General features: G+C 41.1%; 1 protein-coding gene across 6 annotated transcripts; it reads left to right on the top strand.

Moving 5' to 3' along the window:
* The first annotated feature begins 77,107 nt into the window (after positions 1 to 77,107).
* On the top strand, positions 77,108 to 131,589 carry cops7a (COP9 constitutive photomorphogenic homolog subunit 7A). Of its 6 annotated transcripts, none has more exons than XM_034040509.3 (9): positions 78,322 to 78,445; positions 81,757 to 81,823; positions 94,158 to 94,322; positions 94,539 to 94,614; positions 94,975 to 95,063; positions 117,404 to 117,606; positions 117,861 to 117,966; positions 119,373 to 119,490; positions 127,413 to 131,589. In XM_034040509.3, exons 3-9 carry the CDS (start codon positions 94,158 to 94,160, stop codon positions 127,580 to 127,582), a joined length of 927 nt encoding a protein of 308 aa, XP_033896400.1. In that variant the 5' UTR covers positions 78,322 to 78,445; positions 81,757 to 81,823; the 3' UTR covers positions 127,583 to 131,589. The 6 variants fall into 6 exon arrangements, with proteins under 6 accessions (XP_058848490.1, XP_033896400.1, XP_033896398.1 ...); XM_034040510.3 differs by lacking the exon at positions 81,757 to 81,823 and adding an exon at positions 78,576 to 78,664 and having other exon boundaries at positions 78,345 to 78,445; XM_058992507.1 differs by lacking the exons at positions 78,322 to 78,445; positions 81,757 to 81,823 and adding an exon at positions 77,108 to 77,127.
* Positions 131,590 to 137,372: the final 5,783 nt, after the last annotated feature.

Here is a 137,372-nt window from a genome sequence, read left to right as displayed (position 1 = left end):
TTCTAGACATTTCTCGAAAACAAATAATTATAGGAAAAAATGTTTCTGCAATTTTTTGGCAAAACTCTAAAAAATATAATTCAAAAGTATTCATACCCTGACAAGGAAAATTAAATTAATGTAGTTGAGGCACCTTTAGCAATAATAACCTTTTAAACGATTAAGATATTTGTCAATGAGCTTTTGGCATGATTCTTTAGTGATTTTTGACCATTCTTTAACGCAAAATTGTTCCAGTTCATTCAAATTCCGAGGACTTCTCTTGTGCACAGACTTCTTCAACTCACACAGAAGATTCTCAATCAGATTTAGATCAGGACTTTGACTAGGCCAGAACCTTGATATTATTCTTCTTTAACCATTCTGAAGTAGATTTTGGTGTGTGCTTTGGATTGTTGTCGTGTTGGAATATCCAGTTGCGCTTTAAACCAAGTTTTGTAGCGGAGGGTTTCAGATGATTGGCCAATGTCTTTTGGTATGCTATGGAATCCATTTTGCCATGTGTTGGAACTAAATTTCCTGTACCATTAGAGGAAAAACCGGTCCATAGAAGGATATTACCACCTCCATGCTGGACAGTAGGTATGATGTTCTTTTCTTTGTATGCCTCACCAGACTTTCTCCAAACGTAACGACTGTTAGCCTGACCAAATAGCTCGATTTTTGTTTCATCACTCCACAAAACCTTTGACCAGAACTCATATCCATCATTCAAATGCCATTTTGCAAACTTAAAGCGATTGTCCTTGTGACGTTTTCCTAAGAGAGGCTTTTACCTTGGCCTGTGATCATTGAGACCTTCACCATACAATACTTGACCTATGGTTGAAATGGAAACCCCAATCCCACTTGCAGCCAATTCACTTTGATTATCTTTGGCAGTCAGTCTCGGATTGCTATTAACCTTCTTCACAATTCTTCTACTTGTTCTTGGTGAAAGAATCTTCTTTCTTCCAGAGCGAGGGAGCGTTGTGACAGTACCATGCGTCTTGTACTTCTTGATAATAGAAACTGGGATAGTTGAAATTGGGATACTCATGCTTGGAAATCTTCTTGTATCCTTCTCCAGATGTATGACAATAGCTCTTTACTTTTTCCCATATTTACTTATTGGTAATGATAGCAATCATCCTATGCCTAACTTATAGAATGTTCACCTACAATCCAGCATTTTCTAGACTTTTCTAGAATTAGGTTCTGCATTATCATATTGAAATTTCTAGCACTTTGTAGACAATACTATCATAGCATTAAAGGGTATGAATACTTTTGAATTTGCATTTTTGGAGTTTTGCAAAAAAAAAAATGCTGAAATATATAATTGTAGACATCTATTTCTTGTAACTTTTTTTCCTCATCCACAAAAGCAAAACTTTTGCAACAAAAGATTATTCCTAAAATTCTTTGTTTGAGAAATTTTTATAAATTATAAATTTCCATTTGTGTACGTAAACGTACATAAACTTTTGACTACAACTGTGTGTGTTATATATATATATATATATATATATATATATATATATATATATATATATATATATATATATATATATATATATATACACAGTACTGTGCAAAAGTTTTAGGCAGGTGTGAAAAAATGCTGTAAAGTAAGAATGCTTTCAAAAATAGATATGTTAATAGATTATATTTATCAATTAAATGCAAAGTGAGTGAACAGAAGAAAAATCTAAATCAAATCCATATTTGGTATGACCACCCTTTGCCTTCAAAACAGCATCAATACTTCTAGGTACACTTGCACAAAGTCAGGGATTTTGTAGGCATATAGTCAGGTGTATGATTAAACAATTATACCAAACAGGTGCTAATGATCATCAATTCAATATGTAGGTTGAAACACAATCATTAACTGAAACAGAAACAGCTGTGTAGGAGGAATAAAACTGGGTGAGGAACAGCCAAACTCAGCTAACAAGGTGAGGTTGCTGAAGACAGTTTACTGTCAAAAGTCATACACCATGGCAAGACTGAGCACAGCAACAACACACAAGGTAGTTATACTGCATCAGCAAGGTCGCTCCCAGGCAGAAATTTCAAGGCAGACGGGTTTCCAGATGTGCTGTCCAAGCTCTTTTGAAGAAGCACAAAGAAACAGGTAACGTTGAGGACCGTAGACGCAGTGGTCGGCCAAGGAAACTTACTGCAGCAGATGAAAGACACATCATGCTTACTTCCCTTCGCAATCGGAAGATGTCCAGCAGTGCCATCAGCTCAGAATTGGCAGAAAACAGTGGGACCCTGGTACACCCATCTACTGTCCGGAGAAGTCTGGTCAGAAGTGGTCTTCATGGAAGACTTGCGGCCAAAAAGCCATACCTCTGACGTGGAAACAAGGCCAAGCGACTCAACTATGCACGAAAACACAGGAACTGGGGTGCAGAAAAATGGCAGCAGGTGCTTGTCACAAAGACGGCCGGAGTGGGTGGCGTCAGACCAGAAGCAGGAAATAAACAGACAGAGAGGTGTGGTTTGGTGGAGCTGAGCGAATGCTTTCGCTCAGCATTTAATAAACAGAAAATAAAAGGTTTTAACACAAAACACGGGACACGGCACTATACGCCAAAATAAACACAAACAAAACGTACTACACTTAAACAGACAGACGAACAAACACGGTGAGTGAAAACACTTATATTCACTTTACTTTGTAATATTTTCTCCTTCTCTCTCTCCCGTTCTCCACTCACCGAACACCCAACAACGAGTGAAAGAAAATGTGTCTATATATACTGTTGTGCTGGGATTCAATTACTAATTAATTATTCACTTGAATCCCAGCACGTGAATTAATTCTGTGCAACCCCGTCCTCGCATATTACATTTAACCAGCACGTGAAGTGATTTGTGCCCTCCTCGTGCCTAAATACAAATCTACATTTTTAAATACACGTGAAACACAGACCCGTTTATATCCCGTGTACCAATGACTATACACCAACATTTACACACACACGCAACACATACAACACATAATATGCACACAGGGGCGGGGCACATTGCCACAGTGCTCTAGACTGATGAGTCAAAATTTGAAATATTTGGCTGTAGCAGAAGGCAGTTTGTTTGCCGAAGGGCTGGAGAGAGTCTGCAGGCAACAGTGATGCATGGTGGAGGTTCCTTGCAAGTTTGGGGCTGCATTTCTGCAAATGGAGTTGGGGATTTGGTCAGAATTAATGGTCTCCTCAATGCTGAGAAGTACAGGCAGATACTTATCCATCATGCAATACCATCAGGGAGGCATCTGATTGGCCCCAAATTTATTCTGCAGCATGACAACGACCCCAAACATACAGCGAAAGTCATTAAGAACTATCTTCAGCGTAAAGAACAAGGAGTCCTGGAAGTGATGGTGTGGCCCCCACAGAGCCCTGATCTCAACATCATCGAGTCTGTCTGGGATTACATGGAGAGAGAAGCAACTGAGGCTGCCTAAATCCACAGAAGAACTGTGGTTAGTTCTCCAAGATGTTTGGGCCAACCTACCTGCCGAGTTCCTTCAAAAACTGTGTGCAAGTGTACCTAGAAGAATTGATGCTGTTTTGAAGGCAAAGGGTGGTCACACCAAATATTGATTTGATGTAGATTTTTCTTTTGTTCACTCACTTTGCATTTTGTTAATTGATAAATATAAACTATTAACATGTCTATTTTTGAAAGCATTCTTACTTTACAGCATTTTTTCACACCTGCCTAAAACTTTTGCACAGTACTGTGTATATATATATATATATAATTACACACGCATGCAGTCACATGGGGTTTTCTTTATCCAGTGTAGTATGCTGAATACTGGCACAGAACAAGCAGTGTGGAGCACAATGAAGCAATTAGTTAATAAGAAGCCCTGCCTATAGGGTGCGCTGCTGAAGCCCCTGTGTTTGTACCCTCACTGGGGTGCGTTGCTGTGAAGGTACCTGACAGGGAAGCAGTCACAGCGAGGGCTCAGTATGGAGCCTTTACCTCCACTTCTTATTGCCCGGAGGTGGCTGTTGACATGGAAGGTGACCATATATATAAATTTTTCTATTTATATATTTTTAATTGCTTTATTGTGCTCCACATTGCGTGTTCTGTGCTAGTGCCAGTATTCAGCACTACATCGGCTAGGTTAGCCTCAGCATGTGTGGATCCCGCCGCCCCCCCGCCAGGGTGCTTCATACCAGCACTGTGTATATGTATGTATGTATGTATGTATGTACATCTATCTATCTATAACGTGTGTGTGTGTGTGTGTATAGATGTAGATGTATGCACACAGACACACACATATACATATAGATATACACAGAGTCTTATAAATGACTTATTTTGTTAAGGCCAGGTTGCCTTTTGCACAAACAGTTTTTAATCTATTAAATAGTTTCAATGTTCATCTCCAGTGGATCTAGACCAATGTTTTAAACATTCTAGATTATATATAAGATTATATAACACCTGTCTGCATTAAGAGGCAGTTTGATTTGGAGCAGGCAGATGGTGCTCTGTGGCATGTAGTATCAGAGATGGGATCTGCACACACAGGTAGAAATACAGTGGAGCCCCTCACAGTAGCACCCCAGCCTGCCTGCCGAGCCCCTTCAATCCAGCAGCAGCAAGGAAAAGTTTTATGTTCACACTGCAGTCACATCCTTACTACCCCTTTACCTTTCTGTGATATTACTATTGTTAGGGTCCTGCGTTTTTTGCAACCTGTTTTTTTCAATTGTAATTCAACTGCTATCCCCTAGATGTCCCTACAGCCACTTTGACTAATTAGAAAAATAAAAGTTAATTATGATGAGTATAAATGGTAATTGAATTTATCTTTGGACCACACTCGAAAGTCAGCAATAGACTGACATTTATCATCAGAAAACACAGAAAACGAAAGGCTGAGATTGACTGTAAGGGGAAAGAAAATTATGAATGCTGACGGATGTTATTTTCAATTTGACAGAGGCATTTGTTTGTGCTAGTATTCCCCTGGGAAAAAATTGATAATCCCAAACTACGTGCATTTCTGAACAAACATGTAATAAATGCGGGAGCAATTCCTATAGCAGTTCTACTGAGAAGGGGATATCTCCCCCAAATTGCTGAGTTGCACAAGATAAAAATTGTACAACTGGTAAAGATGTCTGACAGTGTATCTGTGGTTACTGACGAGTCTACAAATGCAAAAGATCAGTATATTTTGCACATTTTGTTTGTTCTCCAAGGACTATCGAATACCTTCGAACTGAAAGTAATATTAGCTGATACAGTTAATCTGCACTTACTCATCGGTGGCACAGGGCGTTGCGAAATGTTTAAACGCATTTGACGTTAATTTTAATAATATGACTGGATTTGTCTCAGGTGCTAGTTAAATGATCAAGGCATACAATGACATTCTTCGAGGTTTACTGCCAAATTCAGTACACTTGACTTGTAATGCCCACATAATAGCCCTTGCCAGCAATATCTGGGCAAATAATTTTCCGAAAGCAGACAAGCTGGTTGCAAACGTTAAGAAAAATTGTTTAAACTTTGCCCAAGCAGAAAACTAAGTTTTTAAAGACCACCTGACAGAAACAATCCAACAACGAGGCTGTACTTTACCCATAAAGTTGCCGCCTGAGCCATGCATAACACGATGGGGCACTTGCTATTCTGCTGCTGAACATCATTCCAAATACATCCCTTTTTACGCAGACTTGGTGGAAAAGGAAATGCACATTTCACCAAACACTGTGTGTTAAAGTACCTCCAGAAATTTCTTAAAGATGTGCAAAGTTTAAAATCTCAACTCTCCCTAATTGTGACGCATGCCAAGGGACTGGTAGATCTGATTCAGTGGTTTGAAAGCCGTGAAGTGAGAGTCCATCAAACATATAGTAAAGTTGCAAAATTAATAAATACATACCGAGCAATGGCACAAGAGGTACACAGCACAGACGCTGCAATAAACAAACTAGATGTAAAAACCTTCTATTTCTGAAAAACTGACTAATTACTACAACCTGGATCAATGCAAAAGAAAACACTTTTTTTTAAAACTAGCTCATAACTTTCTGATGGCAGGAAGGATATTCGACCCACAACAAGTGTGTAGTTTGGATCTGGAAACCCTTCCATTATATTGTATTCCAGGATTTGATGCTGACTGTAAATCAGAAATGGACAAATGCCTACCATATGCAAAAGAAAACAGCAGTAGAATGACTTTGAATGAACTTTGGATTAAAGCTGAAGAATTATTTCCCAATTTAACACAAAAGGCTAAAATATATTTGTCAGTTGTTACCAATTCTGTAGATGCTGAAAGAAGTGTTTCTTCTTATGGCCAAGTTTTTACAGAACAAGGTCAATCTATGAAAGAGGGCAGGGTTAACCAACTGACGATGCTTAAGTTTAATAGCAACATTTAATGCATGGGACATTTTCTTTCATGTAGCTGTAAGTGACACTTAATGTGCTGCTTGCGAACAACCTTGCATCATCATCATTATTATTATTATTATTATTATTACTATGTTATATTTGTAATATATATGTTACAGCATTGATGTTATGATTTCAGTATTTTATATAAATTGTTCCGGGAATCTGCTGTTTTTTTTAAATATTTTGTTGTTCCTACTAGTAAACTGAAACATTTAAATTATTTACACATTCTAAGAAATAATATTGAACAAGACGTATTAGTAATAAAGGGATGCATGACTAAATAAATGTCCGTAGCTGCTGCTGCCGCCTAATCAATGCGCCAATGCGCATTAATAGAATGACCAATTGAGATGATTAAAGGAATCGGGAGATTATTAATCAATAAGTGGTTTAATTAAGCAGACTACATGACCACATTGCGGTGGGAGGAATGAAGTGCAGCCTGTGAAAGCAGGTTGCGTAAAACGCAGGGCCCTAACTATTGTAGCTACTCAGGTAGAGGAGAGCAGCTTCACACACAGTAACACACAGCGCTGGAGTCACTGCAGTTAGACGTCTCAGAATGATTGCAAACATCCGAAATGAGCGCCTGTTCCCAGTACACAGGTATTACATCACTGCTGTTTGTACAGGAAGCACAATAAGGAGTCAGCTTTTTTAAAACACAGCTGACTGTCCCTAGGGAAGAAAAGGGCTTGTTTTATATTTAAATGTAAGGATTTCCATCTATTTTTTATTTTTTTATTTTTTTTATTTGTATATTGTAATGTGTTTTCTTTGTCTTCCTAAATGCAACCACCAGTTGCTGTTTAATAATAATAATAATAATAATAATATTTTTCTCTTGTAAAATAATAAAATGGAATTCATTTCTAGCCTGGACACAAATCAACAGTATGTGTCTTCTTCTTCTTCTTCTTCTTCTTCTTTCTTCTTCTTCTTCTTCTTCTTCTTCTTCTTCTTCTTCTTCTTCTTCTTCTTCTTGCTATTGTCATCATCATTGCTATTGTTCTATCTACTGTCTTATAGTTCTGATTGTTATACTATTCTGCATATACTTTTCAAAACTAAATACAGAAAAAATAAGTGTTCTTGTTTAAAAAAAACATAATAAACAATTTAAAAAAAATCTGTGTTAGATTGTGTTTTGTTATTTCTGTCAGTTGTGTATTTGGGAGGTGATGAAAGAGAGCTCTGCAGTAAATAAATAATGTGTTGTATTGTACCATAACCATATAAAGGCCTCCATTAAAGTAATAGCAATAATAATAATGTTCCCTTTCAAGTATGAAATGTAACCATTACCCAATGGGTGTTTACCTCCTAAAGACCCCAAAACCTGAATAAGATATATCAAAGCTGCTCTCCTGAGCCTGTGACGCAGTCATGCCGCACCCAAGGGCATAAAAGGACTGCATGCACAGATCCCAGCATCATTTTTACTTTCAGAGAACTGAACCGAACAGGAGAGCTGTACACAGATGAGTACTTGTTGCTTTTATCTGCATATATTACTCGCTAATATTTGTGTATTGCACTAATGCTATAATTATAAACGTTGTATTAGTTTTTCTTTTACATGTATTTATTTGCACTGCTTTTTTTTATGTCCCGCAGTGGCCTTGTGCGTGCCCCTACGTGAAGCTGGCGGCTCCTGTTGCCCCTTCCCAGGTATCAAGCAACTTGAGTCTGCTGACTTGTGATCTCCTTACAGGCAGCATAGCTCTGGCTGGAGTTAAAATTAAAATGTTGTTTTTTGTAAACAATATTATTTTCTGTACTGTAATTGTGTTATTACTGTTGTCCGTGAGAACATATTTTTCTCTTGTCTTTTTTCACAGAAAGATGAGCACAGCTGCAGGGCTCAGCAGCTCTGCATTGACCGAGTTGTGCGCTTCGGCAGAGATTGCTTGCAGTCTCTCGTTGCCATCTTGGTGACTGCTTGCAGCAACATTATGAAGGCTGTTAGGTTTTAACTTGTACCAACTGGTTTTACTGGAAGTTTATACAGATGGGCATCCCTGTATACTGCTTCCCATGGTAACACGAACCAAGGTCACCGACCCGCTCCTTTGGTACCATACGAACAGGGAATGAGGTTACCACACCGGTACCCAGTGGCGACGCATAGGGGGGGGCACGCCTGGTCACGTGCCCCCCCAGATTTCTGCCAGGCAGTGGCTTAGCCACTGTGTTAGGATCGTTCACACTGAAACATGTGTAAGAAATTGCAATATTGTTATATTTTTCGCTTCCCATTACAGCGAGGCGGACGTGGCATGGGCGGCGCTGATTTTTCTTTTCGCTCACGGAAAGAACTTTTTATTTACCGCGTTGCTATCAACCAATGAGAATACATAAGCAAGCTGTACTTGCTCAACCCCAAACACAGATGCATGAAACATATAGGCTATGATTACTGTATATGCTATGTAGCCTAGCTACTACAGATGTGGTAGAGGACATCTACTATGTAATGAGTAGCCTATGTATTTACATAGAATGCACTCGCCTCATGACATATCTTATTGCCAGCTGACCTCTCCAGCGGCCAGCTTACTAATAAGATTATCATTTTTCACGGATTGTGCAGCCAGCTTCATCAAGGGACGGTAACCAAGTCCATCCAGGTCTTGGAGATGGAGTGGTAAATGTACAACCTGTTATTAATTGAATAACTAAATAAATAAATCAGAATGAAAACAGTTCTGGACGCTGCTGAGAGAAAACCGGCAAAACTGTTTCAATTCCTGAGTTCGGTTACCTACTTGTTTTCATTCTGATTATTTGTTTAGGTTACAGCGTGTCCGTCAGCTCAACTAGCGAATGTCAGTGCAGTGTGATACCAAAAAAAATGAGTGGTTGGATTTGCTGTCAATCAACCCAAGTTTTTTGTTGGATCAGCTGTTTGTACATTTTTTTTGTTTTTAAAGGCGCTGTAGTTATACAATGTAGTTATACTTCGTATTTCCTTTTTTTTAAAACGGAAGGGTTCTGAACTGAATCTCTCTTTTTAACTATTTTGCACAACAGTGTATTTGGTTATTGGATCTTCTGTTAAAAAAAAATGTTCTTTATTTTTCGAAAATAAAACGTCAATGCACTAATAAGAAATCAGGTTGCCAATTTCACCACTGTGACTATTCACCTTAAAAAAGTTACCATTGCCACCCTCTCCCGAAAAAAAATCCTGGCTACGCCACTGTTGCCAGGGTTTATTATTTAAAAATGCGCAGTTTATTTCAAACTTTCAAAACATAATAACATAACAAAGAGTGTCTAAGACCCTTCACCGTTATATTTGTTCTCGTGTGAGACTTTCACTTTTTCAGTCAGCGAAAATATGTGCTAAAACGGAGTGAATTTGAGCCCTGTTAAAATGGCAAAAAGACAGCTACGTTTGGAGGTTTTCTACAACAAAAAAGCTAAACCTCCAACGCCAGAGACATCAACAGAAACCGAACCTGACTCTTCTGTAGTTCAGAATGTTACGAACAGCACAAGAGTGTGACGATACTTCCATTTCAAACGCTCAGGTTAGTGCAGGTGTAGCTGTCTGTCGATAAGAGACTCTTGCCTGTAAAGTGTTGTTTGCAGCTCTTGATTGTGACAATCTGGCGTAGAACTGTTTGTGATGAAATATCTGGTAATGTTAGAAAGCTAGCTTAATGTTTACATTAAAATGGTTAAAATCGGGCATCGGGTTTGAGCACGTTTTTTTTGGGGGGGGGGGGCTGTGCCCCGCCAGTTTTTCAAGCCATGAGTCGCCAATGCCGGTACCATACTGTACCGACCCGGTGCCGCCCCGGTTCCATCCCGGTACCGTACCGTACTGACTCAGTGCAAAGTCACCGAACCAGTTCCCAACCGTGGTACCATTCCTGGTCCAGTACCAGAGTACTCAGTTTGGGTCTTGACCCGCCCCATAGCTCTTCGAGCAGACTGAGGCAGTAGTTGTACATTACTGTACACCGAGTTGCTACTTGCATCATGCCAGGGTTTTATCCCTGTGACATATGCAAGGCCAGTCTGCCGGTTGAGGATAAGTTTTGTGCAAGTTCCTCTAGTTCAGTAGTGACGTTCCAGAGACTTCTGGGCTTGACGGCAGCAGCTTCCCAGACCCTTCCACTGGGTCTCCTGCGCATGCGCATGCCAACAGCACATGAGGTTCCTCTTCAAAACCCTTTTAATAGGCCCTGATATTCTTCAATAGACAGTGAAGTCTGTAAAGGAGGGTATAGACATTATATTTGACTGGGATACAGTGGGGTAGAACAGCAAGGGGTCAGTGATACAGTGGGGTAGAACAGCAAGGGGTCTGTGATACAGTGGGGTAGAACAGCAAGGGGTCAGTGATACAGTGGGGTAGAACAGCAAGGGGTCAGTGATACAGTGGGGTAGAAGAGCAAGGGGTCACTGATACAGTGGGGTAGAACAGCAAGGGGTCAGTGTCACAATTATTTTAACCTGTCCTCGTAGCTCATGTCAGTAAGTCCTGGGATCAGCCTAGTTGCCCTCTCTGTAACTTCTCGAGTGAAATTATGTATTTTCTGTAGTGAAGTAACCAAAACTGCACACAGCGCTCCAAGTGGGGTCTATCTAGGGCATTGTATAATCTCAGCATAACCTCTATAGACTTCTATAATATGCTTTTTGCAATATAGCATTCTATATTGCCTTTTTAATTGCCCACCACATTGACTTTTATGATGACTCCACTATAACCAAAAGATCCTTTTCACAGTCCTCTCCCCCTATTTCCATCCTGTTCATTGTATTTATTTCTTTATTTCTTTATTGTATTTATATAGCGCTTTTTATACAAAAGTCGCAAAGCAGGAAAAAAAAAGAACAGCAACTCCCTCCTGGCTGGCCTCCCTGCATCCGCAACCCGTCCGCTCCAGCTAATCCAGAACTCTGCTGCCCGCCTGGTGTTCTCTCTGCCTCGCTTCGCCCACGCTACTCCACTACTCCGCTCGCTCCACTGGCTCCCGATCACCGCTCGCATCCAGTTCAAGACTCTTGTACTAGCCTACAGATGCCTTGACCAGACTGCACCCAGCTACCTCCAGACCCTCATCTCTCCCTACACCCCCACTCGACCTCTCCGCTCCGCCTGCACTAGAAGACTGGCTCTACCTCCGCTACGCTCCCCTGCCTCCAGAGCCCGCTCCTTCTCCACCCTTGCTCCGCAGTGGTGGAATGACCTTCCTACAGATGTCAGGACTGCCCAGTCCCTGACCACATTCCGGCGCCTCCTTAAGATTCACCTCTTCAAACAGCACCTGTAGAACTCCTCTGTTTGTATCCTGGGACACTATCACCCTTCATGTAAATGTGCTTTATTTTGCTCTTATCTGCCCCCTATTTTACTGCATTTAATCCTGTACTTCAGAATACTGTAATCTGCCAAGTGTTTAACCTGTAGTACTTTGTATTTAATCACATCCTGATGTAACTATCACTGTTTAATCATATCCTGATGTAACTATCACAATTATCTGCTGTATTATCGAATTTTGGTTTGTCACACTTGTACTTTGCTTGAACAAAAGTTATTGTATTTCTTGCTCTTATTGTATTACTTGTATTGTAACACTTGGGGTCAGTAACTTAAGTAAGTTAACAGCAAAATATTTAAATCAATTCTATACTGCACAGGGAGCCAGTGTAAAGAGGCCAAAACAGGGGTAATATGTTCACTTTTCCTGATTTTAGTCAGAATTCTAGCACCGGTATTCTGAACAAGCTGTAAGCGTGATATCACACATTTTGGGATACCAGAAAAAAGTGCATTACAATAATCAATTCTAGATGAAACAAAGGCATGCATTAGTCTTTCGGCATCAGATACAGAAATAATTGGTCTAAATTTGGCTATATTTTTCAAATGATAAAAAGATACTTTAGTAACTTCCCCAATATGATCAGGATCAAAGATGACCTCCAAACTCTTCATTTCTAGTTTTGAATTTTGATGAGAGACTGCAAGGGTCAAGCTCATGTAATCCCACATTTCCTTTTAGTTGGTTCTGTGAGCCCACTAACATAATCTGTTTTATCTGAATTCAACATTAGAACATTCTGTGACATTCAATGCTTGATGTCTGTAAGGCAAGTAACTAATAACACCCAGGCAGAAGAATTTCCTGGCTTTAGGGACAAATATAGCTGGGTATCATCAGCATAGCAGTGGAAGTTCACTCCATGTCTGCGGATAATGTTGCCTAATGGTAGCATATATGTAACAAATGTGTATTTTAGTCATATATTCCCTACTTTTTGTATATTTAACTACTATTGGGACTGTTTTAATAAATCCATGATTGCACTTTAAAGATGTTGATAATGCAGTGTTTAATTAATTATACCATAGCTGAATGCTGTTGTCATTTAGAGTCGACTGATGTTTTAACTATCGGTAGCTTACCTTTCATCTTCAGCGGTTATGTCATTGCTTCTAATTGACGCACCTGGTACTTTTTTTGACACTGCACGTTGTTAATTCTTTCTACTTAAACTATCTGGTTGATATCTTAAATCATGTAATTGGCAACTAATTTCCTTGGTTGTCTTTTCGCTATAGATGTACTTTGTAGGAGAGATTTTTGGAATTGCAACCTAGAGAGAGAGAGGAACAGCTAGTATGAGCAAGACTGTGGCGTGTATCGAAGTCTATGCAAAGAAAGTTGAGAATAATGATTCTGTTTGTTTTCTGGCCGTATAGAAACGGGATTGGTTGTAGTGAGACAATCCATTTGCATTCTTTTGTTTATAGAGAAATGCTTTGCAAACTAAGAGGTTTTTCTTAACACTTTTATGTTTCTGTATTGCTATTTAGGTTAACCCATTCACTGCAGGGTGGGCGACCAGTCTGTGTTATTGTTGGTTGATTGAAGTCTGCTTCAATTCCTCCTTCTCAGTCCAGTTTATTGAATGGTGTAATCGCTGCTGATTTTATTAGGCTTCCAAGCCGTAGGCTGGGGAAGCCTATTGTTTTTGTTAGGATTATTATTATTATTATTATTAGGCTTCCAAGCCATAGGCTGGGAAGCCTATTGTTATTGCTGTGTTTATTATTATTATTAGGCTTCCAAGCCAAAGGCTGGGACGCCTATTGTTATTGTTATGTTTATTATTATTATTATTATTATTATTATTATTATTATTATTATTATTATTATTATTTTTATTATTATTTTTCTGCACAAACAACATCACAGTTATGAAAACGCACACATAAGTAGATGCCTATGGCTGGACAACCAGACTGGCGTCCCGAATGAAAAAGTCACATGGTTCGACCGCCATATTGGATCTCGTGGAAATTTTGGGAATTTTTCAAAACTCTTGCCGTTAAAAACAACTTAAGGTGGAACTATGACAATGGCAGCAGATAGTGCAGCAATGGCCTATAAAAAACATATGTTCAATCGAGGTCGATTGAACAATTACTTTGCCCGCTACATTGGATTGGCGCCAAATATTCAACAATCTTTTTGTCTTAAACCGCAATGTCAATCGACACCTAAATTGGCACGCATGTTCATGACCAGGTCCTTTCTACCGTTTGTATAATCCATGCTTTTTCGTTAAAAAACATGGCCGCGGCGCGCAAATAACCGTTTCACGACGGCTCTATTTTCATACATTCGTGCATAAATCCAAGGTGCAATACACTACAGTCATGAAACTTTATATGACCATAGAGACTCCGGTGAAGTACTGGTGATATGAAAATGACACATTTTGGTCACATGGTTTGGCGGCCATATTGATAATTGTAAAAAACTTTCGCAACCCATAACAAGAACACCATTGCACTTATGCTCTTCAATGTCAACACAATTGTACAGACCAATGGAAAGTAATAACTGCTGAAGTTTGAAACAGATTGCTCACACGCGAACTTTGACCTTTCCTAAAGGTCAAACTAGAACATTACTGGTAAATGCCTTAGACCACTGACAGCTGCCATTACACTGCAAACTGCAATTACACATTCCGACCACTGCTGACAGCTGCCATGGCAACCATGGGGCAGTGTGCACAAAATGTTTCATCAATTCAGCCATTGTTACACGCTGGAGGTAAACTGAGACACTAATCATCTCAATATATAAATTATGTTTAAATACGAGATTTGTTTGGTTATTTGCATGTTTTAAAGTGTTACACACAGTAAGTATTACAAAAAATGTACTGTAAACCGATTTAAAAAAAAAAACGCACGGTTATTCACAGACACACACACTTATTATTTTAAAAAAATCACTAATCTCGGATTGTACTGTAAACCGATTTATTTATTTATTTTTAAACGCTACTGCACCTAAACAACAGAAGCCAAAAAAAAAAACTCGAAAAAAAAAAGATTGCACGGTTATTAACAGACACACACACACACACTACTTAACTTAAAAACCTTGTACAGAAGGTGGCCATCTCCCGAGTTAGTTAATTGTTTAAATTGTTGCTAATCGGGAAATGGTCACCTGTATAAAAACCTCCAGCGCATCCAGTTCGTGCAGAGAATGAACTACAGCGACAGTGGAGAGTAGAAATAAAACAAAGACATCAAAAACAAAATTTAAAAAGGAACCGTCAAAGCTACTGCCAAGCCTGACATTAAAGGACCTGTGTTGTATTGTGTTTGTGATTTATTTTGTTTATATTTCATTTTCGCTCTGTGAGCAAAGTGTTTGTTTAACCTTTTATTTTATTATTTAAAAAACTAGCACGCCGCGTCTTTTGCCTGCAATAATGCCTTTGTTTTTTTGTATGTGTTTCTAGCATAAACCTACCGCCACAATGTGTTGACAAGTCAATGGGAAAATTCAAAGTCTCGAGATAATTTTATACGGAGTTTGTAAAACTTATGAACAAATTTGTTTTATTATTAAAGCTACCATGAATATAATTTCGGCAGAATGTTAATATATGACAGATGTCAGTTACGTTCTACCGTTTATTTTAATTATATTAAGGTGTATTTATAGGGCTGTGTTTACAGATAAATCGGCTCTGATTCAGTAGTATCTACATACGGAATTCAAGTGAATGGGTATACTGTACTGACAAAAATACTTACTTATATGGCGTTTGTTATTTTTTTAAATTTTATTTCATAACTACATTCATAGTTATAATTAAGACTGAAACAGCCAGTGTATTTAAAAGAGGTGTGGAGTTTTTTTTTTCACTGATCACAATATACATGATTAACCAAGGTGTGCAATATAACTAGCTTATGTGTATTATACATGATTAAGGTGTGCAATATAACTGGGCTACTATTGATGTGCAATAATGACTGTGCAAACCATAATGAGTTTATCAAGTGTGCAAATGATGTTTTTGATTCAGCCGGATGTAATGTTTGTTGGGCCAGATGGTTAACTATTGAGCGCTATCATATAACTTTGGATGTGATTTATTATGAAATAATTTGTTCTGTATTTGAGCCAACTCTCCAAAAGGTCTAATACCTGCAGAGCACAATAACTGCTCAATTTGTACTGTCTCTCTGGGTTCTGTTCCAGCTTCTTCTCTCCTCTGTCCTGTTTATAATTCCTCGGCATAGGATTTGAGTGGTGTTACTCATAAATCGTGCACGTTATGTCCTAGTAGCGGTTTGCTGACAATTACATATGGTGAATTGTGTATTTGCCAAGCACCCTTGATAGCCAATCGTTACACTATTAACACTTTCTATTGCTTAAAAAAAATGCACATTAAATGATGCCATTAAAATATACACAAACCAATACATGCTGCAGACTTTATTTTATATTGCAAAATTAAGAATAGGGCACCACACGCTCACACACACACACACGCACACAAACTCAAACAAAGAGCGATCTACAATTTAGAACAATGTTAGCCTCTGTAACCGGGCGAGCAGCCCTGTACAGGGTTTATTTATTTTTAGAACGGGGTTTCCCCCTCCGCCCCTGTGTTATTTTGTATATTATTATTATTATTATTATTATTATTGTCGTTATCATTTAGTGTTTTAATATGACGGTGAGAGCCGTGCACTGTATGTTTTGTTGTTGTTTTGTTTATGTATAAATATACCGGCGTAGTCGCATTGGGTATTTTTATTATTATTTTGGGTAGTAGCGTGGATGGGAAACCCCATCCACAGTAGTTTAAAAACTCGTGCAGATTGTGGCCGAGGGGTAATAGAATAATTGCTAGCTAGTTAAACCCCTCGGCCACGATATAAAAAGCCTGCAGCTCTCCAGCTCGGGGTGGGTGTGTTAGGAGCGGAGAGAGCGAGAGGAATGAGAGAGAGGAAAACGGAACTAAACTTAACTCCAGGATCAGTGAAGGCTACTGTCCAGCCTGACCTGGATCATTTATTGTTTATTTTGTGTGCGTGACTTGTTTTGTTTAACGATTTATTTTGCTCTGTGAGCACAGTTTCTTTTTGTTAAAATATTTGATTTATCTTTGCATTTAAATAAACGGCACCACCACGTCTTTCTTTTGAACTGCAGTGCCTGGTGTCAGTATATTTTACTTCCTGCATCTGTCCTAACGTCACCGTCTCAGCCATCCTGTCACATGTGGTGTCAGCGGTGGGATCACCGGCGCCTTCTGGACTCAGGCAGAAGAGGGTACTGCAGGTTTTTGTTCATTTTTTCGATTATTGCTTGTGGAGTGAGGAGGAAGAAGGGGAGGAAGGAGAATGGGAGGAAAGAGGATGGGAAGGAGGAAGAGCTGCATACAGCAGCAGCTGCAACTGCAGCAGGCACAGGAGGAGATCAGTTTGGAAGCCCTCCTCCACAGCATAAGCCAGACGTACTGTTGCTGCATCTGTGGGGAGCAGGGGCATTTTCCAGTTAATTGCCCCCTCCCTGAAGAGCGGAATTACAGTTGCAGGAGGGGAGACAAGGGGAAGGAGTTGGTGCGTCCACAGCCCAAGAGGGAGGAGTCGGTGCGTCCACAGCTGAAAAGGGAGGAGGTCGAGCATCCACAGCCCAAGAGGGAGGAGCCGGTGTGTCCACAGCCCCACACACCAGCAGAGGGAGAATTCCTGCTGGTTCCGCCTCCACCTCCGTGGGAGGACTGTGTGTCGCTCCCATCTCCACCAGCAGAGGGAGAGTTCCTGCTGGTTCTGCTTCCACCTCTGTGGGAGGACTGTGTGTCGCTCCCACCTCCACCAGCAGAGGTAAAGTACCTGCTGGTTCCACCTCCATTGCTGTGGGAGGACTGCGGGTCGCTCCCACCTCCACCAGCAGAGGTAGAGTACCTGCTGGTTCCGCCTCCATCGCCGCCACCAGCAGAGGGAGCATGCCTGCTGGTTTCCCCGCTGCAGCCAGAAGAGGAGGAGCCCCTGCCGCCTTCGCAGCCAGAAGGGGAGGAGCCCCTGCCGCCTTCGCAGCCAGAAGGGGAGGAGCCCCTGCCGCCTTCGCAGCCAGAAGGGGAGGAGCCCCTGCCGCCTTCGCAGCCAGAAGGGGAGGAGCCCCTGCCACATTCGCAGCCAGAAGGGGAGGAGCCCCTGCCGCCTTCTCAGCCAGAAGGGGAGGAGCCCCTGCCGCCTTCGCCAGGAGCAGAGCAGCAGGAGCTGCCTCTGCTTCCACCACCACCACCTGAGGGAGAGGAACAGGAGCTGCCTCTCCCTTCAAGACAGGACGGACCGGGACAAGATGCTGGCGGTCCACAGCTGCCCTTGCATAGGCTGCTAAGAAGAAAAAGGGGGAAAACCGCCGGAGCGCCGCGGCTGAGAAGAGGGCCAACCGCAGCACCGCCGCTGGTCCTTGCTCCCCTCCTGCAGTCGCCTCCCAAGGGTCCACTGCCGCCGTCGCCTCCTGAGGGACTGCTGCCACCCTGTCGTGAATTGTCCAGGGATGCCAGCCTCGCACAGCCCAAGGATGCCAGCCTCGCACCGCCCAAGGATGCCAGCCTCGCATCGCCCAAGGATGCCAGCCTCGCACCACCCGAGGATGCCTGCCTCGCACTGCCCAAGGATGCCACATCCGCATCGCCTGGGGCTGCCTGCAGCTCCGCACCAGTTACAGGGTACGAGGGAGAAGTGGAGCTCCCGCTGCCGCCTTCATGGCCAGGGGATCGCCTCCCGAGGGTCCGCCGCTGCTGCCGTCGCCTCCCGAGGGTCGGCCACTGCTGCCATTGCCTCCCGAGGGTCTGCTGCTGCTGCCGTCGCCTGGGGTCGTCGCTGGCTCTGCTTCTCCTGGGGTCGCCGAGGGTCCTGCTTCACCTGGAGTTGTCGCCGGCTCTGCTTCGCCTGGGGTTGCTACACTGTGGCCGGAACCCCATGAAGGGGAGCTGCCGGCCATGAAGAGAGGTGGGGGAGGTCAGACCAGCTCCCCCCGCAGCAGTTTCGTGGCAGGAGAAACTGTGGCCAGAGCCCCACGGAGGGGAGCTGCCGGCCATGAAGAGAGGGGGGGGGAGGTCAGGCCAGCTCCCCCCGCAGCAGTTTCGTGGCAGGAGAAACTGTGGCCAGAGCCCCACGGAGGGGAGCTGCCGGCCATTAAGAGAGGGGGGGCAGGTCAGACCAGCTCCCCCCGCAGCAGTTTCACTGCTGGAAATTGGGTGGCCGGAGCCCCACAGAGGGGAACTGCCGGCCATGAAGAAGGGAGGGGGGGGTCAGCAGACCAGCTACACTTTCACGGCAGGAAGCACTGTGGCCGGAGCCCCGCAAAGGGGAGCTGCTGGCCACAAAGAAGGGGGGGGAGGTCAGGAGACCAGCTCCCCCAGCCGCACTTTCGCGGCAGGATAGTGTGTGGCGGGAGCCCCGGAAGAGGGAGCTGCCAGCGACAAAGAAGTGGGGGGTGATGGACCTCCCACCATGGCCACCCCCATGGACACCGTGCTTCCCCTCTTCGGGGACTTTGGGACTGATAGGGGCGGTGGACGTTGGGGCCATGTGTGCGTTGCATTTTATTTTGTATTTTATTATTATTATTATTGTCGTTATCATTTAGTGTTTTAATATGACGGTGAGAGCCGTGCACTGTATGTTTGTTATTGTTTTGTTTATGTATAAATATAGCGGCGTAGCCGGATTGGGTGTTTTTATTATTATTTTGGTTAGTAGCGTGGAAGGGAAACCCCATCCACAGTAGTTTAAAAACTCGTGCAGATTGTGGCCACGGTATAAAAAGCCTGCAGCTCTCCAGCTCGGGGTGGGTGTGTTAGGAGCGGAGAGAGCCAGAGGAACGAGAGGAACGAGAGAGAGGATAACGGAACTAAACTTAACTCCAGGATCAGTGAAGGCTACTGCCCAGCCTGACCTGGATCATTTATTGTTTATTTTGTGTGCATGACTTGTTTTGTTTAACTATTTATTTTGCTCTGTGAGCACAGTTTCTTTTTGTTAAAATATTTGATTTATTTTTGTATTTAAATAAACGGCGCCGCCGCGTCTTTCTTTTGAACTGCAGTGCCTGGTGTCAGTATATTTTACTTCCTGAATTTAAATTGCCTACTAACCAATAATTCCAGTATGTGTGCCAAATTTGACACAGCACAGTTGTGATAACGCTTCATTTATAATAACCAATGTGCTTAAATTTCACGATAACTGCTTGGAAGCCGTAAAGTTGCTCGCAACTCTAATTATTATTATTAGGCTTCCAAGCCGTAGGCTGGGGAAGCCTATTGTTATTGCTGTGTTTATTATTATTATTATTATTTTTCTGCACAAACAACATCGCAGAGTTATGAAAACGCATACGTAAGTAGATGCCTATGGCTGGACAACCAGACTGGCGTCCCCGAATGAAAAAGTCACATGGTTCGACCGCCATATTGGATCTCGTGGAAATTTTGGGAATTTTTCAAAACTCTTGCCGTTAAAAACAACTTAAGGTGGAACTATGACAATGGCAGCAGATAGTGCAGCAATGGCCTATAAAAAACATATGTTCAATCGAGGTCGATTGAACAATTACTTTGCCCGCTACATTGGATTGGCGCCAAATATTCAACAATCTTCTTGTCTTAAACCGCAATGTCAATCGACACCTAAATTGGCACGCATGTTCATGACCAGGTCCTTTCTACCGTTTGTAAAATCCACGCTTTTTCGTTATAAAACATGGCCGTGGCGTGCAAATAACCGTTTCACGGCGGCTCTATTTTCATACATTCGTGCATAAATCCAAAATGCAATACACTACAGTCATGAAACTTAATATGACCATAGAGACTCCCATGAAGTACTGGTGATATGAAAATGACACATTTTGGTCACATGGTTTGGTGGCCATATTAATAATTGTAAAAAAAAACTTTTGCAAACCATAACAAGAACATCTTTGCAATTATGCTCTTCAATGTAAACACAATTACACAGACCATTGGAAAGTAATAACTGCTGAAGTTTGAAACAGATTGCTCACACGACGCGGCGGCCATATTGGAATTTACGTTGAAATTTTAACTAGGGCGTGCCGACAGGGTCATAGTTATAATGGAACACGTATAGGAAGTCATATGTGCTCTATGAAAAAATGTCATCGCCCGTGATCTCTAACCTCTCCTAAAGGTCAAACGTGATGCATGACATCATCAACATATGCAACTGGCTATAAAACTGCCTATAACTTCTTATCGACTGCACCAAAATGCACAAATTTGACACGGTTGTAGAGTACTATGGGATGTTGTGCCATGGTCAGTATGGCAGCCTTTGGTCACATGGTGTGGCAGCCATTTTAGATTTAATGAATTTCGGGCAATTTTCAAAAGTCTTCTCATATTTGTGCCAAAATTGAAACAGTTAGCACAGTTGTGATGATAACATTTCATCTATAATAACCAATGCGCTTAAATTTCACGATAACTGCTTGGAAGCCTTTATACTTGCTAGCAACTCTAGTTATTATTATTATTTTTTTTCTGCAAAAACATGCTCAAAAACTCACGAAATCCCAGAATCTCATCAAGCAGCTTCTTGAAGGATCCCAGGGTGTCAGTTTCAACAACATTACTGGGGAGTTGGTTCCAGACCCTCACAATTCTCTGTGTAAAAAAGTGCCTCCTATTTTCTGTTCTGAATGCCCCTTTATCTAATTTCCATTTGTGGCCCCTGGCCCTTGTTTCTTTTTTCAGGTCAAAGAAGTCCCCCGGGTTGACATTGTCTATACCTTTTAGGATTTTGAATGTTTGAATCAGATCGCCGCGTAGTCTTCTTTGTTCAAGACTGAATAGATTCAATTCTTTTTGCTTGTCTGCATACGACATACCTTTTAAACCCGGGATATTCTGGTTGCTCTTCTTTGCACTCTTTCTAGAGCAGCAATATCCTTTTTGTAACGAGGTGACCAGAACTGAACACAATATTCTAGGTGAGGTCTTACTAATGCATTGTAGAGTTTTAACATTACTTCCCTTGATTTAAATTCAACACTTCTCACAATATATCCAAGCATCTTGTTAGCCTTTTTTATAGCTTCCCCACATTGTCTAGATGAAGACATTTCTGAGTCAACATAAACTCCTAGGTCTTTTTCATAGTTCCCTTCTTCAATTTCACTATCTCCCATATAATATTTATAATGCACATTTTTATTGCCCGCATGCAATACTTTACACTTTTCTCTATTAAATTTCATTTGCCATGTGTCTGCCCAATTTTGAATGCGGTCTAGATCATTTTGAATGACTTTTGCTGCTTCAACAGTGTCTGCCACTCCTCCTATTTTTGTGTCGTCTGCAAATTTAACGAGTTTGCTTACTATATCAGAGTCTAAATCATTAATGTAGATTAGGAATAGCAGAGGACCTAATACTGATCCCTGTGGTACACCACTGGTTACCTCACTGCATTTCGAGGTTTCTCCTCTAATCAGTACTTTCTGTTTTCTACCTGTTAACCACTCCCTAATCCATGTGCATGCATTTCCTTGAATCCCTACTGCGTTCAGTTTGAGAATTAATCTTTTATGCGGGACTTTGTCAAAAGCTTTCTGGAAATCTAAATAAACCATGTTGTATGCTTTGCAATTATTCATTTTCAATGTTGCATCCTCAAAATAGTCAAGCAGGTTAGTTAGACATGATCTCCCTTTCCTAAAACCATGCTGACTGTCTCCCAGGATATTGTTAGCATATAGGTAATTTTCCATTTTGGATCTTATTATAGTTTCCATAAGTTTACATATAATAGAAGTCAGGCTTATTGGTCTGTAGTTACCTGGTTCGGTTTTGTCTCCCTTTTTGTGAATCGGTATTACGTTTGCTATTTTCAAGTCTGTCGGTACAACCCCTGTGTCAAGAGACTGTTGCATGATCTTGGTTAGCGGTTTGTAAATAACTTCTTTAATTTCTTTGAGTACTATTGAGAGGATCTCATCTGGCCCAGGGGATTTGTTTATTTTAAGAGCTCCTAGTCCCTTTAACACTTCTGCCTCTGTTATGCTAAAGTTATTTAAAATTGGATAGGAACAGGTTGACATGTCGGGCATGTTGTCCGTGTCCTCCTTTGTAAAAACCTGTGAAAAGTAATCATTTAATATATTTGCTATTTTATTTACTTCATCTATGATTTTGCCATTTGTGTCTCTTAGACATTTAACCTCCTCTTTGAATGTTCTCTTGCTGTTATAATATTGGAAAAACATTTTAGAATTGGTTTTAGCCCCCTTAGCAATATTGATTTTTATCTCTCTCTTGGCCTTTCTAACTTCCTTTTTGACTTGTGTTTGCAGTTCCAAGTACTCTTTCTGTGTACTTTGTTTTTGGTCCCTTTTAAGCGCTCTGTAAAGTGCCTTTTTTCGCGGAATATTTTTTTTAATTGATCTATTAAACCATTTTGGCCATTTTGTTTTAGATTTAGATTTGTCTACTTTTGGGATTTAGCTATTCATGTTGAGGGATAGTCCATGATTAACTATTGTTAATATGAAGCTGATTGGTTCTGTGGTTTGGCAACCACATTGATTAATGACATAAAATTACCATAAAAATATAAAATCATCAAAATTCAAACATCTTCTTCTCTGAAACCGCTTATCCAATTGAAACAAAAATTGGAATAAAACATCTCAGTATGGTCATCTGTTACGCTGTTCAAGGGAAGTTGCAACTGTGAAAATCATGGCGTCCACGCTGCATGACATCATCAACATACGCAACTGGCTATAAAACTGCGTATAACTTCTTATTGGCTGCACCAAAATGCACGAAACTTGACACGGATGTAGAGGACTATGGGATGTTGTGTCATTGTCAGTATCAGCCTTTGGTCACATGGTGTGGCAGCCATCTAGGATTTAATGAAAATTTTGGACAATATTCAAAAGTCTTCTCATGAATGGTAAATAGCACAGCTCGAAAAATGTTGTACATAGTGCGCTCATGTCCACTATTGATTCTACTTAAGGAAAAATGGATCGGTCACATAGTGTGGCAGCTATGTTGGATTTTGCGTAAAACACTTAAACAACAACTCCTCATGAGCCCTTTGGCTGATTGACGTGAATCTGGGGTATACGTTATCTTTGTACTGTCCTCTAAAAAAGTTAGTCAGGTAAAGTTCCTACATCAACAAACATGACCGCCATGAGCCAATCAATATGGGTGACATGCCTCTTTCCCAAATTTCACCCTGAAATGACACATTCCCACCACTAGGGGCAGCTGTTTACATGGAAAACAGCAAGCCATTTTTCGCTGGTACAATTTTACTAACACATGTAACTTAAAAAACAGTAATTACAGTGGAAAGGATTATATTTAGACGTACACATAGTACAGTATACAGACACATACTGTAAACTAAGAAAACATTTTTTAAGAACTGTTGCAACTGCATCCACGTGAAAAAAAAACCTGCACTATGCTTTTTAAACTAACACAATCGAAACAATTAAATGCATAGAACATCAGCTTTACAACTCACATGAATATAGTTTGCTTAAAAATCGTTATATAATTATTTTTACAACTGAACTGTGGTCAAACACAGTCACAAATCCTGAATCTGTTGAAACGAAACCGCGTGTGTAATCTATTTAAAAGATGCATGTGAGGGGGGGGGGGGATTTTGGGGCTGTATCTTTCATTGAACTACTTATTTTAGGTAATGAAATGTATAGACAGAACTCTTCAGAATCACTTGCTCTATGAAATAACATTATAACTGTAAAGATTGCATAGTTATTCATGGAGAATCCCCCCAAAAAGCAGACATTTTAGTATAATTCGAGCTGACCAGCTTCTCAGCCGTAATGCTGTTTTTACTTAACCACTTCAACTCCAGATGTAAAAATGAAACCCCTTCCCAGGTACCAGATTTGAAAATAATAATAATAATGTTATCAAACCTGTAATTGCTATAAAATGTTAACATATGATGAATAAAACACAAATAAATGACTTAAACTGTGTTTTTCATTAACTGTTTATGCTGCTGTGTACTTCATAACCATATTCAATATAGAGATAAAAACTTTTTTTTTAACAATGAAAATAAAAACGCTGCTAATAACGATAATAACAATAATCATCAGTAAACAGTAATTATCAAATAAAAACAACATCAAAACGTGTGCCAGTATCGACGTGCTCTGTGCCATTAATGAAATGTTCAATACAACAGAACCCGGGATTGCCTTTGCAACCACTGCACATTTTTCTTTTGTCTTTTGTTTTAATTTTCGTAGCAGACCCTGTACCTTTTTTACGGTGTCTGCTTCGCTTGTGTTGGAGGGATGGTCACAAATGCTTGTACACAGCTACTTTGCGCAGGTATTGTGATGGATCTGGCTGCCGCATTGCCTGTACCCAGTGCTGTGTTTTGATAGTATTTCGTCACAGCACTGCCATTTCAAACCAAACAGCTTCCTGTTGGCAGCTGGCTTACCTGTAAAGTAGCTGCATGCTCTTCTGTTCGTACAGTTTGTATTGTTCTTGGCTCTACATCCTCTTCATCATAATCACTGAGTAATAAGTCAGCATCACTGTCGCTGGTATCGAAATCCTCCGAACCAACTTACTCCCGTTGCTCATTATAGAAAGACCACGTACGTTGCCATGTTTAGCTTTCATTAAAACCTATATAAACTATAACTAAGCAAATAAAACTAATAATAAATAAAAAATAGTAATATAAAACACTAATATATATATATATATATATATATATATATATATATATATATATATATATATATATATATATATATATTGTGAACTGGTATAGTCCACGTAAGTATGAGATGTGTAAGTAGTGCCTGTTTTGGTGCAGAAGAACGTGACAGAGACCCAGATCCAAGGAGATTTCTGTTTTAATGATTTTTATTTTCCTCTTATATTCCACAAATGAACACACAGAAGTTCCAATTATCAAGACAAATAATAACCAAACTCAAATAAACACAGTCCAGGACTTTCTTTGTGGAGCGAGACCCTCAGGTAAGTAATGGCTTGTTGTATCCAAGTTTCTTTGGTGGTGGCTTGGTATTGTGGCTTCTTTCTCTTTTTCCAGGTTGTCGCAGACATCCACCAGATGGCGCTGTGGAGTTGTGGTAGTCCCCGTCCTACTCACAGGTTTGTACTCCCGACGGCCCCGGAAGCCTGTTTGCGGTAGAGTGCGGCCCCAACACCCGGCCAACCTTTCGTAAAGGTAAGTAATAACACTGCTGTGTAGAATAGAATTAATACAGGTGAAAAACAGTGAGCACTGAGCGTTCTCTAACTCTCGCCTCTCTTTTGTTGCAGGTTCCGCTGTTCCCCGGACATACAATAAAGTTGTTTTTCGTTTAAATCACCCTTTCTGTGTCCCTGCGTATTTTTACACCGTTCAACACTTCCAGCCGGACACAGTTCTCCTGGGTTAATCACTTGCCCAGTTCGTGGGCTTTTGATACAGTCTTTAAGCACTCTGTTTGAATACACACAAGTCCCGTACTTCAGTAGCTCCCAGCATATCAACGGTAAAACACAGCGTACTCACTCTACAGCAATCCGTGTTCTCTGCGTTGCTCCGATGCAGGGAAGCCTGTAGTCCGCCGTGTTGTTTTCAAGGTAAAACCACCGTGCACTGTCCCGCTGTAGAAACAATGGTTGTCTCCGACTGGTGACAATGGTAGTCCGCAAGGTTGATTCAATGTAATGCCCCACTGCGCTGTACCGTTTTTAGAAACAAGTGCTAAAATTGTATTCCTCTGGGTTACCACTGGTTAATATCCCAATCTCGCTCCCAATGCCGCTGCCCACTTTCGTCTTGGTTAGGTACTCTCCCGTCCCACGGCTCATGTGTGCACCTGTTCTCACTCACCCCTCTAGCTGATTCCCGCAGCTTTTTAAAGCTACCGCTGTTACCCGTCATGCAAGGTGTGTTTGCCCTGTTGTTGGGAATTGTAGTTCCTGGTCATTCTGTGTCTCTAACCCCTCTGACACTCTTAATCTCACAATATATATATACACCTTTAAAAGCTGAATGGCTTCCAGCAATATATCTCAGGCTTCTAAACGCCCACAGTTAGATTGGAATCGCTACATGACACGTAATTGGATAAAAATGTCACCTGACCCTCCTTTTCCAGCAAACTAGTAAGTGTGCTAGAAAAGGAGCTGCAGGAAATGATACAGCAACAGGAGCTTGAGGAGCTGACACATCCACAATTCATGGAAGTCTGCACCCTTAGCAGACTTAAAGCCACCAGGGAGATGGAAGAGGGTCGAAACAGCTGGGTTCAGATAGGCAGAAGCAGGGAAAAAAAGAAACTTCGTCAAACACAACCACCAGAAATCCAAACATCCAACAAATTTGAGCCACTTTAAAATTTAGATGATCAAAACCAACATCCAGGACCCTATAAACAGTGCTGGGCAGGCAGCAAAAAGAAGGGAGTGTCATAATTGTTGGGGAGTCCATATTGAGAAACACAGCAAGTTCAGTTTGCAGTTTGGACCCCCTTACTACAACAGTGTGCTGCCTTCCAGGAGCCTCTGTCACGCACATCACTGAGAACGTGGCAGATTCTTAGAATGAACCAAGATCGTGCAACAGTCTCTTGACACAGGGGTTGTACCGACAGACTGGAAAATTGCAAACGTAATACCGATCCACAAAATGGGATACAAAACCGAACCAGGTAACTACAGACCAATAAGCCTGACTTCTATTATATGTAAACTTATGGAAACTATAATAAGATGGAAAATCACCTATATGGTAACAATATCCTGGGAGACAGTCAGCATGATTTTAGGAAAGTGAGATCGTGTCTAACTAACCTGCTTGATTTTTTTTTGCGGATGCAACATCGACAATGGATAATTGCAAAGCATACGACATGGTTTATTTAGATTACCAGAAAAGATTCATTCTCAAACTGAACGCAGTAGGGATTCAAGGAAATGCATGCACATGGATTAGGGTGTGGTTAACATGTAGAAAACAGAAAGTACTGATTAGAGGAGAAACCTCAAAATGGAACTAGGTAACCAGTGGTGTACCACAGGGATCGGTATCATGTCCTGTGCCATTCCTAATCTACATTAATGATTTAGATTCTGGTATAGTAAGCAAACTTGTTAAATTTGCAGACGACACAAAAATAGGAGGAGTGGCAAACACTGTTGCAGCAGCAAAGGTCATTCAAAATGATCTAGACAGCATTCAGAACTGGGCAGACACATGGCAAATTAAATTTAATAGAGAAAAGTGTAAAGTATTGCACGCAAGCAATAAAAATGTGCATTATAAATATCATATGGGAGATACTGAAATTGAAGAAGGAATCTATGAAAAAGACCTAGGAGTTTATGTTGACTCAGAAATGTCTTCATCTAGACAATGTGGGGAAGCTATAAAAAGGCCAACAAGATGCTCGGATATATTGTGAGAAGTGTTGAATTTGGGCAGCAGTGTGGAGTAGTGGTTAGGGCTCTGGACTCCAGACCGCAGGGTCAGGGGTTCAATCCCCAGTGGGGGACACTGCTGTTGTACCCTTGAGCAAGGTACTTTACCTAAAATTACTCCAGTAAAAACCCAACTGTATAAATGGGTAATTGTATGTAGAAAATAATGTGTACAAAAAAATGATGTGATATCTTGTAACAATTGTAAGTCGCCCTGGATAAGGGCGTCTGCTAAGAAATAAATAATAATAATAATAATAATAATAATAATAATAATAATTTAAATCAAGGGAAGTAATGTTAGCTTTACAATGCATTAGTAAGACCTTATCTAGAAATATTGTGTTCAGTTCTGGTCACCTCGTTACAAAAAGGATATTGCTGCTCTAGAAAGAGTGCAAAGAAGAGCAACCACAATTATCCCGGGTTTTAAAAGGCATGTCATATGCAGACAAGCTAAAAGAATTGAATCTATTCAGTCTTGAACAAAGAAGACTACGCAGCGATCTGATCAACCATTCAAAATCCTAAAAGGTATAGAAGACAATGTCGACCCAGGAGACTTCTTTGACCTGAAAAAAGAAACAAGGACCAGGGGTCACAAATGGAGATTAGATAAAGGGGCATTCAGAACAGAAAATAGGAGGCACTTTTTTACACTCAGTTCTGGAACCAACTCCCCAGTAATGTTATTGAAGCTGACATCCCTGGGATCCTTCAAGAATCTGCTTGATGAGATTCTGGGATCAATAAGCTACTAACAACCAAACGAACAAGATGGGCTGAATGGCCTCCTCTCGTTTGTAAACTTTCTTATGTTATTACAGCAGCTCTCTTGGGTTGTGTGTCATGGCAGTCATGAGGCCAGGTGACGATCTCCTGCGTCCAAAGAGATACGGCGACATACCCCACCCTAAAAGTATATTTATCGGTGGGACTGATAAAACGCCACCTATTAGTTGGGGTGGTGGAAAGGCTGCCACACCCAATAATTCTGGGTCCCGACCGCACATGTAAACGTGGCAGAAAAAAAGAAAAATTTACAAATGGGTGTGTGGCAAAGTGCCCCGCCCCTGTGTGCATTTGTGTGTTCTATGTTGTATGTATGCGTGCGTATGTTAATGTTGGTGTATAGATTGGTACACGGGATATAAACAGGTCTGTGTTTCACGTGTGTTTAAATTGTATATTTGTATTTAGGCACGGGATTGCACATCACGCACGTGCATTTAAAATATAATATGCGAGCACGGGGTTGCACAGAATTAATTCACGTGCTGGGATTCAAGTGAATAATTAATTAGTAATTGAATCCCAGCACAACAGTATATATAGATGCACATTTTCATTCAGTCGGGGTTAGGTGTTCGGTGAGTGGAGAACGGGATTGGAGACGGAGGTAAAGAGAATAATAATAATAATAATAATAATAATAATAATAATAATAATAATAATAATAGTTAGAGTATCTGCTCACCGTGTTTGTTTGTCTGTGTAGTCCGTTTTGTTTGTCTTTTTATTTTGGCGTGTAGTGCCGTGTCCTGTTTTTGTGTTTTGTTACAAATGTTTATTTTCAGTCTGTTTATTCATTAAATGCTGAGCGAAAGCATTCGCTCAGCTCCACCAAACTCCACATCTCTCTGTCGTTTGTGTTCCTGTTTCTGGTCTGACGCCACCCACTCCGGCCGTCTTTGTGACACGTGGTGTCTTCGTGGGATAGCCGCACCTCCAAGCGTCAGACCAGGAGGGGTCTGGATTACAAAAAAAAAAAAAGTAAGAGCAAGAAGAGGGATGGGGAGAAAGAGCTGCAGGAAGCAGCAGAAGCAGCGGTCACCCCAACCAGCAGTAGCCACCCCACTGCCACCGGGTTCCCCACCGTCCCGAGAAATATGGGACTGGTTGGTGCACCCCGAGGGGAAAATGGAAGGCTGGAGAGACGGCTGCCGGGACCTGGAGGACCTCCTCGGGGGCCTCGAGGACCAAGGCTGGTGCATGGCCTGTGGGGTCCAAGGACACACGGTGGCGATCTGCCCCTTCCAAGGTGAGGAGGAGGAGGAACAGCAGCCCGGGTGTTACTGCTGTGCTGAGCCTGGGCATTCCCGCACCAACTGCCCCTGGTACCCCCTCGGACAGCTACCCCAACGATGCCCCATCTGCGGAGGTGAGCACTTCGTGGCCCACTGCCCTGTCCATCAGGAGAGGGAGGAGCAGGGGTCGCCTCAGTCTCCACCACCAGCAGGGGGAGGTAGACTGCTGCTCCCACCGCCCCAACCACAAGTGCAACAGCGACCAGAGGAGCCAGAGAACCTGTTCCCCTGGTGCACCTGGTGCGGAGAGGTGGATCACCGCTGGAGGGACTGCTCCGAGGTTCCACCGAGTTGGTGCGGGCGGTGTGAGGAAGGGGGACATGACTGGTCAGGATGCCCCTATGCCAGCTCGCCGGTGCCCAAGCGGGAGGAGCCTGAGCGTCCACAGCCCAAATGGGAGGAGCCTGAACATCCTACGCCTGAGTGGAAGGAGCCCGAACATCCTACGCCTGAGTGGGAGGAGCCCGAACATCCTACGCCTGAGTGGGAGGAGCCCGAACGTCCTACGCCTGAGTGGGAGGAGTCCGAACGTCCTACGCCTGAGTGGGGGGAGCCCGAACGTCCACAGCCCAAGAGGGGGGAGTCGGTGCGTCCACAGCCCAAAAGGGAGGAGTCGGTGCGTCCACAGCCCAAAAGGGAGGAGTCGGTGCGTCCACAGCACAAAAGGGAGGAGTCGTGCGTCCACAGCCCAAAGGGAGGCAAGTCGGGGCTTCCACAGCCCTGGGACCCAAGCCACCAGCAGAGGGAAAATGCCTGCTGGTTCAGCCCCAAGAGCCGGAAGGGGAGGGGTTACAGGCTCAACCCCCTGAAAATTTTTGGGGGGGAGAAGGGCAGGATGCTGGTGTCCCCCAGCAGCCTCTAGCTATGCTGCTGAAGGCAGCACGGCGCGCACATGCCCAGCTGCCACAGCAGAGGGAGCCAGCACCGCCACAGCCTCCCTCTGAGTGGCCAGCATCAGCCCCATCGCCTCTACCTCCGCCACCTCCACCAGCAGAGGGTGAATACCTGCTGGTTCCACCTCCACCGCAGTGGGAGGACTGCTTGCCCCTCCCACCTCCACCAGCAGAGGGTGAATACCACCGCCAGGAGCAGAGGAGCTGGAGCTGCCTCTGCCTCCACCACCGCCAGGAGCAGAGGAGCTGGAGCTGCCTCTGCCTCCACCACCGCCAGGAGCAGAGGAGCTGGAGCTGCCTCTGCCTCCACCACCGCCAGGAGCAGAGGAGCTGGAGCTGCCTCTGCCTCCACCACCGCCAGGAGCAGAGGAGCTGGAGCTACCTCTGCCTCCACCACCGCCAGGAGCAGAGGAGCTGGAGCTGCCTCTGCCTCCGCCACCGCCCGGAGCAGAGGAGCAGGAGCTGCCTCTGCTGCCCGTACCTCCGCAGGGAGTACGGTGGCCGGAGCACCAGAAAGGGGAGCTGCCGGCCACGAAGAAGGGGGAGGAGGTCTGGAGACCACTTTCCCCAGCAGCAGTTTCGCTGCAGGAGTTCTTGTGGCCGGAGCCCCACAGGAGGGAGCTGCCGGCTACGAAGAAGGGGGAGGTCGGGGCACCACCTGCCCCCGCAGCTTTTTCGCTGCAGGACGGGACCAGCATGCTGTCAGCCGTGCCACTACCGGCAGGGGAGCTGACAGCATTGCCAGCCATGGGCCTACTGAAGCCTCCCTTCCCAGCCCGAGACTTTGTCCTGGACTGCTGGATTTTTAAGGGGGGAGGTGGCCGTTGAGGCCATGTGTGCTGCGCACAAGGGGGGGTATATGTGGCAAAGTGCCCCGCCCCTGTGTGCATTTGTGTGTTCTATGTTGTATGTATGCGTGCGTATGTTAATGTTGGTGTATAGATTGGTACACGGGATATAAACAGGTCTGTGTTTCACGTGTGTTTAAATTGTATATTTGTATTTAGGCACGGGATTGCACATCACGCACGTGCATTTAAAATATAATATGCGAGCACGGGGTTGCACAGAATTAATTCACGTGCTGGGATTCAAGTGAATAATTAATTAGTAATTGAATCCCAGCACAACAGTATATATAGATGCACATTTTCATTCAGTCGGGGTTAGGTGTTCGGTGAGTGGAGAACGGGATTGGAGACGGAGGTAAAGAGAATGATAATAATAATAATAATAATAATAGTTAGAGTATCTGCTCACCGTGTTTGTTTGTCTGTGTAGTCCGTTTTGTTTGTCTTTTTATTTTGGCGTGTAGTGCCGTGTCCTGTTTTTGTGTTTTGTTACAAACGTTTATTTTCTGTCTGTTTATTCATTAAATGCTGAGCGAAAGCATTCGCTCAGCTCCACCAAACTCCACATCTCTCTGTCGTTTGTGTTCCTGTTTCTGGTCTGACGCCACCCACTCCGGCCGTCTTTGTGACAGGGTGATGTTTCCTTTTCAAGCCGAAATGTTTTCTCCTATTTTCCATCCTAGAAAAACAATTAAAGAGAGAAGGACCGCAAAATGGGAGGGAACATCGCTAAGACAATGCTGGGGTCTGGTAGGAGAGCGTTCGGATGGTAACAAACGTCAGTCAAAGGGAGTTGGAACGCATTGTGACCGAGAGGGCGAGGTTACCTGGCCATCTAGGGCAGATACTACTCCCGCCCCTCTCAATATACCGGACATGTGGTACTCAAAAGTGGACATAGTGTCGGGCCAATTTAATGACCTAGTGCAATTTAATTTTCTAGTGCACGCTTGGGGGCAGGTCCGATCTATTGAAGGTAAGGATGTTGATGGCACTGGGATGCTAGTTTATCCATACTTCGGTATCAAGGGGCAATTGCTATATAGGGTAAACCTAGCCGTGGGCACAGGACAGCTGTAACACAATTATTTGTTCCCCTGTCTTGTCGGATCGATGTCATGAGGCTGGCGCATGATATCCCTTTTGCGAGGCACCTCGGACCTGACAAGACAAGGGAGCGGATATTGGCTCGATTCTATTGGGTAGGTCTTCATACTGATGTGTCGAGATATGTAGCCACATGCCCAGACTGCCAGCGAGTAGCGCCGGTAATAGTGCGCCCCGTCCCTTTGGTTCCACTGCCGATTATTTTCACTCCTTTTGAACGCATTGCAATGGACAGTGGGCCCTTTGCTACTTTTGACTCCGGGTATACACTTATATTAGTAGTGGTAGATTATGCAACGCGATACCTGAAGGCGGTTCAATTGAGGTCTAGAATATATAACAGAATTAGTACTGATTATAGCTAGAGTAGGGATCCCAAAGGAGATCTTGACTGATCATGGAACCAACTTTCTGTCTAACACGACAGCAGGTATATAAAATATTAAAAATACGTCCCATCAGGATGTCTGTTTATCATCCACAGAAGGATGGTTTGGTGGAACGCTTCAATCAGACCTTGAAGTCGATGCTGAGATGGTTTGTAACGCGAGAGCAGAAACATTGGGCATTGCTTCTTCCCTACCTCCTTTTCGCAGTGAGAGAGGTGCCGCAGAATTCGACAGGGTTCTCTCCTTTCGAGCTCTTGCACGGCCGACAGCCTCATGGCATCCTTGATCTTTTGAGAGAGGGCTGGGAGGAGCACAAAGGCTCATCCAAAAATGTAGTGAAGCATGTGTTCTTACTAAGAGATTGCCTGGATTTGGTCAGTCGTTTGGCCCAGGACAGCCTCAAATCGGCTCCGCACCGACAACAGCAGCATTACAATAAAAATGCACCAATTCGAACCTTTCGACCAGGGAGACAAGGTAATGCTGCTGCTTCCCTCATCAGAATCCAAGTTATGTGCTAAATGGCAGGGGCCATATGAAGTGATTCGGGCTATAGGGACGGTGAATTATGAAATTAGACAGCCCGATCATCGTAATGAACGTGAAATTTACTATGTAAATTTATTAAAGCCCTGGCAGGAAAGAGAGGTCTTATTTATAGCCCCAGACAATGTAGAGGATGATTTAGGCCCCTGTCCAGAGACTCCTAGCACAAAAATCATTTCTTTGTGGGAACAATTGGTTCCCGATCAGCAACGGGAACTGCATAAGCTTATTGAGGAGTTCAGCGATGGTGTTTTTTTTTTTTTTAGTCCCGACAGAACTTAGTTACTATGACATTATCTCTCCCTCAGGTGTCGCAGTACGAGAGAGACCTCACCGGATCCCGGAAAGTCGACGAAATAGTGTTTGCAAATAGGTATGGGACATGCTTGAACTTGGGGAGATTGAGCCTTCCAGGAGTGTGGTGCAGTCCAATTGTCATAGTGACCAAGAAAGACGATACCAGTCGCTTCTGTGTGGACTTCCAGAAGGTAAACGCTATTGCCAAGTTCGATGCGTACCCTATGCCTTGGGTCGACGAACTTCTAGATAGACTGAGAAAGGCAAAGTTTATCTCGACTCTGGACCTGACAAAGGGATATTGGCAGATCCCCTTAACCCGCAGTTCGAGAGAAAACCGCATTTTCAACACCAGAAGGGCTGTTTCATTTTAAAACCATGCCGTTTGGGCTACATGGTGCGTCCGCTGCCTTTCAGAGACTGATGGACCAGGTTTTACACCCACATCATGAATATGCAACAGCGTATATTGATGATGTGGTGATTTACAGCTCCACCTGGCGAGAGCATTTGGCTAGGATTACAGCCATCCTTCAGTCTCTAAGGGCAGCCCGGCTGACAGCTAACTTGACAGACAGAGACTCAACATTTGGGATTTTTAATGGGAAATGGAAGGGTGAGACCCGTGGTCACCAAAATCCAGGCTTTGGTCGACGTGGCGATCCCCAAAACAGACTCAGGTGAGGTCACTACTGGGATTAGCTGGTTATTACTTTATCCCCGAGTATGCCATAGTGGTTAACCCTTTAGTTGACCTCACCAAAAAGAGTGCTCCAAATTCTATCAAATGGTCAGCTGTGTGTCGGGGCGTTTGATACTATTAAGCATAAACTTTGCCAGGCCCCCACTCTTATCACACCAGATTTCACCAAGAGATTCATCATCCACACCGATGCATCGGATGTGGGTTTGGGTGCAGTATTGTCCCAAAAGGTAGATGGAGTAGAACACCCGATGCTGTATCTCAGCAAAAAGATGCTACCTCGGGAGCGCAACTACTCTACTACCAGCTGGGGCATTCATTTGATCTTGTCACAGACCACGCCCCACTCAAGTGGTTAAGCACAATAAAGGATAGCAATGCCTGGATAGATCGGTGGTATCTGGCATTGCAACCCTTCATGTACCACATGGTACACCATGCTGGGAAAGACCATCAAAATCTTTTTCCTGGAAGGGGGGAGTAATGGGAAAGATAGATTCAGCCGAGTGTTCCTTTGCCTCCACTCTGAGCGGTGGGATATGTGACAGAAATATAATGAATCTTGGTTGTAAATCTCGCCCCCGACCTGTGAGGGCGCTAAGCAGCACGGACAGAGTTCTTTGGACCGGGTCGGGAAGTTGGTCAGTCTGAAAAAAGGCAAGACTCCGTTGCAAGAACATGTTGACCCGGAAGGGAAACAATGTAGTAGCCGCAGATTGTAAAGGCAGCTGCATTCGTTTACCAAGGGGTCATGCATGACAGCATATAAGGGGGACGAAGAATAGTAATATGTTCCTTTTGTTGTTGTTTTTTAAACTGAACCAAAAGGATCGGAATTTCTGTGCTTAAAGACAACATGAGTGCTTTGTTTGTTTTTTGTCAGTCTGTCTATATCGTCTTGTTTGTCTTGTGTAGTATTAGACTAGACGGTTTAACACAATCCGGAGCTGTCGCCCACGGCCAGCACAAAACCTGGACAACAATGCACTGACTGTTCACTAAAATAATCTTGTAAATTCACGACCAGCACTACAGCACTCACTGGGAGAGGTTTGTGTTTGGGTATTTTGCATTTCGATTATTGTTCTTGGGGGATAATTGTTTATTGTAAACGGGACTGCAACCCATCATTATTTACTGTGCAATACACATCGTTGTGTATTGCCAGCCATCATTGTTTGTCTCTGTTTGGTCATCAGACCCCTGGATTAAAATAAACAGAAACCTTTTCACCCATACTTTGTCTGTCTTTTCTTGTTGGATTACTGTGCTGCACCTGCATGTACCATTTATCACTTTGCCACAGTGCCCATGATATGTTTTTAAAGGAATATAATATATTTATAGTGTAGGTACAGTATATATAAATTGAGACAGTACTCTAATAGAGTTAATTCTATTCAACTCTGTTGCAAAATACTTTGAAGTGCACAGGTGTAGTGGTGATGTGATTATGAAACAGAAGACAGACAACAAAGTTTCCGATCCAAATGGGTTTAATCCTGGTCTGGCGACCACAAAGAGCAATCCCAGGCAATACACAGCAATGTGTATTGCACTGTTCCAAAACAACGGGTTGCAGTCTGAAATAATAAGACACAGTTCGTAAATAATAAACACAGCAGAACACACACAAAGACACACACGTTCACAAGTCCAGAGTGAGTGTATAGTGCTCGTGGTGAAATACAATTTATCTGTGTACAATGTTGCAGTGTTGTCCGGGTTTAGTGCTGGCCTTTAGCGACAACTCCAGATCGTGTTAGCCATCTAATAATAACAAACAAGTAGATTTTTAAACACGACAAAACACTCACGATAAATCACGGTACTCCTTCCAGCTCAGCTTAATCATAACAAAGGAAAAGATCACCTCGCTACATCCCCTTTTGTACCGTCAGTCATGTCCCCTTGGTTAGCGAGTGCAACCATTTCTCCTCCAATCCGCAGTTGCCACATCGCTTCCCTTCCGGGTCAATGACTTGGTGTACCGTAGCTCCGCCCCCTTTCGAGATGGCTGACTTCCACCTAACCATGGGAATGAACTGTCTGGCCATCCAGTCCAGGGCACTCTGTCACAAAATCCTATAGAGTTAACGTTTTACACTCCATAGTGTTTTTTTTTTTTTAACACTATTGTTCAGTGTTAAGGAAAAACAACGTCCGGTGTTAATTTTTAACAATGGCTCGTGTTAATACAACTCTATGACAGTGTAAAAAAGTTAATACTTTTGAAAGTGTAACTTTAACACTGTACAGATTGGGATCATATGTTCACTGCAGCAGTGTTGAATTTAACACTATTAGAGTTAATCCAACACTGGCAAATTTGCTGCATACGTAACCAAAAAACAAAAGATTGTTATACGTAACCAGATAGACTACTGTCTACAAAAAAATACATTACGTAGTGCTTTACAGTCACACAAGAACGTTATTAATAAAACCATTTCATATTTTTATTTATTTTAATTTGTATTAAATATGTCTGTGTACAGAGCAATAGCTCACACAGATCCTTTCCACCTGTGAGCGTGCGCGTGAAATACAGAAAAAAGTGGGAGGTGTTCTGAAAAGAGCCGAAGGGCTGGGGATACATGAATTCCAGGGGATGCAGGATATTTCATACCACCGGCAAGTATATGGCTTGAGTGACACAAACACAGACCACGTTTACAATTACAATTATAACACCTTCAGGGCAGCAGTGTGGAGTAGTGGTTAGGACTCTGGACTCTTGACCGGAGGGTCGTGGGTTCAATCCCAGGTGGGGGACACTGCTGTTGTACCCTTGAGCAAGGTACTTTACCTAGATTACTCCAGTAAAAACCCACCTGTGTAAAAAAAATAATGTAATTGTATGTAAAAATAATGTGATATGTTGTAACAATTGTAAGTCGCCCTGGATAAGAGCATCTGCTAAAAAATAAATAATAAAATAAATAATAATTTTAAAGCTAAAATTGGTATCTTCGTATGCTGTAATACTATCACTGTTTTTTGTTGCCTTTTTGACTTGATAAAAAAATTGCTCATATGGAAGAGAAGGAAAAATTACATTCAAAAGAAAGTCTCAGGGTTTGACAAAGTATGGAAAAGATATAAAGAGCTGCTACATCCTCATTTTAAACATGGCTAAACTGGATTCTCTGTGCAATTATTATGGTTCATTTACTCAGTTTAACAAGAGGCCAGTCACGTTTTCTGCTACTCCCTTAAATAATAAATGTAGGAATATTTTTACCTTGTTCACACTTGTTCTCCATGATTGCACTTCAAACTACATTAGTCTAAAGACCCGCCTGTAGTATTGTGACCGTGCAGGCAAAGGCAAGAGTGGTGGTGGGTGTAAATGGTGCAGAAAACAGCAGGCAAATCAGTAGCAGGAATTCCAAAAAAATGCAAAATTTTATTACTCACTCACCAGGAATACAGGAATTTAACACTTAACACTTGTGAAACTATTTACCGTAGAAGAAAAAAAAAACACAAACTGCACCATCAACTTCCAAGTCAGTTTGCAAAGAGTGTTTTTCTGTTTTAAACAACACTGTCTGACTACAACTACAGCCCATGACGCCCTCCTCTCACGGCTCTCAACCGTCAACTCCCCAAAAAGCTGCCTTTTTATACCTGTCCCAGGTTCCTCCCCTTTTAGGTTATACCATTATCCCAGGTAAGTTTAAATATTAGACCAATACAGTGTTGCACTTTAAAAACAATACATATGTATTAAAAAATATAACCATAAACATAGATAAATACTCTTATAAATATTTATCTATCTTTCAATAAATCACCTACAGGTAACACAGCTTAATTTATTATAATCCTGCTGTTTCTTTCTCAATGCAGTACACGTATGCTTTTCCCCCCATGCATCAATGTACATTAGGCTCACCCCGTCTTACAAAATAGCGTGCATGAGCTTGCGTGCGCAGCCCAGCTGACATAGACGTCCACATTTTCAAAGCTCCAAGACACAAATTAAAATCAAGAGGAAAGGTAGTTCCTCGCGCCAAGTTACAGCGAGCACGAGAACTACCATTGACTATCTATACAGCACGGATAGTTTAAAAGTAAATCAGCCAAAAGCACCATTCTACATTTAATTTGTAGTTCCCAGCACTCTTAGGTAAAATGTTGAAGGTGAAAAAAGTAAATACCAGTGATACAGTAAGAGACATAAGTCACCAAAGTAAGGTAAAAAATGTCCATCTCCTCCTTCTTTTTCTCCTGACGTATATTTTGCAGACCCCAGGTACTTTTAGCCACGCTGTGACGGGGTGTGGGTAATCACTGACACAGGAGACAGAATTTGTGTTTGAGAAACACCGCACAGGTGCTCAGTTTTATTTGTATTCTGTTATTATTTTTTTAACTGATTTCTTTTAGCCCGCAGAGGGCGCTGTTGTCCGTGGCCTGGCTACCAACTATATTATCCAGGACCTCCGGAGTACCACGGCAGGGTACACAATGTGTTGCAGGTGCACTCGCAGGTGCTCAAAGAATAATGAAAACGAAAAGGCAAAACAGAAAAAGGGAAAATAAAACACAGTAATCAAAACTACAAAATAAAGGTGCTGCACTCTGCAGCGTTTCTCCCCAATCGTCACTACCTGTACGACCCGGGTCTCCGTCCTACACTTTGCTGTTCCCTCACCTCTTTCTGGACACTATCGGGGTCTGCCCAAGGATTCCCCGCTTTCTCGCTATTTCTTTAGATTCTTCTCTTTGAGTTTCTTTTGTTTTCTTTCCCGTCCGTCCACGGTCTTGCCGAGCAGCACTACCGCTAGTTCGTTGTTAGGTCTAGAAGGGCAGATCTGAGAAAACAACAAAATATTAATTTATAGGCCCAGCAATCCCCCCAAGACCCGCCTCCCAGCCACTCGGAGAGAGGGGAAAGCCCACACACCCTCTTCCCCACCTCTCTGTGTCACTGCCATGGCTGACAGGCGAATCCCACGGGGTTGCCGCCCTCTACCTGCAGCATTGTGCATACGTCAGATGGCCAGTCCAGATCTCCCCTGTTACACACGCATATGTATATTATAGGACATCAGATTTTAATGACAATTAACTTGTTTTATCAACATGGAAACATACTAGGGAACGCACTTATTGTGATCTCTATATAAGGTTGCCACCCATTCTGGTTTTGCCTGGATTGTTCTCTTTTTGAGGCAGCTGTCCTGGGAAATCTGTAAGACTTCCCTTCCCTTCCCCCACTACCCATTTTGATACCCTAATAATTACTTCCATTGCCATAAGAACAGAAGAAGAACATAAGAAAGTTTATAAACGAGAGGAGGCCATTCAGCCCATCTTGCTCGTGTGGTTGTTAGTAGCTTATTGATCCCAGAATCTCATCAAGCAGCTTCTTGAAGGATCCCAGGGTGTCAGCTTCAACAACATTACTGGGGAGTTGGTTCCAGACCCTCACAATTCTCTGTGTAAAAAAGTGCCTCCGATTTTCTGTTCTGAATGCCCCTTTATCTAATCTCCATTTGTGACCCCTGGTCCTTTTTTCTTTTTTCAAGTCAAAGAAGTCCCCCGGGTTGACATTGTCTATACCTTTTAGGATTTTGAATGTTTGAATCAGATCGCCGCGTAGTCTTCTTTGTTCAAGACTGAATAGATTCAATTCTTTTTGCTTGTCTGCATACGACATACCTTTTAAACCCGGGATATTCTGGTTGCTCTTCTTTGCACTCTTTCTAGAGCAGCAATATCCTTTTTGTAACGAGGTGACCAGAACTGAACACAATATTCTAGGTGAGGTCTTACTAATGCATTGTAGAGTTTTAACATTACTTCCCTTGATTTAAATTCAACACTTCTCACAATATATCCAAGCATCTTGTTAGCCTTTTTTATAGCTTCCCCACATTGTCTAGATGAAGACATTTCTGAGTCAACATAAACTCCTAGGTCTTTTTCATAGTTCCCTTCTTCAATTTCACTATCTCCCATATAATATTTATAATGCACATTTTTATTGCCCGCATGCAATACTTTACACTTTTCTCTATTAAATTTCATTTGCCATGTGTCTGCCCAATTTTGAATGCGGTCTAGATCATTTTGAATGACTTTTGCTGCTTCAACAGTGTCTGCCACTCCTCCTATTTTTGTGTCGTCTGCAAATTTAACGAGTTTGCTTACTATATCAGAGTCTAAATCATTAATGTAGATTAGGAATAGCAGAGGACCTAATACTGATCCCTGTGGTACACCACTGGTTACCTCACTGCATTTCGAGGTTTCTCCTCTAATCAGTACTTTCTGTTTTCTACATGTTAACCACTCCCTAATCCATGTGCATGCATTTCCTTGAATCCCTACTGCGTTCAGTTTGAGAATTAATCTTTTATGCAGGACTTTGTCAAAAGCTTTCTGGAAATCTAAATAGACCATGTTGTATGCTTTGCAGTTGTCCATTTTCAATGTTGCATCCTCAAAAAAGTCAAGTAGGTTAGTTAGACATGATCTCCCTTTCCTAAAACCATGCTGGCTGTCTCCCAGGATATTGTTACCATATAGGTAATTTTCCATTTTGGATCTTATTATAGTTTCCATAAGTTTACATATAAGAGAAGTCAGGCTTATTGGTCTGTAGTTACCTGGTTCGGTTTTGTCTCCCTTTTTGTGGATCGGTATTACGTTTGCTATTTTCCAGTCTGTCAAGAGACTGTTGCATGATCTTGGTTAGCGGCTTGTAAACAACTTCTTTCATTTCTTTGAGTACTATTGGGAGGATCTCATCCGGCCCAGGGGATTTGTTTATTTTAAGAGCTCCTAGTCCCTTTAACACTTCTGCCTCTGTTATGCTAAAGTTATTTAAAACTGGATAGGAACAGGTCGACATGTGGGGCATGTTGTCCGTGTCCTCCTTTGTAAAAACCTGTGAAAAGTAATCATTTCATATATTTGCTATTTTTTTTTCTTCATCTATGATTTTGCCATTTGTGTCTCTTAGACATTTAACCTCCTCTTTGAATGTTCTCTTGCTGTTATAATATTGGAAAAACATTTTGGAATTGGTTTTAGCCCCCTTAGCAATATTGATTTCTATCTCTCTCTTGGCCTTTCCAACTTCCTTTTTGACTTGTGTTTGCAGTTCCAAGTACTCTTTCTGTGTGCTTTGTTTTTGGTCCCTTTTAAACGCTCTGTAAAGTGCCTTTTTTCGCTGAATATTTTTTTTAATTGATCTATTAAACCATTTTGGCCATTTTGTTTTAGATTTAGATTTGTCTACTTTTGGGATGTAATTGTTTTGTGCCTCTAGTAATACATTTTTAAAAGACAGCCACCCTTTTTCTGTGGATGTTTTCTCTATTTTACTCCAATCTACTTCTATTAGTCTCTGTTTCATACCTTCGTAGTTTGCTTTTCTAAAATTGTAAACCTTAGCTTTAGTCATTACTTTTGGGGTTTTAAAAAATATTTCAAATGAGACCATGTTGTGGTCTGAGTTTGCCAATGGCTCTCTGACCTCTGTTTTAGTTATTCTGTCTTCATTATTTGAAAAGACTAAATCAAGGCATGCCTCCCCTCTAGTCGGTGCCTTGACAAATTGCATTAGGAAGCAGTCATTTGTCATTTCCACCATTTCAATTTCGTCCGTCGTGCCCCCCATTGGGTTTTCCCATTTTATACAGGGGAAGTTGAAATCCCCCATTAGTATGGCTTCTCCTTTTCTACACGCATTTCTAATGCCATTGTACATTATTTTGCTCAGCGTCTGAATTTGGCGGTCTATAGCATGCTCCTATTATTATGCCCTTTGAATTGGTGTCCATTATTCTGACCCATATTGATTCTGCATTGTTTTCTTTGTCCTGATTTAACACCTGGGCTTCAAGGCTATTTCTTATGTATAGCGCTACCCCTCCGCCTCTTCTGTCCTGCCTGTCTTTCCTATACAGTGTGTACCCACTAATATTATATTCGTCTCCATCACTCTCAGACAACCAAGTTTCTGTAACACCTATCACATCGTAGTTACTTGTTAGTGCAGTAGCTTCAAGTTCTAACATTTTGTTTCTGAGACTTCTAGCATTAAGATAAATACATTTAATAGTGGTCTTACCTGAGTTGTTGCCCTTGTTTTGATGTAGTCTCCCTTCTGTTTTTTTGTTTTCTCCCCCCTTCCTTTCTAGTTTAAATGCTTCTGTACCGCCTGAAGGATCCTTCCTCCGAGTAGATTGGTTCCCTTTCTGTTTAAGTGCAGTCCGTCCCACCTGTATAGATAGTCCTTGTTGTAGAAAGTGCTCCAATGTTCAAGAAAGGTGAAGCCTTCCTGTGTGCACCACGATTTTAGCCATGCATTTTGATTTTGTATTTCCAGCTGTCCATATGGTCCTTTGCAAGGCGCCGGCAGTATCCCAGAAAATACCACAGTTTTGGTCTTGTCTTTTAATTTCCTTCCTAGCTCTCTGAATTTGTTTTGCAGGGATCTTGGCCTGTCTCTTCCAATGTTGTTTGTACCAATGTGGACAACTACTACCGGGTCATCTCCTGTTCGTTCTAGGAGCCTGTCCACGTTCTCAGTGATGTGCTTGACAGAGGCTCCTGGAAGGCAGCACACTGTTGTAGTAAGGGGGTCCAAACTGCGAACTGAACTTGCTGTGTTTCTCAGTATGGAGTCCCCAACAATCATGACCTCCCTTCTTTTTGCTGGCTGGTCAGCACTGTTTATAGGGTCCTGGGTGTTGTTTCTTTCATTCTCTTGATGTTGGTTTTGGTCATCTAAATGTTGAAGTGGCTCAAATGTGTTGGATGTCTGGATTTCTGGTGGTTGTGTTTGACAAAGTTTCTTTTTTTCCCTGCTTCTGCCTATCTGAACCCAGCTGTTTCGACTCTCTTCCATCTCCCTGGTGGCTTTCAGTCTGCTAGGGGTGCAGACTTCCATGAATTGTGGGTGTGTCAGCTCCTCAAGCTCCTGTTGCTGTCTCATTTCCTCCATCTCCTTTTCTAGCAGGCTTAATCGCTGAAGCAAGTCCTGGATGGTGCGGCACTTTACACAAACTTGGTTGAGCTCTGTTGGGTTTTCTCGGATTTCCCACATCATGCAGTTGTCACAGATTACTGGCTTGAAGACCATTTTTTTTGTTTAGTGTAGCTTCTGCAGCTGTCAACCTGCTTTCAACTGCTTCTAACTGCGCTGTACTTGTCCACGACTGTACTTCTCCCACGATGTCGCTTCCACACGCTGTCGCTGGTAAGTCTGCCTGCCTTTCGTCTGTTTGTGTTTGTGCTGCGTGCTCTGCTCCTCCCCCGTGTTCCAGAACGCCGCGGGATTTGAATCAGCTGCTCCGAGTTTCAGCTTATCAGAAAAATACACGCAGCTGCAAGGCTTTAAGCTGCAATGTTTTCTAATTAAAGCAACTCCAGATTTAAAGATGTAATTCCTCCTTTCTGCTTCTAACTGTGCTGTACTTGTCCACGACTGTACTTCTCCCACGATGTCGCTTCCACACGCTATGTAACCTGTAGCATCTGTGAAACCACAGCCTGTGATAAGTTAGCTGCCGTACAAAGTGCCCAAGTCTTTTGTACAACTAGAGTCTAGAGCCCTAACCACTGCTGGATGTTGGAAATGAATGATCATTCTCTCCAAAACATAACATATAGCTCAATGAAACACTTCAGACTGGGTGAACACCTTTTTGCTAACTGTAGATAAACAAGAGATTTACCTGTTTTTTCTTTTTTTCTGTCTATCTTTCTGAAACCCACTTCTAGGGCACGTGACCTTTCAGCTGTGGTTTTTTAAATGGACGGTGCTTTAGCCTACTCGGTGCTCAGTTTTCAAAATAAAAATGATTAATGTTAGCATATTATTTTATGTTTCATACCTTTTCTATCATAACACTTCTCTTACGTCTTGTACACTAGGTTTTCAGTGCATATTTTATTGAAGCAATTTTGCTGCTATAGGTACTCCCCCAGTGCTTTGGTATTATACCTTGCTCCAATGCACGGCAGCGGCATCAATGACAAAGAGGTGCAACGTATAACAATCTGGTAGTGGATTTTAATACAACAACTTTTGTTTAAGTAATAGGTATTATACAAATCAAAAGATTAACTTGTGCAGTGATTTAATGTGTGGTTTATAGTATTCACACACTGTCAAACGGTTTCTGTTAACAGAGGTGAAAAAAAATATATATATATCAAAGGTTCGTCTGCGTAAATGCCGCCTGACGAACCTTTGAAGGTTCAGAACTACCTCTGAATTCCTGTCCAACACAGCGGCCACTCCCTGCTCGATAACTGACCACGGAGACAGTAAAGACAAGGGGCCACCCTGCTCGATAATACGAGACTGTGTGGTCCGATGGTTAAAGAAAAGGGTTTGTAACCAGGAGGTCCCCGGTTCAAATCCAGACTCACTCACTGTGTGACCTTGAGCAAGTCACTTAACCTCCTTGTGCTCCATCTTTCAGGTGAGACGTTGTTGTAACTGACTCTGCAGCTGATGCATAGTTCACACACCCTAGTCTCTGTAAGTCACCGTCTGCTAACTAAACTAATAATAATAATAATAATAATAATAATAATAATAATTTACCATGGAGACAGCAAAGACAAGGGCAGGGATCTGCAGGTGTAGCGTCAGGTTGGGTCATAATATCATTCTGTTTATGAAATTAACAGAAATGGAATATACAGGGAAGGGGGTCCTAAGCCATACTCTGTGTCTGCTTGGTTTCTTGTCATTAACTCCCCCACTGACAAAGAATGATTTTAAAAAGAGTCATAAACTAAATACTGGACATGGGGTTTATCTTCACCAACGTTGAATAAATCCTTTGATGCCAGGGGTGTCTTCCCAACAGGTAAAAACCAGACGGTTTTTCAATGCTTTGACACCACGGACAGAGAACAGTCCACCTCATAAAGTCAGCCGACGGGCAAAACAGCAGACCAATTGAGAACACTGGGCCATCTCGGAACGAGAACAGCCAATGGGAAAACACTCCACATGGACTTGGGCACAGCCCCAAATAAACTATCCAGTCACCCACCGGGGTGAGAAAAGGATTAGAAAAGGACGAGTGCAACTTTCAAATTGGGGCTCCCTGACACACAGGCTCTGAACTTTGACAGATTTTAAGACCCGCAGCCTGCGGTCAGCTTGAACAGAGATACCGTTTTCGGAAACTCTGATATGAGATAACAACCCCAGCGTTTACCTTGGTGTGGGAGTCCGTCGCATAAGACGTCTAAAATCCTAAAAGTACTTGGAATTTTAACCCCCATTGATCACTGATAGATGATAGCTGGACATATCATTTGAAGTCAACAGAGACTGAAATGTATTAAGCTACCAGTTCCAGAGTGCGGTGGAATATCCATTCTGGGACGAAGAGTGCATGTTGTGTGGAGTAGGGCTGCAACGAAGGGTACATTTTGACCTTCGAAGGTTCAGAACACGTTACCGAAGGATGGTTCGAACCTTCGATGGTACTCATTCGCCATAGCTACTTGTTTATATTTGATTGAAAATCCTATTTTACAGGTAATCCATATAAATGGAATAAAACATTCACATATAGTTAGAAATACGTTATATAGAACAGTAATCATGTTTTTATAATTTAAATTATATTTAAAGCGTCGCCCGGGGGGAGGGAGGGGAGGTCGGCCAGGGTGTCCTTGGCTCACCGCGCACCAGCAACCCCTGTAGTTTGGCTGGGCGCCTGCGGGCTTGCCTGTAATGCTGCCCGAGAGCTGCGTTGTCCTCCGATGCTGTAGCTCTTGGTGAGTCTGCAGTGTGAAAAAAAGTGGTCGGCTGACGCCACACGCTTCGGAGGACAGTGTGTGTTCGTCTTCGCCCTCCTGAGTCAGCGCAGGGGTGGTAGCGGTGAGCAGAACTTCAAATAATAATTGGCCATTCCAAATTGGGAGAAAATAATAAAAATAATTAGCAACGACTAAATTTATAAAAAAAATAAATAAATAAATACAAGTTGCTTATTGTGGCAGAGCAGGGCTCTGCCCTTAGAAATACTGGCAGGGAAGGAGTTAAATTCTCCTCCCTGCCCAGGTTGATTGCTTTAGGTGGGAGCAATCCACCAATTAATTATTCAATTATTACTCAGCCACCTGGCATAAAAGGAGGCCTTAGCCTCCCAGTTGGGAAGAGTGAGTTCTAGAAGGAGTAAAGTGTTTTTGTGTGTGCTGTGTTGTTAGTTTTTTTGCAAACCAGTGAAGGCAACGCCCAGCCTGGAAGCCTTATTTGTAAGTTTTGTTTTGTGTTTATTATTTTGTGTTTAAAACCTTTTTGTCTGGCCCTGTTTCCGATTTATTTTGTATTTTTGTTAATTAAAAACTTTATTTTGAACTTTAAACTGTCTCTGAGCCTCAACCTCGGTCATTTCCTTGTCACATTTGGTGCTCAGAAGTGGGATAACGCCACCTGGAGGCTCAGGGCAGTATTTTTTTTTGTTTTTTGAATTGTGTGAGTTTTTTTTGAAAAAAAAAAATGAGCAAGAGAAGACAGAGGCAGCAACAGAAGCAGCAGCTGCCACCACCACCCCAAACCCTGTGGGAGGACCCAGCGAGCCTCTTCCCGTGGTGTTCCTGGTGCGGGAAGGAAGATCATCGGTGGAGGTCCTGTCCAGATGGGCCACCAGCTGACTGGTGTGGGCGCTGTGAGGCGGATGGCCACAGCTGGGCAGGATGCCCCCATAACCCGGACCAGGAGCAGCTGCAAACCCCGTCCTCGGCAGCCACCCCACCACTTCCAACATCACCGCCTTCACCACCATCGTGGGAGATCTGGGAGTGGCTGGTGCACCCCGAAGCAGACCTCCCCCACGACCTTCCCATAGCCATCCGCATGCTGTGGCGTTGAGATGGGGAGAGGTAGGAAGAGTGGGAGAGACGGCACCACCCGGTATCCCTCCAGGATATTGCCAACATGGTGCTGGATTACCTGGTGGTAGACATGGGAGGGGCCCCCATCATTGAAGTAGAGGAGTGGTGCGCTCACTGCTGCCAGTACGGGCATGAGGAGGACGGGTGTCGAGAGCTCGACTGGGAGCCAGACGAGGAGGAGTCTGGAGAGGGGGTGGAGCTGCCGTCCCGAGAGCCAGAGGGGGTGGAGCTGCCATCCCGAGAACCAGAGGGGGTGCAGCTGCCGTCCCGAGAGCCAGAGGGGGTGGAGCCGCCGTCCTGAGAGCCAGAAGGGGAGAAGCCGCCATCCCGAGAGCCAGAGGGGGAGGAGCCTCCGTCCCGAGAGCCAGAGGGGGAGGAGCCGCCGTCCCGAGAGCCAGAGGGGGAGGAGCCGCCGTCCCGAGAGCCAGAAGGGGAGGAGCCGCCTTCCCGAGAGCCAGAAGGGGAGGAGCCACGGACCAGAGCCAGAAGGGGAGGAGACACAGACCCGAGAGCCAGAAGGGGAGAAGGCTGACGCCCCTCAGCAGCCCTTCCACATGCTGCTGAGAGGAGCTCAGTGGAGGCGCACAAGACTGCGACGGCAGGAGGTGCCAACCAAACCTCAGAGGCTGCAAGAGCTCAGAGGTCCACAGCCACCACCACCGATGCCGGAGTGGCTGGAGCCATTGCCACTGGAGGAGCTGGAACTGCCGTTGCCGAAGTGGCCGCCGTCTCCGCCTGCTGTTCCAGAGGGTCTGCCTGCTGTTCCTGAGGGTCCACCGTCTCCACCTGTTGTTCCTGAGGGTCCACCGTCTCCACCTGTTGTTCCTGAGGGTCCACCGTCTCCACCTGTTGTCCCAGAGGGTCCGCCAGCAGAGGGAGACGAGCTGCTGTTCCCGCCTCCGCCACCAGAGGGAGACGGGCTGTTGTTCCCGCCTCCGCCAGCAGAGGGAGACGAGCCGCCGTTCCCGCCTCCGCCACCAGAGGGAGTCGGGCCGCCGTTCCCACCTCCGCCACCAGAGGGAGTCGGGCCGCCATTCCCGCCTCTGCCACCAGAGGGAGTCGGGCCGCCGTTCCTGCCTCCACCACTAGAGGTGCCACCATCGCTGCTCCTGCTGGAGGGTCCAGGTTCCCTGCCAGCGTTCATGTTCTTGGAAGGTCCGGGGCCCCCGCTGTTGAAGAAAGCTTGGGGGAGCCGACATCAACCCCACCCACCACCGCCTGTTGAAATAGCCCACCCAAGGGACATAAGGGGACTCTTGGGGGGAGGGCTTGGGTTCAAAGGGGGGGGGGGGGGAGTTTGGCCGATTGCGGTCTCCGTACGTGGAGGGAGGTGTGTGGCAGAGCAGGGCTCTGCCCTTAGAAATACTGGCAGGGAAGGAGTTAAATTATCCTCCCTTCCCAGGTTGATTGCTTCAGGTGGGAGCAATCCACCAATTAATTATTCAATTATTACTCAGCCACCTGGCATAAAAGGAGGCCTTAGCCTCCCAGTTGGGGAGAGAGAGTTCTAGAAGGAGTAGAGTGTTTTTGTGTGTGCTGTGTTGTTAGTTTTTTTGCAAACCAGTGAAGGCAACGCCCAGCCTGGAAGCCTTATTTGTAAGTTTTGTTTTGTGTTTATTATTTTGTGTTTAAAACCTTTTTGTCTGGCCCTTGTGCTGATTTATTTTGTAGTTTTGTTAATTAAAAACTTTATTTTGAACTTTAAACTGTCTCTGAGCCTCAACCTCGGTCATTTCCTTGTCACACTTATTTACACATAATTGAGGCTGCTTGCGATATATACAGTAAACTTGCATTGCAGCCTCACCAACTGCAGCTGACTGGCAAAACAAAGCTTTATTGAACAGTCACCGTTCCAAGCAGGTTATCAGCCACAGTTTACTACTACTAAAAATATGATTACACTAATAATAACTAGAGTTGCGAGCAACTTCACGGCTTCCAAGCAGTTATCGTGAAATTTAAGCGCATTGGGTAGCGTACTATGTACAACATTTTTTACAGCTGTGGTATTTACCGTTCATGAGAAGAAGACTTTTGAAAATTGCTCAAAAATTTTATTCAATCCAAGATGGCTGCCACACCATGTGACCAAAGGCCGCCATATTGACCACGACACAACATCACATAGTCCTCAACATCCGTGTCAAATTTTGTGCGTTTTGGTGCAGCCGATAAGAAGTTATACGCAGTTTTATAGCCAGTTGCGTATGTTGATGATGTCATGCAGCATGGACGCCATGATTATCACAGTAGCAACTTCTCTTGAACAAGCGTAACAGATGACCATACCGAGATGTTTTATTCCAATTTTTGTTTCAATCGGATAAGCAGTTTGAGAAGATGTTTGAATTTTGATGATTTTATATTTTTATGGTAATTTTATGTCATTAATAAATGTGGTTGCCAAACCACAGAACCAATCAGCTTCATATTAACACCAGTTAATCATGGACTATCCCTCAACATGTATAGCAATTTTCAGAACTCTGCAGTAAGCGGTTTCTGATACATAGGAGTTTTAACAAATTATGCAAAATCCAATATGGCTGCCGAACCATGTGACTTGCACAAATTTGCTGAATATCAACGACTATCATCCATAGGCATCTACCAGTGTACCGAATTTCGTGAGTTTTTGAGCATGTTTTGGCAGAAAAAAATAAATAAAAATAATAATATTAACAATAACTTGAGTTGCTAGCAACTATAAAGGCTTCCAAGCAGTTATCGTGAAATTTAAGCGCATTGGTTAGCGTACTATGTACAAAATTTTTCACAGCTGTGGTTTACCGTTCATGAGAAGAAGACTTTTGAAAATTGCTCAAAATTCTCATTAAATCCAAGATGGCTGCCACACCATGTGACCAAAGGCCGCCATATTGACCACGACACAACATCCCATAGTCCTCTACATCCGTGTCAAATTTTGTGCGTTTTGGTGCAGCTGATAAGAAGTTATAGGCAGTTTTATAGCCAGTTGCGTATGTTGATGTCATGCATCACGTTTGACCTTTAGGAGAGGTCAGAGGTCATGGGCGATGACATTTTTTCATAGAGCATATATGACTTCCTATATGTGTTCCATTATAAAATATGACCCTATCGGCACGCCCTAGGAGTTAAAATTTCAACGTAAATTCCAATATGGCCGCCGCGTCGTGTGAGCAATCTGTTTCAAACTTCAGCAGTTATTACTTTCCAGTGGTCTGTGCAATTGTGTTGACATTGAAGAGCATAAGTGCAATGGTGTTCTTGTTATGGGTTGCAAAAGTTTTTTTTTACAATTATCAATATGGCCGCCAAACCATGTGACCAAAAGGTGTCATTTTCATATGACCAGTACTTCACATGAGTCTCTATGGTCATATAAAGTTTCATGACTGTAGTGTATTGCACCTTGGATTTATGCACGAATGTATGAAAATAGAGCCATTGTGAAATGGTTATTTGCACACAGCGGCCATGTTTTATAAAGAAAAAGCGTGGATTTTACAAATGGTAGAAAGGACCTGGTCATGAACATGCGTGCCAATTTAGGTGTCGATTGACATTGCGGTTTGGCTTGGAAGCCTAATAATAATAATAATAATAATAATAATAATAATAATAATAATCCTAACAAAAACAATAGGCTTCCCCAGCCTATGGCTTGGAAGCCTAATAATAATAATAATAAACACAGCAATAACAATAGGCTTCCCCAGCCTTTGGCTTGGAAGCCTGTGACATGGCTGAGTGGTGACGTCAGCACGAGGAAATAACACAGACAGGACGGAAGAAATGAAATGATGAAGGTGCTTGCTTGAGCCGGTTTATTATTATTATTATTATTTATTTATTAGCAGACGCCCTTATCCAGGGCGACTTACAATCGTAAGCAAAAACATTTCAAGCGTTACAATACAAGTAATACAATAAGAGCAAGAAATACAATAACTTTTGTTCAAGTAAAGTACAAGTTTGACAAACCACAATTCAATAATACAGCAGGTAATAGTGATAGTTACATCAGGATATGATTAAATAGTGATAGTTACATCAGGATGTGATTAAATACAAATTATAAATAAAAAGGTTTGAACAAAACACAGGACACAGCATTTTAGCCAAAATAAACAGACAAACAAAACTAAGACACTAACACACAGGGACGAACACTAAACAAACAAGTACCGTGCTGGTCCTCCAGCACAACGTAGCAATTGATTATTATTATATTTTTTATCTCCTCTCTCTCCCGTTCCTTTGCCCTGAACACACAACCCCGAATGAATGAGATGTGCATCTATATATACAATTGTGCTGGGATTCAATTACCAATTAATCATTCACATGGAGATGGGAACAGCTGCCTCTCGGGCTTTGGATTCCCGCGGTCCCCCCATCTGGGCGCTGGACGCTCGCGGTCCCCCCGTCTGGGCACTGGACGCTTGCGGTACTCCCGTCTGGGCGCTGGACCCTCGCAGCCCCCCCCCGTCTGGGCGCTAGTTCCTCCTCTTCATACTGCGTGGGGCATATGGCTAAAGTGTGCCCATTAGCCCCACAGCCAGGGCATAACTCCGCCGCGAGGTTCTTTAAAAAACCCTCCCAGCCATCATCCCCGACCTCCTCCTGCTGTTGCTGCTGTTGTTGCTGCTGCAGCTTTCCTTTCCCCTTTCCCCTTTCTCTTCCTACTCCTTCTCCCTACCTTCCTCTCCTGGGCCGGTTCCTCCTCCTCACTTTGGAAGGGGCAGATCGCCACCTTGTGTCCATAGACCCCGCAGGCAAAGCACCAGCCTTGGTCCTTGAGGCCCCCGAGGAGATCCTCCAGGTCCCGGCAGCCGTCTCTCCAGCCTTCCATTTCCTTATTTATTTATTTTTTACTTATTTATTTTTTTTCCCCCAAAAACAATATTTGTAATCCTTTTTTTTTGCCCCAAAAGGTCACCTCAACAAAAAATAAATTAACGCACTTTCCCTGGTCTGACGCTTGGGGACGCTGTCATCCCTCTTCTAACACCATATGTGACACGGCTGGCTGAGTGGTGATGTCAGAACCAGGAAATGAATAACACAGACAGGACGGATGAAATGAAATGATGAAGGTGCTTGCTTGCGCCGGTTTATTATAAATAAAAAGGTTTGAACAAAACACAGGACACGGCACTTTAGCCAAAATAAACAGACAAACAAAACGAACAGACACTAACACACAGGGACGAACACTAAACAAACAAGTACCGTGCTGGTCCTCCAGCACGACATAGCAATTGATTACACCGTGTAACAATTTTTTTTTTTTTTTTGGTTCCTGGGTAGTAAGTGTTATTTCCTAATTGCTTATGCCTCAAAAGTATAGAAAATGGCTATTATTCCCCATAAACTTTGCTTTTGTGACCAGGACAGTGATATTTTGAAATGTACCTATTTTCCAGAACATTCCAGATAGATTCAGTGCTGAGTAAACTTGGAGTAACTTCTAGAACTTTCCAGTAATATAAATAGTAGTATAAATACAGGGGCCTTAAGCCCACCAGTTCAGTTTAGTTCCAGCTGCCTAAGTGGATACATATCTGCATTTTTCTGAGATGGCATCAAGGTCATAGTAGACTTCAAAATGGTGGCATTCCTGATGGGTCTCCAAGGCGGTTTTACCAAGTTTCCCTGCTATCTTTGCCTTTGGGACAGCAGGGACACCAAGGCGCACTACCACAGGCGGGACTGGGCACAGCGGACCGAGTTCTCTGTGGGGAGGAACAACGTCAAGTGGGAGCCACTGGTGGACCCCCGGAAGGTGCTGATGCCACCACTGCACATCAAATTGGGCCTTATGAAACAATTTGTCAGAGCTCTAGATAAGGAGTCGGCAGCCTTCAAGTACCTTCAAGACTTTTTCCCTAAGCTGTCTGAGGCAAAGGTCAAAGCCGGTGTCTTCGTCGGACCACAGATAAAGAAGATCCTGGAGTGCAATGAATTCCCCAAGAAGTTCACTAGTAAGGAGAAAGCGGCTTGGAACAGCTTTGTCGCAGTGGTTCGGGGCTTCCTGGGCAATCACAAGGCCGAAAACTATGTGGAGCTGGTTGAGACTCTGGTGAAGAACTACGGCACAATGGGCTGTAGGATGTCCCTCAAAGTCCATATCCTTGATGCTCATCTTGATAAATTCAAGGAGAACATGGGAGCGTACTCAGAGGAGCAAGGCGAGCGCTTCCACCAGGATATACTGGACTTTGAACGCTGCTACCAAGGACAGTATAACGAGAACATGATGGGAGACTACATTTGGGGGCTGATTCGTGAAAGTGATTTACAGTATAATCGTAAATCTCGAAAAACTACTCACTTCTAAATCTTTTGTAGTCATTTTTGTATTACTTTAGTATAAATACATGTTAATTTGGATTCATATGTTGTTTTTTTCTGACTTTATGTGAACAAAAAGACACAAATTCGCCCGTATTCTCATTGGAAATAGGTAAATTTCAAAATATCACTGTCCTGGTCACAAAAGCAAAGTTTGTGGGGAATAATAGCCATTTTCTATACTTTTGAGGCATAAGTAATTAGGAAATAACACTTACTACCCAGGAACAAAAATTGTGTTACATAGTGTTATTATTATATTTTTTATCTCCTCTCTCTCTCGTTCCTTCGCCCTGAACACACAACCCCGAGTGAATGAGATGTGCATCTATATATACAATTGTGCTGGGATTCAATTACCAATTAATTATTCACTTGAATCTCAGCACGTGAACTAATCCTGTGCAACCTCGTGCTCACATATTAAATACATTAAATGCACGTGAAGTGAAGTGCAATCCCAGTGCCTAAATACAATTATACATTTTAAATAACTTGTGCTACACACACACCCATTTATATCCGTGCAGCAATATCTATACACCAACATTAACACAAGCAACATACAACATAAAACACAAAAATACACACAGGGGCGGGGCACATTGCCACATAGCCTAATAAACACAACAATAACAATAGGCTTCCCTAGCCTTTGGCTTGGAAGCCTAATAATCCTAACAGAAACAATAGGCTTCCCCAACCTATGGCTTGGAAGCCTAATAATAATAATAATAATAATAATAATAATAATAATAATAATAATAAACACAGCAATAACAATAGGCTTCCCCAGCCTTTGGCTTGGAAGCCTAATAAAAGGGGCCCTGAGTGAACAAATAACACAAAAATGTGATACATATTTAATTTATTTATTAAAGTTATGCAACACCCAATGTCCCCGTGTGAAAAAGTAATCGTCCCCTTAGACTCAATAACTGGTTACGCCACCTTTAGCAGCAATAACTGTAACCAAACACTTCCTGTAGTTATTGATTAGTCTCTCACAGCGCCATGGAGGAATTTTGGCCCACTCCTCCATGCAGAACTGCTTCAACTCAGTGACATTTGTGGGTTTTCGAGCATGAACTGCTCGTTTCAGGTCCTGCCACAACATCTCAATGGAGTTTAGGTCTGGACTTTGACTAGGCCATTCCAAAACTTTCAATTTCTTGTTCTTCAACCATTCTGATGTAGACTTGCTTGTGTGTTTCAGATCATTGTCTTGCTGCATGACCCGGCTGCACTTCAGCTTCAGCTCAAGGATGGCCTGACATTCTCCTGTAGAATTCTCTGATACAGAGCAGACCTCATTGTTCCTTCAATGATGGCAAGGCGTCCAGGTCCTGATGCAGGAAAGCATCCCCAAACCATGACACTACCACCACCATGCTTGACCGTTGGTATGAAGTTCTTACTGTGGAATGCAGTGTTTGGTTTTCGTCAGACATAACGGGGCCCATGTCGGCCAAAAAGTTCCACTTTTGACTCATCTGTCCATAGAACATTGTTGCAGAACTCTTGAGGATCATCCAGGTTCTTCTTGGCAAACTTGAGATGCGCATTCATGTTCTTCTTAGTGAGCAAAGGTTTCCGTCTTAGTGAGCCATGAATCCCATTTTTGCCCAGTGTCTTTCTGATGGTGGAGTCATGAACACTGACCTTAGCCGAGGCGAGAGAGGCCTGCAGATCCCTGGATGTTGTTCTAGGGTTCTTTGTGACTTCCTGGACGATTTTACGCCTTGCTCTTGGATAGATTTTGGCAGGACGGCCACTCCTGGGAAGATTCACTACTGTCCCAAACTTTCTCCATTTGGACAATATGGCTCTGACTGTGGTTCGGTGGAGCCCCAGAGCCTTAGAAATGGCTTTGTAACCCTTTCCAGACTGATAGGCATCAACAACTTTTTTCCAGAGTTCTTCAGGAATTTCTTTTGTTCGTGGCATGATGTGCCTCTAGAACAGGGGTGGGCAATTCCGGTCCTGGAGGGCCGGTGTCCCTCCTGGCTTTTGTTCCAACTGTGCTCTAAATTACTTAATTGGACCAATTATTACCAATTATTGGTCTAATTAAGTAATTTAGGGCAAAGTTGGAACAAAAGCCAGGAGGGACACCGGCCCTCCAGGACCGGAATTGCCCACCCCTGCTCTAGAACCTGTGTGCTGACAACTTCACTCTGATGGTAAGGGCCAAAGTTAGTCAGATTTATATTGGGCAGGGCTGGCCCAAATCAGGCAAATCAAGTACTCAATCAGCTGACCCTAATTATCCCTTTAAATGGGTTGAGTTAACTAGGGTTGGCAACAACTTTTTCACACCTGAAGATTGCATGTTTGATTACCTTGCACACCAAACAAATGAAAGAAGCACCAAACTTTGGTGTCATTTTTTCTCTCAGACTCCCTCTATATACTACTACAACCCACAAAAAAATCTGACCAAATACAATGTGAAAAATGTGCAAAAATGCAGAAAATCAGACAGGGGGCAAATACTTTTTCACGGCACGGTACCTGTATATACACATTTATTTTCAAATTTTATTTCATTTTTTACAGTTTTTTGAGGATACGCATTACGTAATCAGAGTTGGGGTCAATTCCATTTTTTCAATTCCAATTCCATTTCCAATCCCAGTTTATTTTTATACAATCCCAATTCCTATTCTGTTTTACGGCATAGTCTTTACTGAGGTTTATTATTATTATTATTATTTGTTTATTTAGCAGATGCCTTTATCCAAGGCGACTTACAGAGACTAGGGTGTGTGAAGGTTTATGCCATAGGCTATCAGGTTACCTGACAAGTTCATTAAGTTGTATACAGTATTAGTTTGCTCAACAAAGCCTTTGTTGTAAAATGATTGGAATAGGAATTTAAATTGATTAAAATGGAATTGGGATTTGAAATAGAACTGGAGTTGAAAAAAAGGAATTGACCCCAACTGTATATAAACACATTTCTGTTCAAATGTCTGTTTATTTACAATGTTTAGGATGTGTAGGTGCTTTATGACATTCCTGAATAAAACAACGACTTATATTCAGTTGTTGATCCTTATAATATTTATGTTGTTTTTAATACGTCGGTCATGGTTGTTCTAGGTATGCCTATAAACGTGGTCGTGCAAGTGTTAATCAGGTCAAATATTGGTTTCTATTAGAGGTCTGCACGGGAACCCGCCGGATTTTTAATTACCCAACGCTACCTGGGCCTCTTTTTAATACCTGGGTATCGATTCATTAATTTGAGAATTTAAAGGAAATGTAGAAAATTTGACAGTTGTAAGCGCAGGTCTCTGACCGGCGTAATAAAACAAGCTTTTGCATTAAGCCTTTTCTTAACTGACAGGATATCAATGTTTTACAGAAAACAATAACACACAGTGAGCGGCAAGTACATCTCAATAATAACTGCGGCGACTAATCTTCTCAGAAACTAAATCGGAAAAAAACCAATATCCTCTGTGATCCATTGATAATAGCCGTGTGGCTTCCAATACAGAATGCTTTCTCTACAGTTATTGCACAGATATAGTTCCTTACCAAAAATTTCAACTAAGTAGCACTTATTTAAAAATAAGCAAAAAAATAAAATAGAATAAAATAATGTGGAGCATATTAAGTAAGTGTGCTTCTTCCTTTAAATGAAATATTTCCTTGGCAGAGTTTGCAAATTCAGTTTTTCTTCTGCTTGGTAAAGAAATTCCACACAATGCTTTGCTTGGATGCCATTGTTATGCAGGGTTCGACATTAACCATGGCCCGGTGGCCCGGGGCCGGTAAAGATCGCAGTTTGGCCTGTAGTTATGAAGCACCACAGGCCCGACTGGGCCGGTTACATTTAACTAGTATAATACATAGTGCACATGGCTTCGGTTTCATGAATATAGGAAAATGGGCCAGTGTGCCAAAAAGCTGAAAACAAATTAACAAACCATTTTTAAAAAACTTAACTATGAACTAATCCTAACATTCCCGTCGCACGTCACATTTGTTGTACAGTCAGAATCTGAGACTACGTACCAAAGTGCTGTGTTGGTACTCGTTCCTGCGACATGGCAAATCTTTTACAAATCAGGTTTTCTACAACTAAGCAACCAATAAGCCAAAGGAAAGTGCTGAAATCAATAAATCATAAAGTAATTAATTTTGAAAAAAAAATGAAGACAAGCATTTAGAGTGGAGGCTTCATCTGGCTTAATTATGACATTATGAAAAAGTATACTCCTTGCGGGTGGTCTTCGAGTGAAAAGATCACTGTACAATAGAATTCAATCAACAGACTACATAAAATTCACAGCGGAACTTATGGTAATTGTATTTGGACGTGAAATGTTGGCTACACATTCTTTGAATGGAAGGAAGGCAGTCAATGCAAAGGAAGACCATATAAAACCACAGCTTCCAACCAATACAATGGAAAAAGTAATTGGTAAATACTTTTACTTGTAGCTTTTGTATGAAATGATCTAATACAACATCATTATCTATCATTATAATAAGTACACAATTATTAAATCATTCTTATATATATAAATTTCAATGCATACATGTCTACATTTTATAATTATTATCTTTCTGCCGTTGAAGCCATGAATTTCCATAAAAGGAAGCCGCCATTTATACTGGGCTTGTAATTTGCTATTAGCGGATGGGTCAAAGTTTTGATTTGGTCCGGGCCTAGGGCTGGGACCAAAATAAAACTTTGACCCTAATCGCAAATTACAAGCCCAGTACAAATGGCAGGTTCCTTCTGGGGCAGAAGCAATATCCCTCTGACAAGCAATAAAGTCGCCATCAGTACCAGGTTGGTGGTTTGTGATTAGCGGGTGGGTCAAAGTTTTGATTTGGTCCCAGCCTAGGCCATACTAACATTCCCTGTTTTAGTACTGACACCCCTGTGCATGAGATATTAAGGGCAACATATTTGGTAAGCCCTATGTGAAACAAGCTATTGCTTGGCTAAAATAAATTTTATATAGGTCTAAAAAAAAACATAGAGGACTGTACTTATTTAGTATAAAAACTACAGAGGTGGTAAGAATTCATTCTTAATGTCATAAAAAAGGTTGATAGATATTCAACTAACTCTTTAAAACATGAAAATATAAAGTAGTTATGCAATACCTAATACATATCTAAAGGCTATGAGATTTTCCTATATAAAATGACATTTCTCAGATTATACATACTTTGTATGTGCCATATATATATATATATATATATATATATATATATATATATATATATATATATATATATATATATATATATATAGTTCAAATACCCTGTTTATTAACCATTATCATTCTATGGCTTTAAATATAATATTATTTTTTATTATTTCTATAGAGCACATCAGACAGAAATTTAATGTAGAGAACAGAGAATTAAAGCTGTGATAAGAACTAAATTAAACAACAAAGACAAACTTTGGAAAAAGAGGAAGTCATTTATTGAATAAGGTATGATATACAAAATAAAAAATAAGGATATGAGCACATACATACCATGTACATATTTCTAAAAGAGACAATGAATTGATAAATAATCTTTCTTTTAATTTTATATGCAATGAAGCTAAGTAAAAAACATGGCAGGTGAACGCAGTATTAATCCAGTTTAAAAATAGCGAATACATTCACACCTTTAAGTTGCCATTCATAGTCAGACCCAAAATAGTAACACAAGATCTGTGTAATCCAGTGGTATTCGATATTTAATATTTCCTACTGAGCTTCCACAATTAGCAGCATGTAAAGATTTTTTTTTCATTTGCATATTTCTGTAGTAGTACTAGCACAAAGATAACCATTTACATTAGTAATTTCAGCGCCATTAGTTGATATTCAAAAATTCAGTTTAAACAACTGCTGACCACACTAAAACAATGAACATCGTCTCAAAAACTATATCATAGGTTTCCTGTAGTTTATATTATAAAATTATTTATATGATTATTTTTTTTAAATCATACAATTATTTTTTTATAATATGTAGGCTACAGAGGAGTAATTGTGTGAGACAGTTTTGGGATCATGTTCAATTTTTTAGTGCCCCATTCAGTCAGTTTTGTATTGGCCTAGATTTCCACTCGCAAAAATCACATTCATTCTAATTCCATTAGTGTCTATTCTGTGCGATGTCAACTATTACACTACTAATTTTGAAGTAAACAATGTGATGGTTCCCTTACACAAAAGTAGTATATTGAAATATACTATAAATATAACATTTACTAATATGCTGATAAGTAATGCACTTTAACAATACTTTTATTTTAATTGGGCATAGTGTAGGCGTGCTTATGAATATACTTCAAGTATGTTACGGTAGATGCTTTCTAGAAACTTGCTAATGTTATGAAGTTGCAATGTGTTCTTTTAAATTTGTGTAATGAAAGGTATTGAAGAAATATACAGTAAATGGTTCATTTTTAGAGATTATCTTTTTTCATATGCAGCGGAAATAAAAACAGCCTTAAACCTGATTAGATTTGTTTTAAAATGTTGTGGTAAAATGATGGATTTGTTTGTTTTCATAATCTAGATAATCTCCGAACACAGTTTCACCATTTCATCCTACAGCTCCAAAAGAAAATCAAGAATAAATGACAGAGGAAGACATTCATGCACATGTGTATAAGTATTAAGGGGGGAACTCCAGTTATTTTGTGTGTGTGGGTGTGTGTGTTACATGTTGCCATATGTTGCTACAACTGTTTAAGTAAGGTGTGTGTGTATTGTTTTTATTATTTTTCTTTTGACATCCTGGCACTTTTTTTACACTATTAAATTGCAGTCCACTGTGCTCTGTTTCCAAGATCGCTTCATGTGTACTGTTGAGAAGAACTTCAGAACTACCGTACATTTCCCATCACCCTCCTGCTCACATACAGTATGTATGATGAGGTTGATGGGAAATGTAGTTCTGAAGTTCTTCTGAAGGGTACATGTGAAGCCATCTTGGAAACAGAGTACAGTGGACTGCAATTTAATAGTGCACAAAAGTGGCCAGGATGTCAAACAAATATAAACAAAAACAATACACACACCTTACTTAGACAGTTTATGGCAACATGTAACACACACACACAAAATGTGTTACCCTTAAAGTAATGTTTAATAAAGTAATTATTAATGTTAAGTATTGTTTGTAATTATACCATGTTTTTAATAAGTTTCTGCTTTCTGCTGTTTTATAAACCCCATTTTATTATATGTGAACATGTTCTACAATTTACAAATAAATACAGTAATTGGGGGGGAAAATGTTTTATTACTGTTGATATACATAGGTATTACAAAAATATTGAAGTACACATACGTCAGTGGTAATGGATTCATACTGTAGTAGAGAAACAAATGTAATAGAGAAAGGTACTGCATTCATCCTTCAGTAAAGAACCTGTACTGCTCCTGCATTCAAACTGCATACATGCTACAGTAGAGAAACTGCAATGGTACTGCATTCATACTGCAGTAGAGAAACTGCAGTGGTACTGCATTCATACTGCAGTAGAGAAACTACAATGGTACTGCATTCATACTGCAGTAGAGAAACTGCAATTGTACTGCAGTAGAGAAACTGCAATGGTACTGCTTTCATACTGCAGTAGAGAAACTGCAATTGTACTGCAGTAGAGAAACTGCAATGGTACTGCATTCATACTGCAGTAGAGAAACTGCAATGGTACTGCATTCATATTGCAGTAGAGAAACTGCAATGGTACTGCAGTAGAGAAACTGCAATGGTACTGCATTCATACTGCAGTAGAGAAACTGCAATGGTACTGCAGTAGAGAAACTGCAATGGTACTGCATTCATACTGCAGTAGAGAAACTGCAATGGTACTGCATTCATATTGCAGTAGAGAAACTGCAATGGTACTGCAGTAGAGAAACTGCAATGGTACTGCATTCATACTGCAGTAGAGAAACTGCAATGGTACTGCATTCATATTGCAGTAGAGAAACTGCAATGGTACTGCAGTAGAGAAACTGCAATGGTACTGCATTCATACTGCAGTAGAGAAACTGCAATGGTACTGCATTCATATTGCAGTAGAGAAACTGCAATGGTACTGCATTCATACTGCAGTAGAGAAACTGCAATTGTACTGCAGTAGAGAAACTGCAATGGTACTGCATTCATACTGCAGTAGAGAAACTGCAATGGTACTGCATTCATACTGCAGAAGAGAAACTGCAATGGTACTGCATTCATACTGCAGTAGAGAAACTGCAATTGTAATGTACTGCAGTAGAGAAACTGCAAAGGTTATTTGCAATATGGCAAAAATACTGCAGTAATGAAGTAAAAAAATACTGCAGTATTAATTTTTTTCACATATTAAAAAATGACATGCTTATGGGGCTAAACAAGTGCGTGTTGACATTATTTTTAGAAAAGGAAAGCGTTTGTGAAAAACACACACACAAAATCGTGCCCATGGAAATGGTGTCCGTAATAAAAATAATAATAAGTAAATCCTTAAATTGAGCCACTTGTCATTGTTTGGTGTTGTTTGCATGGCAGCTATTTAGTCTTCTGTGGCACAGCTTGTCACAAGAAGCACAAGTGTGTTTTGGTGTGTCAGCTGAGTGTCGTGTGTAAGTCAGAAATTGTGCATGATACTTTGTGAGAATGGATGCATCACTCAGTAAGAGCTCTGGATGTTCCTGGGGATGCACGTCCGGTGTGTTCAAATAAGGTTTGCACAGTTCTGTCATAGTGTGCTCATCACCATCTTCCAAGGCTTTTTGCAAAGATGTTATTTGGCAGTACACTGTAACCACAGAATAAATGTTATGTACAAGTTTTCTTACACGAGGAAAATGGCAGCCAAGGGTATGGAGGGCCCAATTTGATGTGCAGTGGTGGCATCAGCACCTTCCGGGGATCCACCAGTGGCTCCCACTTGACGTTGTTCCTCCCCACAGAGAACTCGGTCCGCTGTGGCCAGTCCCGCCTGTGGTAGTGCGCCTTGGTGTCCCTGCTGTCCCAAAGGCAAAGATAGCAGGGAAACTTGGTAAAACCGCCTTGGAGACCCATCAGGAATGCCACCATTTTGAAGTCTCCTATACCTTGATGCCATCTCAGAAAAATGCAGATATGTATCCACTTAGGCAGCTGGAACTAAACTGAACTGGTGGGCTTAAGGCCCCTGTATTTGTACTACTATTTATATTACTGGAAAGTTCTAGAAAGTTCTAGAAGTTACTCCAAGTTTACTCAGCACTGAATCTATCTGGAATGTTCTGGAAAATAGGTACATTTCAAAATATCACTGTCCTGGTCACAAAAGCAAAGTTTGTGGGGAATAATAGCCATTTTCTATACTTTTGAGGCATAAGCAATTAGGAAATAACACTTACTACCCAGGAACAATAATTGTGTTACATAGTGTAATCGAATACGAAATGAGGGTGCCGATTGCACCTCTAGTACACAGTGCTTCAGCTCTGTGAATCTCAGCAGGATGACTGCAGTTATTACACACCAGAAGCGTACTAGTTTCTTCACATCGCTGGCTGCCCGTGATGATGACGTTCAAACATTTACAATTGTTACAAATGACCCGAGAGAGAGAACAAAAAGACTGGTCTCTCCACTCAACTGTAATTATAACTAACAATAAAACTGTGTGCAGTGCCAGTTCTGATTGTGCCAGGGTACCTACTGTGGCAGGGCAGGGGGCCCTGCACATGGGAGTGTCTGTTTAGTTGGCAGGGAGGCGGTTAAAATCCTCCCTGCAAAAGTCCACGTGAAAATGTGTGGCAATTGTTTTGTTAATTCTTTAATTGTTTTGGCAGTTTGCAATTAGTGTAAATTGAAGCCAGCTGCCTGAGCCTGTTACCTGTTCCTGTGAGGCATATAAGCCTGCATTTAAGGCTGCTGGGTCTGGAGGAAGCAGAAAGGCTGTGTGCCCTGCTACTGAAGCAGTCATTGAATAGTGTGAATACTGTGTGTACGAATTATATTGTGTATTTTGTAAAACTGTGTGTTGTTTTTATATCGGGCAAACAGCTTAGGTGTCCTGGGCTAGACAGGGTTGTTCCAGTGTTTAGTCAGTGCTCTTGGAAAGAGCTAGGTGTTTGTTTTGCTTTTGTTTATTTTTCATAAAAAAAGTGTGCGTAAAAGCACTTAACTGTCAGTCTGTGTGTTGGGTCATTTTTAAAAGAAGGGAAAAAGAACCTGGTGTGAGCCTCGGTGGCGAGCACTTTGTTACACTACACTATCCCGCCACGGTTTAATAGTTGATCAGTGAGTTTAGAAACTGAAGCCAGGATTTCCAGGGTAAAGTGTAAATATAGAAATATAGAGGACTTGGAGCCAAGATGCTACCCAGGTGTAACTGCAATGGTACTGCAGAAACCAAAACAAGCTGTTAATTATCTTATTACCCCTCGGCCACAGTCTGCACGCACTTGGTAAGGATGCGTGACTGTCAGAGGTTAAATAATCAGTAGTTGATCAGCCACGCATCCTCACAGGTTTTTAAATTATAAATAATAACAACAAAAGACGCGGTGCTTTCATCTGCGCCGCAAACAAATACAAATAATAATAAATAGGGGAGGGACACTCCGCCACACATGCCCCCCCTTGTGCGCAGCACACATGGCCTTTTCGGCCACCTCCCCCCTTAGTCCCCAAAGTCCCGGCCCAGGAACAGGGGCAGCAACGGGCCAAAGGTGGCGGCCACAGTGGGATGTCCTCCTCCCACCCCTACAGCCGTAGTGTTCCGATGGCCTGCGCACAGGCCGGCTCCTCTGGCCCAAAAAATTTTGGGGGTGGTCTCCAGACCTGCCCCCCCTTCTTCATGGCCGGCAGCTCCCCTCCGTGGGGCTCCGGCCACAGTATTTCCTGCCGCGAAAGTGCGGCTGGGGGAGCTGGTCTTCTGACCTCCCCCCCTTCTTCGTGGCCGGCAGCTGCCCTTCATGGGGCTCCAGCCACAGTATTTCCTGCCGCGAAGCGGAGCAACAGGCAGCCCCAGGCGATGCGGAGCAACAGGCAGCCCCGGGCGATGTGGAGCAACAGGCAGCCCCGGGCGATGCGGAGCAACAGGCAGCCCCGGGCGATGCGGAGCAACAGGCAGCCCCGGGCGATGCGGAGCAACAGGCAGCACCGGGCGATGCGGAGCAACTGGTGGAGGTGGGAGGGGAAAGCAGTCCTCCCACGGCGGCTGAGGCGGAACTAGCAGGCATTCACCCTCTGCTGGTGGAGCTGGGAGCGGCAAGCAGTCCTCCCACGGTGGTTGAGGCAGAACCAGCAGGCATTCACCCTCTGCTGGTGGAGCTGGGAGCGGTAAGCTGTCCTCCCACGGCGCTTGAAACAATGGTGAGGGCTCCTCTCCCTCTGGCGCTGGAGACGGCAGTAATGGCTCCTCTCCCTCTGGCGCTGGAGACGGCAGCAACCGCTCCTCTCCCTCTGGCGCTGGAGATGGCAGCAATGGCTCCTCTCCCTCTGGCGTTGGAGACGGCAGCAATGGCTCCTCTCCCTCTGGCGCTGGAGACGGCAGCAATGGCTCCTCTCCCTCTGGCGCTGGAGACGGCAGCAATGGCTCTGGAAACAGCAGCGGGGCCCCTCCCATATCTGCAGCCAGGTAGTTGAGCACCATGGCTGCGATGTCTGGAAGGGATGCTGGGTGGTGTTTCTGTTCCCAGGCCTCCCAGCGCTCCCCATCTCTCTCCCACAGGAGGTTGATCACAGCAGGGAAGGCGACCATGATATCCCTCTCAGGCTCTGCCAGCCAGTCCCAGATCCCCTCAGAGGAGACAGGATTCTTCCACCTCGGAGGATGCAGGTCCTCTCTCACCCTTGCTGGATGCTCAGGCTCCTTCCTCTCCTGCCATGGAGGGGGTTGGTCCGCGAAGCACCACTCCTCACCCTTCAGGCAGGTGAGGCAGACGTCCAGCGTGGTAAGGACCCGCTGCTGTTGCTGCGCCTCCTGCTGCTGTTGTTGTTGCTGCTGCTGCTTTCTCCTCCGGCTACTTTTCGCCATTTTTTTTTTTTTTTCCCCTTTCAAAAAAACACACACAAAAAATACTTTTTGAAAAAAAAAAAAAAAACGTCCTTTTCCTTCCTGGTCCGACTGTTGGAGGCGTTGTTTTGTCCCACGCAGGACACCATATGTGGCAGGATGGCTTGCAGTGGTGAGGTGTGGTGACGTCACGGACCAGGAAGTACAGAAACCAAAACAATGGATGGGCGGGTGAAGCTGAACGCAACAGCGGTCAGCGTATTTAATAAATCAAATAAACAAAACAAAAGATTTAAACAATCAACAAAACAAAAAGGCACAAGGGCCAAACGAATAAACAAATACTGTTTAGCAGTCGTTTTTAAATGTAGTTATTTCTCTTCGCTCTTTTTCTCCGCTCCCCGTACTCTCCTCTGTACACTCCACCCTGCAGCACGGACAGCTGCAGGTTCTTATACTCTGGCCGAGGGGTTAACTAGCTGTTAATTATCTTATTACCCCTCAGCCACAGTCTGCACGCGCTTGGTAAGGATGCTTGACTGTCAGCTAGTTAAATAATCAGTAGCTGATCAGCCACACATCCTCACAGGTTTTTAAATTATAAATAATAATAACAAAAGACGCTGCGCTTTTATCCGCGCCGCAAACAAATACAAATAATAATAAATAGGGGCGAGACACTCCGCCACAGGCTGACTATGCTTTTTGTCCTTTTTCAGTGGCACATCAGGGAAAATCTTGCATTGGCCTTTCTCATTAATAGGAATGCATGACAGAAGAATGCTATTATATGTGGCTTCCCAAAAGTAGGCCTCAGTGTGAGGTGTGTGTTGACTTGGGCCACATATCATCTCTGCTTTTTTGGGAGACATTGTCCTGTACAAGTATTTGATTAAGAAGGACATGTGTGTTGCTTTGTAGTGCAGTAAATCGACGTTGTAGACTGTTCTGCATTTTCAAAGAAACCTTGATGGAAAGGTAAACAAGATATGTTGCTGTCATGAGTTTTGAAGCATGACTCCTGCCTTTTTAAGTTTTTCACTAGTTGTGTGATGTAGTATTGTTTTCGGCGTTGCTGTCTTAAAATATTTTTCCTTTTGTATGTGTTTGTTAATTGTTTCACTTTGTAGCAAATGTTGTAGGTTTGTCTTCTTTTAGCTCTCACAAGGATATATTTGTCAGCATAATATGCCCTGCACAAAGTTTTTTTTTTTGTTTGGGTTCTGATAGTATTGTCTTTTCTTTGCAGTTGTTTGTAAAGCAGGATTTGCGGCATAGTTTGTCTTTTCGTTGTTTCTTTTTGGCTCTGGGTTTTTATTGTAGCTTTTGTGCTGCTGAAGTCGCTTTGGCTCTGGTTTTTTATTGTAACTTTCCCTTTGTTGAAGTCGCTTTGCCTCTAAGTTTTTATTGTAGCTTTTGCGCTCCCGAAGTCGCTTTGGCTCCGGATTTTTAATGTAACTTTCGCGCTCCCGAAGTCGCCTTGCCTCTAGTGGAAGCTGTTGTTGTTGCCTTTCTGTTTGGATATGTGGGTCCTTACGTGGGTTTGTAAATGTTTTTGTTGTTTTGGTTCTGGGTTCTTTGGGCGACATTCCAGCTGTCTTTGTTTTTGGTCTGGCTGTGGTTTGTAATTTCCTTGCTGTTCTGTTTTAAACATTGGGTCATGATTGGTGTGGTGTTGTATTGAGGCATGATTGGTGTGGTGCTGTAATTGAAATTTCTGTGGTTCTGGTTCTTGATAAAGTCGTGATTTCTGCTTTTGTGTTTTGTGCTGTGTCTCCAAGTAATGCAAATCTGGCTGTTTGTGAATAAATGACATGTAATTCTCCTGTTGTTGACTTTGTTTGTGTAGGTGTTGGTCCCAATGACGTTGTTCCTGCTGCTGTTGGGGTCTGGCCTGTGACTCATTGCGATGCTGATTCTGCTGGTTTGTGTTACAGACAGTTGTGCGACGGTATTTCTCAACGTGCTGTGTTCGGTCTGGAGATGTCACTTGGGCAGTTGCACGACGGTATTTCTCAATGTGCTGTGTTAGGTCTGGAGATGTCACTTGGACAGTTGCATGACGGTATTGTTCAATGTGCTGTGTTCGGTATGGAGATGTCACTTGGATAGTTGCATGACGGTATTGTTCAATGTGCTGTGTTCGGTCTGGAGATGTAACTTGGACAGTTGCATGACGGTATTCCTCAATGTGCTGTGTTTGGTCTGGAGATGTAACTTGGACAGTTGCACGACGGTATTCCTCAACGGGTGGATTTCGTTCGGAATATTTTACATTAACAGTTGCACGATAATAACTCTCAACGGGCTGTGGTTGGCCAGGAGATGCTACATGGACAGTTGCACGACAGTAACTCTCAACGTGCTGGATCGGTCTGGAGTTTGCTGAAATTGTGGTTGTGTCTGTGTCTCTGGTTTCTGATGTGTTATTGTAGTTGTTGTGAGTGGGCTGCCTATGCTGATCCTTATCCTGTCCTTTCCTATTCATGTAATCTGCCAAGTGTTTAATCTGTAGTATTTTGTACTTAATCATATCCTGATGTAACTATCACTATTTAATCATATCCTGATGTAACTTTCACTATTATCTGCTGTATTATTGAATTGTGGTTTGTCACACTTGAGAATTATTGTATTTCTTGTTCTTATTGTATTACTTATATTGTAACACTTGAATGTATTTGTATTTGCTTGCGATTGTAAGTCGCCCTGGATAAGGGCGTCTGCTAAGAAATAAATAATAATAATAATAATTTATGTTGTTGTTTTCTTTGTCGTTTCATGGTGAAAGGCATGATGGTTCCAGTGTTTCAGGCTGACTTACAATTGTCACAATTATAGCACATTATGTTTACATACAATTACCTATTTATCCAGTTGTTTATACTGAATCTAGGTAAAATACCTTGCTCAAGGGTACAACAGCAGTGTCCCTCACCTGGGATTGAACCCACAACCCTCTGGTCAAGAGTCCAGAGCCCTAACGACTACTTCACACTGCTGGCCCTGAGTCTGGATACAAAGTAATGTGTTGATTTAAACCAAAGTAATGGTTGTGGAGACATTTTCTAGAGGAAACTGATATCAAGAAAAAACTACTTCAGATAATTCAAGAAAACAGAAAAATTGTTTAAACACATATAGTACAGTGGCTAAGATAGGAGTGTGTAATGAGCAAAACCAGGTGTCTGACCTTCATACATTTGGGTAAAATGTTGTGTTTGTGAAATAATAGAACAAAATGTATAAAAGCTACACTGAAAAACACTTGTCACACTTTTAAAACACATCACTGGGTTTATGATTTGAAATGTGTTTAGGATTTAAACACTGTGTGGTGTTTTTTTTTAATATAAACTCTTGGACGTGTTTATGATTTGTAACACTTTTTAAACATTCATACACGTTTATAACATGGCTGGTGTTTAAAATCTAAACAAAAATGGCACAGATTAAACACATACCGTTTAACAATTATTTCCAAATGACTAAACACCAGTGTTACACCTAATGACGTATAAACACTGCTGTTTAGGAATAGAGCACTTCTATTTGTATTTTTTTTACTATACACACATGCCATTTACCTACAAACATTTCACACGCCTGTGGTTTTACAGTGCAAATGTATGAAAAGAAGACAGATGTAGCCATAATACAGTCAAATTTAATGTCACTGAAATTGAAATGTCCCAGGCCGAATGTAATGCATGCTGTGACTTTGATGTTTTGTGTTTTTAAAATGTATTAATGATCAATGCAGTGATAAAATAACTGCAACTTTTATGCATGCTTTCCTGTTTAAATATGTTTAAATGGTTTACATCAATTATTATTATTTATTTCTTAGCAGACACCCTTATCCAGGGCGACTTACAATTGTTACAAGATATCACATTATAATGATATCACTATTTTTTTTTTTTTTACATACAATTACCCATTTATACAGTTGGGTTTTTACTGGAGCAATCTAGGTAAAGTACCTTGTTGAAGAGTACAGCAGCAGTGTCCCCCAGCTGGGACTGAACCCACAACCCTCTGGTCAAGACTGCAAAGCCCTAACCACTACTCCACACTGCTGCACATCGATAAGGCAGTTGCATTGATATATTAACAGTATTTTCATCATCATTTTGTTTTAATACAATATATGGATTGGAACTAAATAAAATATGTATACAGTATATTAATGCCTAAAAGCACATGTGTCAGTTTGTAGATTTGTGCACACCATAAACTGAAAGAAAAGCTGTTTGGGTTCTTCTAATTACAGAAGCAGCATAATGCCTGTAATTGTACTTTAAATGAATAATACCTGATAATGTCCCAACTGTGCTTATTGGCACCGTTTGCAGAAAAAATGTGTAAAACGACTGAAAATTGTACATTTTTCCGTCAACAAATATTTGCGCTTCTGCAGTGCTAGATTACACTATCACAAATTCACAACAAATATATGGCACATTAATAATGCAGACTTATAATAAATGCAAAATTAACAAAATGCTTTGCTGGTAAAATGGTCTTGTTTTACAGCAATATAACCTAGCAATATCAGAATAGAATTGAACACAGTAAATAGTGAGAAATATTTGAACTTACTGTGTGTTACTGCCTGACATAAAATTAGTCCCTGAAGTCTTCCCAGAATCTCCACAGTTTCAATATAATTCATAAATTGTACTTTATTTCAAGCCAACGAAGCTCTCAGCTTAGGTTTTTCCACAACATAGTTTTGGATGATTACCAACTTTTGTTTTCATACCAAATCCAACAAAACAATTCATGCATTGCAGGTGCAGGGAAGGATCCAGTAAGGGGGGGGGGGGGGGGTGTCCTTGGGGTCCTGAACCCACCCCCCTTCATTAAAAATGTAAATGTATTGTTTGCTTTAACGGTATGTTTCATATCACGTATCCCCCCTTCATGACAGTCTGACCCCCCCCCCCCCATTCACGAACATTTATGGTTTTTTTGCGCTCACGTATCAGGTGGTGTCTGGAATGATCCAAATGCAATTAAAACAGCGTGTGGAAGCATGAAATATATTTATAACTTATTTTATGCAATTATTGCAATAGCGATTAATAAAATCAGTCAGAACAGTGCATCTCATGTGCCTTATAGAAAAGTGAAAGAGCTGCATGCCGAAGCGGCATGGTGTGCTGCTTGTAATGGAATGAGAGATGAAAAGTTCTGCTAGGAGAGAATAGTAATGAGTAGCTGGCTGAGCCCAGCGACCCGGGAAACTTTTTTAAGGCGAGCAAAGCGAGGTGGGAATTATTTAAAACGAGGGCATCGAGCTGGCATCAATACATTAAAAGTAAATCAACTCATTTTTGCTGTTTAATCTGTTATTTGTTATTGTAAAGCAAAACTTCAAAGAAAAGTTTAAAGTACCTGGTATTGACAGGCAGTCTCCCGTCAAAGTACCAATCACCAGAGGCGGATTTATTAGATCCGGGGCCCTGGGCACAAACTTCTGAAGGGGCCCACCCTCACCCTCACCCTCACCCTCACAAAGCCGCCTTGCCTCCTTGTGTAACTTTTCACATATTAGGCATTTTGTTTTGATTATGTATCGGGTGTTTAGTGTGTGTTTAATTGTATGGGGAAATCCGAAATGATTAAAACGGAAAAATGCAAAATAATAACATATATTTCATAGGGCCCTACATCTGCTAAGCAATAACAACACACACACACGCACACACACCTCAGCACGAAACGCAACACTATTTGCACTCAATGCAACAATCACAAACACAACCACATGAAAACACAACATACTGTCTGTCTACACACCAACCCAGAGTCTGCAACAAGCAGCGATATCACCCAAAAGTGATGACGGTGCACTGTTAGCTATAAAACAGCAGGATGCCACTCTAGAGCACGTGTTCAATGCTAAATTTTAATTTCATAACAGAAACTACGGCAATTATGGCATCATAGGGTTCGCTCAAGTTCACGCATATAACATGCACAACCCAAACTCTAAGACATGAATCACACCACACCACCATTGTGCACTGCATTCAAGTTGTTTTAGATATTGTTTTTATAGTTGCGCATCAACAGCAAATGAGGAAAAAGTACCACTGCCTTACCTTTTAGGCCAACACCTTCCTCCTCGATTTCCTCTTGGCGAACTCTGTTATGATGTCCTCAAAGTCCATTATTTTTAATAGTTCCGACTCGATCGCCATCAGCAATAACGCATTAAGCCGCCTTTGGCACATTGTTGATCTTAGCTCATTTTCCACTCTTGCCATCAATGAAAATGTGCGTTCCCCCTCACAGTTAGTAACGGACAAGGTCAGAAAAAGTCTGAGTACAATGAACACATTGGGAAATGTTGAATGGAGTCCGTTTTGCCGCAGAATTAGAAGCAGTTGAGTAGGATATTTGTTTGGCTCTTCTTGAATGAAGAATTTGAACTGGATAAGTTAATCAGCGAAGTTGAGGTCAAGGTCATTTGAGTAAACAGCAGCAAGCTCTGCTGGCCGTTTGCGTGTGTCACTGAGGTCAGAAACGCCGTTTTCAAAGAGAACCCCAAAGCGATCGTTCAGCTCCCTATAGGCACCCAGTCGGTGATTGAGACAAGACAGTAACCTGTCGATTATCACATTGCAAGTCTCTACTCTAAATTTCCATCAAGTGACACAGTAGGTTGCTATTTATTGACGTGATGTTTTGTAAAAGCGAAGTTGCTTTGGCCTCCTTTTCCAATTTCCTTTTTGTAGAGCCACTCATGTAATGTTGTTGATCCATTTTTGACTAGCAGCTAGCCACAATTTTTCTCAGTAGCGAATTGACATCGCGTATAATGAGGTTGGGCAGGTTTATGCAAAATAGTTCACGGGACATTTCATGCACAGTTATTATTCGAAGGATTGTAAGCCAAAAATGTGTTTTGGGGAGATGAGCTAGTTACCGCTGCGAAAATAACTGTTGTTTGCTGTGTTTAAAACATACAAATTGACAGTATGGTCAAGTGAACATGACGGAGATTTCTAGTGTAAAGCGGTTGCATATAAAACACACACAGACCAAACAAACCCTAGATTGAAAATGTTTTTTTTTTAATCAACGCATGTTCACATTATATTATATCTACGAAAGGACTTGATTGTGTGTGAGTGTGTGTGCGGGTGCGTGTGAGTTTGTGTGTGTGTGCGTGTGCGCGTGTGTGTGTGTGTGTTGGTAGCTACTGTTGACTCTTTGATGCGCTATTAATTTTAGGCAACTTACAATATATATATATTTATTTATTTAGAACATAAGAAGAACTAAGAACATAAGTTTACAAACGAGAGGAGGCCATTCAGCCCATCTTGCTCGTTTGGTTGTTAGTAGCTTATTGATCCCAGAATCTCATCAAGCAGTTTCTTGAAGGATCCCAGGGTGTCAGCTTCAACAACATTACTGGGGAGTTGGTTCCAGACCCTCACAATTCTCTGTGTAGAAAAGTGCCTCCTATTTTCTGTTCTGAATGCCCCTTTATCTAATCTCCATTTGTGACCCCTGGTCCTTGTTTCTTTTTTCAGGTCAAAGAAGTCCACTGGGTCGACATTGTCTATACCTTTTTAGGATTTTGAATGTTTGAGTCAGTATTAATCTTTTATGCGGGACTTTGTCAAAAGCTTTCTGGAAATCTAAATAAACCATGTCGTATGCTTTGCAGTTATCCATTTGCATCCTCAAAAAAGTCAAGTAGGTTAGTTAGACACGATCTCCCTTTCCTAAAACCATGCTGACTGTCTCCCAGGATATTGTTACCATATAGGTAATTTTCCATTTTGGATCTTATTATAGTTTCCATAAGTTTACATATAATAGAAGTCAGGCTTACTGGTCTGTAGTTACCTGGTTCAGTTTTGTCTCCCTTTTTGTGGATCGGTATTACGTTTGCTATTTTCCAGTCTGTCGGTACAACCCCTGTGTCAAGAGACTGTTGCATGATCTTGGTTAGCGGTTTGTAAATAACTTCTTTAATTTCTTTGAGTACTATTGGGAGGATCTCATCTGGCCCAGGGGATTTGTTTATTTTAAGAGCTCCTAGTCCCTTTAACACTTCTGCCTCTGTTATGCTAAAATTATTTAAAAATGGATAGGAACAGGTCGACATGTGGGGCATGTTGTCCGTGTCCTCCTTTGTAAAAACCTGTGAAAAGTAATCATTTAATATATTTGCTATTTTTTTTTCTTCGTCTATGATTTTGCCATTTGTGTCTCTTAGACATTTAACCTCCTCTTTGAATGTTCTCTTGCTGCTATAATATTGGAAAAATATTCTGGAATTGGTTTTAGCCCCCTTAGCAATATTGATTTCTATCTCTCTCTTGGCCTTTCTAACTTCCTTTTTGACTTGTGTTTGCAGTTCCAAGTACTCTTTCTGTGTACGTTGTTTTTGGTCCCTTTTAAACGCTCTGTAAAGTGCCTTTTTTCGCTGAATATTTTTTTAATTGATCTATTAAACCATTTTGGCCATTTTGTTTTAGATTTAGATTTGTCTACTTTTGGGATGTAATTGTTTTGCGCCTCTAGTACTATATTTTTAAAAAACAGCCATCCTTTTTCTGTGGATGTTTTCTCTATTTTACCAAAATCTACTTCTGTTAGTCTCTGTTTCATACCTTTGTAGTTTGCTTTTCTAAAATTGTAAACCTTAGCTGTAGTCATTACTTTTGGGGTTTTAAAAAATATTTCAAGTGAGACCATGTTGTGGTCTGAGTTTGCCAATGGCTCTCTGACCTCTGTTTTAGTTATTCTGTCTTCATTATTTGAAAAGACTAAATCAAGGCATGCCTCCCCTCTAGTTGATGCCTTGACAAATTGCGTTAGGAAGCAGTCATTTGTCATTTCCACCATTTCAATTTCGTCCGTCGTGCCCCCCATCGGGTTGTCCCATTTTATATGGGGGAAGTTGAAATCCCCCATTAGTATGGCTTCTCCTTTTCTACACGCATTTTGAATGTCATTGTATGACAGATTATTTTGCTCAGCGTCTGAATTTGGCGGTCTATAGCATGCTCCTATTATTATGCCCTTTGAATTTGTGTCCATTATTCTGACCCATATTGATTCTGCATTGTTTTCTTTGTCCTGATTTAACACCTGGGCTTCAAGACTATTTCTTATGTATAGCGCTACCTCTCCGCCTCTTCTGTCCTGCCTGTCTTTCCTATACAGTGTGTACCCACTAATATTATATTCGTCTCCATCACTCTCAGACAACCAAGTTTCTGTAACACCTATCACATCGTAGTTACTTGTTAGTGCAGTAGCTTCAAGTTTTAACATTTTGTTTCTGAGACTTTCTAGCATTAAGATAAATACATTTAATAGTTGTCTTACCTGAGTTGTTGCCCTTGTTTTGATGTGGTCTCCCTTCTGTTTTTTTGTTTTCTCCCCCCTTCCTTTCTAGTTTAAATGCTTCTGGACCTCCTGAAGGATCCTTTCTCCGAAGAGATTGGTTACCTTTCTGTTTAAGTGCAGTCCGTCCCACCTATATAGATAGTCCTTGTTGTAGAATGTGCTCCAATGTTCAAGAAAGGTGAAGCCTTCCTATGTGCACCACGATTTCAGCCATGCATTGTGATTTTGTATTTCCAACTGTCCATATGGTCCTTTGCAAGGTACCGGCAGTATCCCAGAAAATACCACAGTTTTGGTCTTGTCTTTTAATTTCCTTCCTAGCTCTCTGAATTTGTTTTGCAGGGATCTTGGCCTGTCTCTTCCAATGTTGTTTGTACTGATGTGGACGACTACTACCGAGTCGTCTCCTGTTTGTTCTAGGAGCCTGTCCACATTCTCAGTGATGTGCTTGACTGAGGCTCCTGGAAGGAAGCACACTGTTGTTGTAAGGGGGTCCAAACTGCGAACTGAACTTGCTGTGTTTCTCACTATGGAGTCCCCAAAATCATGACCTCCCTTCTTTTTGCTGCCTGGCCAGCACTGTTTATAGGGTCCTGGATGTTATTTCTTTCATTCTCTTGATGTTGGTTTTGTCATCTAAATGTTGAAGTGGCTCAAATGTGTTGAATGTTTGGATTTCTGGTGGTTGTGTTTGACGAAGTTTCTTTTTTTCCCTGCTTCTGCCTATCTGAACCCAGCTGTTTCGACTCTCTTCCATCTCCCTGGTGGCTTTCAGTCTGCTAGGGGTGCAGACTTCCATGAATTGTGGGTGTGTCAGCTCCTCAAGCTCCTGTTGCTGTCTCATTTCCTCCAGCTCCTTTTCTAGCAGGCTTAATCGCTGAAGCAAGTCCTGGATCGTGCGGCACTTTACACAAACTTGATTGAGCTCTGTTGGGTTTTCTCGGATTTCCCACATCATGCAGTTGTCACAGATTACTGGCTTGAAGACCTTTTTTTTTTTTGGAAGTTTAGTTTAGCTTCTGCAGCTGTCAACCTGCTTTCAAACTGCTTCTAACTGCGTTGTACTTGTCCACTAGTACTTCTCCCACGATGTCGCTTTTACATGAAACTTGTACTTTTTATATAGGTATATAAATGTCAATTGCTGTAGATTTAGACAAGCAAGCTACATGCCACTCTTGTGTGCAATTCCATTCTATGGTATCTACCAACCAAACAGGAAACTAGAAATTTTCAGACAGGAAATCGAAGCTGGTCAGGCTTGGATGTAAGCTTAAAAAACGAACGCATTTCAACAACTGCGCAGTGGCACAGCGGGCTAAGGTCGTATGCTTTTCAAGAAAGTCATATTGCGAGTTTAAACCACGGTATGTTTTTTTGTTGTTTTGTTTTCCAGCGATATGTGCTGTTTTAAAACATAAATAATTTGTTTAATATAAATGGTGTGGATATCAAACTGCTTGCATTCCCTTGTATGTTTTGACGTTGACCAACATGTGGAATCACATGATTGGTAGATGTCCAGTTAGTTAGATTTTCTGTTTGAATAGTCGCTACACACCCTTAAAAAGTAGACGGAAAAAGAAGGAAAATAACAATTTTACTTTAGTTTGACGACTTATATCTCATTGTGTATAAGAGGTATGTACTGGTACAGATGGTATTCTAAGTGATTTAGTTTTGCCGCTGCAACATGGTAAAAACAGCTAAACTCTTGAGCTGTAATTTGTTTTTGTAATGTTCAATTGTAATGTTCTTATATATATATAGATAGATAGATAGATAGATGTGTGTATGTGTGTGTGTGTGTGTGTGTATATATATATATATATATATATATATATAATTTGATTTGGTTTCAAACAAGTTTTTCTAACTTGTACGCGGAACCACCGTTCCTCTTAATACACACACACAAATATATATATATATATATATATATATATATATAATTTGATTTGGTTTCAAACAAGTTTTTCTAACTTGTACGCGGAACCACCGTTCCTCTTAATACACACACACAAAAAAAAATATATATATATATATATATATATATATATATAGTTGGACCTATGACAGAAAATACGAATTACCCGCCCACAGACCTAAAACTAGCCCAAGATATCATCACCCGCACAATGCAATTTTTATCCGCACAAATAATATATATAAAAAATAAAAATAAAAATTTGAGGGGGAATCGGCTCAATCTGGTAACACTGGTGCTGAGTGAGCTACCCTCTAACTCTGGGGTCACGGAGATAATTCTGTGCAGAATCTGGCCAAGTTAGCCAATGGGTGCGTTCACTGAGATAATTCTTAGAAAGTCATTGGCTAAATTGGTCAGCTTCTGCGCAGAATGATCTCTGTGAACGCACCCTCTGTTTCTTTATGTTTTCTTTACGCATGTAGTACGCTGTGTGAGTACCTCACGAGCTGGAGCCTCCAGTCCACAGTTATGTTACAAAAAATGCGTTCTAGCCCCACCCTCGTGCTGTCAAAACATTTATTCCGATTGGAGACATGCTCCAATCGGAATACAGGAATAGGTTATCGGTCCGCCTTCCATGTGCGGCTGCTCCAATCAGCAGCTCTGGTTTGTTGCTACCGTTCGTGAAGGGGGATCCAGGTGCTTCAGACTCACAGCTGGGAAAGAATCAAGAAATCGTTTGAAGAAGGAAAAAGGTGAGAACACAGCCTGGTATCGGCGTGCACGTTCAGCCAGCCTGTCCACAGCCAGGTATCGGCGTGCACGTCTTAGCCACCGTGCCTTCGCCCGGCTCCAAACTTTGAAATCACGATTCTTGTTATTTAGGCCTGCTGTCTACGAAAGCTCCCGGATTTGAGTAGAAGTGGCGGCCGGGAGTGGAAGCGCAGAAGACGGCTGAGTTTGGTCTTGAACCGGTCTGTTTAATAAACATGTGTGTGTGTGTGTGTGTGTGTGTGTATATATATATATATATATATATATATATATAAATATATATATATATATATATATATATATATATGTATATATATATATATATATATATATATATGTATATAATGTATGTGTGTGTATATATATATATATATATATATATATATATATATATATATATATATATATATATATATATATATATATAATGTGTGTGTGTACTTTGAATGCATTTGGTTGAAGGAGTGTTAGAGACGCGGGGACTTGCACGGGTTTGGTTGGCAGTAGTATCTGTACTGCTAATCTTCCTTGTAGAATAGATTTATACATTATAATGTGAACGCAAATGGTTTGTGAAATGTAAGTTAAATATACTTTTGATTTTGAGTTTGATAAATACAGTGTGACGCACATCGGCATGTGTGGTATCTTGTTCAAGACTATAAACCAAAGCGCTCATGATAGTGCAGCATGTACCGAAAACAATCCCGGCTAATACGCTCACGCCAAAAAAACACGTACGTTTGTACAGTTACTTAGTGTTTTCAGAGAAGAAAAATCTCCGCTGATTGGCGGTTTTCAGTTTTACTCAGTCCCCAGGGGGGCTACTTTTTGTTGTTTTGTTTTTTTTTAAGCTATTAACACATTTATGACAGTTGGTGTAAAGGTTTTTGGTTTTGCAGCGTAACACCGCTAAATTATTATATAACAGAAACAGAAAAAAAACTGAAAAAATGAGTGCTTGCAGACGGCTGTCTTTGGCAGCTATATGTGCGTACCTAAATTCAACGGTACTGTTGAGCGTTGACTCAACAAAAACGTCACTTTTGTCACAACACTTCCAGGTAGGAACGCTTTGTTGCATTCCTAAACTAAACGGTAAAATTTAAAATGAACGATTCTGCATATCGGCCTGCAGCTTCTAAAAAGAATCTTACAAAATCTTAAATACAAGTCTGTATTAAATATGCTGCATTACTTCGTGATTTTTTTTATATATATATATATATATTACACACACAATTTGTTTATTTGGCAGATTCCTTTATTCAAGATGACTTACAGAGCTTAGGGTGTGTAAACTATGCATTAGGTACAGAGTCACTTACAAGTATGTCTCACCTGAAAGACGGAGCACAGACAGAGGTTAAGTGACTTGCTTAGGGTCATACAATGAGTCAGTGGCTGAGGTGGGATTTGAACCGGGGACCTCCTGGTTACAAGCCCTTTTCTTTAACCACTGGATCTCCTCTCTCTCTCTCTCTCTCTCTCTCTCTCTCTCTCTCTCTCTCTCTCTCTCTCTCTCTCTCTCTCTCTCTCTCTCTCTCTCTCTCTCTCTCTCTCTCTCTCTCTCTCTCTCTCTCTCTCTCTCTCTCTCTCTCTCTCTCTCTCTCTCTCTCTCTCTCTCTCTCTCTCTCTCTCTCTCTCTCTCTCCGCTGCATCTTTTATTATTATATTTAAAAACCCTGTGAGGATGCATGGCTGATCAGCTACTGATTATTTAACTAGCTGACAGTCATGCATCCTTACCAAACGCGTGCAGACTCTGGCCGAGGGGTAATAAGATAATTAACAACTAGTTAATCCCTCGGCCAGAGGGATTGCTGTATCAGTATCTACATTTAAATCCCATTCATAATTTTTGTGGGTGTCTTTCTGTTGATCAGCTCACCAGCTCTGAGAGTCGGTGAGTTCGTTGAGCCAACGCTGCGCGTCACCAGCTCTCAACGGTGAGTTTAGGAACTATTTTGAGAGTTGTTGCTTCTCATCGTTGAATTTAGGAACGCAACCTATTTCACTGGTCCACAGACACGTACAGTACTGTGAATTAAACAGTTACGGTGCAGTTCACATTGCAGAAAACTGCGAAAATAATGGAACGGAAGGAAGGTGCTGGCGAAAAATTAAGATAAATATTTATTTTCTGTTTCACTTGTGGAGCGAGTGGAGGTATGACACAGGCCTGGTTTTTGGGATGGAACCGCATAACAGTCTCACGTTTTGATTGGTCCATGTCTGTCACATGAATATGTCGTCACATGAGTGGGAAAGCGTGCAGGCATTTTTAAAATTGTGATTAGAGAGAGAGAGATCTGCTTTCCACAACCTGTCAATTAAAATATAATATGGTATTTTGCTGTACTAATATAATAAACTGTGGGTTATTACTTTGTTATGCATGAATGTACGAATTGGGTTTCTGTGGTGGTGTACTTTATTCTTTAAAATAGCATATCTATAATCATTTGTGCGATAAATTAATATAAAATCTATACAGTATTGCAGGTTTGTTACAGGATACATTTTTATCTCTAATGTAATCACAGTTTTACATATAGACTGCCCCTGTTTTCATTTACGTCCCAAATTCTGGGCGGCTTTGCTTTTCAGATAACGTCCCAAATTCTGGGCTGGTATAGTTTTCAGATAACGTCCCAAATTCCTCTGGGCACTTATGGTTTTTAGATAACATCCCAAATTCTGGGCCGTTTTGCATTTTCAAATTCACCCCAGTTTTTGAAAACCATTATTTTTTTAATGAAAAAACAGAAATAAAATGTAAATGTTAAAAAAAAAAAGTGTTTCTTATTACAATGAAGAAACTACATTGCACTGAAATAGATACATGAAAATGAATTAAAGCAGTCGTTTTCCTTTATTAAAGGCTAATATTAAAACATATTTTTGGGAAGGAACATGGTCCAAAAAAAGGACATCTCATTTGCTTATGTAATGTCCATCAATATATTGTAGCATTTCGGGTTATTTTTGGGACAAAAATTAGCAACTGTGATTAGATGCAGTCTGTTTATTTTGACAATAGTTAAATAATCGCAAAATAAAATCATAAAGGGTCAGTTGCAACGAACTTGCAGATTATCTCGGGATCATCCCCAGCTGCGTACTAAGTTAGTACCAATTGCATCGAAAAAACAAGCGGAACAAAGTTGGAGACTAGCTGATCCCCAGATTTAGTATGGTACTAAGGATCAAGCGTTGTTGTTACCAAACAGGAATTGAAGGGGACTCTAAATCATTCATTCATTATCAGAACCGCTTTATCCTTTTACAGGGAGACGGACACGACGCAAGGCGGGATGGCTCGGAATCAGAACATTTGAAATATTTGTAACTGTAATGTATGTATTTTACGATATTATGAGCTAATAATCATTTTTACAATGTTACAAATAGGCAGACATTTATACATAAATATTAATTAGTCTCTAAGATATATTTATATTTATGCACATCATAATTTATTTTATTTAAGATATATATATGCATGGTAACATACTCCATATCGGGGCACATGGACTGCCTATAAAATATTCAACCAAGTGCAATGCCATGAAATAAACTAGCAAAGCTGGTTTAATTTTGAATTCTGTTTTTGATTACAACATTAGCTTTATACATGACACAGACAGTTGCAGTGCGGCCCAGGCTGTTTTAAAGGGAGTGAAGGATAACCGTGGTCAACACACACGGGCTGTTTCGACACTACTCTCATTGGACCACAACAAGTACAAAACAGGGAAGGGGTGGTATTCCGAAGAAGTATCATAGATAATCACTTCTAAAAACACCCTGAGAAGAGCACTGTTTATTTTATTTTTCAATGTGCCCCCAGGTCCTACTGTGTAAAATAACACTTAACTCACATTCTACTCACTGTGTCCCTACTCCTCAATATCCCTGCTCGCCCCTAAGAACCACCAGTGTCGAGTCCCCTCAAATTAAAGGGAATGAATAGACTTGCTGCCCCCCCCCCAAAAAAATAAAAAATAAATAAATCAATAAATAAGTTTCTCAAATGTGAAACCTACTATCGCATACTACAGGCTCTACGTGCTTGACTGTAATGCTGCCGACACCTTCCTTCATTATTAGTAGTTAACAGTATTGTAGTCGTAATGTAATTTTACAATATCCATACAGGCAGCAGATGCTTCAAATATAGTGACGACATATATGTGTATATTTTTGCTGAAATAATAATGTGTGCATATAATAAACTGCCAGTACATTCTGGGACTTTCACATGTCTTCCACTATTCCGCTTAGTACGATACTAAAATTCTTAGTCCATAGCAAGAGTTGGACTAAGTTAGTACTGTACTTAGTATCCTATAGAGGACAGCAGCAGTTATTTTTGGGTTAATTGCAATTGAGACCTTTTTTAGTACGCAGCTGGGGACTAACTTCAGCCGTCAAGTTCGTTGCAATTGGTATTTAACTTGCGTACTAGTTTACTACGGAGCTGCGTACTAACCACGGGATCATCCCCAGTTAGTACGCTGCTTTCAGTTCGTTGCAAGTGACCCAAAGTGAGGAAAAAGGGACTGGGAGTCAGAAGTGAAAATAAATAAGAACATAAGAAAGTTTACAAACGAGAGGAGGCCGTTCAGCCCATCTTGTTCGTTTGGTTGTTAGTAGCTTATTGATCCCAGAATCTCATCAAGCAGCATCTTGAAGGATCCCAGGGTATCAGCTTCAACAACATTACTGGGGAGTTGGTTCCATACCCTCACAATTCTCTGTGTAAAAAAGTGCCTCCTATTTTCTGTTCTGAATGCCCCTTTATCTAATCTCCATTTGTGACCCCTGGTCCTTGTTTCTTTTTTCAGGTGAAAAAAGTCCCCTGGGTCGACATTGTCTATACCTTTTAGGATTTTGAATGTTTGAATCAGATCGCCGCGTAGTCTTCTTTGTTCAAGACTGAATAGATTCAATTATTTTAGCCTGTCTGCAAACAGGCCTTTTAAACCTGGGATAATTCTGGTTGCTCTTCTTTGCACTCTTTCTAGAGCAGCAATATCCTTTTTGTAACGAGGTGACCAGACCTGAACACAATATTCTAGGTGAGGTCTTACTAATGCATTGTAAAGTTTTAACATTACTTCTCTTGATTTAATTTCAACACTTCTCACAATGTATCCCAGCATCTTGTTGGCCTTTTTTATAGCTTCCCCACATTGTCTAGATGAAGACATTTCTGAGTCAACATAAACTCCTAGGTCTTTTTCATAGTTCCCTTCTTCAATTTCAGTATCTCCCATATGATATTTATAATGCACATTTTTATTGCCCGCATGCAATACTTACACTTTTCTCTATTAAATTTCATTTGCCATGTGTCTGCCCAATTCTAAATGCTGTCTAGATCATTTTGAATGACCTTTGCTGCTGCAACAGTGTTTGCCACTCCTCCTATTTTTGTGTCGTCTGCAAATTTAACGAGTTTGCTTACTATACCAGAATCTAAATCATTAATGTAGATTAGGAATAGCAGAGAACCTAATACTGATCCCTGTGGTACACCACTGGTTACCTCGCTCCATTTCGAGGTTTCTCCTCTAATCAGTACTTTCTGTTTTCTACCTGTTAACCACTCCCTAATCCATGTGCATGCATTTCCTTGAATCCCTACTGCATTCAGTTTGAGAATTAATCTTTTATGCGGGACTTTGTCAAAAGCTTTCTGGAAATCTAAATAAACCATGTCGTATGCTTTGCAGTTATCCATTTTCAATGTTGCATCCTCAAAAAAGTCAAGTAGGTTAGTTAGACATGATCTCCCTTTCCTAAAACCATGCTGGCTGTCTCCCAGGATATTGTTACCATATAGGTAATTTTCCATTTTGGATCTTATTATAGTTTCCATAAGTTTACATATAATAGAAGTCAGGCTTACTGGTCTGTAGTTACCTGGTTCAGTTTTGTCTCCCTTTTTGTGGATCGGTATTACGTTTGCTATTCTCCAGTCTGTTGGTATAACCCCTGTGTCAAGAGACTGTTGCATGATCTTGGTTAGCGGTTTGTAAATAACTTCTTTCATTTCTTTGAGTACTATTGGGAGGATCTCATCTGGCCCAGGGGATTTGTTTATTTTAAGAGCTCCTAGTCCCTTTAACACTTCTGCCTCTGTTATGCTAAAGTTATTTAAAATTGGATAGGAACAGGTCGACATGTGGGGCATGTTGTCTGTGTCCTCCTTTGTAAAAACCTGTGAAAAGTAATCATTTAATATATTTGCTATTTTTTTTTCTTCATCTATTATTTTGCCATTTGTGTCTCTTAGACATTTAACCTCCTCTTTGAATGTTCTCTTGCTGTTATATTATTGGAAAAGCATTTTGGAATTGGTTTTAGCCCTCTTAGCAATATTGATTTCTATCTCTCTCTTGGCCTTTCTAACTTCCTTTTTGACTTGTGTTTGCAGTTCCAAGTACTCTTTCTGTGTGCTTTGTTTTTGGTCCCTTTTAAACGTTCTGTAAAGTGCCTTTTTTCGCTGAATATTTTTTTTAATTGATCTATTAAACCATTTTTGCCATTTTGTTTTAGATTTAGATTTGTCTACTTTTAGGATGTAATTGTTTTGTGCCTCTAATACTACATTTTTAAAAAACAGCCATCCTTTTTCTGTGGATGTTTTCTCTATTTTACTCCAATCTACTCCTATTAGTCTCTGTTTCATACCTTCATAGTTTGCTTTTCTAAAATTGTAAACCTTAGCTTTAGTCATTACTTTTGGGGTTTTAAAAAATATTTCAAATGAGACCATGTTGTGGTCTGAGTTTGCCAATGGCTGTCTGACCTCCGTTTTAGCTATTCTGTCTTCATTATTTGAAAAGACTAAGTCAAGGCATGCCTCCCCTCTAGTCGGACAAATTGCGTTAGGAAGCAGTCATTTGTCATTTCCACCATTTTAATTTAGTCCGTCGTGCCCCCCATCGGGTTTTCCCATTTTATATGGGGGAAGTTGAAATCCCCCATTAGTATGGCTTCTCCTTTTCTACACGCATTTCGAATGTCATTGTACAACAGTATTTTGCTCAGCGTCTGAATTTGGCGGTCTATAGCATGCTCCTATTATTATGCCCTTTGAATTTGTGTCCATTATTCTGACCCATATTGATTCTGCATTGTTTTCTTTGTCCTGATTTAACACCTGGGCTTCAAGACTATTTCTTATGTATAGCGCTACCCCTCCGCCTCTTCTGTCCTGCCTGTCATTCCTATATAGTGTGTACCCACTAATATTATATTCGTCTCCATCACTCTCAGACAACCAAGTTTCTGTAACACCTATCACATCGTAGTTACTTGTTAGTTCAGTAGCTTCAAGTTCTAACATTTTGTTTGAGTCTTCTAGCATTAAGATAAATACATTTAATAGTGGTCTTACCTGAGTTTTTGCCCTTGTTTTGATGTGGTCTCCCTTCTGTTTTTTTGTTTTCTCCCCCCTTCCTTTCTAGTTTAAATGCTTCTGGACCTCCTGAAGGATCCTTTCTCCGAGTAGATTGGTTCCCTTTCTGTTTAAGTGCAGTCCGTCCCAATAGACGGACAACAATAATAGACTGTCAGTCATTCACTCAGGCCGAGAGTAGAGACTAATCTGATTACAGCTAAACACATTGCGGACTGGTAAATAAAAATAATAAAGTAGAATACCGTTCTGTATAATCAAAATACAATTGTTTTTTGAGTGGCCGTCAATGTGACTGCACCCGGGGCTTTTAGGTATAATGTAATATATCTCCTTTATTTCTGCACTCCCGTGTTTCATGCTTTGTGAGAATATTTAATACATACAGACAGAAAGGTACACAAACGCACAGCCCCATAGGTGTTACACGACTGGAGAAAATTACATTTGAAAACCAAAAACCGCAAAAATGACCGCCACAGGGCTTCTAGTATTAGGATACAGCTGTGGTCAAAAGTTTACATACCCCAGAGTATGTCACTTTCCATATAATGGGTTATGTAAACTTTTGACGACAACTGTTCAGGTACAAATCATTAACTGTAAATACTGTTATAACTCCTTACACAAAAGAAACAAACTAAAATAATAATAATAATAATAATAATAATAATAATAATAATAATAATAATACATTTAAAACTGGCTTAACAGTTTTTGTTTGTTTGTTTTTGTTTAAAGGTGTTTAAATTCAGTTCTAAAACTATAAAGCCATTTAAAGCCCCTTCTACCACTCTGTTTACATGGAACAGTTGTATATACGAACACCGTCTACACTGACGTTTTACAACGCAGACAAAGTTTCTTCAGAAACTTCCATTCTAATTATTAGTATTATTATTATTATTTATTATTATTATTATTATTTGTTATTGTTATTATTAAAGCTCAAACAACGGGTGAAATGAAGGTGTCACAAAAATAGAAATTAACAAGAACAATTGAAAGTGTACAGAGTGCTTTTACCTTTAACGATTAAAAGGCAGTGACTTTCTGATGTAAACAACTTGCATTTGAGATCCAAAGGAACAAGAACATTAAAAGAAAAGGCAACAGCATTTATTTAAGAAAGAGGTAAAATATATTTAGTTATTTGACTGAATAATTGCATCAGTTTCACAGACCCTATTTTACCATCTAGACTTGACAAAAAAAAAAAACCCCAAAAAACGTTTACTTATTTTTGCTTGGCAGGTGCTGTTTTGTTCACTCTCTGGTATTGGCGTCTGGGTTTGTGAAACCAGCATTTAAAGTTCACTTATTATTTGGTATACATTCTAATTTCAGGTGTAATCTGAATCTTAACTTCATTCAATTTGGGTTCCTGAGCAAAAAATCCAACATGGCAGTGGATCCCAGATTCCTGCCACTTTTCAGCTTTTTTATACTTCGCCTCAGTTTCATCTCTGTGTTTTTAGTGTAAATTCAAAACGCCCTACTAGTCACATTCAAAACACTCTCACGCTTAAAACACTCTGTTACGTTCAAATCATTTATTACTTTCAAAACACTCTTACACGCACAACACTTTATAGTACATTAAGTTCAAAGCATTTACGTGGATTTCTACAGTTATGTTATTACATTTCTATTTCCCCAAACGTTTTTCAGCTAAAGCTAACTGAAGTAACCAACATAACCATTTACTAATTGAAACTGTAAGTGTACAAATGTATTGTATATCAAAATACGGAGAGTTGAAATACAAAGCAAACAAACAAAAAAAATACCAAAATTAACTATATAAACATTACAGAAAAAAACCAAAACACAGTACTACATCCAGAAACACACACACACACACACACACACACACGTTTGCATTCCTATATTTGTGGAGACTTCTCATTCAGTGCGTTTACATGAGCATAAGAATTCCAATATTTTTCGGAAAACTAATTCCGATATCAAAAGTCATGTAAACACAGTTTTCGGAAAATGTATCGAATATTCCTTCGGTCAGTTTTCGGAAAACAGCACCTAGAAATTTCCAATTCAAATCCTGAAAACGAACCAAATGTATATCATGTAAACGCACTTTTCGGAAAGCTTATTCTGATAGCGTACTGCACATGTGCAAACTCTGACCTTCATTCCTGCACGTGGTTTTAGAAAACAGAGAAAATAATAACAATATGTAGTCAGTCTGCATGGATCCATTTGCTCTGTTATTGAATCGTATTTTGTCATATACTTGTACTTGCTAGAACTGATTTATAGTATTTTATCTTGTTCTTAATTGTATTAATACTTGTACTGTGATTCTTGAAATGTATTTTTGTTTACGACTGTAGGGCGTCTGCTAAGAAATAAATATTATTATTATTAATAATAATAATAATAATAATAATAATTAATAATAAAAATAATAATAATAAGTTAGGGATCAAGTAATATTTGTCCGTATGTATTTTAATAGCCCATACTGAAGCAGTACATGTTTTCCAGCTTTAAAATAAAGTGATAATTTAAAATAATGTCTGCAAAAGAAACTGGTAATATAGAACCGGATGAGCTGTTTGAAAGGCTGATTGGACATTGTGGGGAATCGGAAAAGATGTATAGGATAGTAATCTTTGAATTTTAAGACCTGACACTTCGATAAAGCACTTGTTATTGGATTGGTCTCTTGTTCTGTCGCAGAAAAAATGTCCGGTCTGTACAAATCGTACTTGGGGTACTACAGTACTTTGCATGCGAAAATTTCCTGCGTTTTCCGAAAACTTCAATCCATGTATACAGTTGAATTCTAATTAGACTTTCTATCGTTAATCTTGTAAACACAGAAAAGTGACGTTTTAAGAAAATCAGTTTTCTGATTCAGTTTTCCGAAAACATTAGTTTTCGGAAAACGCTTTTTCATGTAAACGTACTGATTTGACTCTCACTATATTTTTATTTACTATTTCTAACTCCAGTTAGAAATAGTAAATAAAAATATAGTGAGAGAACTGAAGGCATATTTAGTTCTTAAAAAGGTGTTTTACAAAGTGGGGACGTACCCACAACGTTGTTTTTAGAGTTACTATCTTTGTTACAGAAGTATTCACTCCCTACCAATAAAGTCACATTTTGTTGAATTACAAATAATATATGCACAGTTTTTCAAACTAACTTTTTTTTATTCAAAGCTGTAGTGGTTAAACTGAACACTGTTATATGAGGAGGCGGTTAAATGTCAGCAAAACTTGCAAAGAAAATGTACAAAATGAAATGTACTGGTTGCATAAGTATTCAGCCCCTTAAGTCAGTACTTGGTAGAAGCACCTTTTGCAGCAATTACTGCTATGAGTCTTTTTGGATTGGTCTCGACTAGCTTTGCATAGTAGGATGGTGAAGTTTTTGCCCATTCTTCACTGGAAAATTGCTCCAGTTCTGATAAGCTTGTTGGGGATCATCGATGGACTGCAATCTTCAAGTCTCGCCATACATTTTCGATTGGATTTAAGTCAGGACTTTGACTGGGCCACTCAAGAACATTAATTCTCTTCTTGTTCAACCACTCCACACTCCAGTGTGGCTTTGGCTTTGTGCTTCGGGTCATTGTCCTGCTGAAATGTGAATTTCCTCCCTAGTTTCAGAGTCTTGGCTGACTCAAAAAGGTTTTCCTCAAGGATTCGTCTGTACTTTGCAACATCCATTCTCCCCTCTATCCTGACAAGCTTCCCAGTCCCTGCTGAAGAGAAGCATCCCCATAACATGATGCAGTTTTAAGTAACTTTAGCATAACAGAAGCAGAAGTGTTAAAGGGACTAGGAGCTCTTATAATAAACAAATCCCCTGGGCCAGATGAGATCCTCCCAATAGTACTCAAAGAAATGAAAGAAGTTATTAACAAACCGCTAACCAAGATCATGAAACAGTCTCTTGACACAGGTTGTACCGACAGACTGGAAAATTGCAAACGTAATACTGATCCACAAAAAGGGAGACAAAACCGAACCAGGTAACTACAGACCAATGAGCCTGACTTCTATTATATGTAAACTTATGGAAACTATAATAAGATCTAAAATGGAAAATTACCTATATGGTAACAATATCCTGGGAGACAGTCAGCATGGTTTTAGGAAAGGGAGATCGTGTCTAACTAACCTGCCTGACTTTTTTGAGGATGCAACATTGACAATGGATAATTGCAAAGTATACGACATGGTTTATTTAGATTTCCAGAAAGCTTTTGACAAAGTCCCGCATAAAAGATTAATTAATTCTCAAGCTGAACGATTAGGGAGTGGTTAAAATGTAGAAAACATAGTACTGATTAGAGGAGAAACCTCAAAATGGAGCGAGGTAACCAGTGGAGTACCACAGGGATCAGTCTTAGGTCCTCTGCTATTCCTAATCTACATTAATGATTTAGATTCTGGTATAGTAAGCAAACTTGTTAAATTTGCAGACGACACAAAAATAGGAGGAGTGGCAAACTGTTGCAGCAGCAAAGGTCATTCAAAATGATCTAGACAGCATTCAGAACTGGGGAGACATGGCAAATGACATTTAAGGGAGAAAAGTGTAAGGTACTGCACGCAGGCAATACAAATGTGCATTGTGAGGTGCTGAAATTGAAGAAGGAATCTGTAAAAAAGACCTAGGAGTTTATGTTGACTCAGAAATGTCTTCATCTAGACAATGTGTAAGAAAGGCCAACAAAATGCTCAGCTATATATTGAATAGTGTTGAATTTAAATCAAGGGAAGTAATGTTAAAACTTTACAATGCATTAGTAAAACCTCATCACAATACTGTGTTCAGTTCTGGTCATCTCGCTGCAAAAAGGATATTGCTGCTCTAGAAAGAGTGCAAAGAAGAGCGACCAGAATTATCCTGGGTTTAAAAGGCATGTCATATGCAGACAGGCTTAACCCTCGGAGTACTACGTCACAGCGAGTGCTCTACGCCACAGGACTACAGCTGTCACACGCAAATAACAGCGCTTGGGATAGCGTAGCAAATTACTTAATTTTACACCCAAAAATGTATATATTATATGAAATCTAACCTATATATCACAAGAAATATAAGACATTGAAGTTTTTTGTTCTTTCTGGTATTGATATATTTTTGGACTGAATATAGAAATATGTATTGGCAAAGACACCTTTGTTATACAAACAGTATTTTTATCATCAAAACATCAGTTCTTTTCAAAACCAACCATGCACATAAACACTTTAAAAATACAACATATAAATACCAATAATGTTCTTTTTAAAATGTAAAAAAACACAAATGTTTACAAGCAACGAATCAAAAGATATATTCAGTTTTGCAAGCAACGCATCTATCTGTACAAAGAGATCGGAACCGCACAGCACAGTATACGTACTTGACCTTGAAAGCCTTTTCTCTTATATAAAGATTGTTCAACATATATACCAACATAAAGAAGTGTTAATTAAATATAAAAGCATATGCAAAACTACTACTACTTATTAATAATAATAATAATAATAATAATAATAATAATAATAATAATAATAATAAAAATAATAATAATAAATGTAACTTAATTTGAGTTGTGGAGACATCTGAATTGGCACAGGGAAGCTTATTCTCTGTAAAGTCCTTTTGCAATCAGTCTTTTTTTTTCAGTGGTTTGTAAATCCAGTTTGGTGAAGTCAGTTGTTTTTGTGTAGTAATATTTCTTGTACTTGGTTAAAAAAAAAAAAAAAAAGTCCATGGCCATGTTTATGATAGCTAGGGTACAACCAAAATGTGTAGGCCTTAAAAAAAAAAAAAAAAAATAAAAAATTAAGTTTACAGCCTGAGGATCGAAGTTCACTTTTGTGTAGGTGTGTGAAAGCATTCATGACACACACCCTTGTCACAGGTAGCACATTTGTATGTTGTTGGCTTTTATTGGTGATCACTGCAAACTGTGCAATCTTTCTCCAACTGACGTTTCTTGCCAGAAGATGTTGTGGTTATTCCCAACTTTTCTATCTTACATCCAGAACACACCGGTTGTGGGATCGAAGCAACTTTCCCATTGTCACACACACCTTTGCAGAAGTTATTATTATTATTATTATTATTATTTGGGGGCAAGTGTACAGCACTTTCCATTTGTTTCCGTTGTTGAACTGTGCCTTGATAAAGTTTGTAACTATTCAGCACCAAACTGTTGATCACATTGAAAAAGATTTTCATGTACCACTTGTACGATCGCCTTTCATTCTCGTATGAGTAAATCTTCTCATCTGCCAAATCTACACCTCCCAATTTTTTATTTCAACACACACTTTTACTTCAGTGGCTGTGTTCCCTGTGCTGAGCAAAACTGGCTTTCTCTGGCTTTTCTTTTGTCTGAAAGCAGTATACAGCAATCTTCCTGACCTGTAAACCACCTGTTCATCAAGGTAAGTATTTTCTGTTGCCATGCAGTGTACCAACAAGTTGGGTTTCGTGCTGATAAGTGAAAACTGAAGCGAGTGGTACGGATGTGTAAAAATTGTCAGTAATCAAAGTATGTCCCTTATCCAACTGACCATGAGAGACGTAACAACATCATAGGGCTGGCCAAATTCACTCTTCTCTGTGTCGTTTGAAGCACCTGTGTACACTTTTAATTTGTATATGTACCCGTTTGTACTGTCAGCAAGCACCCTCAGCTTTATTCCAAATCTGATGTTTTTTGTTTTGGAAGATACTGCATAAGTGACGTTCGGCTTTTCAATCCAACCAGGCTTTCGTCGATTGCAATGAATTCATTTAAAACGTGGTACTTCGTAAGAAGAGACTCCACTTTAGTAAGTACTGGTCGCACTTTGAATAAACTGTCGTAACCAGGTTTGTCTTTTTTCTTTTGGTTTTTGTTGTTCAAGTGCAGGTTTGCAAGACAAAAAAGAAACTTGTCGCGGGAAATTATTCACGTGAATCCTGGTGTTGCTTGCAGTGCATCTTTCGTGTTCCAGTATTCTTTCATGTCAGGCTTCCACACTAACCCCATATTCAGCCACAATCCTAAAACAGCACGTAATCTTTTTCGTGTCATACCGCCAGACGCCAACCATCATGAAAATAGCCTCTCATACGTTTTAGATTTAGCATTACTTTCCCTGTATTTGTTGTTCATTTCTAATGCGTATATATTGGACTTGTTGCAGATGTGTTCTTGGAGCTCCATTGAAAACAACAGTTGAAAGAATTCAGCAGGCCGGGGTGGGGTTCGTGGAATAAATCTCAGACCACTAACCTCTGTATACTTCTTTATGTTCAATGTTATTTTCTGTTCTGGCAATTCTGTTACTTCAAGTTTTTGTTCAGCAACCGAATTAAAGGCACGTCTTCGTCTGTACTGTCGTCACCTCCCTCCACATCCTCCTCCTCTTCTTCATCCCCCTCTTCATCCTCCTGTTCTCCATCCTCCTCTTCATCCTCCTGTTCTCCATCCTCCTCTTAAATCGCTGTCATCACTATCCACATAGCTATACAGTCCCAACCAACTATACGTTTTATCAGCCTCAGAAGCCGTAAAACCTTCAAAACGTTCTCTGTCCGAATCGCTTAAAAACGCACTCTCTAAATCCGCCATTTCTCAACTCTGTTGGCCTAGGAGACAGGGTTTTCTTTTTAACCAATAAACAAAGGTGTTCGCTTTACAACCATTTTAATTGGCTAATATTAACACCAAAGCCCTCTGCTATTGCTCGGCACAGTTTGTTGCGAGGTAAAATTGACCAATAAAAAAATTAGAGCAAATGGGAGGGCAGATCTATGTCCGATAATCGGCCGTTTAGTCCTCACGCAGCACACCTCCATGAGCCGATCGTCGGCCCTGTAGTACTCTGAGGGTTAAAGAATTGAATCTATTCAGTCTTGAACAAAGAAGACTACGCCACAATCTGATTTAAGCATTCAAAATTCTAAAAGGTATTGACAATGTCGACCCAAGGGACTTTTTTGACCTGAATGTAATGTGTTAATGTTATGTTTTATTTTTTTACTAAGATGTAAATTAAAAAAGGACATTTAAATATAGGTCTCCATTATTTGAAGCATATTCACGTGTATGTAAAATAGCGGACAATGACGCATCGAAAAGAAATTAAATTGCAGCTGCTAAAGAAATGGTCGGAAAATCCTGTGCTGTTTTGATATTTTTTTTGTGAAATGTCTAAATGATCCAGTGTGTGTGTGTGTGTGTGTGTGTGTGTGTGTGTGTGTGTATTCAGCTCTTCTCTCTCTTTGTGTCTCAGATGTCGGCCGCTGAGGTGAAGGCTGGCTCTCAGAATCTGGAGCAGTTCCTCCTGCTCGCCAAGTCCACTAAAGGAGCTGCGCTGGCAGCCCTGCTGAAGCAGCTGCTGGAGAGCCCTGGAGTGTACGTGTTTGGAGAGGTGCTGGATATGCCCAATGTGAGAGAGGTGAGGTGGGGGGTGCTGGACATACCCAACGTGAGAGGTGGGTGGGGGTGGTGGGGGAATTGTTTAGCTTTATTAACATGGCAAAAAATGTTTTTATTAAAAATGACAGTAGAAAGAGAGAGCACCCCCTCTAACTATACAGGAACAGCGGTGAACTGCAGCTCAGAATATTAATAAAAATAATGTGTAACATCAGAGCAGCCTTTCTTGTTTTAGCTGGAGTCTGGTCCTCATGCTTCAGTCTATCAGCTTCTCAACCTGTTTGCGTACGGAACCTACTGCGACTATAAAGGTGAGGGAATCCGTCTGTGTGTCTCTGTCTGTGTCAGTGTCTGTGTCTCTGTCTCGGTCTCGGTCTGTGTGTTTTTTTTAGAGATTTTCAAGAATTACACGTCATTAGATTGAGTAAAGAAAGGTGTTGTGTTCCAGTCACAGTGTTTACAGCGTCTGTATAGTGAAGCACTCAGGCTGCTGGAGCCGTTGTGATGGTTGTTCAGTGTGAATTGGAATTCAATGGAGGTGAAGGCACAGAGATGCCACTGGTCACATCATAATGTATTTCTCTCTCCCTTTCCCTCTCTCTCTCTCTCTCTCCCTCTCTCTCTCTCTCTCTCTCTCTCTCTCTCCCCCTTTCTCTCTCTCTCCCACTCAGAGAATGCCTCCTCCCTGCCCGAGCTCAGTGCTGCTCAGAAGAACAAGCTGCGCCACCTCTCTATAGTCACACTGGCAGCCAACCTCAAGGTACCTGTGTGAAACTGTACACCTGGGTAGCATCTTGGCTCCAAGTCCTCTATATTTCTATATTTACACTTTACCCTGGAAATCCTGGCTTCAGTTTCTAAACTCCCTGATCAACTATTAAACCGTGGCGGGATAGTGTAGTGTAACAAAGTGCTCGCCACCGAGGCTCACACCAGGTTCTTTTTCCCTTCTTTTAAAAATGACCCAACACACAGACTGACAGTTAAGTGCTTTTACGCACACTTTTTTTATGAAAAATAAACAAAAGCAAAACAAACACCTAGCTCTTTCCAAGAGCACTGACTAAACACTGGAACAACCCTGTCTAGCCCGGGACACCTAAGCTGTTTGCCCGATATAAAAACAACACACAGTTTTACAAAATACACAATATAATTCGTACACACAGTATTCACACTATTCAATGACTGCTTCAGTAGCAGGGCACACAGCCTTTCTGCTTCCTCCAGACCCAGCAGCCTTAAATGCAGGCTTATATGCCTCACAGGAACAGGTAACAGGCTCAGGCAGCTGGCTTCAATTTACACTAATTGCAAACTGCCAAAACAATTAAAGAATTAACAAAACAATTGCCACACATTTTCACGTGGACTTTTGCAGGGAGGATTTTAACCGCCTCCCTGCCAACTAAACAGACACTCCCATGTGCAGGGCCCCCTGCCCTGCCACAGTAGGTACCCTGGCACAATCAGAACTGGCACTGCACACAGTTTTATTGTTAGTTATAATTACAGTTGAGTGGAGAGACCAGTCTTTTTGTTCTCTCTCTCGGGTCATTTGTAACAATTGTAAATGTTTGAACGTCATCATCACGGGCAGCCAGCGATGTGAAGAAACTAGTACGCTTCTGGTGTGTAATAACTGCAGTCATCCTGCTGAGATTCACAGAGCTGAAGCACTGTGTACTAGAGGTGCAATCGGCACCCTCATTTCGTATTCGATTACACTATGTAACACAATTATTGTTCCTGGGTAGTAAGTGTTATTTCCTAATTGCTTATGCCTCAAAAGTATAGAAAATGGCTATTATTCCCCACAAACTTTGCTTTTGTGACCAGGAGTGATATTTTGAAATTTACCTATTTCCAGTGAGAAAACTGGCGAATTTGTGTCTTTTCGTTCACATAAAGTCAGAAAAAAACAACATATGAATCCAAATTAACATGTATTTATACTAAAGTAATACAAAAATGACTACAAAAGATTTAGAAGTGAGTAGTTTTTCGAGATTTACAATTATACTGTAAATCACTTTCACGAATCAGCCCCCAAATGTAGTCTCCCATTATGTTCTCGTTATACTGTCTTTCATTGACAGCTCATCCAGGAGCCTCAAAGCCGTGCTGCTCCATAATGGTAACAAGTACCCGTCTCTTCCCCTGGCTCACTCGGTGCACCTCAAAAAGGATTACAACAGCCTCAAGACCTTGCTGGACGCCTTGAAGTATGATGAGTACGGCTGGGACCCCCGGAAGGTGCTGATGCCACCACTGCACATCAAATTGGGCCTTATGAAACAATCTGTCAGAGCTCTAGATAAGGAGTCGGCAGCCTTCAAGTACCTTCAAGACTTCTTCCCTAAGCTGTCTGAGGCAAAGGTCAAAGCCGGTGTCTTCGTCGGACCACAGATAAAGAAGATCCTGGAGTGCAATGAATTCCCCAAGAAGCTCACTAGTAAGGAGAAAGCAGCTTGGAACAGCTTTGTCGCAGTGGTTCGGGGCTTCCTGGGCAATCACAAGGCCGAAAACTATGTAGAGCTGGTTGAGACTCTGGTGAAGAACTACGGCACAATGGGCTGTAGGATGTCCCTCAAAGTCCATATCCTTGATGCTCATCTTGATAAATTCAAGGAGAACATGGGAGCGTACTCAGAGGAGCAAGGCGAGTGCTTCCACCAGGATATACTGGACTTTGAACGTCGCTACCAAGGACAGTATAACGAGAACATGATGGGAGACTACATTTGGGGGCTGATTCATGAAAGTGATTTACAGTATAATCGTAAATCTCGAAAAACTACTCGCTTCTAAATCTTTTGTAGTCATTTTTGTATTACTTTAGTATAAATACATGTTAATTTGGATTCATATGTTGTTTTTTTTTTACTTTATGTGAACGAAAAGACACAAATTCGCCCGTTTTCTCATTGGAAATAGGTAAATTTCAAAATATCACTGTCCTGGTCACAAAAGCAAAGTTTGTGGGGAATAGTAGCCATTTTCTATACTTTTGAGGCATAAGCAATTAGGAAATAACACTTACTACCCAGGAACCAAAAAAAAAAAAAAAAATTTGTTACATGGTGTTATCGTATAGACATTTGTTCAAATTAGAACACTTCAGATTTATAAAAAAAAGAAATACAAAGGACTTACATTTAACAGCTGAAGAATAGGTGTGCGTCTGCATCAGATTAACATTGTAATAATAATTAAAAAAAACTATTTTAACAGAAGTAATTTCTGAACTATGGTTGTTCAATACTGTTTACATTTTATGTCCAAAAGCAAAGCATTTGAATTAATCTCACAAACCCTGACTAATGTATCATACTAAATTCAGCTTTTTCTATAATATTGCCATATTTCTGATTTGTCTTATCCAACGCGCAATGTAGGCTTGAAGAGTGTATCCTAGCAACGTGCTAGTCTATCGTACTAGCTCTAGAAGCAGCACACTCACACTCAAGGTTTCAATGCAAACCGACAGCAGGAGACGGGGTACTAATTCGATGCATCGATTCACCAAAATGTAATTGAAGCTCGGTAAAATTTAAGGACAGATAATCAATAAACGGTGCATTGATTAATTGTTGCACCCCTACTGTGTACGCTTCCGGTGTGAAATAACTGCAGTCGTCCTGCTGAGATTCACAGAGCTGCAGCACTGTGTTTGGGTTCCGGTGTGTAATAACTGCAGTCGCCCCGCTGAGATTCACAGAGCTGAAGCACTGTGTATGCTTCTGGTGTGTAATAACTGCAATCACCTCGCTGAGATTCACAGAGCTGCAGCACTGTGTACGCTTCCGGTGTGTAATAACTGCAGTCGCCCCGCTGAGATTCACAGAGCTGAAGCACTGTGTATGCTTCCGGTGTGAAATAACTGCAGTCGCCCTGCTGAGATTCACAGAGCTGCAGCACTGCGTTTGGGTTGATCACATCTGTAATCAGTATGTGTGCAGTGCATTGTACTTCAAATAACATGTCTTGGATACTGAATACAATAAACAATTTTAGCCAGCTATTTTGTTATAAATATAAATGTTTTAATGGAGCAGTAGCATTCATATGGCTAGCTAATAAAACCCTCTAATTGATGTTGTGTAAAGGCCGCTACACACCAGACACGATGCGACAAAATGAATAGAACCTGTGTTTCCAGGTACAGAGATGAATATATGGAAGTCCATTTCGAAGGATCTGGAACGCTGCTGGTGTGTGTGATTTATTTTATACAAAAGTATTGCAAAGCACTGTACAGTACTTAGCAGAAAAAAAGAACAAACCACAATACATTTGTATAGCATGTCACACATACAACTGCCACAATCAGATCATTTAAATAACATACTTAAACTAGAAGTTGCAAGCAACTTGACGGCTTCCAAGGCATTCTTGTTCCTATCTGTGTTCCATAGTAACCATGACCTTACATGCACTCTGAGCAGTTTAAGCCACTTTTACATTTGACCTTAAGGAGAGGTCAAAGGTCACGGTCAAAGATATTTTTTAATAGCGCATACTAGTTCCCTCTAAGACTTTTATTTAGTTAGCCACTGTGGCTAAAGCAACTTAACATTTTTTAGCCACACTGGAAAAACTTAAGCCACTTAACAATGCTGTGAACAAGTTAAACATACTGTTTCACAAGGAAAAAAGACGTGTATTTTATTTGAAAACACATAGATATTTAAATGAAATACCCTACCCTTTACAATATACATAAACAGTATATTTAAAGTGCACTGTAACTCTGATTCCCATTTAATAAATGCCAAACTTAGTCATGAAAAACGTCATTACATATTTCCTAAATTCTGAATAGGTTTGCAGAGATATTCATTTACTGCATAATCCTTTACATTATTTTGACTGTGAAGCGGTTTTCTTTCCACTGCAGGACTGTGTTATTAGTGTATGTTAATATTAATGCCTACCTGACCAACCGCAGCTCTAGACCTAAGCTTGTACTAATGTGATTTAATAATAGTAGTAGGATTGTACAGCCACTACTGTGTTTAAAAAACACTGTTCTTTCACCTGGGACTAATGGCAGTAATATTGCACCGATTCTGACATTAAAACTCAATATATCATAGTGAGACGAATCCTTCTTTTTAAAATAATACATGTGTTTATTTTTTTATTAAATTGTTCCTCTTTCAAGTCCACTCTGTTACTATTTCCAAATATATATTTCAACACATTAAATAGATAGCAAATAATGGGAAAAAAACCCCCCAAAAAACATGTGATCTTTTGAAGCTGCGTGTTTCTGGCTTGCCGTTTGTGAAAATGTTCTTTCAGGACCAGAGGGTATGTTTGAAACTAAGACTGCTTCACCTCCCTGTGTCTACCACGGTCATATTTTAGTTGTGTTTACATGGTTGGTGTTCCTTGGGCTACATCTTTCGGAACACGATTCTCATAATTTGTCTGTACATTTTCTTTTAAACATGTCAAGAATTTATCCGTTTGGATGCCATGTTTTTAAAAATATATATTTTTTACAAGCAGCGCCGTCCGCTGACTCTTTCTAATTAGAACCTCTGTCCTCCCGTCAAACAATGTTTGTGGCATATATTTTACGTGAACAAGCTAAAGGGCTTTCATTGGGTGAAATTACGTTTTTCAAAGCCTTCGCAACCGCGGCGAACTTGGTGAAAAATAGTTGAGCCACAAGGGAAAACGTTTTGCTTGGCGACGTGGCGAGCGGCTAGTGGAAACGTCGGCATGTATGGGTTCCTATATGTGTTCCATAGTAACCATGACCTTATCTGCACTCTAAGGAGTTAAAAGCTAGTTCTACATTTGACCTTAATGACAGGTCAAAGGTCAAGATCAAGGTCATTTTTTAATAGAGCATACATTAATTCCCATAGGCTTCCACTACTGTGTAAAGATTCATGAGTCTACAATGTTTACCTTAGATAAATACTGCAATATATGCAAACATGTGCAAATTGAGCATAGCTGAAATTTGATTCGCTCGCAGAAGCCGTGTGTTTTTTATGTAGCGACTTACTTTGAACAAACTTGATAGACAACTTTGCAAAGGCTATGTATGCAGAGTTTCACTTCAATCGGCATAATGGTTTCAGAGAAGAAAGAGTGAATATTTGACATCCATTATGGCCGCCGAACCATGTGACCAATCCACTTCTGTTGAACAAATGTAAATATAGCGCCTAAGGGTAGTAAGAAGAACATAAGAAAGTTCACAAACGAGAGGAGGCCATTCAGCACATCTTGCTCGTTTGGTTGTTAGTAGCTTATTGATCCCAGAATCTCATCAAGCAGCTTCTTGAAGGATCCCAGGGCGTCAGCTTCAACAACATTACTGGGGAGTTGGTTCCATACCCTCACAATTCTCTGTGTAAAAAAGTGCCTCCTATTTTCTGTTCTGAATGCCCCTTTATCTAATCTCCATTTGTGACCCCTGGTCCTTGTTTCTTTTTTCAGGTGAAAAAAGTCCCCTGGGTCGACATTGTCTATACCTTTTAGGATTTTGAATGCTTGAATCAGATCACCGCATAGTCTTCTTTGTTCAAGACTGAATAGATTCAATTCTTTTAGCCTGTCTGCATACGACATGCCTTTTAAACCCAGGATAATTCTGGTTGCTCTTCACATCCTTTTTGTAACGAGGTGACCAGACCTGAACTCAATATTCTTGGTGAGTTTTTTCTAATGGATTGTAAAGTTAACATTACTTCCCTTAATTTAAATACAGCACTTCTCACAATATATCCGAGCATCTTGTTGGCCTTTTTTATAGCTTCCCCACATTGTCTAGATGAAGACATTTCTGAGTCAACATAAACTCCTAGGTCTTTTTCATAGATTCCTTCTTCAATTTCAGCATCTCCCATATGATATTTATAATGCACATTTTTATTGCCTGCGTGCAGTACTTTACACTTTTCTCTTAAATTTCATTTGCCACTTCTGAATGCTGTCTTTTGCTGCTGCAACAGTGTTTGCCGCCACTCCTATTTTTGTGTAGTCTGCAAATTTAACAAGTTTGCTTACCATACCAGAATATAAATCCGTGGCTGCATTTTATTAACAGCAATAGCAGCTGGTTGAATATGTGTTCGGTGTTTGATACATTTCTTACTTGCAATAGAAAAACGAAGGAAAACACAAAAGTCAGAAAGTGCAAACTGACAAAGTTATACGGAGTCCCTTTGGATAATTTTTACACGTTTCAGCACATAAATTGGCACACATACTCATGGCTGGGTCCTGTTTTAGATTTGTTCAAAGCAAGTTGCTGCATTTAAAAAACATGGCCGCCACAAGCCAATCAAATATCAGCTATGGTCTATATCCATATTTTTCAGTATAGTCTTATGGTAGAATATAGTAGGCTGATAAAACTTTACAGAATAGTAGAAGACTGTGTGAAATAAAGTCTATGACTGAATCAAGATGATTGGGCAACATTTCAATATGGCTGCCAAACCACGTGACCTGATGTGACAGGATGCGAGTGACGTGGTGCAATAAGTACAATGCCCAAACCAGATTCTCCCAAAATGTCCGTGATTTATTTAATAAAGTCCAGAAACAAAATAACAAAAATAACAAAAGAAAAACACTCCTACCTAATCCACGATCCTCCGTGCACGAAAACTGTGCTCTGATATTCCAGGGATTATGGTGAGTGATTGGTGCCGTGCTATGAGGGAAGTGCTCCGGGGATCAATGTGGGAGGCATCCGTCTGCAGGATGAACTCTGTGCTGAAATCTGGTGAAGTCAGAGCGGGAGCTTGACAGAGTCGCTTTTTAATCGTTTCAAATGCTTCCTGACACTGCCCTGTCCATTTAACTACTTTTGGAGCAGCCTTTCGGGTGAGATCGACCAGGGGGTTAATTATGGTGGCATACTCGGGGATAAAACGGCGATAATAGCCGGCTAACCCCAATAGTGATCTTACTTGTGACTTGGTTCTCGGGATTGCCGTCTCCACCAGCACCCGGCCATTACCCATAATGTAGCCAAGATATTGGGTCTCTTGTTTGCCAAATGCACACTTGCCCAGCTTGGCTGTTAGCCCCGCCTCCCTTAGAGACTGTAGGACGGCTGAAAGTCTAATAATATGCTCCTTCCAGGTGGAGCTAAAAATCACCACATCATCAATGTATGCGGCGGCATACTGATGATGGGGAGCTAAGACCTGGTCCATCAGTCTCTGAAAGGTGGCGGGAGCTCCATGCAACCCGAAGGGCATGGCCCGGAAATGGAATGGTACGAGTGGACAAGTACAACGCAGTTAGAAGCAGAAAGGAGGAATTACATCTTTAAATCTGGAGTTGCTTTAATCAGAAAACATTGCAGCTTAAAGCCTTGCAGCTGTGTGTATTTTTCTGATAACAAGTTGAAACTTTGGAGCAGCTGATTCAAATCCCGCGGCGTTCTGGGACACAGGGGAGGGGCGGAGCCCGCACCACAAACACAAACAAAGGCATCCAGGCTTCCCAGCGACAGCGTGTGGAAGCGACATCGTGGGAGAAGTACGAGTGGACAACTACAACGCAGTTAGAAGCAGTTGAAAGCAGGTTGACAGCTCAGAAGCTAAACTAAACTTAAAAAAATGGTCTTCAAGCCAGTAATCTGTGACAACTGCATGATGTGGGAAATCCGAGAAAACCCAACAGAGCTCAACCAAGTTTGTGTAAAGCGCCGCACGATCCAGGACTTGCTTCAGCGATTAAGCCTGCTAGAAAAGGAGCTGGAGGAAATGAGACAGCAACAGGAGCTTGAGGAGCTGACACACCCACAATTCATGGAAGTCTGCACCCCTAGCAGACTGAAAGCCACCAGAGAGATGGAAGAGAGTTGAAACAGCTGGGTTCAGATAGACAGAAGCAGGGAAAAAAAGAAACTTCGTCAAATACAACCACCAGAAATCCAGACATCCATCAAATTTGAGCCACTTCAACATTTAGATGACCAAAACCAACATCAAGAGAATGAAAGAAACAACATCCTGGACCCTATAAACAGTGCTGGACAGGCAGCAAAAAGAAGGTCATGATTGTTGGGGACTCCATATTGAGAAACACAGCAAGTTCAGTTCGCAGTTTGGACCCCCTTACTACAACAGTGTGCTGCCTTCCAGGAGCCTCAGTCAAGCACATCACTGAGAATGTGGACAGACTCCCAAACGAGCAAGATGGGCTGAATGGCCTCCTCTCGTTTTGTAAACTTTCTTATGTTCTTAACAAACAGGAGACGACCCGGTAGTAGTTGTCCACATCAGTACAAACAACATTGGAAGAGACAGGCCAAGATCTCTGCAAAACAAATTCAGAGAGCTATGAAGGAAATTAAAAGACAAGACCAAAACTGTGGTATTTTCTGGGATACTGCCGGCGCCTTGCAAAGGACCATATGGACAGCTGTAAGTACAAAATCAAAATGCATGGCTGAAATCGTGGTGCACACAGGAAGGCTTCACCTTTCTTGAACATTGGAGCACATTCTACAACAAGGACTATCTATACAGGTGGGATGGACTGCACTTAAACAGAAAGGGAACCAGTCTACTCAGAGAAAGGATTCTTGAGGAGGTCCAGAAGCATTTAAACTGGAAAGGAAGGGGGGAGAAAACAAAAAAAAACAGAAGGGAGACCACATCAAAACAAGGGCAACAACTCAGGTAAGACCACTATTAAATGTATTTATCTTAATGCTAGAAGTCTCAGAAACAAAATGTTAGAACTTGAAGCTACTGCACTAACAAGTAACTACGATGTGATAGGTGTTACAGAAACATGGTTGTCAGAGAGTGATGGAGACGAATATAATATTAGTGGGTACACACTGTATAGGAAAGACAGGCAGGACAGAAGTGGCGGAGGGGTAGCGCTATACGCAAGTAATAGTCTTCAAGCCCAGGTGTTGAATCAGGACAAAGAAAACAATGCAGAATCAATATGGGTCAGAATAATGGACACAAATTCAAAGGGCATAATAGGAGCATGCTATAGACCGCCAAATTCAGACGCTGAGCAAAATGATCTGTTGTACAATGACATTCGAAATGCGTGTAAAAAAGGAGAAGCCATACTAATGGGAGATTTCAACTTCCCCCATATAAAATGGGACAACCCGATGGGGGGCACGATGGACGAAATTGAAATGGTGGAAATGACAAATGACTGCTTCTTAACGCAATTTGTCAAGGCACCGACTAGAGGGGAGGCATGCCTTGATTTAGTCTTTTCAAATAGTGAAGACAGAATACCTAAAACAGAGGTCAGAGAGCCATTGGCAAACTCAGCCCACAACATGGTCTCATTTGAAATATTTTTTAAAACCCCAAAAGTAATGACTAAAGCTAAGGTTTACAATTTTAGAAAAGCAAACTATGAAGGTATGAAACAGAGACTAACAGAAGTAGATTGGAGTAAAATAGAGAACATCCGCAGAAAAAGGATGGCTGTTTTTTTTTTAAATGTAGTACTAGAGGCGCAAAACAATTACATCCCAAAAGTAGACAAATCTAAATCTAAAACAAAATGGCCAAAATGGTTTAATAGATCAATTAAAACAAATATTCAGCGAAAAAAGGCACTTTACAGAGCATTTAAAAGGGACCAAAAACGAAGTACACAGAAAGAGTACTTGGAACTGCAAACACAAGTCAAAAGGAAGTTAGAAAGGCCAAGAGAGAGATAGAAATCAATATTGCTAAGGGGCCTAAAACCAATTCCAAAATGTTTTTCCAATATTATAACAGCAAGAGAACATTCAAAGAGGAGGTTAAATGTCTAAGAGACACAAATGGCAAAATCATAGACTAAGAAAAAAAATAGCAAATATATTAAATGATTACTTTTCACAGGTTTTTACAAAGGAGGACACAGACAACATGCCCCACATGTCGACCTGTTCCTATCCACTTTTAAATAACTTTAGTATAACAGAGGCAGAAGTGTTAAAGGGACTAGGAGCTCTTAAAATAAACAAATCCCCTGGACCGGATGAGCAAAGGTCATTCAAAATGAACTAGACAGCATTCAGAACTGGGCAGACACATGGCAAATGACATTTAATAGAGAAAAGTGTAAAGTACTGAGCGCAGGCAATAAAAATGTGCATTATAAATATCATATGGGAGATACTGAAATTGAAGAAGGAATCTAAGAAAAAGACTTAGGAGTTCATGTTGAAATGTCTTCATCTAGACAATGTGAGGAAGCTATAAAAAAGGCCAACAAGATGCTCGGATATATTGTGAGAAGTGCTGAATTTAAATCAAGGGAAGTAATGTTAAAACTTTACAATGCATTAATAAGACCTCACCTAGAATATTGTTCAGTTCTGGTCACCTCGTTACAAAAAGGATATTGCTGCTCTAGAAAGAGTGCAAAGAAGAGCAACCAGAACTAGAGTTGCGAGCAACTTTACGGCTTCCAAGCAGTTATCGTAAAATTTAAGTGCATTGGTTATTATAGATGAAACGTTATCATCACAACTGTAACGTATACTCGAGATTCACGGCAATCTGCCAGGTTCATGAGGAGTTGTTGTTTAAGCGTTTTATGCAAAATCCAACATGGCTGCTACACCATGTGACCGATCCATTTTTCCTGAAGTAGAATCAATCCTGGACATGAGCGCACTATGTACAAAAGTTCACAGCTGTACTATCTACCGTTCATGAGAAGACTTTTGAATATGGTCCAAAATGTTCATTAAATCCAAGATGGCTGCCACACCATGTGACCAAAGGCCACCATATTGACCACGACACAACATCCCATAGTCCTCTACATCCATGTCAAATTTTGTGCATTTTGGTGCAGCCGATAAGAAGTTATACACAGTTTTATAGCCAGTTGCGTATGTTGATGATGTCATGCAGCGTGGACGCCATGATTTTCACAGTAGCAACTTCCCTTGAACAAGCGTAACAGATGACCATACTGAGATGTTTTATTCCAATTTTTGTTTCAATCGGATAAGTGGTTTCAGAGAAGAAGATGTTTGAATTTTGATGATTTTATATTTTTATGGTAATTTTATGTCATTAATCAATGTGGTTGCCAAACCACAGAACCAATCAGTTTCGTATTAACAATAGTTAATCATGGACTATCCCTCAACATGTATAGCAATTTTCAGAACTGCAATAAGCGGTTTCCGATACATAGGCGTTTTAACAAATTCTGCAAAATCCAATATGGCTGCCGAACCATGTGACTTGCTCAAATTTGCTGAATATCTCCGACTGTCATCCATAGGCATCTACCAGTGTACCGAATTTCGTGAGTTTTTTAGCATGTTTTGGCAGAAAAAAATAAATAATAATAATCCTAACAAAAACAATAGGCTTCCCCAGCCTACGGCTTGAAGCCTAATAATAACTAGAGTTGCTAGCAACTATAAAGGCTTCCATCCAAGCAGTTATCGTGAAATTTAAGCGCATTGGTTATTATAGATTAAACGTTATCATAACTGTGCTAACTGTCAAGACTTTTGAAAATTGCCCGAAATTTTCATTAAATCTAAGATGGCTGCCACACCATGTGACCAAAGGCCACCATATTGACCATGGCACAACATCCCATAGTCCTCTACATCCGTGTCAAATTTTGTGTGTTTTAGTGCAGCCAATAAGAAGTTATAGGCAGTTTTATAGCCAGTTGTGTATGTTGATGATGTCATGCATCACGTTTGACCTTTAGGAGAGGTCAGAAGTCACGGGCGATGACATTTTTTCATAGAGCACATATGACTTCCTATACATGTTCCATTATAACTATGACCCTGTCGGCACGCCCTAGGAGTTAAAATTTCAACTTAAATTCCAATATGGCCGCCGCATCGTGTGAGCAATCTCTTTCAAACTTCAGCAGTTATTACTTTCCAATGGTCTGTGCAATTGTGTTGACAATGAAGAGCATAAGTGCAATGGTGTAATTGTTATGGGTTGCAAAAGTTTTTTTACAATTATCAATATGGCCACCAAACCATGTGACCAAAATGTGTCATTTTCATATCACCAATACTTCACGTGAGTCTCTATGGTCATATAAAGTTTCATGACTGTAGTGTATTGCACCTTGGATTTATGCATGAATGTATGAAAATAGAGCTGTCGTGAAACAGTTATTTGCGCGCCGCGGCCATGTTTTGTAACGAAAAAGCGTGGATTTTACAAACGGTAGAAAGGACCTTGTTATGAACATGCGTGCCAATTTAGGTGTCGATTGACGTTGTGGTTTAAGACAAGAAGATTGTTTAATATTTGGCGCCAATCCAGCGTAGCTGGTAAAGTAATTGTTCAATCGACCTCGAGTGAACATGTTTTTTATAGGCGATTGCTGCACTATCTGCTGCCATTGCCATAGTTCCACCTTAAATTGCTTTTAACGGCAAGAGTTTTGAAAAATTCCCAGAATTTCCACGAGATCCAAGATGGTGGTCGAACCATGTGACTTTTTCATTTGGGGACGCCAGTCTGGTTGTCCAGCCATAGGCATCTACTTACGTATGCGTTTTCATATCTCTGCGATGATGTTTGGGAAGAAAAATAATTAAAATAATAAACACAGCAATAACAATAGGCTTCCCAAGCAGTTAGCGTGAAATTTAAACGCATTGGTTGTTATAGATGAAACGTTATCATCACAAATAATTTTGGACACAGCTGACTGTCAATTTTGGCAAAAATATGGGAATCACTGGTTAGATGATCAATGCTGAAATGTCATTGGCCCACAGCAGCCATGTTCTGTACTGTAGCAACACATCACATATACAATAAGAGACATCTAACTACTATAAATACAGCACTTAACTATCAGTCTGTGTATTCTTCAATTATTCAGACCAGAACTTCTTAACCATACTATATAAACCTATTTATGCATTACACATTCCATTATTTGCATTACCTATAGTCAGTGCTTAATTTGAGCCGGATCCTGCCGGAACAGGATCCGGCACCTCTCAGATTTGACTTTTTTCATTCCGGTACCTCTCGCTGCATGATTTATTATTATTTCCACTGTTTGCACTGTAAACATTCTAATGAAAGCGATCAGAGTTGAAGTTGCTTCTGCCTCCTTGTTATTTCTCCCGCCCCCCGTAAAAGCGCATCCTATCCCGTCACACCGATTCTCTTATTTGTACGTAGAGGTTATGATCTTGAAACAGTGGTGGTCAGCTAGTGAGAGGTCCCTACATAATCACGTCACGTAGCCTACGCTAGTCGTCGCTACTGAATTTGAACCGTGTCGTGGGAAAGGAAAGCCAAATCAAAAATGAGGGGGAAACTGCTCCTGATGGCGATGCCTTAGTTAGCAGCGCTGTCTGCGCTGCTAATCCCACCAGTTCAGCATCACCACCGGCACGTCCTCCACTAGCTAGCAGGCCACTAGTGAGTCAGACTCGGCGGGAGAAGGGGACGGGGTCGGGGAGGACTAGTGATGGGCAGTTCAATTCTTTTTAGTGACTCGATTCATTTGATTCAGTTCAGTTTGGTGAATCGATTCATTTCGTTCATTTGATTCACTGATTCAATGACACAAAACCAATCAATATAGACCACAGTAAGTTTACGTAGGTTTATTTGAACCGGAAAGAACGAGTCGTTCACGAACTGCACATCACAAAAGCTAGGGAGAATCTATATTTGGCTGACAGGGTTCATAAACATTAAATTAAATATAGTTTGACAAAAAAATAATATATATTTATAATACTGGAGATAACATAACAGTTCGAACCATTAGCATTGTTTAGCCATCAGTATCAATCTAAGTTAATTTAATCTTTAAAAAAAAATAGTCAATTGCATTTCTTACGTGTTTTTTTTTTTTTTTTTATACATTTGGAGTCACCCATTGTTTTTTACAACAACAAAAAAAGTGGCTCGAACGAGTGGTATTTGTGGAACTAATCTGTGGTATTTATTCAGCACATAGCAAAATGCTGTTTACCCAATTCCTCTTTTATCCAGTAAACTTTTGGGATTAGTCATGTAATCAATCACACATAAGAACATAAGAAAGTTTACAAACGAGAGGAGGCCATTCAGCCCATCTTGCTCGTTTGGTTGTTAGTAGCTTATTGATCCCAGAATCTCATCAAGCAACTTCTTGAAGGATCTCAGGGTGTCAGCTTCAACAACATTACTGGGGAGTTGGTACCATACCCTCACAATTCTCTGTGTAAAAAAGTGCCTCCTATTTTCTGTTCTGAATGCCCCTTTATCTAATCTTCATTTATGACCCCTGGTCCTTTTTTCTTTTTTCAAGTCAAAGAAGTCCCCCGGGTTGACATTGTCTATACCTTTTAGGATTTTGAATGTTTGAATCAGATCGCCGCGTAGTCTTCTTTGTTCAAGACTGAATAGATTCAATTCTTTTAGCCTGTCTGCATACGACATGCCTTTTAAACCCGGGATAATTCTGGTCGCTCTTCTTTGCACTCTTTCTAGAGCAGCAATATCCTTTTTGTAACGAGGTGACCAGAACTGAACACAATATTCTAGGTGAGGTCTTACTAATGCATTGTAGAGTTTTAACATTAATTCCCGTTGAAGCACACCCAAAACCGCAACATGTACATTGTATATGAACAAAATTTAAACGTGTATATATTTAGTATTTTTGTTGTGTTTTAACACAGTAAAATAACATTTAGAAAATGTATATTTAATGTGCGTGTAAAATATAATATACGTTTAAGAACGTCATCCATTAGAATGTGCAATATCCTCCTAAAAGGTTGTTGTATCGTAGCTGATACTACATGTCACCTTGTGGACTAAGGTGAATCGCCGTCATTATTAAATTATAAAATATTTAACCGTAGTTGTAAATTGTCATGTATAAAATACATTCATTCCTCAAGGTCAAATATGTAATCACAAGTTATATAATTAAGCCTTGGGTACAATAACGTTACAATACCAGTAGATGCTTGTATGTATTTATTTATTTTGGAAATGAGGTGTATATCTCAATAATTATTTATTATTATTATTATTATTATTATTATTATTATTATTATTATTATTATTATTATTATTATTAATAATAATAATTTTTAGTAATTTGGCTGACTACTCAAGATGACTTAGAAGTATTAATCATAATTTGTGCAAAATAATTAACTATAGATATGATTAATTTTGTATGTGTATAAAAAATAACAAACACACATAGGCTACAACTAGTAGTGATTCATTTTATTATTTATTTGTTTGGTAGACTTACACAAGGTTACGTACATAGTAAACTAAGAACTGTAAGAAAAATAAAAAATAAAATTATGGTGCACAAACTTGTAATCTGAGTTTCTGACAGTGTGAAGCAGCACTTTAGAAAATACACACCGTCTGGATCATAGATATATAGCTATGGTCTGGAGGATGTAACTGACGCCATTTTGGCTCACACAGAGTTCTTATCATGCACTAAGTAAGCAGGAATTTGGATCCAACATGGCACATACGGTCTTCAGTTTCATAACACTCAATGTTACAACGAACAAATCAGCCAGACTCGAGAGGTAAGGAATCATTTCATGACTTTTGATAGGCTGGTAACTCGACTCCTGTTCGCCACGGAACTTGTTCATAGGGTGAATCAAAAGAACCGATTCAATAGGGATTCCCATCGTTCACCTTAGTGAGTCGTTCAAAAAGAACGATTCGTTCGCGAACTACACATCACTAGGGAGGACAGTGCATCTCCCGACGAAGTGCCCGGAGCAGGTGCAGTTTGAACGGAGGCTCAGTTCAAGAAAAAGCAAACGTATAACCCCTGGCTTGTCATGCAAAATGCAAAGATGGGTTGTACAACATGCAAAAAGGTAGGGAGCTTGGGTCCGGAAAAGACTGGAGGGATGAAACTAGCAAAAGAGTGGGTGGAATGTACAGTAACGTCCTCTGCCTCTGATGTAAAAAAACAACAAAGAGCCCTCAGAAAAAAAGGTTTTTGAACATGCCCGAACCAAGGCCCATTTAGCGGCAGCAAGCATTGTAGCCAAGGCTAAAGATGACACCTTAACACAGGTTATAGTTACATTGTCTGGCTACATTGTGTTTGTCACTTTTTTTCTCATGCGTTCCGGTACCTCAAAACCCCCCCGGAACACCCCCCCTCTCGCGCTCACTATGTGTTCCGGGACCTCCCGATTTACAAATTAAGCACTGCCTATAGTGCTCATATAAACACACCAGATTTTGTAAAACAACGAAAGTCACATCTCATAAATTACAAACATACAAAACTTGCAATTATATTCACTCCACAACAAATCAAAACCATTTCATATCAACACACATCCTACATTAAATAATAAAACATAAACACTTTATATAAATAGTGAGTATTTCAAAACTACTATGTGCAAAAGTCATACATGAACAACACACTGAGCTAAAGTTTACCAGGGACAGTATTTAATACAGGGTTAAAGCAGGTTTAAGAAAGAGCTGAAGTTAATATTCCAATATGAAAGTAGTATTACTAAACTGCTTTTATGTAACGTTTAGCAGGGGCAGTATATAATACCAAATTAGTTGTGGGTTTTAAGAAATTACTACAATTAAATGCTTTAGCTAAAAAGTATTCACAAGTCAGTCACCATGCATATAAAACAAAGAGGAGGAAGAGAGAAATGCGATATTTGAGAGACAGTCTTACTAAACTCTGTAGGTATTGCGTGATCACTTCCAGAATTTGTTTCCGAAGCATGTCTGGGTTTGGTCTGTGGAAAAGGTGGCAACTCTACTTAAAGTGTGTGTATCGGTATGTTTACAGTTCTGTATGCCTGTGTAACGCCCCTTCTCTGCTTTAGAATCTAGGTAACGGTGAACTCATGCACTGGAGCCAGGCCATCTAAAACCAATGATCCTCCAGGATAGCCCGAACGCCTACCGTTTCTCGGGGCTGTAGTAAACAATAAAATATATAATAAACCCAGTTCTTTTATAAATGGGCGGACTCGCAGTGCCCTCTCTATTGACACAACTGTAGTGCTCCGGTGAAGTAATTACTGTAGCTCGAATTAAAATCAGGTAGCGGGGTGATAATTGTTATTTACATAGTGTAGTTTGCGTTGTTTGTTTCTTTTTTGTTGTTTGTTTCAATTAATGAACCCAGACCAGGTTGTTCGAGTCCAATAAACCAGCTCTATTTTATTTAGTTCAACCTGTTATATTTAAAAGACAAAAACATAAATACACAAGTACACGGAAGGCTTAGTACATCAGTGCTGTAAGCTTCATGTCGTTACGCTGTCTGACACGAGTGTCAGAGAGAATGTAAAATAAATAATAATGATAGTGTAAATAATAATCATACAAACACAAAATGACAATTTAACTAATTACTTCAACACAAATTAATATAAACCCACCCATCTAGCAGCCGCTAATAACCCGATGGCAACTTGTCCCTAACTATACATATAATTTTAAAAATATGATTTTGACTAAATTAAAGACAAAACATAACGGAAAATACTTTAGGGAGGAATTAATGAGGGAATGTGAGGCACATGCCTGTTATTTTTAAAAGACAAAAACATAAATACACAAGTACACGGCAGGCTAAGTACATCAGTGCTGTCAGCTTCATGTCGTTACGCTGTCTGACACGAGTGTCAGAGAGCACTGCAGTTTAAAGGGACAGTCAGAAAGTGATGCGCTTTTGAAGTTCTGCTGGTTTGAAGTTTTCTTTTTTTTTATTTGCTAGCTCAACAGAACTATAACACGCATGTTTCCCACTGGTTGCCTGGCTACACTTGCATGTCCACGTGGTTGTTTTAAGTAAACAAACAACATTATAGCAGAACAAGCTGATCAGCTCCTATTACACTAAAATGTCCGCTGTTTTGGGAGGGATTCTCTGAATAACCGTGCGATCTTCATCCTTACAATTGTATTTAATAGAGCAAGCGATTATGAACAGTTCTGTCTATGGCACGCATTACCTGAAAGATACGCTTGCAAAGTCAACCCCCCCCCCCCCCATGCGTCTTTTCAATGGGTTACACGCGTGTTTTTTTTGCAACAGATTCAGGATTTGTGACTGTGTTTGACCACATAATTATATGACGATTTTTAAGCAAACTGTATTCACGTGACTTGTAAAGCTCATGTATTAAACATTTTAGTATTACAATTGTGTTCTGGTTTAAAAATAAAAGTGCAGTTTTTTGTTTTTTTTTGCCTTCTGTTCAGTTACAACAGCATTTAAAAAAAAAAAAAAATTGATTGTAAAACATTTCTATACAGCACGAGATCACGACAATTTTTTTCAAATATTTAGTGTGTATTCAGTATGTGTACAGTTCTGTATATGCCTGCATGTCCACAAGGTTATTTTAAATAAACAAACAACATTAGGGAAGAGATTACAGTCATTTTTCTAATATTTATAGTGTGTGCGCGGTGCATTTTTTTCCCAGCGTTAATGCCGCTGCAACAGTTCTTCAAAAAATGTTTTCTTAGTTTACAGTATGTGTCTTTTTATACTGTAGTGTGTGTAAAATATCAGCCTTTCCAGTGTATTTACTGTGGTTTAAGTTACACTAGTTAGTGAAACTGATCTGCTAGGTACCTGGAAAAAATGGCGGCTTTCAAGAAATATTTTTCCAAGACTGTACTCACGTTTCTATGGCAACAGCTGCCCCTAGTGGTGTGAATGTATCATTTCAGGGTAAAATTTGGGCAAACTGGCATGTCACCCATATTGATTGGCTCATGACGGTCATGTTTGTTGATGTAGGAACTTTTTTAGAACAGTACAAAGATAACGTATAACAAAGATTCACATCAGTTAGCCAAAGGGCTCATGAGGAGTTGTTGTTTAAGCGTTTTACGCAAAATCCAACATAGCTGCCACACCATGTGACTGATCAATTTTTCCTTAAGTAGAATCAATCGTGGACATGAGCGTACAATGTAGAAATGTTTTCACAGCTGTGCTATTTACCATTCATGAGAACAAGACTTTTGAAAATTGCACAAAAATGTTAATTAAATCCAAGATGGCTGCCACACCATGTGACCAAAGGCCGCCATATTGACCACGACACAACATCACATAGTCCTCAACATCCGTGTCATATTTTGTGCGTTTTGGTGCAGCCGATAAGAAGTTATACGCAGTTTTATAGCCAGTTGCGATGATGTCATGCAGCGTGGACGCCATGATTTTCACAGTAGCAACTTCCCTTGAACAAGCGTAACAGATGACCATACTGAGATGTTTTATTCCAATTTTTGTTTCAATCGGATAAGCAGTTTGAGAAGATGTTTGAATTTTGATGATTTTGTATTTTTATGGTAATTTTGTCATTAATCAATGTGGTTGCCAAACCACAGAACCAATCAGCTTCATATTAACAACAGTTAATCATGGACTATCCCTCAACATGTATAGCAATTTTCAGAACTCTGCAGTAAGCGGTTTCTGATACATAGGCGTTTTAACAAATTTTGCAAAATCCAATATGGCTGCCAAACCATGTGACTTGCTCAAATTTGCTGAATATCACCAACTATTATCCATAGGCATCTACCAGTGTACCGAATTTAGTGAGTTTTTGAGCATGTGTTGGCAGAAAAAAAATAAAATAAATAATAATAATAATAATAATAATAATCCTAACAAACAATAGGCTTCCCCAGCCTACGGCTTGGAAGCCTAATAAACATAACAATAGGCTTCCCAGCCTTTGGCTTGGAAGCCTAATAATGAACACCGCAATAATAATACGCTTCCCCAGCCTTTGGCTTGGAAGCCTAATAATCCTAATGGAAACAATAGGCTTCCCCAGCCTATGGCTTGGAAGCCTAATAATAATAATAATAATAATAATAAACACAGCAATAACAATAGGCTTCCCCAGCCTACGGCTTGGAAGCCTAATAATAATAATCCTAACAGTAACAATAGGTGTCCAGTAACTACATTGCTTGGCCTTCTAATAATAATAATCCTAACAAAAACTATAGGCTTCCCAACCTATGGCTTGAAAGCCTAATAATAATCATTACAATAACAATAGGTGTCTAGCAATTATGTTGCTTGACCCCCTAAAAATAATCCTAATAATAACAATAGGTGTCCAGCAACTACGTTGCTTGGACCCCTAATAATAATCCTCTGGATATCTGTGGCGGTTTATATTTATTTTGATCACTATGGAAGCTTGTGGGAGGGTAGTGGGTGGAGCTTTAGGGAAGGACCAGAAATGACAGCACACAGGAGCCGGAAGTGTCGTTTAGTCCTTGGAGCCCTGTACCATCAATGGTAACAGGCAGGATTTTATTTTAACACACAAAAATACAACAGTCCAGCATTGCAGAAAATAAACAAGAAAACCACCTGGAATACCAGCAATGGTAAACTCAGGTTTCAAATAAAAAGAATAAACAAAAACGTCTCGTTACAAAACCACAATAAAGGAAGCACTGGGTTTCTCCATGCTACTGCAGTGGGTTTCCTCTCACTGCCTCTTGGCTCTCTTCCACGGATTACTGGCTTGTCCTGGGCTTTCTTCACTGCGGCAATCCACCAAAGTTTCAAGCTTCTGTGAATTACAGCAGTTTGATAAAAACAAAACAACAAAGCACAACGCGTGTTTTCAGGTCAGGACAGGGAGCCGAATGGCAAAACCATACTGCTTAAATACTGCCAAGTCCCACCCCTGCAATCAGCACGCTGCCTCACGTCAGCCAATCGACGAGAACAGCACAGCTGATTGCAATGATGGGACCTGACGGCCGCATGGTTCCACCTTGGTCCAAGATGGCCGCCTGACCCGGAACTTCCTGTATGGTCAGAGTTCAGCCTCCTGACCCAATCACGGTCAACCCTACACAGCGCTGCCAGTGGTCGGGAGGGCGAATTACGACAGGGACTCCTTTCAATCCTGTCACAAAGCTTTATCTAATTATCCCAGGATAGTGTCCTCCTTTGTGCTGCAAGACTTACTGTAATTGTGCCTTATGTTTCTTCAGTGTTAGTGGGCAGTAACTGCAGTATGATAAGTGTTGTGAACACGGCTCATTAGAATGGATGTGATGTGTAACAATTTGACCCTAAGCTTGTTAGCATGGTGCTGTTCTGTACAGTCGACACCCAATAGCTTTTAAGTAAAGCTTCATCACTCAACACTCCTACAATCTGCAAGACACCTGTCAGATAATCAGGGAGCTTCTTTTAAAAAATAACAAATAAAAAACTCAATACTATACATCATTTTGTTGTAACTGGAAAGTTGAACAAAAGTTTATTTGAATTTTTTTACAGTGAAAAATCTTATACGGATTTTAAACACAAAATGTCTTTTGTTCTTCATTAATGATGGTTTTATGAAGGTCATCTAATGAATTACCGTGTAAAACAAAGGCTTTTTTTCTCGGGTGTACCTTGTGTGGCATAGCTTAACATGTGTGGATTAAAGTTCGTTCTCATAGGAAATCAGCTACATCAGCAATGCATGCATTTATATTATAGCTCAGCCATGATAATGACATCGGAGATAACAACCGCTACAAAAGCAAAATTGAGCTTGATGTGAGTTCCTGGCCCCGCCCCTGTGTGTGATGCTGCTGTTCCTGGTCCAGCCCTGTGTTTGATCCTGCTGTTCCTGGCCCCGCCCCTGTGTGTGATGTTGCTGTTCCTGGCCCTGCCCCTGTGTTTGATCCTGCTATTCCTGGCCCTGCCCCTGTGTGTGTTGCTGCTGTTCCTGGCCTTGCCCCTGTGTGCGATGCTGCTGTTCCTGGCCTTGCCCCTGTGTGCGATGCTGCTGTTCCTGGCCCTGCCCCTGTGTGTGATGCTGCTGTTCCTGGCCCTGCCCCTGTGTGTGATGCTGCTGTTCCTGGCCCTGCCCCTATGTGTGAAGCTGCTGTTCCTGGCCCTGCCCCTGTGTGTGAAGCTGCTGTTCCTGGCCCTGCCCCTGTGTGTGATGCTGCTGTTCCTGGCCTTGCCCTGTGTGTGATGCTGCTGTTTCTGGCCCTGCCCCTGTGTGTGAAGCTGCTGTTCCTGGCCCTGCCCCTGTGTGGGATGCTGTTCTCTTTTTCATTGTTAATGTTATGTTGGTTTGTCCCGCAGTGCCTGCCCTACTCCCTCCTGCTCACAGAGCTGGAGATGAGGAACGTGAGGGAGCTGGAGGACCTGATCATTGAGGCCATCTACGCTGACATCATTCAGGGCAAGCTGGACCAGCACAAGCAACAGGTGGAGGTGGACTTCAGCATGGGCCGGGACCTGCAGAGAGGAGAGCTGCCCTCCATCTCACACACCCTGCAGGAGTGGTAATACAGCACTGTCTGTGGTGTGGATTTAATACAGCACTGTCTGTGTGGGTGTGGAGTTAATATAGCACTGTCTGTGTGGATGTGAATTTAATACACTATGTCTGCGAGGGTCTGCATGTCTGTCAAGGATGCATTTATTTGTGTAATTGTGGGAGATGTAGTTCTGATGTCAGTGCTTTGTGAAAAGTGCTTTGTGTTGAGGGTTTCAGGGAACTGGTTTTGGTTTCACTGCTTCTGTGATGTCATTGCAGGTGCTCTGGTTGTGAAGCAGTGCTTGCTGGGATTGAAGAGCAGGTGATGAGGGCCAATCAGTATCGAGAGCACCAGCTGAAGGTCAAGCAGCAGGTCGAGAACGAGGTCAGAAACTGGGGGCTGCTATCGTGGCTGTAGCTTTCTTGTTATTATAGGTAGGGGTCTACTTAAATCGCAGTAAATTTACGTATTTTTTCACGGGTATGTTGCGGAATAAAATAAGGATTTCGCAGACATTTTGCGGACCTGTTTAAACATTAAATTAACCTAGGTAGACAGTATTTCAGAACACTATAAAGCCTAAAAATAGTGGTACTTGCTTCCTTACTAAAACAGAGTGCTGTCATTTGCTAAAGGCAAGCATGCAGGATCCCCCTGCAGTTGTCTTGCCCATACATTAAGACTGCACATTCTGCATCCACTGAATTGGTTGGAAGTTAAGGCAAAGCTTTGCCAAGATATACAGATGTGGAAATCGATTATAAACAGCCCAAAAACTCGGTTATACAAGGGCATCTGGTTAATAAAGGCAATGTATGCAGTACGTTCGTTTTCATGTTATTTGTTCCATCCAATAATTTATTTTATTAGTACCGAGTCAAAACAAAGAAAACGTGGCTATTCGGGTCTAAAATTCCAACTGCGAAAAAGTAAGCAGCAGGTTGAAGCCAGGTGGCTATGCTGGATCGTTTTAGTACTGATTTAACTTGCAGACAGGAATACTTTTTGTGTGGGCTGACTTTCCAGTTTGGTTTCTGAAAGCTGTTTATTTTACATTCTGTTCAGCAGCCTCCTTAGTAGCCTTTTGTTTAATGTGTGATTCTGAAGTTAAATAGCGATAGATCGGATTTTCTCCAAAGACACATTAAGATATGCAAAACAATTACCTCAGTCTGCATGTAAAGTTTATTTGGGAAATATCTTGAAACGATCATCAGCCGAAATATACTTTGCTTTTTTTGTCATCCATTTCTACTATTTTAACTATTTAATGCTGAAAACTAGATTTTAGCAACCTAAATCAAAACAATGCAGCACCAACTTTGTCCCACCCCCTACTGCACAGTACAGAGCACATAAAAAGCAGTAATGATGCACTGATAGGCTGATTAAAACTTTGTCATTTGAATAGTAAACAAGAACGTTAACTGCTTTGATTAATTTCTTTTGTAAATGTTACTTGTGGACGTTTTTTGTTTTTGTTTTTTGCTTAAGTGCAATGCACACGGGACGGCGAAGGAATCAAAAAGGGCTATCTACAGAAGGAAGATACGTAGTTTGCGTCGCTTGCGTTGTGCAGTAGTTCATTTAAACAAGGTTTATTTCTATTTTTTTCCTCTCCGTACTTGTTTGTATGCATTGGCCCCTAAGAGGTGAATTTTGCGAAATCGCGATTTAGGTGTATTGGTTATTGATCCCTGTATTGGGTATTGATACTCTCTCTCAGGTCTCGAATCTCCAGAAGACTCTCAAGGCTTCCTCCTCTAACTCCTCCTCTACATCATCATCAGGCCCCGCCTCCGCTGCAGCCAATCAAGACCCAGAGCAGCAGGCTGGCGAGCCGCGAGACTCCGCCCCCTCCCAGGACCCCCGACAGCCAACCGGCAAGAAGAGCTCCAAGGTCAAAGGGTATGAGACATAACTTTATAGCGAGGAAACTGACGCCTTGCGGCTCAAACACAGGAGAGAGGGGAAGGAGGGGGGGGGGGGAAGGTGTACGAGAGTGTGGCAAAGTGGTTTGCAGTGTGCAGGTGTAGAGATGATGCAGTGCTCAAGACAATGACAAACAACAAACTACTGGTGAAATGGTGGTTTATTTATAATCCAAAGTCTGACGACAACAGTAAAGAAATGGAAGGCTGGCAATACACAACAATGTGTATAGCACAGTTGAATAAACATCGGGTTGCAGTCCCAAAATAAGACGCAGTTAAAAACACACACAAAACACACGGTCACAAGTCCAGAGTGAGTGCTGCAGTGCAGCTCCATGAAGATGGCACCCCTACAAACAGCACAAATGTTGAGTCATATAGCATTCGTTTGTGCTACGTTTGTGCCATTGAAACAAATGTTTGTGCTGCTATAATTTAAGATATTACCGATTTATTTTTTTAGGGGAGTGACGTCACTCAGCCCCCCTACAATGCCCGAATTGAACCAAACTTGTCTCATTCGTTTGTGCTATGTTTGTGCTACATTTATGCTGTTGAAACGAACATTTTTGCTATTATTGTTTCTGAGATATTAACAATATTGTTTTAGAGCAGTGACGTCACTCAGCCCCCTCCAGTAACGGAATTGAACCAAACTTGTCTCATTAGTTTGTGCTACGTTTGTGCTGGTCACTGCTGCAAAATGAATGTTACTGCTGTTTTCCTTCAAGATTTATTCACAATTCTTTTAGGGCGAGTGACGTCACAGTCCCTCTATAATAATGGGTTTAAACCAAATATGGGTCATTTGTTTATGCTGCGTTAGTGCTGCAAAATTAACGTTACTGCTGCTTTCCTTCAATATGTATTGACACTTCTTTGATAAGAATATGTCATTTGGTAAGTGACGCTGCTTACACATGTGAATACTAACAAAATAAATATGAATAGCAATGGAAGAAAGTCCAGTCTCAAACATATAGAAAAAGTGTGTCCTCTTATTCACTTATTGTTTCATAGTGTAATGAATCTGAAACAAGTGTACACTGAGGATGCATAGACAATGTTGCGATTCTTTTTTTTGCTTTTTTGTGCATCTCAAAATTTTCAAGTTCTACTTACTATTATTCAGTCCTCTTGCCTTAAGTGAATGTACATTATGAACATTAATATTCCGTGAAAAACCCCAATATGTACAATTACTTCTCTAGTGCTGTTTACACTCCCCTTCTTAAGGGATACTCTGGAATCACTAACCACCTGACCTAGCACTAATGAATTGTATTATTATTATTATTATTATTATTATTATTATTATTATTATTATTATTATTATTATTATTATTATTTATAAAACAATAAGGCATCTTATAACAATAGTAGTATTACAGTATATTCAGGGGTCTAGGGATTTTACTATGTAGCTATGTGTTTTTTTTTTTTATGAAATACATATTATTATTATATTGATTAATTATTATCCTTTATACGGTGTGGCGGAGTGTCCCGCCCCTTTGTTTATTATTTATTTATATTATGATTTATGTTTATTATGGCGAAAGCCTTTTTGTTGTTGTTTTTGTGTTTTTAAAAACCTCGTGAGGATGCGTGACTAATCAGCTAGTGATTTATTTAACTAGCTGACAGCCACGCATCCTTATTAAACTCGTGCAGACGGCGACCATCTCCTGAGTTAATTCATTGATTAATTGTTGCTAATCGGGAGATGGTCACTGTATATAAACCTGCAGCTCTCTACCCTCGGGGAAGTGTCAGAGGCGAGACAGGTTTTTCGAGAGAGAGGAGATTAAAAGCTAAACAACTGCTAAGCCTTATTTGTTTATTTGTTTGGCCAATGCGCCTTTTTGTTTAGTGTGTTTTGTGTTTGTTTAAACCTTTTGTTTATTTATTATTTAATAAAATAGCTGAGCGCCGTAGCGCTCAGTTTCAACACCGCCATTATCTGTTTTGGTTTCTGTTTCTGGTCCGTGACACCATACACACGCCACTCAACGACAGCTCGGTCACATGTGGTGTCCTGCGTTGGATAAACAACGCCTCCAGGAGCTGGGCCAGGAACAGCAAAGGGCGTTTTTTTGTTGTTCGTTTTTTTTCAAAAATAGTGTTTTGGTTTTTTTGGGGGGGGGGGGGGGGAAAAATGCTGCCGAAGGAAACAGCAGCAGGAAGTGCAACCGCGCAGGGCCAGTTGCAGGTCCTGCTGCATCTCTGCTACGCCGGACGTCTGCCTCGCCTGTCTAGACAAGGAAGGGTGGTGCTTCCTTTGTGGTGAGGTCAGGTACCTTCCCCTTGTCCAAAACCCACCATGGCAAGGGGAAGAGGAGGATTGCCCAGAGCAGGAACCAGAGGATGAGGAGGCCGAGCGTCCACAGCCCAAGGCTCCACTAGCAGGGGAAGAATACCTGGCTGCAGATATGGGAGGGGCCCCGCGGCCGTCTCCAGTGCTAGAAGGAGAGGAGCCATCGCTGCCATCTCCAGCGCCAGAGGGAGAGGAGCCATCGCTGCCATCTCCAGAAGGAGAGGAGCCATCGCTGCCGTCTCCAGCGCCAGAGGGAGAGGAGCCATCGCTGCCGTCTCCAGCGCCAGAGGGAGAGGAGCCATCGCTGCCGTCTCCAGCGCCAGAGGGAGAGGAGCCATCGCTGCCGTCTCCAGCGCCAGAGGGAGAGGAGCCATCGCTGCCGTCTCCAGCGCCAGAGGGAGAGGAGCCATCGCTGCCGTCTCCAGCGCCAGAGGGAGAGGAGCCATCGCTGCCGTCTCCAGCGCCAGAGGGAGAGGAGCCATCGCTGCCGTCTCCAGCGCCAGAGGGAGAGGAGCCATCGCTGCCGTCTCCAGCGCCAGAGGGAGAGGAGCCATCGCTGCCGTCTCCAGCGCCAGAGGGAGAGGAGCCATCGCTGCCGTCTCCAGCGCCAGAGGGAGAGGAGCCATCGCTGCCGTCTCCAGCGTTAGAGGGAGAGGTCCCACTGCTGACGTCTCCAGCGTTAGAGGGAGAGGTCCCACTGCTGACATCTCCAACGCCAGAGGGAGAGGAGCCCTCGCCACTGTCTCCAGGAGCAGAGCAGCAGGAGCTGACTCTGTCTCCACCACCGCCAGGAGCAGAGCAGCAGGAGCTGCCTCTGCCTCCGCCACCTCCACCACTAGGAGCAGAGCAGCAGGAGCTGCCTCTGCCTCCGCCACCTCCACCAGCAGAGGGTGAATATCTCCTGGTTCCGTCTCCACCGCCGTGGGAGAACTGCTTGCCCCTCCCACCTCCACCAGCAGAGGGTGAATACCTGCTGGTTCTGCCTCAACCGCCATGGGAGGACTGCTTACCCCTCCCACCTCCACCAGCAGAGGGTGAATACCTGCTGGTTACACCTCCACCGCCATGGGAAGGACTGCTCCTGCCCTGCCTCGCTCCGCCCAAGGATGCCTGCCTCGCTGCGCCCAAGGATGCCTGCCTTGCTCCATCCAAGGATGCCTACCTAGCACCGCCCAAGGATGCCTACCATGCATCGCCTGGGGAGCCTCCAGTTGCAGGGTACGAGGGAGAAGTGGAGCTCCCGCTGCTGCTAACATGGCCAGGGGCTCCCCTCCCGAGTTTGCCTCCCGAGGGTCTGCTGCTGCCGTCGCCTCTGAGGGTCCGCTGCTGCCATCGTGCCTGGGGTCGCCGCCGGCTCTGCTTCGCCTGGGAAGCTGCCGGCCATGAAGAACGGGGGGGGGGGGGGGGAGGTCAGGAGACCAGCTCCCCCCGCAGCAGTTTCGCTGCAGGGAATTGGGTGGCCGGAGCCCCAGAAGAGGGAGCTGCCGGCTACAGAGAGTAGGGGGGAAGGTCTGGAGACCACCCCCACAGGCCGCCGGGTGGCCGCAAGATTGCTTTGGCCAGAGGAGCCGGCCTGTGTGTGGTCAGCCTGGCCTCTACAGTTGTTTGGGTGGGAGGAGGACCTCCCACCGTGGCCCCCACCTTTGGCCCGTTGCTGCCCCTGTTCCTGGGCCGGGACTGTAAACCGGGACTTTGGGGACTAAGGGGGGAGGTGGCCTTTTAAGGTCATGTGTGCTGCGCACAAGAGGGGGCATGTGTGGCGGAGTGTCCCGCCCCTTTGTTTATTATTTATTTATTTTATGATTTATGTTTATTTTGGCAAAAGCCGAAATAGTTATTGTTTTTGTGTTTTTAAAAACCTCGTGAGGATGCGTGACTGATCAGCTAGTGATTTATTTAACTTGCTGACAGCCACGCATCCTTATTAAACTCGTGCAGACGGTGACCATCTCCTGAGTTAATTCATTGATTAATTGTTGCTAATTGGGAGATGGTCACTGTATATAAACCTGTAGCTCTCTACCCTCGGGAAGTGTCAGAGGTGAGACTGGTTTTGAGAAAGGAGATTAAAAGCTAAACAACTTCTAAGCCTTATTTGTTTATTTGTTTGGCCAATGCGCCTTTTTGTTTAGTGTGTTTTGTGTTATTTATTATTTATTATTTATTGTGTTATTTATTATTTAATAAAATAGCTGAGCGCCGTAGCGCTCAGTTTCACCACCGCCATTATCTGTTTTGGTTTCTGTTTCTGGTCCGTGACACCATACACACGCCACTCAACGACAACTCGGTCACATACGGTCTTACCAAAATGCTATAGATAACTAATAGCAACGGGTGTGATAACCGTTTCAACATCCATCATCTTATCATTGTAACACAAAGAAGACTGTTAAAGTTGAAACGTCTGTTTGCAGACTGTTTCCATTGATTCCATGATTTTCTGATTGAGTGCTTTATGTCCTGGATGTCTTAGCCTGCTGTGCCTCACATGTCTAAATGCTTTTAAATAACACTAAAGCGAAGTGGAAAATATTTTAAAGAGATTAAAGACAGTAAGTTTACCTTTGGTATTATAGTAAATAAACAAGATACAATAATGGTAAACAGTGTCCCCGATATTTTCTTATCTTTGTTAAACTGATTAAAGGCACAAGCAAAAATGGGTACTTGCTCAAAAGTAAGATTTCAAATGATGTACAAAATAATCATTAATATCTTAAAAAACCATAGCTGCACTAATGTTATAGCTTGGCACAAATTAATGAGACAAGTTTGATTCAATTCCGGCATTGAAAGGGGGGCTGGGGGCTCCCGAGTGGCGCATCCAGTGAAGGCGCTCCGTGAGGAGTGCAGGATGTGCCCTATAGCCTGGAGATCGCAAGTTCAAATCCAGGCTGTCACAACCGACCGTGACCGGGAGTTCCTAGGAGGCGACACACAATTGGCTGAGCGCTGCCCGGGTAGGGAGGGCTTAGGTCGGCAGGGGAATCCACGGCTCACCGCACATTAGCGACCCCTGTGGCCGATAGGGCGCCTGTGGTTCTGCAGTGGAGCCGCCAGATCTGTGTTGTCTCCGGCACTATAGGTCTGGTGGCATTGCTGTGGATCTGCAGTGTGAAAAATTACGGCTTGGCTGGAGGACGTTTCGGGGGACGCGTGTTCCAGCCGCCGTTTCCTAAGTCGGCGGGGGGGTTGCAAGCGGTGAGCCGAGGATACAGAAAATAATTGGGCATACTAAACTGGGGAGAAAACAAACAAGTAAAAAATTGGCGACAACTAAATTTTCTAAAAATAAATAAATAAATAAATAAAATAAATAAAAGAAAGGGGGGCTGAGTGACGTCACTGCCCTAAAAAAATAATCGTTAATGTCTTAAGATTTCCATTACCCGAGAGTAGATGTTAAAACTTCATGCTGATTTGAACTCGACTCTCGCCAAGATAAGCACCAAATAAGACGTAGCTATACAGTAAATTAATGTGATCCATATGTGTCTCCATCCATTTACGTTTCCTTCCATATGATGATGTAGATATCATCATATGGTGTTAATGGCTGAAGTGTAATGCTGGCTCCAGGGATCAGCTTATTTTGCCTCCCTGGCGCATCAGCACACACAACGGCTGCGATGCTGACTCCAGGGATCAACCACAGTGCGGTCTCCCCAGCGCATCAGCATGACAACCGTCTGGATTGAGCTAAGTAGGGTACATCTCTGGGGTTTTCAAGTGGGCACCTTCCATCCTCAGTGTTTCGTCGACTAGCCCACGACACCTCAAGAGGGCTCGACGGTGATTCTGGCGTCCCAGCATCACCCCCCTCCGTCCCCCACTCAACTCAGCCCAGCTTACTTACCTGTACATCAGCGTTTTCTTTCTTTCTATTGTGCTTGAGATCCCCAGCCAGAATCTTTCTGTCTCAACCACAGCCAGTTGCTGCTCCTCTCTGCTGCTTCAGATAAGTTCTTCACTGTGCGACGCAACTCTTGGCCACTGAATCCGACGTCTCTAAGAAACCGGGTTGTAGAGTGTGCCACAAATTCTCGACAACCCACCTCCACTGGGTAAACCAGGACTCTCCATCCTCGCTGTTCCGCTTCAGTGGCTAGTTGAGCATACCGCAGTTTCTTCCTCTCATACCCCTCACCTACAGCATCCTCCCATGGCACTGTTAACTCTACCAGGTGAACAAGGCGTGCTGATCCAGACCACAAGACAATATCTGGTCGAAGGTTAGTGGTGGCAATCTCAGGTGGAAAAATAAGCCGTTGACCAACATCTGCCAGCATATTCCAGTCTCTAGCAGCTTCCAGTTGTCCTGGGCGAGGATTGGTTTTAACACCTTTTCTTGGTGGTTGCTCTCCTGGGCGGAGGAATGTTGTCTTTTGTGTGTAATGTTAAAAACTATAGCAGCACAAACGTTTGTTTCAATGGCACAAACGTAGCACAAACGAATGCTATATGACTCAATGTTTCTGCTGTTTGTAGGGGGTCAACTTCATGGAGCTCTGTTGTGCTCATGGTGAAACACAATTTTAATCTGTGAATAATGGTGCAGTGTTGTCCGGGTTTGAGCTGGCCTTTATTGACAGCTCTGGATCCTGTTAGCCATCTAATAATAACAAACAGTACAATTAGACTCGACAAAACAAACAAAAGTCACGGTTATATTTTGCTTGTCCTTTAGCGTTCGCTTAACCATAAACAAAGGGGAAGATCACCTTGCCACGTACCCTGTTTCTACCTTCAGTAATGCCCCCTTGGTTAGCAAATACAGCCGTTTCTCCTCCAATCTGTGTTTGCAACATCGCTTTACCTCTGGACCGATGACTTAATGTAAAGCAGCTGTGCCCCCTTTCTAGATGGCAGACTTCCACCTAACCCTGGGAATGAATTGTCAGGCCATCCAGTCCAGGGCACTCTGTTCCCTTTACACTGCGTCCTCACATGTCAGGAGGGAGATTTATTACATTATTTATATATATATATGTTGTAACCCGGCTGGCACTCACGGTCGTTCGTTTGCCCCTTTCAAAGCAGACCCAGGACACAGGAAATGGAGTTTCAAGCGCGGTTGCGCTATTTTTAATAAACACAAAAATAAACACAAAACAAAACCTAACTTCATTTTGGAGTACTTACTAAACAGGTTATTCCCTGACTAACTTGCAGGACGGCTAAGCCGTTTACCTGGCACCACGGAACATAAACCAAAACCACACAGGTTTAACACAGCACGTACTTCTTTTATGACTGCTCGGAAGCAGAGCACCTCTCTTCTGCTTCCTTCTACTCAGCAGCCCCGTGCAGACTGACTGCACATTTTAAATACCCCTGCACCTAGTACTAATTGATAATAACTACCAGGTGCGGGTGATAATTAAACAAATAAAACAATTAATTTAAACAAAATGTGCATTTGCACATGTTTTAGGCAGGGAAGAACGTAACCCCCCTCCCTGCCGTGTTACTATATATATATATATATATATATATGTGTATATATATATATATATATATATATATATATATATAAAAAAATAATATATTTATTTATTTATTTATTTAATATACAGGTTGCGAGGAAGTGGCAAGATTTGGTCCAAGTCTAACTGAAGGAAAGAAGAGAGAAAGAAATAAAGGAAGTGAGAGGGGTTTCTGGTCTACAGAGAGAGAGACACGCACACTGACACACACACACACACACAGATTTATATGCATCAATATTATTCAATGGCTTGTGTGAATGCTTCATTTTATTTTCCTCACTAATTCAAAGGAAAGTGTTGCTAATGGAGATTTCAATGCGGGTGAAAGAATGGGCTTCATTGAAGCCTGATTTAGCACTTTTTTTTAACTTAAAGGGTACATCAGCACTACATGAAAGATAAAACATAAACTATCCCACCTTGCTATTCCGAATGTATTTGATCATTGTATAATAATCCATATGCGCCCAAACATCTGCATAATGCCACACTGCTATGTCCAAAATCACTGTTCTTGAGCATCTCTTCTGAGCCTAAAAACATGACTTCCGCGTGTACCCTCACATGTACTCTAAAATATACCAGTGTGTGGAAACACACTAGTCCATAAGGAATGAACTTGTACCTGCTTTCGTTTTGTGAAGTAGACATTTTTCACACTGTACATGTTTCCTTCGTATGTTCTATATTGATGTATTATTAGGCTTCCCAGCCAGAATGGTAGGGTGGTAGGCACCTAAGGGAAGTTGTGTCAGAGCGAAAATGAAGGTCATAGGTCACATGGTGTGGTGGCCATATTGGATTTTTCAAGAATTTTGGACAATTTAAAAAGATCTTCTTCTCCGAACCGGTTTACAGCAGAGATCTGGAACTTGGTGCACATACTCCCCCATGGCCTAGATTTACGGTTGTTCAAGAGAAGTCGATCGGTCACATCGTTTGGCGGCCATATTGGACTTGTCAAAAATATTTAAACAATTTCTTCTCTGAAACGATTATGCCGATTGAATCAAAACTTTGAATACATGGCCTTGGCAAGGTTGTCTATCAAATTTGTTCAACGCAAGTTGCCACATAAAAAAACGGCCACCGCAAGCCAATCAAATTTCAGCTATGGTCAATTTGCATATATTTTAGTGTTTCTCTATGTACAATGGGGTAGAGTGATGAAACTTCATACAATCGTAGATAACTATGGGAAATTATTGTCAACGAAAGAATGAAGTTGATTGGTCACATGATTTGGCAGCCATACTGGATTTTCCAAGCCAAATTTTCGTATATGTCCGTAAAATCAACACCATTGCAGGAAAACTCACTTGGTAGGGTGGTAGGCACCTAAGACAAGTTGTGTCAGAGTGAAAATGAAGATCATAGGTCACATGGTGTGGCGGCCATATTGGATTTCTTGAGAATTTTGGATAATTTTAAGAAATTGTCTCCGAAACTGCTTGTCACAGAGATGTGAAACTTGGCGCAATAGACTGCCCTCATAGCCTAGATTTATGGTTGTTCAAGAGAAGTCAATTGGTCACATGGTCTGGTGGCCATATTGGATTTGTCAAAAATATTCAAACGTCTTCTCTGAAACCATTATGCCGATTGAAGCCGAACTTTGCATCTAAACAAGCTCAAATGCAAAACTCGTTTAGAACTCCTTTGAGAGTTGACAGTGTCATAGCTACCATGGAATACACAAATTAACCTATAAAAGCTCTATTCAAAAATTAACTTGACCGTGACCTTTGACCTGTCCTTAAGGTAAAATGCAAAACTAGCTTATAACTCCTTAGAGTGCAGATAGGGTCATGGTTTCTGTGAACACAGATAGTAACAAGAATGCCTTGGAAGCCATCAAGTTGCTTGCAACTATAGTTATGATTAATGTTGCATTCAATTAAAAAAGGCTGTGCTGTGTAAGTGGTTGCGGGGAAAAGAAAACCAAGATGGAGTTGTTCTCTTTTCCAACTAATGAAGGGATTCGGAATGTTTGCAGAATGGACGCGTATCAAATAAAACAAATAAACTAGATGGTAACTTTACAAGTAAAGTTGTGGGGCTTGCTTTATTGGGAAAGTGGTCAAAGTAGCTGATTTGTGTCAAAAGTCACATTGTTTACTAATTGTCTCATGCTTAGAATGTGCTAGAATTTAAAATTTCTCAAAGTTCTATGACAGTTAATTCAACAGTGGGAAGTAGCCTACTGAAAGAAGTTGATGCGGTTACTAAAACAGCTGTACCTCTTGATTGGTAAGTTATTTCTGTTTTGATTTCATATTTGAATAGCAGAGAAGTAGAGGAAGATGTCATACCCTCTAACTTTTTGTCTAGCTTGTTGGGAAAGTGGTCAAAGTAGCTGATTTGTGTCAAAAGTTACATGGTTTACAGTAAATAGAATGTTGGAAGTCTGGGAGTTTTTAAACAATGGGCAGCTTTAGAATGTTGAAAAAAGTCCCATTTAAAGTGAATGAAGATGGACAAAAAAAGGACAAAAAGCTTAATAGTTTAAAAAGTATACAATATATTAAAAAGTTGTATACAAGCACATTATTCCAGACCGGTCTACACGTTTTAAAGTTTGAACGGCGTTTGTAGCTTAAACGGTGTAAGAGGAGTAGCGTGCCAAATAATAATAATAATAATAATAATAATAATAATAATAATAATAATAATAATAATAATAATAATGTCGAAGATTTAAAGAGGGGACTCTTGCTTCGCAAGCCCCACTGACTAGAAAATGAGATTCGGGAAGAATGTATTTCCTTTCGGAATGAGGTATTTGAGGATGATCTGACTTAAAATAAATATTGCATTTTTTCATCCTTCGTATTTGGTTTTCATTTGCATTTCCCGATACAACACATGCACAATTGTCTACACACTGTTGAGTGGGAAAGTCAAATTCGGCCACAAATTCCATCTCCCTGTCAGTTTCTGAACAATCTGATGCTAAAATATTGTCTGGCAGTATTTCGGACGTTCCCTGTGTACAGTCACACTGTTGCTGAGGAAAATTTGAATTTAAACTATTAATGACACAGCTTCTGATAGGGAGATGGAATTAGTGGCCGAATTTGACTTTCACACTCAACGGTGTGTAGATGATTATGCATGTGTTGTGTCAGGAATGCAAATGAAAACCAAATATGAAAAATGCAGTATTTATTTTTTTAGGTCGGATCATCCTCAAGGACCTCATTACAAAAGGAAATGCATTGTTTCCAAATCTCATTTGCTAGTTTATTTAATACGTATCAATTCTACAAACATTCTGAATCAGCTGGAGCTATATCTAAGACTTTTGGGGACATATATTGAAATAGCACAGTGCTGCTATAATTGTGGTTGGGTTCCTTCATTAGCTGGAAATGAGAACAACCACTTACACAGCACAGACTTTTTCTTTTTTATATTGAATGCATTAATCATAATAATAAATCAAATTACAACATGCAAAGGAAACATGTACAGTGTGAAAGATGTCTACTACACAAAACGAAAGCAGGTACAAGTTCCTTCCTTATGGAAAATTAAATGGGACCATGTTTGTCACACAGACCTAGTGTGTTTCCACACGGGGGTAATATTGCTTATACAACGCTTCATTGGGAATGCACTGGTACATTTCAGAGTACATGTGAGGGTACATGCGGAAGTCATTATTATTATTATTATTATTATTTATTTCTTAGCTGATGCCCTTATCCAGGGCGACTTACAATTGTTACAAGATATCACATTATGTCATGTTTTTTGGCTCAGGAGAGATGCTCAATAACAGTGATTTTGGACATAGCAATGTGGCATTATGCAAATGTTTGGGCGCATATGTATTATTAGACAATGACCAAATACATTCGGAACAGCAAGGTGGGATAATTTATGTTTTATCTTTCATGTAGTGCTGATGTATCCTTTAATAAATCATGTGTTTTAAAGAAATCTTGTCCTCCTATAGTGATGTAAAGAATGTATCCTTGATTGTTGAAATAAAATACAAATTAACACAACCCTCTTTTAACTGCTGTGTTTCATGATCTTCCATTTGTGCTGCTGTTTCTTCCATTGACTCCTAGCCTGTTTCTACAGCAGACAGAGAGGCCCTGAGAGGCAGCAGTGCTGAATAATGTTACGTTCACAAAATGAAAAACTACTTTTGTAAATACTACTGTACTACTATTATGGCTCTGGTAGACTTTTTTGGACAACATAATTTTATAGTTTCTTTGATTACATGATGTTAAATAAAATATCTAAATTATGTTCTTAGTTTTTTTTTTTTTTAATTGTCTCAATCCAAAAATTGTAGGTGATGCACAACTAGCTATACAGTATGTGCCTTCCCCCTCTCCACTCTCTTTTCCTCCGCTCTTCCTTCACTCTTTGTCCTCCACACTCTCTTCCTCTTCCACTCTTCCTATCTCTTCCTCTTCCTTTACACTTTTCTCTATTAAATGTCGTTTGCCATGTGTCAGTCCAGTTCTGAATGCTGTGAAGATCATTTTGAATGACCTTTGCTGCTTCAACAGTGTTTGCCACTCCTCCTATTTTTGTGTCGTCTGCAAAATTTAACAAGTTTGCTTACTATACCAGAATCTAAATCCGTGGCTGCATTTTACCATGGCTGCATTTTATTAACAGCAATAGCGGCTGGTTGAATATGTGTTTAGTGTTTGATACATTTCTTACTTGCAATAGAAAAATGAAGGAAAAAACAAAAATCAGAAAGTGCAAACTGACATAAAATTATACAGAGTCCCTTTGGATATTTTTTACTTAGTAATTAATTATAGTTTTATCTATCACGTTTCGGCATGTAAATTGGCATACATACTCATGGCTGGGTCCTGTTTTAGATTTGTTCAAAGCAAGTTGCTGCATTAATAAACATGGCCGCCACAAGCCAATCAAATATCTGCTATGGTCTATATCCATATATTTCAGTATAATCTTATGGTAGAATATAGTAGACTGATAAAACTTTACAGAATAGTAGAAGACTGTGAAATAAAGTCTATGAATCAAGATGATTGGGCAACATTTCAATATGGCTGCCAAACCATGTGACCAGATTTGTACATTGCTGCTTCCATACAGCCATATGTCATATTTATACAGCCATATACCATATCCATACAGCCATATCCATAGTCATATGCCATATCCATACATCCATACTGCCATACTTGGCCCCCTACATTGCTGCTTGCAGCTATATTTATTAGGCTTCCAAGCCATAGGCCATATGTCAAATGGTATGGCCAAGAAGAGACAGGCCAAGATCCCTGCAAAACAAATTCAGAGAGCTAGGGAAATTAAAAAGACAAGACCAAAACTGTGGTATTTTCTGGGATACTGCCAACACCTTGCAAAGGACCATATGGACAGCTGGAAATACAAAATCAAAATGCATGGCTAAAATCGTGGTGCACACAGGAAGGCGTCACCTTTCTTGAACATTGGAGCACATTCTGCAACAAGGACTATCTATACAGGTGGGATGGACTGCACTTAAACAGAAAGGGAACCAATCTACTCTGAGAAAGGACCCTTCAGGCGGTCCAGAAGCATTTAAACTAGAAAGGAAGGGGGGAGAAAACAAAAAAACAGAAGGGAGACTACATCAAAACAAGGGCAACAACTCAGGTAAGACCACTATTAAATGTATTTATTTAATGCTAGAAGTCTCAGAAACAAAATGTTAGAACTTGAAGCTACTGCACTAACAAGTAACTACGATGTGATAGGTGTTACAGAAACTTGGTTGTCTGAGAGTGATGGAGACGAATATAATATTAGTGGGTACACACTATATAGGAAAGACAGGCAGGACAGAAGAGGCGGAGGGGTAGCGCTATACATAAGAAATAGTCTTGAAGCCCAGGTGTTAAATCAGGACAAAGAAAACAATGCAGAATCAATATGGGTCAGAATAATGGACACAAATTCAAAGGGCATAATAATAGGAGCATGCTATAGACCGCCAAATTCAGACGCTGAGCAAAATAATCTGTTGTACAATGAAATTCGAAATGCGTGTAGAAAAGGAGAAGCCATACTAATGGGGGATTTCAACTTCCCCTGTATAAAATGGGAAAACCCGATGGGGGGCACGACGGATGAAATTGAAATGATGGAAATGACAAATGACTGCTTCCTAACGCAATTTGTCAAGGCACCGACTAGAGGGGAGGCATGCCTTGACTTAGTCTTTTCAAATAATGAAGACAGAATAACTAAAACAGAGGTCAGAGAGCCATTGGCAAACTCAGACCACAACATGGTCTCATTTGAAATATTTTTTAAAACCCCAAAAGTAATGACTAAAGCTAAGGTTTACAATTTTAGAAAAGCAAACTACAAAGGTATGAAACAGAGACTAATAGAAGTAGATTGGAGTAAAATAGAGAAAACATCCACAGAAAAAGGATGGCTGTTTTTTAAAAATGTAGTACTAGAGACGCAAAAAAATTACATCCCAAAAGTAGACAAATCTAAATCTAAAACAAACTGGCCAAAATGGTTTAATAGATCAATTTAAAAAAATATTCAGCGAAAAGAGGCACTTTACAGAGCGCTTAAAAGGGACCAAAAACAAAGCACACAGAAAGAGTACTTGGAACTGCAAACACAAGTCAAAAAGGAAGTTAGAAAGGCCAAGAGAGAGATAGAAATCAATATTGCTAAGGGGGCTAAAACCAATTCCAAAATGTTTTTCCAATAATATAACAGCAAGAGAACATTCAAAGAGGAGGTTAAATGTCTAAGAGACACAAATGGCAAAATCATAGATTTTTTTACAAAGGAGGACACGGACAACATGCCCCACATGTCGACCTGTTCCTATCCAATTTTAAATAACTTTAGCATAAGTGTGGAGCAGTGTGGAGTAGTGGTTAGGGCTCTGGACTCCTGACCGGAGGGTTGTGGGTTCAATCCCCAGTGGGGGACACTGCTGTTGTACCCTTGAGCAAGGTACTTTACCTAAATTGCTCCAGTAAAAACCCCAGCTGTATAAATGGGTAATTGTATGTAAAATAATGTGATATCTGTATAATGTATGTAAAATAATGTGAATCTGTATAATGTGAAATAATGTAAAAATGTGATATCTTGTAACAATTGTAAGTCGCCCTGGATAAGGGCGTCTGCTAAGAAATAAATAATAATAATAATAATAATAATAATAATAACAGAGGCAGAAGTGTTAAAGGGACTAGGAGCTCTTAAAATAAACAAATCCCCTGGGCCGGATGAGATCCTCCCAATAGTACTCAAAGAAATGAAAGAAGTCATTTACAAACCGCTAACCAAGATCATGCAACAGTCTCTTGACACAGGGGTTGTACTGACAGACTGGAAAATAGCAAACGTAATACCGATCCACAAAAAGGGAGACAAAACCGAACCAGGTAACTACAGACCAATAAGCCTGACTTCTATTATATGTAAATTGATGGAAACTATAATAAGATCTAAAATGGAAAATTACCTATATGGTAACAATACCCTGGGAGACAGTCAGCATGGTTTTAGGAAAGGGAGATCGTGTCTAACTAACCTGCTTGACTTTTTTGAGGATGCAACATTGACAATGAATAATTGCAAAGCATACGACATGGTTTATTTAGATTTCCAGAAAGCTTTTGGCAAAGTCCCGCATAAAAGATTAATTCTCAAACTGAACGCAGTAGGGATTCAAGGAAATGCATGCACATGGATTAGGGAGTGGTTAACATGTAGAAAACAGAAAATACTGATTTGAGAAGAAACCTCAAAATGGAGCAAGGTAACCAGTGGTGTACCACTGGAATCAGTATTAGGTCCTCTACTATTCCTAATCTATATTAATGATTTAGATTCTGGTATAGTAAGCAAGCTTGTTAAATTTGCAGACGACACAAAAATAGGAGGAGTGGCAAACACTGTTGCAGCAGCAAAGGTCATTCAAAATGATCTAGACAGCATTCAGAATTGGGCAGACACATGGCAAATGAATTTTAATAGAGAAAAGTGTAAAGTATTGCATGCAGGAAATAAAAATGTGCATTATAAATATCATATGGGAGATACTGAAATTGAAGAAGGGAACTATGAAAAAGACCTAGGAGTTTATGTTGACTCAGAAATGTCTTCATCTAGACAATGTGGGGAAGCTATAAAAAAAGGCCAACAAGATGCTCGGATATATTGTGAAAAGTGTTGAATTTAAATCAAGGGAAGTAATGTTAAAACTTTACAATGCATTAGTAAGACCTCACTAGAATATTGTGTTCAGTTCTGGTCACCTCGTTACAAAAAGGATATTGCTGCTTTAGAACGAGTGCAAAGAATAGCAACCAGAATTATCTCGGGCTTAAAAGGCATGTTGTATGCAGACAGGCTAAAAGAATTGAATCTATTCAGTCTTGAACAAAGAAGACTATGCGTGATCTTATTCAAACATTCAAAATCCTAAAAGGTATAGACAATGTCGACCCAGGGGACTTCTTTGACCTGAAAAAAGAAACAAGGACCAGGGGTCACAAATGGAGATTAGATAAAGGGGCATTCAGAACAGAAAATAGGAGGCACTTTTTTACACAGAGAATTGTGAGGGTCTGGAACTAACTCCCCAGTAATGTTGTTGAAGCTGACACCCTGGGATTCTTTAAGAAGCTGCTTGATGAGATTCTGGGATCAATAAGCTACTAACAACCAAACGAGCAAGATGGGCTGAATGGCCTCCTCACGTTTGTAAACTTTCTTATGTTCTTATGTTCTAACAGCAAGCATGGCTGGAAAGAGAAACGCAATGAGCATCAGCACAAAAATTCAGTGTGCAAATAAAGTTTCTCTGTTAGAAGCTGTGCACTTGCTCAAGCATGCTTGGAACTCTGTCAGTCAGCAAACAATGCAGCGTTGTTTAAAAAAAGCTGGGTTTTCTATAGTTGAGGACGAGAGTGCTGACGAAAATACAACCGGAACTGAATCTCTGACAACACCAGAGGAAGAATTCTGAGCTGTACCTTGGTGACCAGGACCCTCTGCCTGAAACAGACACTGATGATTTAAGCGTGTGTGCTGCGCTTTTAACACTGCAGCATGCTGTCGAGCAGCATCTGGATATAGAGCCAGATTTTTCGGGAAACTGTCAGTCACGTACCAAGACAGCTGCGCTGCGTTTCCAACATTGGTTGTTTAATCTACCATTATAGCTACGTACTTGGCTTCCTTCCTGTACTTCTGCATCTAGCAGAACCTGAGGCACCGAAGATATTATGCCATTTGGATTCTTGTTAGAGGTACCAGAGAATACTGTGGCTATTGACAAGAGATTGCTTAACATGCTGTCGTAGTAAGAAATCAGAGAAAGTAATTCCACATAACTACCTCTATTTGAGGATTTGCTGCCTTCATCGTGCCCTCTGAATGCCAGTTCTTGCTTGCCAAGGTAAGCAACGGAATCAATCCAGAGTTTAAGAGCCTCACGATGATTTTTTCTTACTTGCTCATTGTGATGTATTATATCCCTATGCTTCTGCTCATCCCGTTGAACATCAATTCAGGTTTGTCCAAAACAGAGGCTCACAAGTGACTTTGGGAACGCTCATGTTTTTGTGCTGACTTCATTAGACATCCTAGATTGCTGTAGCCAGTGCTGTTCCATATCGCCTTTTCTGTACTGACCAGTTTGGGTATTTCTGGTGTATTCCTCTTTTTTTTTTTTTTTTTTTTAAGAAAATTGATTTGTAACTGTCACAAAGACGGCCAGAGTGGGTGGCGTCAGACCAGAAAGGAATACACAGACAGAGACGGTGGTGATGATGAGCTGAGTGCAATGGCTGCACTCAGCGTTTATTAACAAATAAAAGGGTTGAAAACAGCACAAAAACAGGACACGGCACTTGTAGCCAAAATAAACAGACGAACAAAACGGACTAGACAGTGCACAGACAGACGAACAAAACACGGTGAGCAGATAACACTAATATTTACGTTCTTTTATATTTACTTTACTCCTTCTCTCTCTCTCCCGTTCTCCACTCACCGAACACCTAACCC

This window comes from Acipenser ruthenus, chromosome 19 (genome assembly GCF_902713425.1).
Source record: "Acipenser ruthenus chromosome 19, fAciRut3.2 maternal haplotype, whole genome shotgun sequence".
In the NCBI taxonomy this organism is placed as follows: domain Eukaryota; kingdom Metazoa; phylum Chordata; class Actinopteri; order Acipenseriformes; family Acipenseridae; genus Acipenser; species Acipenser ruthenus.
This window is presented reverse-complemented; position numbering and strand designations above follow the sequence as displayed.

Excerpts from the sequence above, each read along its gene's own strand:
- cops7a (XM_058992507.1), top strand. The coding sequence starts at position 94,158 with ATGTCGGCCGCTGAGGTGAAGGCTGGCTCTCAGAATCTGGAGCAGTTC. Across the intron at positions 94,615-94,974 it reads AACCTACTGCGACTATAAAG|AGAATGCCTCCTCCCTGCCC; the intron begins GTGAGGGAATCC and ends TCTCCCACTCAG. Across the intron at positions 117,967-119,372 it reads AGCAGCAGGTCGAGAACGAG|GCCCCGCCTCCGCTGCAGCC; the intron begins GTCAGAAACTGG and ends CATCATCATCAG.